Consider the following 124,404-nt stretch of genomic DNA (forward strand, 5'->3'; position numbering starts at 1 on the left):
AAATTCATGAAATCGAACGCTTTAATTTATTTTGGCCCGATTCACGTGTGACCCACCCGTTGTTTAATCAGAGAGCCGGTGTGATGTGTTTGTGTCTTTTGTTTTCTCACCGTTGGTCACACATCGTTCGAATATAACGTTTCCACGTTTTTTTTTGTTTTTTGTTTTTTTTTTCAATAACACTCTGCAAAGAAATAGCGTATATTATTGTAACTCCAGTCAGTTTCCATTTCAGCTACTTCTGTTTTAGACCAGATTTATTCTCTCTCTAGGGTCGATCGCCAAACCTATGTGTTGCTACATCTGCTGACGGTTAAGCGTGAAGAACCTGCTACAAGAAATGGCATTTGAGGTGGACATAAAAACAAAAAAATCCAAGAAAAATAAATCTGTGCACAACTTAAAATATATATGTAAAGTGTGGATCCTAGTTTTAGTGATGAAACTGAGCTTGAATCTCATGCGCTCTGCTTTGACCTTTGACCTCCTTTCTCTTAATTTCTCATGTGCTTAGAAAACCAGGAACAAAAAAAAAAAAAAACGAAAGTTCCATTTTTAACACGCGACCTTTAACTTGAAGCGTTTTCTAAACTTCCAGTGTGATTTCAGCTCACAAAATCTTTAAAAAAAAAAACAGTTTTGCACTCGCCCGAACCCTCCGGGAGCGAGGTGAGGCGGAGAGAGTTGACAAGTTTTTGTCGAGTTTGGCCGCGTGTTTACTGCCGTGTAAATGCCACTTCTGCATGTTGCAGTAAAAGACTGCAGTAACCTGCGGTGGCACAGTGGAAAGTTACCGCCGCTCGTTTTGGTGCAGCCAAATATATAAAGTGGTGAAGTTTAGTCATTGTTGGGCATGCTAATGATGAGGAACAGCGACTGCTGGCTCGCTAACCGCCAGCTGCGCTCTTAAAAAGAAAACAAACAAAAAAAAAAAAAAAAAAAAGTTTCTTTAATTGAAATCCAGCTCATCAATGAAAAGCTACTGATTTATATTCAGAGCCATCCATTCGCTGTTTTATTTATTTACCTGCTGTATATCGCTTTTTCCTGAATTAAGAGCTCTATTATCATCTTCTGGAGGCAATAAATTCCAGAGCGGAGGCGCTTCACAAACAGAAACAGCTCTTTTTGCACCGGCAGCCGCGGCCAAGTTGTATTAAAACTGTATATTTTAGACAAAGCAGGCCAGAGGGTGTCATCTCAGAGATAGTCGTCAACTTATAACCGCTTTGTTTAGCGATTAAACACAGCTCAATCCCATGGCAACCTGGATGCCAGAGTTGCCTCTGGGCGACGACGACAAGCAAACTGGAACTGTTGGATATGCAAAAAGTGGCACATCAGAGAGGCAAAGTTTAATTCCAAAGAAAGAAGACGGTTGATTTCATTGTCATCTTTATTGAAATGTAATGGATATTTTTTTTATTCATATTAAGGATCATTAGACTGTGTGAAATTTTCCTCCGGGACGGATCTGTTTTTCTTGCAGTCGACTCAGAACCGCCGCAAGAGGAGAATATCTGGATGTCGTGGTTAAAATGTTGGAAAACAAAGGCCGCTTTTTGGTAGTCGCCCGGAACGCGCATAATCGGGGAAATACGAATGTTCGGGGCTACAAATGTGACGAAATAATTTCACAATAATGTGACCTCAGTCGAGTAATTGTTATCGGGACTTCCGTGGAAGGCCTGGATTCCAGGAGTTGTTCAAAGAGAAATCCACGAAGATGTATTCTAGCTGACGACCCTTTCACCTCCGCTTATTTTCATAACAAATACTTGTTTTTTTTGTAAATTTTACTCACCCTGACTTGTGTCACACACCCGCGAGAGAAGGCAGACTTTGTTTTTAGAATTGCCGGTCAATCTCTCTTTCGAACGGCCGTGTTCGGACGTCGTTTCAACGTCCCGAAGAGCCGGTCACGGCTGGCTGTTCGTGCTTTTACGCTCTTCCATTTTGGATACAGTGGCTCCTTTTAAAAAGCAATTTGTCCCCTCGGTCAAACCAGAAACAGAGAGAACCCGCGACTGTCTGTATCGCGACGAAGCGAAATCAATTAATTTACGATTCCCCTAATCGCATCTCCGCGAGGAAACGTAACGCCGATGTCCTGTTTGCTACATTTTCTCCCGGATTAAACAAGAACCTCGGCAGTTCTCCGCTTTATTTTCGCAGATCCGGTCGTGGCCCTCGTCCTCTTCCGTCGTCACTTTCCCGACGCTTGGATGGTTCATCTGCATCATGAGGAGCTTCTCCGTCGCTGCTGGCGCTGTATCTACGTCCGAGCTCCCTTGAGTCTGGTATGCATCCTGAACAGTTCCCCTTAAATCTACTTGAATCCCAGCTTATTTATAATAAGAAGTACTTCGGGCACATTTGTCCCCGAGTAACTAAAGACGGATTTCCAAGTTCCCTGTCATTTCAAAAATGTTCGTAAATGTTTGCCAACATGTCACTGATGTCCTCGCTGCACTCAAATTTGATCCCGGTTCCAATTTGGATTCTGTGACGAGCGTCCCGCTGAGCCACGTTCTCTGATGTGGCCGAATACTTTGCCGGAGTGCTGCTTGATGTTACCGCAGCGTTTGACGCTGTCAATCACAGATTCTTGATTGAAGGGCTAAGGCAGAGGGAGAAGTATGTGTGTGCGTGTGTGTAACGGTGTGTGTGTGTGTGTGTGTTTGCTTGCATGCATACATGCGTGTGCATATGTGTAAGCGTGGGGTTTCTTCCTATAGGAGTTTTTTTTTTTTGGCGTGCCGCAGGGATCTGGCTTCGGTCCCGTGTCGTTTTCTCGATACGCATTTCCAATGGGTTGAAGTTATTTTATTCAAAAGTTGGACTGCATGTTTTAGGTTCAGAAAGGTGTCTGGTCTACAAACAGCTGATGTTTGCAGATGACATTGTGATCTGTAGTGAGAGCAGGAAACTAGTTGAAGAACAACTGGGGAGGCGGAGGTATGCTCTGGAAAGGGGAGGAATGAAGGTTAGGTTGGGGATGTGAGGCTGTTACTGCGTCAAGTTGAATCTCATGAATATAAATTGCATATGTCAGGATTATTGCCCCCTGTGAAGTTGATATTTTGGTTCACTGTATTGGCTTCGGTAAGACACGTCGGCTCTGGAGGAGGAAAAGGGAAGAATTTGCAGGTTTCCATGAAATTGGCACCCACTGTGATGTGAACAGGGATTTTTAGATGGTGAAACTTCACCTTGACCTGGAAACAGAACGATTCAATCAAACTAAAATTGCACCTCGGACATTTGAGCGCATTCACTTCAAGTACGCCGAGTTCATATGGTCCTCATAGTAGAACGTTCTGGAGGAGTTTCCGTTGCATCCTGATACAGACAACTGCTGACATACACTGCGGGAAATATCACAATTTCAAGTTTGCATTTAACGGCTCAGAAAGGCCAGTTTCACAAATATCACTCCTCGTCATTAAAAACGAATGATATGAAATAAATGGAATAGAACACAAACATAGCACTTCATCAGGGATCAACTCTGAGCACCTTCTTGTTTGCGGTGGTGACGGACAGGCTGACAGATGAGGTGAGACGGGAATCTCCATGGACCGTGATGTTTGCAGATGATATACTGATGTTTGCAGATGATATTGTGATCTGTAGTGAGAGCAGGGAAAAGGTTGAGGAACATCTAGAGAGGTGGAGGTATGCTCTGGAAAGGAGAGGAATGAGGGTGAGTCGCAGCAAGACAGAATATATGTGTGTGAATGAGAGGAACCCGGGAGGAACGCTGAAGGTACAGGGAGTGGAGATCAAGAAGGTGGAGGATTTCAAGTACTTAGGGTCAACAGTCCACAGCAAAAGAGAGTGTAGAAAAGAGGTGAAGAAACGGGTTCAAGCAGGTTGGAATGGGTGGAGAAAAGTGTCAGGGGTACGAAGAGGCAGAAGAACATCAGCCAGAAGGAAAGGAAAGGTGGAGGAGACGGTGGTGAGATGATCTACAAACAGTGACAACGACCAAAAGACAGGAGGCAGAGCTGGAGGTCGCAGAGATGAAGATGTTGAGGTTCTCTTTGGGAGCGACCAGGATGGAGAGGATCGGGAACGAGTCCATCAGAGGGACGGCACATGGTAGATGTTTGAAGAGAAGGTCAGAGATGGTTGGGTCATGGACAGAGGAGGGAGAGTGAATACCGTAATTTCCAGACTACTGAGCGCACCTCAATATAAGCTGCACCGGCTGGCCGATGGCTATCTTGGGCAAAGTCGTCATTTTTGGTGTCGGAGTTGAACGTACTCAGAATTTCCCAGTCATTTCATTGGTCCGATGTGCCGAGGATAAACGTTTTAGCGGCGTGAAGCTTGTTAGCGTCCCCCCAAAAGAACCCGTATATTAGCCAGATCCTTGTTTAAGTGAAAAAAGTCGCAGCTTATCGTCCGGAATGATGGATATGAAGGTTGTTGATGTGACAGAGGAGGATCCAGAGAAGAGGGTGAGATGGAGAAGGTGGACTCGCTGTGGAGACCCTGAAGGGAAAAGCCCAAAGGAGAAGAAGCAGAAGGTTCTGGCTTCATGTTCAGGTGTCAGCAGACCTTACGGCGCCGCTCCTCTGCTTTCAAATAGCCAATGGCGCACCATCTTGTTCATCTGACTGGCTGAGGTCACACTGTGTGCATTTCGCTCCCGGGGTTTTGGCCTTTTATTTGACCCCAAGGTCCCAAAAAAAAAAAGCTCCCAGTGAGAGGATATTTTCTTCGGTGCACCGATGGTGTGGAAGAGTCAACCTCATGAGACTCAAATAAAATCTGACTCGACTTGACCTGACTCTTGACTCTTCGCTCTGCTGACGTCCTTAAAGAGAAGCTTAAGACTCTCTTGTTTGCCGTTACTTATGAGTCATGTGTTGAGCGTTTGGGTTTTGTTGTTGAAGTTTCGTCGTGTTTTCCCCGAGTCACCAGGAGGTCAGCGAGCTCTGCAGGGCGACCATCAACTTCCCTCCGCGGTGCCTTTCTTTCACCTCCTCCACAGCCATCTGTAGTTTGTGTTCTGCTATTGGTTTTGCATTGTAAAACCGTTTGCTCTTTCAATTGTTGTATCTTTAATATTAACGTAGCGTAGCATTTTCCCGCTTTGCCGAATTAAATCCATGACCTCATCCTGAAATGGCGCGCCCTTGAGCAAGGGCTCAAATTAAAAACGTCACTCTCTGCAAGCGCCGGTTTGCGACAAATCACCTCTCGATCACCTTCAGATTGTTTAAACGATCAATAATCTTGACCCGCAGGTATTTCACCGCCACATTGAGCGTTTCGGTTCATCCGTACCGCCGCGTTCGACTCCGGGCGTGGATCGAAAAGTGCGAATCAAGTGCGGATCATAAACAGGGAGCCGCACGGTGAACAAATAAAGGGGAATCGGGATTCCTGTTTCTTTTTGACGATAAAAACACTTTCCAGCTCGGTGAATGCCGCGGCGCTCTGCAGGGTGATTTAGGAGCCTACTGTTGGAAACACATCTGATCACTCTCTGACTTTATGACAATTCTTGTTATACAAGAGAAAAGACAAATCAGCTTTTGGGCAGATGTGTTTTGGAAAATATTTGCTCTTTTTTTCAGGTTGACGTTCAGATTGTGTCTGTATAACATCAGGGATTCGGGATGTTTGCGGACATGTGAGGCATAAATATGTCACGACTGACTTTTATTCTCCTTTTCACACTGTTAAATATGCATGAAGGACAGGCGACAGGAACGTTTACTGTGTATTTTTTTCGTATCGCTAAAAGAGTTGTCCGATAGCTCCGCAAAGTATCGCGAATACCGAGACGTTAAACCCATAAATAAATCAAACTAATGAGAATTCTGTCCGGCTGACTTTTCAATTTGAAAAGAAATAAGCCGGTGAAGGCTTAAGAAAACTCCTCACAGCCGATTCCCCGTGTTGCTGTTGTCTTTTTGGTCGCGCGACAACAATCACATAAAGATTGTTCACAACGTTTAATCCGCAAGAGTTATTGGACCACATAACCGATGCCGAGCGGCTATATCAGCATCTATTAGCAGGGCTAAGACGTGTTTCTTGTTATTATCAACTAGAGCGTTGGAACGGTTGAATGTTTATTTGTTGTACAGTTCCGGCGGTTTCATTGTGCAAACCGCACAACGACGTATTCGGCGCCGCGTCAGTCGGATACAAACGCGATTGGGATCGCAAGCAAACGCGAGAAAAAAAAAAGCCGTCGCCGAAGTCGTGCGTTTTGAAGGCGCTCGGAAGGAAAAGGAAGACGTCGCCTTCTTTACGTCCGTACCTTGGATGACCTCTGTGCCAGATGATAGCAAAGTGTTTGTTTATGCATTGCTGCTGATATAAAAGGCTCTCAGCTGTGCTCTAAATGCAGCCTCTCCTCCGTCTGAACTCTACACACCAAATAAAAACCTCAGCTTGAGCACCTTTTCTTCATTATTTCCGTCCAGAAGAATCTCCGTGCGTGACACTTCATATTTACAACTGGGATGTTGGAAGTCGGCGGGGCATTACACAACTCTGAGCCGTCATGACAAGGAGTCACACAAGAAAAACAACACAAAAATCCAGCTAACTTGATATCTGACAGATGTTGGCTCGCAAACCTATATTCTAGACTTAGTTTGAGGGGTTGTTAAGTAAATGTGTGCATTTCAGGCTTGTGGATCCAGCGGTCACGTGCTTAGCGGTCGGGCTTGTAAGGTTAGACGCTGATAAATGAACTGATATTAATTGCTGATGTGTTGTGACGTGCAGGAAAATGAAAAGTATTTATTATCAATTGGTAAACTAACACACATCGACTCAACGTGTAACGTGACCCGCTTTGCAGATTGATAAACATCGAGATCGTTATTTTTGACTGAATTCTTTCAGAAACTGGGGAGAACCGCGCGGGTCGTACGGGAATTAAATTGGAAATTTAAAAGTCATTTGTGCGGCAAATGACGGAATGCAATGGTAAGAAAAATAAAAGTAATACAAAGAAAAAAAGGACATTGATGATAGTCATGACTCATGTTTAATAGGCTATTTTATTACGTAATAAAATAAAGGAGAAAAAAAAAAGGACAATGATAAGCAGACATTTTCAACCCGCAGGTCGTGTCTTAGGTGGGGAAAATAAAATAGACCAAAAAATATTTAGAGTGTCAGACACTCTACACACACACACACACACACACACACACACACGCACACACACACACACACACACGCAGAGGCATATTTATATACATAAATGCATATGTATATGCATATGTGTGTGTGTGTATATAAGCATGCATGGATGGATAGAAAGATAGATGGACAGAGGGATGGAACGAAGAGATGGATGGATGGATGGATGGATGGATGGATGGATGGATGGATGGATAGATAGATAGATACATAGATAGATACATAGATACATAGATAGATACATAGATAGATAGATAGATAGATAGATAGACACAAAGGTTTATATTGTATGATGGTTTCAGACGTGTCAAACTCTTTCCTGACCATCTTTTTATTCATTGTTTGTTTTGTTTTTTTTTCTACAAGCTGTATTATTGATTTGAAACCCTTCTCATGGTTTATCCCAGTTTCCCGAGTTTCCTTTTAAACGCCACATAGGTTAATGCGACGTATATCAAAATAACACGCACCGACGTGTTGTGAAATGTGACTTACAACACGTGTCCGAGCTGTTAACAAGACCAGATGTTAGAGTTTATGTCTGGCTTCCATTATTTCTCCCCTCTGACAAGAATAGACACAACAGTTCAGAGAGGATAAACCAGCGGGGTGGTCTCTTCGGAATGGCTGGATGATGCTGCACTTCTCACAACGATACCGCCTCTTGGGGATTACAGAACTTGCAATAGGAAAAAAAAATCTAAATCAATCCATTTTTGTGAAAAAGCCAGAGTAAACATCCGAGGGGAAAGGATATACCGACGGTTTAGCGCTCACGCTTCCATTGATGAATTGATCTGTGACAGTAATTGATAAAAGCGAGTCAGTGTTTAAGAGAGTGACATCAGCGATTGTTTTGTCTCGGTGAAATGGTCACAATGATTTCAGAGTCAGTCTTTCCTTTGTGTCATTGTTTCATTTTATTATTCCTTATTTGGCAGGTCTGCTCAATTATTCTAGTGTTTATTATACGGGTCCCATTTTGACCCCATTTCATCTACATTTAGACATGTGAGGTAAAAATATATCAGGACTGTTAACAGCGAATTGTCGCCCTCCTTTTGAGAAAGATATATTTCATTTTATCTCACAATCATTTTACTTTTAAATGTCATTTTAGTGACGTAAATAAACCCGCCTCGATGTGTAATATCGACCGAAGATTTGCTTTTATTTCCTCTCATATCTTTTCCGCTCCAGGCGTCACAAGTATCACCTTGACATTAAATTATGCAGGATGTCAAATTGATAATATTGCATTTTAATGTTGTCACTTTCACATCTCATGAGTTTTTCTCGCATTGTGTCCATTACATTTACTAACCAACGGGTGACGCTGTGTTTAATTATTCCAGAACCTCCCGTGTGTCAAACATTTTCAATTCCAGATCCACGTATCTTCTACTTATTATACATTTTGAATGGAATTAAATATAAACTAATAAGTAATTTGTTTGCAGGGATAAAACTGTCAGATTTATCGTGAGAAAATTGAGAAAATTGAAAAAAAAAAAAATAGAAGCGAGTGTGATGTTTTATTTGCATTATTTATTGCATTATTTGCATTATTTATTTGCATTATTTTCTTATTTCCTATTAATTTGATAGAGCGTCTGCTTTTTCTCTCACTTTTTTTTCTTTTTTTTTTCACCGCGCCGAAAGTTATGTAGCGTAATATAATAGTTTGACGGTGAACAACAATCCGCTCTTAAGGTCGTCCGACAGAGATAGCCGACGCCTCCCGTTCTGCAGAGCCGCTCTCCGCCGGCCCAATTCCGGTCCACCTTAAATACTCCTGCGCCGGCGCAGCAGTGACACATTCATAAATGCGCGCTCACGTCGAGCTACACCGGCGGGAGCGCGCCGCCGTCTTGTCAGTTCAACCCCCGGCTCGGCTCGCCAGCGGCGGACCCCGCACTCCCCCTTCCCTCCCGGCGTCCTCCAACCGCATCTTTAAGTCACTCAATTTGCGTTAACCTTGCGTGGAAGTACTTCAATGGCGAGTTGACCTTGCGGGACGTGTCAGGAAACACGGACGACAGAAAGTATTGGGTTTTTTTTTTCGGCCGTGGCGCAGCCGCGGACTCTCAGGGGGATTTTTTTCTTTACCCCCTTTCTTTTTCTGATTTTTTTTCTACATCAACCGTCGCTTTTTCGCAAGTTTTCGTCGTGAAACGAATGATGAGAGTCTTCCGGGGTGTCCTGGACTTGTTTACTCATAGTTAAAACCCGGGTTAAAGACACTTTTCCCCTCTTTTTTTTTTGTACACACAAAAAAAGAAACCAAACTTCTGTTCGTTCTTGGTTTTGTGAGCAGCGACTTCAACATGCTGGCTAACACTCCACTGTACGCGGCCAAGAAACGGAAGAAGCCGGTCCAGAAAATGTAAGTCAACCAGCAAAACGTCTAAAAATCAGTGTAACATTCACACAGTATCCGCTTCTAAATCCCTGGGCTACATTTCAACAACTCCATTTTACTTTGTGCCTCCTTATGGTTGTGCTAAGTCGTCCAGTTTGCGTGTGGTGTGTTAGCTTGATTTGAACTGTACAAACTGTTAGCACTCCTTAGCGTCTACTTCACAACACAGCATTATGTGCACATTTGTGCTTATTTTAACAGCTCCAAACTTTTAATTTGGGATACTTTTGAGATGATTATTTCTTAGGGTTACAGCTGTGCGAACATCTGCATGATAGCCACCCAGCACGGGGTTGCTTGCATGAGTTTTAGGCTGTTATTTGTAAGAATAAGACACATTGTTTGCAGTGTTGGATCCGTAAAGTGTGTTTTTCCTGCAGTGGTTGTGTAATGCAAGACCGAGGTAACGTGAACTGCGCTCCTCTGCAGGCCCATCCAGCATGGAAAATAAGGAAAACTGTTGCTTCAGTATTATTTAAATCGAATTATGCCATCGGAGTCTGCCACTGGTTCAAATGGTTTTCTGTGCTTTCATGAAATGCATCTCAACGGATCGGAATTCATCGAATATATATATATATATTTTTTTCCAGATTTGTCTGATTGAGCCCCTTGGGTGGTAGAATAACGCTGAAAGATAAACTGTAATGATCTGCTACCTTCTTCTGATTAGATTTTTACACGAAATGGGTGATTTATTTACTTAGAACCTCTTTATAAGCCCCAACATTGAAGGCAATTCTGCATTAATATTTAACAGTGTGAAACTGCAGGGCATTTGCAGTCCTGTGCGCCGCCAGGAGTAATGTTAATCATTATTCAAGTGCTTTTTTTTTTCCCCTCAAGACCTCTTACTTCAAGTGCCGCTGGAGGTCTCTGGACCACATTCTCTGAACCGCAACTTCATACTAGAGAAAACAGGCCTGAATTCTCATCTGCCGGACCTTTTTAAAGGCATTTCTACGGACATTTTAAGGACTATGAACTACATTTCAACTACTCATTAACTTGTACTTTATAGAACCAGTTGGAAGGGAAGCGATGAGTCAGCTCCAAACTAAATTTCCCTGCATAAATGGATCCTTGTTGGGTTAGCATTTAAGTGCAAGGAAATCTGTATCCAGTAGGTCACTGTGCAGCATTCATGCTTCAGTCCAATGCTATGACAAAATGCAATCTTAAAAATGGAAGATACATTGCCATAAAATTGACCCCCAAAACAAGAAAGTTAAAGAGAAATAGCTTGACCACTCGGAAGATATCGACAACATGCAAAATTTCCATAAAGTGCATTGATAATCGCCTGAAAGTTGTAGTGGGAAAGTGACATTGAGTAAGACACTGCCTTGCCCTGCTTTTGTTTTTGTTTGTTTTAACTTAAAGTTTTTAAGTGAAGAAAGTCAACCCATTCCACACATAAATACATGAATTTGACATTTTGATTTGTAATTTTTGAAAGAAAAATGAAATAGTCCTTTACCCTGGAACCTTTTCTCAGCATCAAATACCTCAAGGTCTCGAGTTTGCTTTCATTTTCATAGTTTTTTTTTTTTTTGTTATCCCTGAATATGTTCTCTGATACATATCTTCAACGAACAAGGTCCAGATCGTTTATCGGGCTTCTTCTCCAAAGCAGCGTGCACGAATAGTTACACGGAGATGTGTAATGGTAGCGTATATCGCCAGCGGTGCTCAGTTGCAGCATGTGATATTACTGCCTGCTAGTCTGAAACATTCTCCGGAGGGCTGTAGTATTGTGGTTTCACTCAAAACACAAAGGTGTTAAAATAACCGTTGAGGAAAGTGCTCCAGCTACACTTCCTTTGACCTTCATGGTGGTGCCACTTTGTGGTAAAATGTCTTCTCCTAGATACTATAATGTCTCGCTCAGGCTCTTTTTCATTATCTTTTTTTCTATTTTATTTTTTTAAGGTGTTATCATTATTAATTTTTTATATCTTCTTTTCCTTTGGGTTTTCCCCTTCAGGGGTCCCCACATTGAATCAACCTTCGCCATCTAACCCTATTCTCTGGATCCTCCTCTCCTATTTTTCATAGATATTAAATATATATATATATATATATTTTTTTTTTGTGTAGTTTTCTTTTTTAATATGATAAAGAAACTTTACTCTAGATTCTCCCAATGACTAAAATATTAATATTAATTCCTTGAAATCCAAAGTTGGACTCTTTTGTGTGTGTGTGTGTGCGCTAGTATAAGAATGCTAATAGTGTCTGATATAAGTTTACGATCACATGAATAAAACATTGATTTGTTCGATTGAAGTAGCCTATTATGGCTGTATTATTTCAAATGAACAAACACTGATCTAATGAAGTCGTCGGTTAGTATCCTCATTTTTCAATGTTTCTCTGTTTTACCAGAAATACTTTTCATGCTAGACGGTGGCCTTCAGTCATTTCCCGCATCAGTGTCATGTGTTTTGTGACCACAGATGTATAATATTTCAAGACAAAGTATTGGGCGGCAGGGCCTCCATTCATTGCAGTGAAAAGCTCAGGGTTAAATAATAGCAAGACTGTCAAATTTCCACTCTGTGGCTCCATAGAGAGAGAAAGCCTGCTTTTTGCGAACATCCAGCGGATCCCTTGGTTACTTGCGGATCGATTCATCTTCTTAAAATAATATGTGTATAATTTCGTTTTTGCTTCCTTCTTTGTGCAAATCTATGAAGCAAAGTATTTTTGGACATGAGTGATACTCTACTGCAACTACCTCAGTTTGTCCACTATTTGCTCTCCCCAGTCATTCTTTCTTCAAATTAAATTAAAAACCAATGTTTTTTTAACCTCTGACAAATATTTTGATGCTGTAATGGCATTTTTGGGATTGATGAATTGAAAATCAAATTGAACAAAGACTAAAACAGGATGTAAAAATGTGTTCAGTTCATTCTAAAAGGGTAATACAGACGTTTTAAATGGACGTATGGGTGAAATCACATCAACCTAGCTTCTAAAACTGAGTCCAACTTCCTGTCCGAGTTGGAAAATGGCGGGAGATGTGACCAGAGGTGTGCGCTATTTCACATTGTTGACACAGCTTTGTATGCAAAATCACCAAAGCTTTGCGGTTACCGATGCTAATGGACATAGCAGTTACCTTCATGTCAAAGTAGCATTAGCTCCCGACGGTCCGGTTCGATAACACTATCAAGGCCGACACGGTCGTCCGCGGTTGGTTTTGGAATACGATACAAGTTCAAAGTGCTGACAGTTTGCACAAACTGACCTAAGTTACTTATCTACGCGACATACGACAGGGTAATAAATAGTGTCACGATGCTCGGCGAACAGACCGGCCCGGCCTAGAAGACGAAATTGAGACGCCGTCTCTTTCCTCCCAGATGAAACCGGAGCCAGATTTAAAGTGACTTGGCTTTTGTCCTGCGTCATATCAGCTGATATTGGCAGATATTTAGTCGAACGTATGTCGTTTGTGCATCGTAATTATGAACAGTCCAATGCCTCTCAGATGTCTGCAGGATGTGAAATTCGAGTGCTGACAGCGCTTATTAGTTTTCACTTCAGCTGTAGGGGTTGTCAACTTTATGTTCATTTTCGACTCGCATGTAATGCTGTGACCAGCCTCTGGGAAGTTAACTCAAGATCTCTGACATGAAGTCAACATTTTTCTGGAGTTAAATCTCTACAACTTGATGCTAATCCTCGCTTTGCGAGACGCTCGGTTGATGTTAACAGGGTTTGGGTTAGAAGGTAGTTTTAGACTTCTAATTGTATATAATATGTCGGAATTTGCTCCACGGTAATGAAATATTACCTAAAAGGCAATTAGAAATAGTCATGAATTTAACTAAAAATGATTGTTTGCTTTAACTACACATTTTTGGCAGCTTTTATGTACTTTTGTCTAAATTAGCATCAGTCGTGTTATTTTTTTTCTGGTAAAGCCCAACTCTACCATTTCGGATGCGGCTCCCGACTGTTTAAACTCACAATAAGTCTATTTTTCAAAGCTCCTCAAGCTGTAAACATTTGCGAGTTAATAGCCGGAGCAGTTTTGTCGCAACCACCGAACTGTGAGAGAAAGTAAATCTCGGAAAACATTACGCTCGCGTTAAATCGTGTTTCGGAAAAGGACCCACGTGTTAAGCCACGCCGCCCGCCTCGCTGCTGTGCGGCGTTTCAGGGCTGCGAGCCCAGGCCAAGAGCCTCCCAGAACCCTGTCAGAGGTGTGTGTGTGCGTCTGTGTGTGTGTGTGTGGTATTACCTGTATTCATCACAATTAGGACGTAGAGGGCAATGTTTCCAGTAGGGAGGGTGGGAGGGCTGATGGCGTAATCTGAGCCTCGCTCTGTTTTTCCTCCTCCTCCTCCTTCGACTGCCACAACATACTTTTTCCCTCTCTTTCCTTCTGTCTCGCTGTTTTTCAGGGGGGTTGTTTTTTTTCTCCCTCCCTCCCTCGACTCAAATTAACATAGTTCTGTGTCACGCAAACGGTTACGTAAGTCTGCCATGTTCGCTCGCCTCGGTTTTTAGGAAAAGTTGCTCTTGGGGAGTTTATCTTTCTTCCCCTTCTTTTCTTTTTTTTTTTTTTTTTTTTTTTTTTTGCGAGGAGGGGGGGAAAGAGAAAGAGAGAGAGAGTTATGGATGTGTTTTGAGTGTGAGAGTCTGCTTAAGCTCTGCAGGCAGGATCCTCCCCGAGGCGGTGGGCCGTCTCTGCTTCCACCGCTTTGTACATTAATGAGCGTGTATCAGACTTATTTCAACATCCTTCGAATTGAGCGTGAAACAAACTCTCTCGGGGAAAACTCCACTCCTCCGCAACCTGGCCGAAGCCAGCGTCCGCGGTCTGGTCGGATCGGCGGGCGATAAGACCCGACTCGCTATCAGCGCCGTCGTCGGATGGTTCTGAGGTCAAGGCCCCGTCTGGGCTGGTGGAACATGTCCTGGCAAGAGGGTGTCACTTCCAAATTTAGAATTTTATTAGCGACGTGACTCGCATCCAAAAGTGGGTCGAATGTGAGACACAATAAAATCTGTTTATTGCTCAAATTATTAAACTTCCAATGCAATTACAGTTGTAGTCGGAATCTTGCGAGGAAAAAGCGACGAATACACGCTTTTGTTCATGTCCAAACCCACTATTGTTATCATGATACTGATACAGATCACCAACTCTTAAATATCCTAATTCAGACCAGGCTAATAATGTAAAAGATAGAAATCCTAATAAGCGTCGCAGTTGTAATGAAAACAAAGTAAACTGTTTTTTGCTATTGTTTTATCTGGAGTTTCACACTCTCACCCGTTTTCTTATTCTCAGTTATTTTTTTGTTTGTCAGTTTTGCCGGATTTTTTTCGGAAAACTCATCAGCTCCTTATTTCAGCGCAGACCACCGATCCCCGGGATTTCCATTTTTGCAAAGCCAAACCGAGGAACCTGCAGTGCCGTCCCGTTTCCTGGGGGAATCGCAGTTTCCTTCGGTCCACCATGTGAACCATTCATGAGCTTCACAATGCAGGTTACAGTGGTTTTGGATGACAACATTTGCGCCACAATGCTTTGTTAGACCCCTTTTGTTTAGACGAGACAGGTTTATTTTGAAAAAGCCCCTTTCGAACGACAAATGAAAAGGACCAGCGTAAATCTGCAAGAAGCCATTGTGTTATGGAGGAGATTTTGTTTTTTTGACAATTAGATTTAACCGCGCAGAGTTCATTCCAGAAATATTGTCTGTCAAATGTTGTTTTTTTTTTTTTTTTTTTTTTTTTTTCATTTATCGTAACTCCAGCTGAGAACAGACGCCAACAACATATTTGGTTTCTCTTGTTTCGAAGAAGGTGTCGTTGTCCCGTCAGAGACAAAGTGCCTTTGTATGAACGCAAGGGAGTGTTTCTTCAAGTTGAACATGACCAAGTAGTCTCGCTCTCTCTCTGTCTCTTTCTTTTTTTCTCTCTCTCACACACACACACACACACACATGCACTCTTATGAACACACCCCTTGCAGAACAGATCCACTAGATAAGGTGAGAAGCAACAACACTGGCCGCTCATTGTTCTTGCAGGGAGTTGTGCTGTCAGGAATGCGGCGATAGCCATCTCGCCTCGATGTCAGATATGTTGTGTTCTGGAGTATTATTGGAAGCAGATGTTGTATGTAAAGGGGGTTCAGGGCTGAGGGGGGGGGAGTTGCGAGACCAGTGTCCACATTTTACACTTTTATGTTACAGTAACAGTCCAGCCATTCAGCTCGCAACCTTTGCTTCACAGATTGTCTGCCTTTGATAGCTGGAAAAGCGTCAGTGTTACAGGGAAATGACTTTTCGCCGGACAGGCGCTCAATTATACTTTTGCCGACTCAACTGTAATGTGCTCGCTTTATAAAAAGCCGTGGGTTCCTTCTTTAGAGCAGCCGCCGTGTGAAATCCCACAATTTAATTCGGTCCTCTGTAACATAGGTGTCAAACCCTGGCCCGCGGGCCAAATCTGGCCCGCAGTGTAATTTATATTTGGCCCGCGAAGCCGCACCAAATAACAATTAGAGCCGGCCTGCCGGTATTATCGCATACAGCGGCTGTACCACTTATACTACAAATCCCAGAATGCTCTGCTGTGTTTTTTTTAGCAGGAAAACTACGTCAGAACCCATAAACGCCCTCTTCTCTGTTGACAGTAGTCATCCTGACCTTATGCTAACACTGGCACTGCACTACCCCTCCGAAAAATAGGAAAGGCAGAAAACAGGAATAAATATAAATGTTGGCCTGCGACTTAGTCCCGGTTTTGAATTTGGGCCCACTGTGTATTTGAGTTTGACACCCCTGCTCTATAATGTTCCTTTTCAGGGATTCAAACGCCACTCGTTTCATGTGTAACGAGAGAATTAAAATGTGTTACCACTTCTGCTACGAAGAGGAGAAACATGTTTACATGAGATTATTGTTCTACTTAATCGAGTAAGTAGCGATAAGCTATTCGTGTCGAAGTGACATCTTTGCCCAGAGTTGTTTTGTTGTGCTAATGTCACATAAAAATGTGACGCAAGGTAATTGTGACAAAGTAGTCTGCATTCTCCGCTGTGAGAAGCTGGACTGAGCTCTGCTGGTTTGCGTTTCAGGAGAGATTTGTGCTTTTCAAGCACTATTGAAAAAAGTAAAGTACAAAAGTCAAAGTTTTTAGTATCAAAAATAATACATGGCTTCTTTTTGCTTGAAGTAAATGTTCCAGTAATATAAAACAAAAAATGGTAACGCTTGAGTTCTTCAATATATGGTCAAACCTCTGCTTATAAATGTCCCAAATCATGAACAAATTGGCTAACTAACCGTTTTCAGTTAAATTTTGGAAGGAGCCGCTAACAAGCCTCTTTGCACAAAAACACAAACAAATTTCCCTGCCTTGTGCATTGTGACATTGTAGCGGCGGTGTCGCGTTGTTGACGTCTTCCATCGCTCGTTTTTCCCGTAAGTTAGCTCCTAAAAAAAAAAAGTTAAGCGTCTTAACGTTGATAGGTTAGGAATTACGGTAGATCCGAAGAAGGAAATAATAGCTAAACGTGAGAGATTTCGCCAAACACCGCAGCATTGCTAAGCCAACCATCCTGAAGAACAAAGATGTGCTAAAGCCTGCTGATGTGGAGAAAGTAGTGACTACTTTAAGGAAACAAAGGTCTCAGGTCGTAGAAGAGATCCAAAAGTTTGGATTAATGAAAGACAGCTGGCTGGAGATAGCGTTCGCGATGGTCTCATGTGAGAAGGCTTTATTTTTTGCATGCTGGTTTAGTGAAGGAAAGGCCGAGTACAAGTGCTGGCAAGAAGAGAAAGAACACCAGAAACACAGCAATAATTAAGGTTATCTTTAATTCCTTTCTGTATTTTTGCCACAAATAAACCCATAAAAAGTTTCAAAAGAGCGCGGCGTGTTTTTAGGGGCTGAAGAACGGATCAGTGGGATTCACATTGATTTCAGCGGGGGGAAAAATTGAACCGGCTCGCAAACATTTTGTTTCGAGAACGGAGTCAAAGAACAAATTAAATTCGTAAGACGAGGTTTAACAGTATGAGAATGTTTGCGTCATATCCTATGTTAACGCATGACTTTTCTTCACGGCGTCAGTTCGGTTTTCCTCGCAGGAGCAAAATAAGAAATGCTAAAGTTGTGGCAAGAGTTCAATTGAGAAAAATAGTTCCCAACATGGTTTGTGGTTTACTTTGACGAACCGGGGCCAGGACCTATGGGAGGAGGAGCTTTTCACTTCTATTGTCTTTGCTGCTTTGAGCTCCCCGAGAGAAACTGCATTCAATTCTACAGTATTCCAGGGAGGAAATGCTTCTCTCAAATGAAGCAAACTCATACCGAAACAATGGAAATGGACAAACGACATCTAAAATACTTATTTCTGTCATTTGATCGGCCCTGTGGGTGGCCGTCGCTGCTCAGTAGGGCCGTTCCAGTCCATGAAAGTGTACTGTATATGTTCTCAGATTGTTTAAGAGGCGGATAGTCAGGGTCAACTTCTTTTCATTGCTGAATGTTATACTCCAGAGTTCAATGGGGGCCTTTGTCGACCAGTAACCAACCCGTGATGTTCCTTTAGTAAGTCATGGTAACCTGATTAAGTGCTCCGTTTGACCTCTAACATACATTTCGCTGACAGGTTGTAAAGAAGGATTGTCTCAGCGCTTAATGTTAATTTTAGCACCGTTTAATGTCATTTATATCATTCTAGTCACACTTACTTCATACACTCGCCGCACTTATGTCAATGTTTTTGGAGCGTAAATCGAATTTTCAGAGCTGGATAAACCTCGAGTTGAACTGTTTCGTCATTATGTTTTATTTTCAGTATTTTCATGTCAATGTTAATCCAGAGTGACATTTACGGTCACGGCATGAGTTCCTCTGCCCCGTCATGTTACTTTTGGATAGTTTCTGCCCTTTTTACAAGGAGTCAAAACATTGTTTACGGATGGAATTGTCTATTACTCCTTATTATGCCGCCTATTCATTTATTGTAGCCAAAACTAATGTTTCTGTCACTGAGTCATCAATTTCAGACAGATGTTAATAACCAATATCAACTGTCTGTCTGTCGTGTTTTGTTTTGGTTCACGACGAAAATGCATTTGAACAAAGATGAGTTTCAATCTGCAGCAAGGACCAGTTTATTTATTTTTTGTTGTTTTTGTCATTATTCACATTCTGTGTGTGTGTCTTGACACTTGAAAGGGATCCCGGTTGCCAAGACGTTATTGTCCAATATTTTTACCAGTGACATAAAAACGATAATAAAATCTCTCGACTTCTCTTAGTTCGTATAAAATCGTAAAAAAAGAAAAAGAAAAAAAAAACTTCACTCGCCATTGTTTACGTCACCAAGTCTGTCTGGGCTCGATCCCGTTCGTTTTATCGTACGGTGCAAAAAAAAAAACCTCATGTGGACCCGAGAATGAGCTTCAAAATGAAGTCGGACGAAGAGTTGGCCAAAGTCGGCGGTGTGTCTCGCCAACTTTGCTGCTACGCTAACAGAGCGAGCGTCTGTTTGAAGGAGCTCTTCCTTTTGCCATCGGCTGTTCAAAGTAGACTTCCGGTCTTTCGTCATCAGACGCTCCTTCTGCAGGAGCGTCTCGTCGACGTTCTCGCAGGAGAACGTCCGGCGTGTCCTCCCTGTGGCTTTTCTTCCAGCCGGCTTCAATCCCTTCCCGAGGACCTTTTGTCCGCTCGTGAAAGAAAACTGTCGGCACGGCGTTTGGCTTCGGCGTCCGTTTAAAAACGAGCGGCACCGTGAAACTCTTTCGGCAGCTTAGCTCGGCTAAATGCGTCCACAAGCAATTTCCCCGCTCCTTTCTTCTCTTGTTTTTCCTTGGAAAGCTGCGTAGCTTAGCATCGGTCCCTTCGCTTCACACCCAAACGCGGCACAATGTGGCATTATTAGCATTCGCGCTGTACCGAGCCAACGTTAACACTCGCAACCTCCATACGTCATCAAGCCAGCATGCATCACGCCAGTAAAACAATGGCGGCGCCCCAGGTTCAAATGTGTTATTAATTTTTTTTTTTTTTTTTTTAACAACACAGTCCAGCATGAGACAAACAGTTACGCATATTTTTGCCTTTTCGTCCACCCTGGTGGGCTCCCTTGAAGGTAAAAGTGGTGGGCAGGTTGCAATGTCCCACCGCAACCATGCTCATCCGGACAGACACACACATTCAGCCGCAAGACCGGCCTCACCTGACCTAAAATTCCCACGGGAGTCATCAGTAGGAACATCTGAATGTGATTTAAGCTGAGGAGCAGCAGAAACGCAGCTGCTCTGCGTGACACCGGCCTTGAAACGGAAGGTCGCAGGTTGCATTTTCACAACCACCTCAAGTCCACCGAAACAGCTTGAGAGGCTCATTATGGCAGCAGCTGATCTTTGGCATCTTTTTAATCTCAGGAACTTTTTTTTTTGTTTCATGGGCCGTACCTGCCTTTGCACAAACATGCATGCGTGTGTGTGTGTGTGTGTGTGTGTGTGTGTGTGTGTGTGTGTGTGTGTGTGTGTGTGTGTGTGTGTGTGTGTGTGTGTGTGTGTGTGTGTGTGTGTGTGTGTGTGTGTGTGTGTGTGTGTGTGTGTGTGTGTGTGTGTGTGTGTGTGTGTGTGCGCCCACACACACACATGTCTGACTTTGTGACAGCAGCTTCCCCTGAACTTCAAAGTTATCATGAAATAACTAGAACATAAAGATGAAACAAACAATTCTTAAAAATAGATACCAAAGGAAGAAATGAGTAGAATACATTACCTTTTCATAAGTAACCAGAAAGTTGGAAGCGTGTCTGAAGTACTTAAAACATTTCTTTAAATCTGTTTTCGTTAAAATACATATTTGTCTTTACATGAACTGTACAAAACTTGACTCAATACAAGCCTTTTTTTTTTTTTTTTTTTGACCTACTATAATTGTAACGTCCTAAACGGACTGGTTTGAGATAATTTTAGTGCCGAAAATAAATGTTCCTGCATATTTTGTTTATTACTGAACGGTCACAGCGGGAGAAAAGCATGAATGAGGAAAGAACAGCTGTAAGGCAGTGTCAGACATCTTGGTTTGGCATTTATCTTATCTGAGCGGTGAGTGACAGGAGGCAGAGCTGAACAACCTGCCTCAAAGACTTATTTTGGAAGGGAAAAACTGAAAGTTACATTGTCATCTGGAAAGTTTAGATCATTGTCCTCAAGTGGAAAGCAGAATTAAGGACACGTGTTTCTTCTTCCCTTCTTGACTCATTGATAAGAACTTTGACCTCAGTTCTGCGATTCGGATTCCGTTTGTGAGCCAAATAAGTGCAGGAACACTGATTCAATATAATCGGCGGGTAAAAATGTTGAATTCACTTCCCCGACGGGGCAACAAATTGAAAAAAAGTCCTGTGTGAGCCTGGATAAGAACAAGTCACCCACATGCACGCAGTCACAGGGCAGGGGAACATTGAGCGTCACACAAATAAAGGAACATGAGCATAAAGGGTGGTGATGTGGCGACAAAACCCTGTGATTCTATGAAAATCAAGGCGTAATATCATGAGTTAAGGAGTATCATGAGGGAAAACATCAGAAATTTATCGGGAGAGTTTTTAAATTTTCAATTTCCTTACAAATCTGCAAGAAATGGTGCTTTTCTTTTCTCTCCTGGGAAATTGCTGTCATTTTAAGATCCTTTTCTGGAAATGTTATATGTACATAAATGCTTTATTTTGAAGTAATCATCCACTGACAGTACTTTTTTTATCTGACATTCATCGTATTACATAACACTCCTCAAGATCTTTTTGAACAATTTCCTCTTTTTTGAGAGCATCAAATATGACCAGATCCATTTTTAACACGCAAAGTAATTATTTCATTTTCTAAAGATAATGAATTTATGATCAATTCATTTCATTGAATCATTGAACAAAAGCTTCAATTCTGATATTTTCTTTCTTTCCTTTTTTTTTTCCAAACATCCTGACATGATTCAATTTACAATCTCCCATTTTCTCATTAAATCAAGACCTCATTCTGATATTGATATGTTGTTTTTTTTTTTTCCCCCCCAATTGAAATTTAACCATTTTCCTAAGCTAAGTGCTTTTTAGCTACACAGCTTCACACGTTCCCCTGGAAAAAGAAAAGACCTGGCTTGAGTTACAGCTGTGAAACCGCCGGTCAGCCGAGTTCAGTTTCAGATGCAGACCTGTTCTCCCCATCTGGCTGACGCCGCTGACCTGCAGCCAAAGAGTCTGAGCAATTAGTCTCTATTTACTGTGTCACCCAACAACAAGACGGTCTTATCGAAGCAGACTGAGGAGAGCGTCGAGCCTCCAGCCACCTGGGACTCGGCGCAGTCGTTTTTATTGCCGGGAAAAGGAAAACAGCTGAAATGACAGGGTTTTTGGACAGTCAAAAATGCGTTAAAACTTTTAAACCGCTCGCGATGATTCAAAACATCTTTGGGTCAATTCAAGTGTACTTCTGCATGCAAAAGAAACGGCAGAAACGCTAGTTTTAGCAAGCGTCCCGTTAGTTTTTATGTGGTTTTTGTTTGGGCCTACCGACCGAGATCAGAAATGGGTGTTCAAAAAGTGCAAAAGGAATCTTGATTAGTCATCGTGATTCAAGAGGGGGGAAGCTGAGTGGCGCCGCCCCACTCGGTGGTGAGACGCCGGTGACGAGCGGAGGAGCGCTTTTTACAGGAACCCGGACCTCTGGCATTGAACCGGGGAGAGAGAAGTTAGGAGAGATCCAACTGGTTGATGAGAGCCTAGAGAAGCTCATTCTTTGCAACAAATATCACTAACTTAAGCATAAACAAACATTTGGAAGACTACGGTCATTTCCGAACTATTGAGCGCGCCTCAGTATAAGCCGCACCGGCTAGCCGATCGCTATCTTGGGCTTCCTCCTGCGCGCTAAAACCGTCAAAGTCGTCTTCTTCGGCGTCGGAGTTGAACGGACTCAGAATATCCCGGTCATTTCATCGGTCCGATGTGACGAGGATAAATGTTTTCGCAACGTGTAACATCGTTGTTTAAGTGAAAAAAGCCGTGGCTTATTGTGCGGAATTCATGGTACTAACATTAAATACCATTTCTCTGTGAAATAACAAATATTTACAAAAAAAGTCTTTACAAAATATTTTGCTGTCTTATGTGAATTACTGAAAATGAAATGTCTTTGCCAAGTACTGTGTCGATGTGCGACATGTACTGTTATCCCACGATGTCTCATTTCATAGTTTCATTCAGCTTCCCGCTAAAAATGAAGTGCCCGTGACAGACTTAGAGATTATTAGATCCCATCGAAAGGGGCGCCAATGGAAGAGTTGTTGCTAGCAAGGGCGACCTCGTTGATAACGATGTCTGTTTGGGCAAATTTTAAGCCAAGCGCTTTTGAATCCGATCAAGTTTGTCACAGGCGTCCGACTCACTAATTGTCTGCAATTCTACCTGGGTCTGCACGTTGCGTGATTTAGCATCAAGGGGTGCCACGCTAACAAGTATCAGCAATCAGCTTGCAGGTGAATTTTGATAACGTTTTTGCACGGTGGGACTTGAAACCTAGAAAGCACCGTTCTTCTTGTTTTCTTTGTAATTGTGTCGTAAAAAGTGCGACCCCAAGAAGAAAATGAAAATGCAGTTTGGATTATTACTCTTTAGCTCCGAGTCAAAATATGCTACCATATTCTGAACATGAAACACCATTCTGCTAATGCATCTTAATTTGAATTATGATCAAATATATGCCCCTGCATCACACTTTATTGCTGCAACTGTCTCCACGCGGCCCAACCGACTGCATCGGTTTTATTCCCCCGGGTGGAAAATCCTAATACAGACGTGGGTTTAATGGCTCTCTTGTATGCGGATGGTCGGTATATTTTCCAGCCCCTTTCGGGATCAGGTTAAGCTGTCGGTGCTGCAAACTCGGATTATTTCTGCAGCATGTGTGTTCAGCTATTAGTTTCTGCTAAGTGGACCATCATGCAAAAAGACATATTGAGTTTCTCTCTCTGTGAGGGTGGAAACAAAAAGTCTCCCAAACATCACAAAACTCACCACCCGAGCACAGATGGAGGAGCAACAGAAAAAAGAGATTACTAAAATTGATAAATAGAATGTGCAGGAATATTAAATCAGCCTGTTTTTTGTCCATGTGGTCAGGTGGGAACCGGGCCAAACCTAGGATACTACAGTATTATTGAAAGCAGATTGTTGAATAAAACTCAATGACTCTCCAAAGATGCAGGAAATAAAAGAACTGGTTGTATTACCGCGGAGTTTCCTGTAAACAAATGTCTACATTTTAGCGATTAGAAGTCGCTGTCCTTTAAGCACAGGCGAGTGTATCGCGTGTGACCGCCGACGCTGTTAAACACAAAGACTTCGGAACAGGTGACATCAGCCGCTGACACGGTTGCCCCGGCAACAGTAGATGGAGACGACAGCGAGTTCGTCCGCCTCTGGAGAGCGGAAGCCGTCCGGCTTTGTTATTTTCCACTCAACGTTTAATCTTCGGCATCCAGCTGCCAGGAGCGAAACAGCTAAACATGGGGAGTAATTTGGATTAAATTATTGTGATTATGAACGAAAAGCAGGCAGATTACCGCTACGAGTGTCATTAAAAGGGTTTTTGTCTAATTTGTATCGCTGAAGGTCTGAAAAGGAAGCGTAATGACTCGCAAACACACTTTTTTTTTTTCTTTTTACAAGCGGCTCGTCGTCGTTAGTGTGTGTGAACGCGCTCTTGCCCATCTGCTGATGCACTGACGCACACACACGTCATTAAACAAAGCATATTTAGCCTCCAGCTTGTTGTACTTGTCATGACCTTTCTGAATCTCACATCAAAGTTGCTGCTCTTGAGGAAAATCAAATGCTTAAAATATACGCGTTTACGTTTGGGAACGTTTCAATCACTTTCCCCTCCCGGTCACTTTCGTTTACATCAGTGATGTCCACCATCTTATAAAATAAACTTCTATGTGAAAAGCTGTGCGTGAGTAAATGTTGTTATTGTGTTTATGAACTTTGTGTGTGTCCAAACCCTTAAAATAGACCAGGGATTACTTTCCTTCATTATCACCACAGAACAGGGTCTGAGTCAGAGCACTCGGTCTTGAACGCCTCTTGCCACTTATTAACGCTTTCAATTCTTTTTTTCTTTTTTTGCCATTGAAACACAGGGCAGAGAAAACTTTTAGAGCGATAAAAACTATGGAAATATCAAATTCAGATCCAAAAGACAATTCCCCGGGCAAATACTTGTAATGTTACGGTAAGGATACTCTTTTTTTTTTTTTTTTTTTTTTTCTGTCATACGCCGCCACAAAATCCTTATGTCAGGTACAAGATTGTGTTTATAGTAGAAGATGTGCGTCCGAGGCAAACATGATTTGAGAAGATCGTGCATATACAACTGTAAAAGTGTCGTGGAAATTTCGGAATCCCTCCTGGGAGACGAATGTCAGCTTGAAGAAAGTTGCTTTTTGAAAGTGATGCTAATGCCGGCAAAAAAATAGCTGAACTCGCGTGAAATAACGTGACCGCCGACGCCGAGGTGGATCTTTTCTCAACAGCGTGGCCTCCTTTCACAAAGACGTGAGGTTCGAAGCGCAGGAGTGACACGTTGACACGTACATGTGCGGTTTTATGCAACAACTCATATCAGGAATGAAGAACAAAAGAAAAGTCAGGTGTAGGAAAAAAACCTAAGTTTACCTCAAGAAATTCAGGCTACATTAGCATAAATAGATGCTACATGAGCAACTTGCCCACACAGGAGAGACGGGAGGTTTTTATTGCTTTTTTTCTTTTTTTTTTTTTTTTACGATAGGGAGGATTCCAAGGAATGGGTTTGGACGGGTGGGATCCGGTACTGGTACGCCATTTGTCAGCTTATGTTTACATTTGTGGAAGAACACCATCGTGTGCTGAGTGTGCGGTAGATGGAAATGAAGTAAATGGGGGGAACAATCATTTAAAGTAATCTTCGGAAAAATTACTTCTCCTCAAACATGGGTTTTAAGAACGCAACACACAGAATTCAAATGGTCCTCATGAATGAATGCTCTTTTGAGTTAAACCGTTCCCACCCACATTTTTGACCTGCTGTAATTGTTGAAATAAATTTCATGTTCTCCCCAAGACTTCCAGAAAATACTGTTTGCCATTACTCATCACTAAAGCATTCGACTAAAGGTGGTTTATATAAAAAAAAAAATGTAAAAAGGGCAAAGATACAAAACAGTGTACACGAGAGCAAAAAAAAAAAAAAAACTCTGCAGCCCCACAATTCACTGAATCAGAAAATCAATTCCAGGATCCTTCGCTTAAGAACCTTTTTTTTTTTTCTTTTCCTTCATCCCTCTTGTTCTCTTGAAAACAAAATTATTGTGACAGTAAGAAAACCCTGGAAAATGTCTTTCAAACTATTGTACCCTTATATTTGCTAATATAAATCTGCAGCTACGATGCGGCGATGGCACTGACCGGGTAACGAAGCGCTGGACAGATCATAGATGTTATCGCTGCAGTGATTTAGCACTTGTCGGTATAAAAAACCTCATCTTTGTCGAGATCAGGTATGACTTTTACAGTTTTTTGTTCTTTTTAAGTCTCACACAGTCAAAATATTCAAAGCTGTGAGACAGAGCTGGTTGGCATAACCTCAAATCAGTATCTCGATTACCAAAAAAATGTTTGACCGATGATTAATGAGTGGTTATTGTGCTGAAAGGTTACGCCGTGGCTCCCCTCGATTTTATTCTTGTTTTTATCTCCTCCTCACCAAAGCCAAGTTGTGTCTAAATGGCGGAGCGATCAGGATTCATCATCATGTGCATGATAAAGTCCGTTACCGGCTGTAAATGTGCCTCTCCAGATGTTTTTTTGATGTTCCAGGCCTGATTTCGGGGCATCTCTATTCCGGTTTCTTCCTCAATGAAGACAACAGCCAGATGTCGGCTGGTCTGAAACCAGTTTAATGCTCAGAACTCTCCATTGTTCTCTCTCTTTATCTCCAGTCCCAAACCACCACCTCCTGATGGTGCCAAATCCAACCCATCCAAACGCCACCGCGACAGGCTGAACGGAGAGCTGGACAAGCTCACCAGCCTGCTGCCTTTCACCGATGAGGTCAGGGCTCGGCTGGACAAACTGTCCGTCCTTCGCCTCAGCGTCGGCTTCCTGAAGGTCAAGAGCTTCTTCAACGGTGAGTGCCGTGACCGCCGTGGTTTTGCTCCACTTGCGCCTTGCGGGTTCCCGCGGTGTTGCCTAGGTTTGGCGCGCTGGCATTGCTAAAAATGTGTACGTATATCTGGGAACAAGTAGGACCGGTTAGCTTGGATTTCATTATTTGATACAGAGATTGAGGTTTCTTGTGGGAAAGAAACTGAAGGTCCAAGTAAACTACCTTGTGCAGAGAACAGGTTTGTCAGAAGGAAACGGATATTTACTGGCAATGGAAGAAGATAATTTTGTCAAAAGGTTTAAGGGCAAACGTCTCCGCTTCATGCAAACTTTAAAAATACTAATCCACATACATATTTAAATCCAATATTAACTTTGGGAACACCATGTGATCAGACGCAGAAAGAGTTCGCTCATATAAATTCCTAAATACAGTCTTTCAAATTATACGTGGGTAAAATCCTGTTAACGTTGCACAAAATGTTGATGTAAATTCAATGCGGTTTTAGTGCGGTTTGTCAACAAATCACAGGGAATAACTTAAAAAGATAAGCATTATAACCACATTTTTTTTTTTCAACTCTTTTGGATCTGTTAATGTAAGATTAAAAGAGCATGAACATGTGTACCTTTCCCCCCCCTTTATGTATTGAAAGGAATACTGGAAAAAAAAGAAAAACTCTGAATAGCGTCATATTCATTCTTTTTCCATTTTATTTAAGGCATTCTGTTCACATTCAAAGGATCCTGTTGTTACTGTAAACCTTTAAAACAGGAATAATTGAATCCGGTGCAAAGACCAGCAGTGGGGCGGTTGGTTTCCTCCGCTTATAGCGGTTTGGAACTCGCAGAAAAGGCCAATCAAGTCGAACAGAGGTGAATTCTGTGCCCGGTTTCTGTCTCGGTGGCACAGGGGAGGCTGGCGCTCTGCGGGGTTTTGCCAGTTTCCATCGTCCTTCCTCACATTGTTCTGTCGCCCCTTTTGAAAATAGAGCCGATCGGATCCAGACATCCTGAAAGAGCGAGTCTCTATTTACAGAAAGCCACCAGCTGAGTGACTATATAAGTGCTGCGCCGTGAAATGTGGCCCTCCCGGCTTCCCGTATATTTGGAGCTGACCTCCTCTGCGACAGCAGGTGTGAAGTGGACAGAAAAGAGGCGACAATGTTGCCAGGGAGACTGTGTGCAGACTGTGTAGCCCAGGATCTTTGTGTTGTATTTGTCAAGGGTTCGTTGTTCATTCTACGGCCCGATGACCTTTGGTTTTTGCCATTCTATGACATTCTGTTTTCTCGTCATTTCAAAAATTTCAGTAACTCTCATCACTTTTTTTAGAAATAGCCCTGCAGGCAAAGTGCTACATAAAGTGTTGTCCTGAACCAGCCTCACATCACAAACAGAAAACTGTTAGGTTTACTTTCCAAGTCATGCAGGCCTTCATTTATCATTGTTTCTGTCGTACGTCAATTAATTCGTCTCTAAATCGTTGGTCGATGGAGTGTTTGCACAGCCAGAAGCCGCAAATGAATACACAATATAGGTTGTCAAGTTAGCGCCTTAGAAAGACACGGAAAACAGAAAAGATTCCTTTGATAAGCCGAATGACTTAATTTCAGCGGTTTTTATTTATTTATTTACCTATTTATCATTTTATTTATTTAGTTTTAATTTCTTTTAGATAATAAAAAAAAAAAGACTTGCTTATCCCCACAATGGGCAGGACGTTCCGTAAAAGTTGACAGCTGATTCAGTTGCAGCAATAAAAAAAATCAAATACAGAAAAAGCAGCATTTCACAGGTTGGACGAGTGAAAGCTCGGCATTCAAACAAAAAGTAAACCCGAACAGACTCCTCAAGGAATGAATTGATATCTATAACATCATAAAAATTCTAGAAACCAATGAAGTCTGATTAATACCGCAAAGCTTGCATTTCAAATGAAATTGCAATTCGCCTTTTCGTGACTTGGCTGCGCCTGCCGTTGTTCATCCGAAAGGTGTTCAAACGGTCCTTTTCCCGTCCGCGTTTTGCCCGACGATCAGTATGAGACATCGCAGGCAGCCAGAAAGTGATGTAACGCAATGCAGAGCTGTAGCCTCCGCCAGGAAACCTTAAGCTGTGAGCCGTTAGCACGTTAGCAGAATGCCATGCTAAGTTTAGTTGGAGTGACCGAGTCAGTCAAGTGACACACAAGAAGACCCGCCTGTTCTTCTTCTGCACCGAGTGTGTGAGGAAAATGGCGGAATCTCCGTCCTCTGTTTACATTTTCCTCCTTAACAGACCGCAGGCCGCGGCGGAGGGACAGGGGGTGGACGACGCCCGCGAGAGCAAACCATATCTGAACGCTCCGAGAACAAACCTGCAACACTTGCACATATTTGAACGCAGCATGCGTCCAAATATCCAACTATGCAATCGTTAACTTTGAAACCGACCCGAGGAAGAACTTTATTAGCAGGAAAAAAGGTCAGGATTTCTCAAAAAGGTAGCGGATTCTCTCTAGATATTAGATTCAACTTGATTGTCACTACACATGTAAGGATACAGAGTTAAGAAATGCCGTTAGCATCTAATCTGAAGTGTACATGTGCAGAATGTACGGTATTTTCAGATAAATGCAGTGTCTATGGAATAAATGCAATTTATTTTATTTTTTTACAGCTAGTGCAAGTATGATGAATAATTATGTGCCGATTACGTACATATAGGTAGTGATTTGTATGATTAACAGATGGCAATATGCAACTATAAATATACAGATGTATATATAAAATATCCCAGAATTAAGATTATACTTTATTGATCCCCATTTGGGAAATTGTCACAACAATATAGATAGAAGAGACAATGAAAAGGACAAAGACAATAACAAGGACAAAAAAATAACTGAATGGCAACAACAACGATAAAAATAGATAAACAGGAAGGAGTGTATCGATAACATTTTTCTGTTTCTTATTTCTTATACATTTTTTCCTCTTTCAAGGTAGAATTATATTATGTTAGATAACTTATTACTTAAGGAACTACTTAATGCAATTAAAGATTTTTTTGTTGGTATTTGCCATTGTTTTTTTTTTTTTGTTTCAAAGGAAGGAGCAAGCCATGAGGAAAATTATATTTTGTAGCATAGGTGTTATTAAACACAAAACATGCATTTATTTTCCAGGCTACAATATAGTGAACCACTGTTTTTCTATCATGATGCAATGCAGCCATGGTGTCATGTTATGGTTCGCTCCTAGCAACCATACAAACTTTAAATTCAACTTGCGAGGAATTCACCCAAACATACAGGTTGATGTTTACTTTTGTTCTGGTCTGGTGAGACGCACTGAGGTGATTTGTCGCCCCCCTAAGAAACTGCTGAAAAAGGATTAGAAGAAGAATGGGGTAATATTAGCCTCGCTTAGCTTGCCGTTAATCCCCGATGAGAAAAGACTGATCAATAATGAGAGCTAAAGCCCTAATAATAGGCGGTGGGATTACGCCCCCTCTTCTCGCCGGCCGCCGCGCCCCGCCCATTTCCTGTGGCGACCCGTGTAGCACCCCGGGGCCCCTTTTCCTCCGACTGTTCAGCCTTTTCCTCCCCCGGCTCCTACGTCTCAAGTTCACAGCTCGTCCCCCCCCCCCCCCCCCCCCCCCCCCCCCCAAACCCCTCCACCTCAAACAAACGCTGCAGGACTCCAGTTTGTTGTTTCAGCGGGGAGGCATGTTTGCACGGCAGGCCTGCAGCAGGACAACTCGGGGCATTATGCATTCATCCAGCTCTCCGCCGCACACAGCACCGTTCCCCTGATTTTCACTCTTTTCCCCTTCTTCAAAGCCTTCTTTGAATCGTGGACTATTTGAAGTGCATTGTGCCGCCTGTGATTATCCATATTTTTGGCTTTTCCAGTATTAAAAAGTCCTCATTACTGATTCTTTTGAGGTTCTATTTCTTGTCATGGTAATGACAGGTTTGTCCACCTTGATATTAATCCAGGACAGACGGGTCACATGAATACAGCCGTAGCATGTCTTTTGGTGAAACGCGTTGTCCCCTAATGTCCTTGTTTTCCTTTCAAGAATTATTTATAGCCTCGCTGAAATTTTAATGTTTACTCTCAGAAAATAATCACCGCCTTCGCTGTAGGAATTGTTTCGGAACACGAAGCTTCTCGGATCTGATGTATTCCCCGTTGAAACTGCACGGGGGGGGGGGGCCGATGCGTTAAAGGACGTCGCGAAGAACGTCAATCAATATTTGCATGCGTTTTGTCACCGCTATTGTCATCGCCGTTTTCCCGGTGTCTGTTAAGGATTCTTATAAATACCATGAACGGACGCCCGCTTCTTCTACAACTCCAGTGTGTTATATTCACAATTTAAAATCCCATCGCCGGCAAATCTTTGAATTGGAATGCAGCAAAAGAGATAAAGCGCTCATCACTTTTGAATATTAAAAGCAGATCTGTGTATTATTATCGGTAGCAGGCTACATTATAAATTTTTTTTTGTTGTTTTTGACATGGACGCGCTCCAGCAGAAAATACTTAATCAGCATCTTTGAGTTTCAAAGCTACTGGGTTGATAGACTTCAGTTTCAAAAAGTACATAACGTGCAATCATCTAGGTTTAACACCATCTTGCCGTCTTTATCAAAATTGACACAATTTCCTGTCAGAGACAGAAATCTTGTACTTTTCCTAGAATTATGTTAGTGATTTTTGCACAATATGCACCATTTTAACCGGATGGTTCGATGAGTTCGTGTCACCCCGCCTCACTGAGAGTGGTTGTCGCTGGCGTTTGCAATGCAGGTTGTTTTAATCTCCGTCTGTTTTGACCGAATTCTTTCATCCAAACCTGAGGGAAAGTCCTCATTGTCTCATCCAGCCGAGGATCTGGGAGTCCACCAGGACAATGGAGGCTCTGTAGATATTATTTGGCAAGGTATTTTTCGAATGCTCCGCTTCCGCGGTGGAATATTTGAGCCTTACGAACGAGCAAGTATCTGGAAACGGCGCAACATTTTGAAAGCACATATATTGCAGGGAAACTGAATAAATCAATTCGTAAATGTAGCATTCTGGAGCAATCTGCATTTTTCATGGCGGTATAACTGGTTTTAACATTCTCTTCAATAGCATCTGGCAGCTGCTCATCTGGTTACACTATTTATACTGTAAAATTCTGTATATTCTGTATAATTGTTCATATAAAATCTCTTTATTATCCCCTCTGTAGAGTTACTGTAGAAGACATCTGTATATTATAGTTCCATCCGCATATTGCCATCTGTTAACCATACCTATTTGTACACAAGCTGCACATAACAATTATCCACCATACTTGCACTCGCTGTACAATATTCTGCTCATATCTCATCCCCCTCTACTTGCACTAGCTGGATAAGAAAAAAAAATGCATTTATTCTTTAATACTGGATTTATCTATATATGCTAAATGTGCTCCTCTGCTTTTTGCAGTTTTGATTAGATGCGAACTGCGTATCGTCACAATAAAGTTGAATCTGATCTAAATGAATAACGAACGAACAAATTGTACAACGATCTGTTCATTTCTATGAGCCAGTCAGTAAAAGTTTTGCCATTTTCTTCCCGGCAGTTCCTTCTCGCGGTGTCATCTTTGACTCAGCGCGTGCTTCATTTGGCAGAATGTTACGATGTACCACAGACACACAAAACCCTCCGCTCATTTCTTAGCTGTGAGGAATGTTGTGTTAGTGAGCGTCACAGTCGATTACAGTGTTTATGCTCGACAAACAAAAGCTATATACTGAATAATAAAACAACTATAATGGCCATCATGTAGGGAGATCTGGACAAGGTCACACTGTTTTGATTGCGGGGGAGGATGTTGTCAAAATTATCCGAGCTAATTTGGAAGTAATCCGGTCGATTTGAAGTCCGTCTGTTGGCCCGGCAACGTGTCGATTGAGGGAAAACTGACAAACCGACAGTAATCTCCTCTCCGATAACAATGGACGCGACCTCTTATAGTTTAAAAATTGCATTGCGATGCAGTCATGTTACCGTTTGTTATTACAGCTTGTAATAGCATGATGATGATTCTGTCCTCATTGTTTCCTTTGGCCTGTCTGTTTTCTGTCTGCGCTTCAACTAAGTGATATTGTAGAAGCCATTTTCATAGCCTGCTTTTAAAACAACGAACATAAAGTTTATAGTCCCTAATAGTCAAATAAAAGCAGACCTCAAAGTCGGGATAATGTAAAATGTGGAGGTACCTGGGAGATAAAAGGACAAAGGGCAGCAGGTGAAAAAATTCAAATCAATTAAAAAAAGGCGCATCATGTTCAGCCAGTCTATAAAATGATGTTTTTACGGAGTGATGCTTAAACCTAATACCTGCGCTGATGTCGTACAGCTGCTCTCGTCTGCATTTTTACGTTAAATTAGAGCCTACGGTGCAGCAGCGGTACAGAATGTCCCGATCCAGGCTGCAAATTCTTCCCGTCACAGAGCGCCAAATACCACGGTTAACAGATTGTTAAAGGTTTTAGCTTTTATCGTTCACGCTGTATTTCCCCCCCCCCTTCAAAAAAGTCATCTGAGACAAGCCTTTTTGTGGGATTGAAAAATCCCAGAATCTTATTTGGATGAATTGTAGAACAGCGTTGGATCGACTGATGCTCTACTTGGATTTCAACATGTTAAGCAAAGATGTTCGCTACTTCGCTTAGAAAAGTTTTCTCATTTGTTTTGTTTTTTGTGCACAAACAGAAGATTCGCTGCAAATTCTTTTGTCTGAATTTCGAGCCCTATCAAAATGGTCACTAATCAAAACCGATGTATTTTCTGATGTAGAATAGGAAAAAAAAAAGTTTGTCTTTTTTTTTTTTGTCCAATGAAGAAAGTGGAGCAGAATATGTGAAATCATGCTTGGAGAACGAGCCTGGACAGACAGGAAGTGGCTTCGATATTCTTAGTCCCGAAGCCTAGACGGAGCTTTTCTAAACTGGGAATCTGGGAGAAGAAAAGCTTCTTTTCCATGCAGAAATACAACATGTGGACAAACAGATATTTTGGAAGTCTGAGCACATCAAACTGTGGTTTTAATAGCGTCCCTGCTGCTGGATTTGGCTGAAAAACAAAGTAGAGTTGCTTCATCTGTTGTTACTTGCCAGAAAGTGGACCTATAGATGAAGTGTGTTAGCTGCTGTTGCTGCTCAGTAGTGTGTGTGTGTGTGTGTGTGTGTGTGTCCTCCGTTCTGTAAGATGCTGATGACAGCAGGGGTTTCTCAATTACATTAGTCTTCGGGGGGAATTCTAATGAACCACAAGACCTCCCAAGGCTGAGAAAGCCTTGTCCAGGACAGAAGGACACCTGCTTCCTGTGGTGAAGTTCAGGAAGAATTCTTCATCTTCATCCACGTTGACGAATATCCACAGATTTGTGCCAATAGCAGGTATTAATGCATGGGTAGAACTTGGAATGCAATGTCTAGGACCTTATTTAGACGCTCCTGAGTCAGTAGAACCTTCTTGACATGGTCAACCTCTTTGGCTTTGGATGATAATGTAGAAAAAGACAAGTTCGTCTGACATTTTTCAGTGGTCAGAACCGCTCCCACGCCTCACGGGCTCTTGTGAACGGCAGGAGTGGACTCCAGACCAATGCAAATTCAGTGTTTAACATGCCTTATTCTCACGACTGTAAGGCGCACATAAAAGTCTTAGATTTTCTTCAAAATGTGCGGCGCGCCCTATAGTGCAATGCGTTTGTGTTGCTGTCAGGCGGACGTAGTAGAGAACACCATCAGAACGTTAAAGGGGGAAGTTTTGGTGTCGATTGTATACAAAAGAACAGGTATGTGCGTTATGCTGAACGTCGTTTTAACAATGCCGAAAATGGCAGAGAAGCACAGTTTAAACTGAAGGCCATCAGCTACGTGGAGGAACATGGAAATCGAGCAGCTGCGAGAGAATTAAAGATTAATGAATCGACGGTTCGCAAGTGGAGGAAGACGGAAAACGAGCTCCGACGGGTCAAGAAGAGGCAGCTGAGTTTCTGTGGACACAAGGCGAGGTGGAGGAGAGATTGGAGCGGCGGACCATCGAGCAAAGAACGAGTGGGAGAAGCGTTTCAACGGTCGCCATTCGACTAAAAGCGGTAACGCTTGCAGAAGAAATGAAAATTCAACATTCTCAAGGAGTTCCGTCTCGGTGCTTTCGTTTCATGAAACGGTGCCATTTTTCCATCCGGACCAGGACTACGGTAGCGCAGCGACTTCCAGCGGATTGTAATGTAAAGCTGTAGCAGAGGACGCCATGAAAACGTGAAAGGGGAAAGTGTGGGCGTGGATTGTATGTTAAACCCGCGCCTTATAATCAGGTGCGCCTTATATGTGTGTTATATACAGTAATGACACACATAACTGAGACTGCGCCTTTTAGTACGGCGCGCCTTCTGGACGTGAAAATTCGGTAACCCTCATTGGGCCAACAATGAATTCACATTTGTTTTACCCGTCAGAGACTATATTTTATTCCCTCTTACAAGTTTTAGCCAGATGACCTCCACCTTTGGGCGCCAAGCGCTCATATATGAGCACGTCTTTTTAAAGTGAGCTCCAGATGAAAACCGAAAAACAAAAAACACAGAATGCTGGGATCCCCTCAAAGAATTGATCTCAATCTTTCTCCCTGTACATGGCTTATGAAAGCCATGTACTCTCTCTTCTTCAGTGGCGGAGAAGGTTTTATTTGATGACGTGACTCGAGCGATTAATTAACCGAGAAAGCCAAGATCGCAGTTAGCTGAAGGCTAAGCTGGTTTGGTGCGAGTCACCGGCTCGTCCCAAAACACGTTCATGTTCGGCGAAGTGCTCGCCGTTTGGCCCTCGGCGCCAGCCGTGATCCGGCGATCCTGCGGGAACCGCGCGTCGTCTTGACGACGGCGAGGGCGAATAGATTAGCCGCGCCCCGAGGCTAATAATTATCAGGGCAGGTGGCGGGTCGAAACAATCACGGTGCCAGAATTTGATATTGCTGCCCTTTTCCCGGCTGTCGCTCCGGCGGCGTAGGACTCTGACCTCATCGGATCGGAGAAGACGAGCAAATTGGTCCGTCCGTCGACGCAGACGGCATTCACGGCTTCAGACGGAGTGTCTGCGGTCTTTGTGAGCCCCTCATTGTGAGCGGCGGGCAGAGCGCCGGTGGGCTTCCTCGTAGCGAACAAAGAGGACGGGGCGTGGGGAGGCTCATGGGAAGACCACGCCGTCATGTCACTCCGACAGGATGTGGCCGAGAGAAGGAGCGCTCTGTGTTCGGCCTCCCGGCCCCGGCTCTCCCCCGGGGCTCGGCCGGAGGCCCGATGGGAAACGCCCGAGGGTTCGATCCCATGGCAGACGCTCACAAAACCGGCATTGTTCGACACTGTCAACACTCTGCACCGGGCCTCCCTCGTCTTCAGGCGCAGCTCCGTTTTTATCCCCTCTGTCTCCGTCCTCGTCTGTCTCTCCTCGACGCTCTTTGCATAAATATAGAAATACTGTAAGCTGTATTTTTGCATTTATCCAGTCACATGGCGCCAAACATTTTGAATGGCTCTACACGCATATATATATATATATATACTGCTCAAAAAAATAAAGGGAACGCTTGAACAACACAATGTAACTCCAAGTCAGTCACACTTGTGTGAAATCATAGTGTCCACTCAGGAAGCAACACAGATTCATTTTGACTTGTTTTAAGGACATTACATCAAAGTTGGATCAGCCTGGAGTTTGTTTTTACACTTTAATTTTGAGTGTGATTCCTAATCCAGACCTCCATGGGTTGATACAATTGATTTCCATTGATCATTTTTGTGTGATTTTGTTGTCAGCACATTCAACTGTGTGAAGAGCAAAGTATTTCATAAGAATATTTCATTCATTTAGATCTAGGATGTGTTTTTTAAGTGTTCCCTTTATTTTTTTTGAGCAGTGTATATATGATTGTGTGCTCGGCAGGCTGCTGTAATTCGTCGTTTTCGCTCTGCTGAGAGAATAATGGAGTCGCTAAATCACGTCATTTCAGCAGAAAAGCAGGCGGAATTATAAAACAACAATACGGCTTTCTTTCCCGCAGATGTTCATAAGCTCTGCTGAATCGCGTTCACGTGGACGCCTTGTGTACCTTTTCAAGGATGATGAAAGATTGCTCCGGCACACCTGGTGAAAGCGAAGGCCGGCGTGTTCTACAAGCTTTTTTTTTTTTTTTTTTTTTTTTTTTTTGCACCCCATCGGTTCATAAAATAAGAATACATGATCACAGGGAATGGAGGCATCTCTCTCTTTGTCAATGAAATATTTTACGTCCGATCAGGATGAAACTCCTCTTTGTTTCTTCGCGAACTCTGTGGATTTGAGGGTTGCGACATTATCCCGGAGTTGATGCGTTTGGTTTTTGGAGTGAAGTCTTCATTCTGCTGTCGATGAGGCCCAGCAGAGGAGGTTTCTGGCTGTGGAGAGCAGTAATTTGTGGTCTTATAATAGCTCAGCTAAGCTTCCCTCCTCTGCAGGGCCTCAGGAAACACACACACACACACACACACACACACACTGCTGTATGCACGCTGACGTTTTTTTTTTTTTTTCTTTTTCTTTTGTTACACATTCACTATTTTCTTGCTCTCAACATACACACCCTTCCCGATCCCCTTCCATGCATTTTCCAGATGTCTTTCCAGTGGGCACATTCAAGCCTCCGTCCCTGCAGACTGGAGCTGCTGGAGGTCCCAGAGCTTCCTCCCTCTGAACCCCGTGACCCCTCCTCCACGCTCACCTCCGACCGCGGGTACCGTCAGCAGATAACTCTGCTGGAATGGTCACTTATTTTTGTTTTTTTTTTTCATGTTGTTTTCAATATTTGCAGCCCCTTAAGGACTTCTCAAGGGTGTTATCTTCAAAGTTTGGCTGCGTGATATGATCTAAAGCTGGGAACAAGCAGGGAGAGATAGCTTTGCTTTTTGATGTGAGAATATATTAGATACTCGCCCACGTTTGGCTCCTCAGGCCTTCATCTAGTATCAAATTAAAAAGAAAAAGAAAAAAAAAGAGGATAGAACGTAAAAGCCAATCTAGGGGAGGCAATATGTCAACTCATTTGACACGAATGTAAATAGTGACACATTGAGACACAATTTAAATTGAAGATTAACCTTCACAGCTTAGTTTCTCCTTTTCTGACGAAGTGACTGTACATCAAATGTTGGGTCTCCACTGTTGGATTTTGGGTCTTCACTATCTGGTCCTCGACTCCGTATAAAGCAAACTGACGAACAAATCACTGACGCTGAAAGAGTGAATATGATCTGACCGGAAGCTACAAAAGAGTAAAACCATCTGGTTGAGTCCTCCAGTGCTTGATGCAGTGCTTTTGAATAAGGCAGGTTTTCTAATTTAACTAATTTTATCCACTGTTATTCAGAAAAATTCCAAGTCTTTATTGACATCAAGCTGTAATAGTTTTTGCATGTATGTGTATGCATGTAAATATACATGTATGCAAGATAAACTTCCCCATAGGCGAAATTCCTTTGTCACAGCAACACAACAGATATAATGTTAAAAAAAAAGGAAATTAATATAAATTTCAGTATAAATATAAATAGAAAGGCAGAAGACAGGATATAGCAAGGCAAAAAAAAAAACAACCCAAAAAATGTATGTATATACATCTTCACAAATATCTTTGCTGGTTCATGGATTGACTTCTTGCCTTTTTGGTTAAAAAAAAAAGTCACTTGTTAATAGAATTTTTGGAAACAAAAAAGTAAAAAAAAAGGCCATTTCCATTGAAATTGTAAATAAATTTTATGTTTTTAGCTGCAAATGCCCCTCCAGGTCATCCAGATCAGGGTCAGCTGCCAAATCCTGTTGTGGCAACTTGGTTTTGTTCCAAAAATGAAGCGGCCTGTCAGATCACAACTCTCCGTGACAATTATTCGACGACGACTCCGCCGAATGCAGTCAAATCTGCTGAGATAGGCGGTAAATGTGAAAGAGAAATTAATTTTCAGTTTTGTCTGAAATGCGCTTCACGTCCGGGAGCAGCCATGTTGTTTTCTTCCCTCCTCCTTTTTCCTGCCGCTTGACTGACAGGCCGACGCGAGGTGCCGACAGACACAAACTGGTGTCGGCATCCAGTATTGTGGTTTTTCCTGAGGTTTAGCACTCCGTTAGAAAGTATAGTAGGGGAAAAAAAAAAAAAAAAAAAAAAAAAAAAAAGGAAAACATATCAGCGGCTCTGCTCTAAAATATGTCGGCCGGCAGATTGGCTGTCTGGTCGGCCTCCGCCGTCAGGAAACAGATGCCCGGTTTATCGTCCGGCGACGGGACCTGCCCTTGTCCCTGGACCGCATCGACAACGCCGAGGATGTTTGGATTTAATTACCGTATTCATACCTGCTATCAGATCCCCGACGGCGCGATGAATCACAAGTTAGCGAGGGCTTCACAGCGCGACTGATGGCAGATATTAGTGGCATCAAGATGCTGAGATCCATCTCGGCATTTGTTCTTTTTATGTAAATACGCTGCTGTGTAAATACGCTTTCTCCTCCATCTCTTTTCTATGTACACATTGTTTTGTTTCTGCAGTACTTTTCAACACTTGGTTTCCCAGATTTTCTTGTTACTCATTGTGTCATTTTTTTTTTTTTTTTGTTCCTGCTTACATAATTGCAGTGCATTTTTATTTGGCATGGTTTTGACTTGGGATCCTGTAAATCCATGCTGAGTTGCCACACTGTTGATTGAATACCGTCCGGAAACTGTTGTTAAAGTATAAAAAGTATAATCAGGACTGTCTCAGAAAATTAGAATTTTGTGATAAAGTTCTTTATCTTCTGTAATGCAATTAAAAAAAACAAAAATTACTTTTTCATGATATTCTAATAATTTGAGATAGGATTTTTGAGTTTTCTTAAGATGTAAGCCATAATCAGCAATATTAAAATAGTACAAGGCTTGCAATATTTCAGCTGATTTGTAGTGAACCCAGAGTGTAGGACATTTTTGTTTTTGTAATTGCATTACAGAAGATGGAGAACTTTCCTGATCAAATATTCATTTGACAGTTGTGCAGAATTTAGATGTAATATCGATCGAGTTGATTTCTGCACACGATCTGTGTTGAACTGAACTTCCCTGAATACACAAATAAAACGTGTAGAGGGGCTGGTACCGCTAACAAACACAACAAACAAGAAACAACTGGAAAATCTGTGTTTATATTGGGTACATACTGTAATTCATGTCCAGGAAAGCTTTTCAGTGACACACACACACACATACACACACAAACAAACGGTAATGGGGACGCCAAGATACAATCACCTTGGATGATTTTGGCATGTCGTCGACACATCCTGTGGCAATACCTCAGACATCAGTCGTGCGTCCTGTCCGCATCGTCCCCACGATAATTAGTTTTACTAGCTCGGCTTTTTTGCCTTTGTGTTTATTGGTTCTGCGGCAGAAAAAACTATCCAGCGGCTTCTTTGTTCAACAAGAAAGGAAAAGGAACAGGATTAAGAAAGAGCGAGAACAGGTTTGTGTCGGTGGAGGCTGAATATCAATGTTTGTATTGGCAGGAGAAACAAAGGCTTATATTGAAATCAGTGGAGACGACCGGTTTTATCGATTTAGAATCAACGACGAGTGCTCGGGGAGCTGGTAATAAAATAAAATTCAGCCGGAGGACGGCGTTAATAAGATGAAAAAGAGCTGTCGGGGGATAATCTAACCTGGATTAGGTCCGGGGAAAGGTCCTGGATGATCACGGGATGTCTCCGCTGCTTCCACCGCGATAGCATCGGACCTGCAGACCCTCTTGGTGGAGGATTGCAGTCAAAACAGGCCGGTAGGCGCTCGTGCACAGACCTGCCCAGGCATCTAGGTAGAAAGTGTGTGTGTTTGTGTGTGTGTGTGTGGAGGGCTTTCGACATAGCTGTGTGTGTCACCCAGTAGCATACTGTGCCGTCAAATCAGCTGTTTCGGGTGTCACGCTTGTACCTGGAGGTCATGGAAGCTCCTAACTTTGGTCCATGGAGGCTCGATAAGACGCCCTATTAATATTTATCAAATCTTGTGTGATGCCTTATGCTGAATTATTTTTATATGACACACAAAAAAACAAAAAAACACAAATCCAGACAAAAACCTCGTGACTTATTTAAATCGGATAAGGGCCATCATCAAGAAAATGCATGATGATGGCGAGTAAAGTATAAAAAAAATGGTGATTTTTTTTTTTATTTTTTTATTTTTTTCCCAAATACGTACAACCCACTGAAATATCATTCGTCCTGGTAACGTCGTGTTGACCAGTAACCCTGGTTATCTAGTGTTGAATCTGACACTGGTTAACGGGAGGAAAGGTTACGTGACGCACGCATGACTAATCACGAGAGGCCGGGATAAACACCGATGTCTCATTTCCTCCAGCTCGTCTTTTCTCTGTAGTTTTCAGGCTTAAAAGAGTTTCACAAGTTGTGTTTATGTTCCCGGAGTGGAAGGAGCGCTCGGACGCCGCAGATGATCATCCACTCAGCCGGCGCTCGCCGCCCACTCCACTCTCTGATTGGCCGCTTTCGCTGTCTATTCGCCGGCCGAAATCTCCGCTCTTTTCCAAGCGTCATCTACTCCTTAATGTTAAATAACTCTGAATTTATTAGTCATTCAAATCCAAAATGTTACATATGCATTTGCATAGATGTAAAAAAAAAAAATGATGTTTACTAATTGCTCTGTTACATTGTAAATGTTTTTTATTGTAATAAGATAAACTTTATCGATCCCCAAAGGGAAATTCTTTTGTCACAGCAGGGTGACAGATATATACTGTCAATAAATATGAATATAAATAGAGAGACAATTAGAAAATAGCAAAAGATATCTACAAATTAAGAGACAGCAGAGACAACAACAACAAGGATAAGGATGGGTAAAAAATAGACGACCAAATGACAACAACAGGGATAGGAATATAAACTGACAATAGCAATGACGAAAATAAACAATAAGCAGGATGCGAATGATGTTAAGAAACCCACATTATTCCATCAGTCCGTGATCAAACTATCCAAGTCAAGAAAAATATCATCCAACACTAGTTATGACATTAACTGCATTCAAAACCATCAACTTTTCTCTTCCTGGACATTTAGGGATCTTTTTTTATTTTTCAATTGGAATGCGTTCGGCATGAATTGCGGGACATGTAGTTTATTGCCAATGCACGTGTTTGACATATTTATTTTAAGGCAATCAGTCTTAAAAGACAGACAATTGAGACATTTTTGCGGGCCACAAAAAACGATGTGGCAGGCCACGTTTGGCCCGCAGGCCTTGAGTTTGACACGTATTTTACACCTTTGTCACTTTCGACCAGCAACACCCAACCTCTTTTGTTCCAGGGACCAGTTTTATGCATGAAAATGTTTCCGTGGAACAGTTACAGGCGCGGGAGTTCAAATAATGAAATTTTTTGCCAGTTCACGTCTTTAAATTTGAATATGATCACACTTTATATTGGGCAATTACAATAATTTAGCACTATAAATAATAAACACAAATAAAGTTTGGAGGGTTTCAAGGCTTCATTAGCTAGCTGTTAGCCGAAATAATGCATAGCGGATGCAGAGCTTGTGTGTCACCTTTTGCGATGAACCCAGAACTTAGGTAGGTCTTGATATTGTCTTTCAAACGCAGCTTTCTTTTTGCTGGCAATCTCCAACGCTTCTTTGGTCTCATCGTTTGCACGTTTCCTCCCGAAAAAAGCTCTCCGGTGACTTTTGTTCCAAGGGCTAGCTTGTGCGTCAGTAAGGGTGAAGGCGGAAATAGTTGTTTTTCAAAATAAAATCCGGAAGGTCGAATGAAAAAACTTATCATTTGTGCCGAGAAAGATTTTCGTTGAGGACCATAGTTTTTCTTTGTGCTAAAACAAAACATCCGGTGCATGAATTTGCACCTGAACAGATGACGGATCCCCAGAAAAGGACAAATAGAGGCGCCGAGCTGCTGGAATACGACGCTGACGTCGCACTCCATCAACAGTGTTTATGTTGTGACGCCGCCGAAGCAGCGGCCAGTGCCTTTTCGCATTTGCTGCAGAATCTGCTTTGCTTGAATACAACAACATGTCACCGTGGACGCAGCCCAAACACCCGTTGGCCCAAAATAAACGTTACATTAAAAACATTTCACCGGTCCTCGAGTGAATGTTAGAGCCATGAAACCTTTCCGACGGCGAGGACGTGTTTACTGACGACATCTCAGGAGGAGACCACGATCGGGACCGGCCTCTCGCTCTCTTGTTCCGGCCGAGAGTATCTGATGTCGGAGCAGGTATTCGCCGCTTTATTTAAAGCTGATTCAGCTGAGCTCGGACGCATCCCGTGACCAGCGCTTCCAAATAACACAGGACGTGCTACTACCGAGTATTTACTCAAATCCGTTTTAGACGTTTCAGAAACGTATCCGTCCGCGTCCCGCGTGGCTCGAGCCTCCGCCGCCGCAGAGCGCCAGGCGTTGCTGATCAATCGCAGATGCGTGACTCTTTTTTTTTTTCATCGCGGTATCCTACTAACCTATCGGTGACATCATCCGTTACTGGTAGGCGTACTTTGTTTCCGTGCCACGATGTTGTTTCTGCGCTGAGCTCTACTCCTCATGCAGTGAACAATCATAAACCTGGCAGACAATGAAACAACCCCCTCGCTTTCATCTGCCCGCGAGCAGCCCGTGACTAACCCCGCTTCTTTTTTTGTTTTTTTTTTTGTTTCTCCCACAAATCCGCAGTCCAAACCCATTGTAGGTATTTGTGGCCGACACCTGACAGGCCCACCTCCTAATGGTGGATCGCGGCCGTGGGAGTCATAGTAGTAAAATTTAGCGCCGCGCCGCTAACCGTCTAGCGTGTTTGGTGATTCTCCCGCCTTAGTCGGATCTCCGTGCAAATCGGCCCTCTGAGCGTCCGGCTCGACAAACACGGGCGCGATGGAAAGCGGGTTTTATCTAAAAGGAAACGGACTCGTGTTCGGTTGCGACTGGAAGACAAACACAGCAGCCGTCAGTCAGCCGTCGACACGCCTTCGGCCCGTCTGGAGGAGGGAATGAAAACATGTTGAAAAAAGAGTTAACCCCCTCTGGATGCACACACACACACACACACACATTCGTCGATTTGATCTTTTGTTATTGTCATTTCTTTGATGACCACGTTTCGGGAATTATCTTTTGATAGTTATATCTTTCGGAGTGTGAGGTTTCCGCTGAAGTGTCAAAATAATCTACTTCTGCTTGAGGGGAAAAAAAAAATACAAATTAGCATGATTCTTAAATCAATAATGAACAAGTCATTTGTTAAATATCAGGAACGAAGGTTATTTTAGGTTAATGGATTTTTTTTAATGAAAATCCTTTGCAGCTACATTTATCTGTCTTTTTATTTTTTATTTTTTTTATTTTTATTTTATTTTTTTTGTTGTTTCTGCAATCCGTCTTGTCCAGTCTGCAGTTAGTAACCCTGCAGGATTCCTGTTTCAAACCGTTCTTGACATTTTCACTTTAAGCACCCACCACCCACCACACACACACACACACACACACACCCCGGAAGACCTTTCACACAGAAACTTGCAGAGGTGGAGGGGGAAACTTTTAATTTTTCTTTTTCACTTTCTGTATCTGAGACCAGCTAAGTCATGTAGACAATGAATGAACGGCATTCCATATTTGTGATTGTGAGGGTAAAGCAGGGGAGATTTGACGGTGTGTGTGTGTGTGTGTGTGTGTGTGTGTGTGATTATAAAACATTTGAAAGTCAAGGTGAAGCGGTGGTGAACAGGTATGTGGATCAGTGCTTTGTGCTAGACTAGTGCACGGCCCCACGTGCTTGTCAGTTACTGGGGGCGAACCTGTAAAACACGTTGACTAATCTCTCCGTGTCTTACAGGAAGTAATGTTTGTCAGAGGAAGTCAGGGCAGGAGGAAGCGCCTCGGGCAAAGTCATGGCAGACTGTTAGAAGCTAACATCGCGTTCAGCTGCGCCGCCGCTTACAGCGGAGACGGGTTTCGTTATTTGGAAACGCAGGCGTCGCGAGCGGCTCCACGTCTCCGACGCACTTTAATCGAAACAAAGACGCGGAGTCGGGGGACCAAAACAAAGCAGCGCCGAACAGCTTGTGCGCTTTAAGTCCTGCCGGACGCCTCAACAGCTGAGTTAATCCTCAGCAGGCGAGGTGCAGCAGCGGCAGCGGCGGCGGCAGCTGATGAATGAAGCGGGCTGCTGTTGGACCCGCACCTGTTACTGATAGAGTCCATTCCTGGAAAAACGTTTCATGACTTATGAATCTTTTAATTGCATTTTCATATGACAGAGCCAGGAGAAGAAAATAGACTGTTGTCAGTCTATTCTAAGCAACCTTTTTTTTTTTTTTTTTTAATTTGTTTCTGCCATGCACGTCTACATAAAAAGTGCTTAAAAAAACACACGCACAGTAAAGACAGAGTGAAGGAAACAAACAAACAAATATTTGACGTTTAAATTGGGATTTTGCTCCGAGGAAAAGATTCAGAAACAGGCAAATATTCGATCGTCGAGGCAGCTTGTTGATTTTATCCCAAGACGGTTGCACAAAAATGTTCGGACATGCTTTGTTTGGAAAATGGATAAAAACACGATGGTGTTTATCCATCACGCCTACCTTCTCTGGATGATTAAAGCTGGCGTAACTCGCTCCAAACTTTACAAGTTTAATCTGTTTCACACCAAACATGCATTTTCCCCTCAGTAAATGTTGAACCAGTGGCTTGTAATGAAAGCTTGTTTTCAGCTGCAGGACATTTGGTGCGGTGAATGAAGCTAATCACTCGGTGGATTCCCACCTCCGGCATGTGGCTCCCGAATCCCGAGCTCCTTTCGCATGAACTCGAGCACCTTAAACTGCCGCACACGCAAATCGGTCGGTCGCAAGACGCAAACAGAGCCGACGCCGGCCTTCTATCACCCGCAGAACATTAGCTAGCAGCGATTCTCGTCTCGGCAACCGGATTTCCGAGAACCGAAGAAGCCTCCGGAACGTCTGCGAACGAAGAAATTCAAATCCGGCCGCCGAGACGAGAAGTTTTCGACCGGAATTCACCGTGACCCGGATAGCTGAGAAGCTACGCAGACATGGCTAGCTGCTAGTTTAGGCTCCGTCTTCGCTCGGTGTGGTTCCGGTTACCCACGTAGGGCGTTCCTTTGACCGGCTTATACGTAGTTTAAAAAGTAAGACGGATCATTACGATCGGCAGATTCGGACCACTTCGAATCCCCTCAAAGGTAAACGCTAAACGTTTCGCGCCTTTTCAAAATGGTCACATTCTCCTTTCAGACTAACGGTCAGTGACTCATCGGTTAACCGCGGTTTTCAGGAACACGCGTGGTTTTATTCTTTATCGTAGGGTTTTTCCAGCGAGCGCCGTCTCGTTCCTGTGGTAGGTCTCCTCGCCGCGGTGCCGACCCCTCCAGTGTCAGGATACAGTTACTGAGCTGTCATGATCTCATTTTCCTCAGAGGAACAAGCTGCTTCCTGACTTCACTTCCCGTTTATTGACCCAAATGTGTCGGTCAAAGTTAGCGTCCACTTTCAGTCGACGATCGGCGAGCTGTCGATCGGCGGGAGACGCCTGCCGACATGAACGATAATTCATCCGAAGGCGCTTCTTTCGACATGGGAGCCTGTTATCGATCTAAATTAGCCTCCCATTCTTTTCGCTAAATGTTTTCACTGCCCTTGAGAAAAATGTTTGAGCCAGTTCACATCTGAGGATGATTTTAATTAGAACTACGGGCTCTTTGATCTAATGGGATTTAGCCGGCCCGCAAATCACTGTCTCAGACGTAATTACACTTGATGCATTTTCTAGTATCACCGCTCCATCTTGAAACTATTAACATCATGGAATTGTGCGAAGATGGGGCTCAACCCTGCCTTTTTTTTTTTTTTTTTTTTTTTTCGGCATATGTGTGTTTTTTCTTTTTTCCCCTCAGAAGAAACTCATACATGTCAGGTATCAATGAACGAAAAGTCAAACGGTTTTCCGCCTTAAAACGATGACCAAACCGTAGAAGAAGAGCCGAAGCTTCACCTTCTTCCTTCATGTTGTTCGCTCTCGAAGCGATCCGGCTCGGCAGGGGTCCTGATGTCTGCGGATGTTCCCAGATTGCGGTTCTTTTAAACACAAGGACAACTGATCTGACGATATGTAGGTCAGGGGAAGCATCAATCCTGTGCAAAGCACCGTGGCTGCAGGAAAGATGGAGGAAAAAATGACATCATTAGTGTTTCTATCCACATTTACTGAGTGATGTTCCCCTGTCCCGTCGAGGAGTCTGTGGATTCCTAAATTCCCTGTTTTCTACGTTTTGTTCCATTATGTTCAGCAAACCATTTTTGTTTCGAGGAGAAAATTAAAAAAAAAAAAAAAAAAAAAAACCCAACAACCACCCCGAAACAGAAGTCTACAATTTCAAAGAAATATTTCTCAAAAATTGATTAGAAATTATCTGAAAGCAGAGCAAGAGTTGAGCGGAGAATTAGCGAAAATGAAAGATGGGAAAAAAAATGATTGAAAAGTACCAAAAAAAAAAAAAAAAAGACACATATAGTCAGGAGTTTAAATTATTTAGAATCATATTTACAAATTTGTATCCCTAAAACAGGTGTGTTAAACTCGTTTTCACCGAGGTTCACATCGGCATCACGGTCGCCCTCGTCAGGCCTGATTAGAAGCATGAATTTTACAAAACGCAATGTCATTTTGTCGTTATTTACGGACAATAGGATGCTGAAAACTGCGGTTTAAACAATGACGTGGGTAATTTATGCATTTTGTCTGCGCTAACGAGCTTCATGCTGCACAAACATTTAAGATTTATTTAGTTTTTTTTTTTTTTTGTTTTTTTTAGCTGGTGCGGCTTATATTCATGTGCGCTAAGTAGCCTGGAAAATAGGGTAAATAAATTACAGTTCCTCTCGTTAACTTGTGAAATAACTGTTCCTGTATTTATGTTTTAAAGTATTACAAATGTTACAAATAAATTCTGTCGCTATTCTTTGTTTTTCTCGGAGGCTATGATTAGCATACTTAGCTCCATCATTGTTGTCAAAATACCGTCGTATATTATATTCTTTCTCGACCACCGACGCCTCATAATGTAAGTTTTTTAAAATGTCATTTTAAATTTGAAGATCATGGTGATCTTGTGACATCCAAATAAAACGTGAAATATTTTTGTTGCTCTTAATAAGCGACTGCAGTAAAAGGATGACAGGACGGGTGGATCATTTGATACGAGGACTCATATAGACATGGAGTATTTTACTTAAAAGTAACCTTTAACCCAACGTCTTTTTTTTTTGCACGCAGAAATGTCATTTCATTTTCTCTGCAGTTGTTCACTGATTAAAAAAAAAAAAAAAAAAAAAAAGCAACATTTTTTGTTTATATATAGCATAAAGGCAAAAAAATTAAATGGCGTGTTAATTTAAACAATTTATTAAATAAAGATTGTTATTTTTCATTGATTTTATAGTTTTGTTCACAGTATTTTAATGTGGAACTCCCAACTCCTCTTCTAAATCATCTTGAATATTCAGTCTTAAAAGATAGATATCCACTTTAAACATGCCATGTAGGTATACGTATTTTATTAAAATTTAAGATGTAATTTTAAATCTGAAGATTATGGTTAACTTGTGACATCTATATAAGACATGTTAAATTATTTTTGTCGCTCTTAATATGCGACTGCACATGACAGTAAAAGCACGACAGCACACAAAAGAGAGGACGCCATTTTTGTTTTGCTACCGGTGGATTATTTACGTTCATAAATAGAAAAAGGACTTGAACAGATATTGAATATTTTACGTAAAAGTAACCTTCAACCCGATTTATTATTTTTTTTCCGAGTTCAGAATATTTTGTTGCATGCAGAAATGTCATTTCATTTTATCTGCGGATGTTCATTGGTTTAAAGAAAAGAATGAGACACGTATTTTGTTCATACATAGCATAAAGGCAAAAACAAAATAATGACGTGTCGTTGCCTGCAGTTTTAAGGAACTGGGTTTCACAAATATCTGCAGTTCCTATAATTATACAGTTACAGTCATTTTCGTTATCCCAGATCTCCTCACTGAGACCATCATCCATCCGGAGTCTAAGAAAAATCAGCCAGTTGTTCCTGTTGAAGGAGATGCTGAGGACGGCATTTTTGTTTTGCTGCCAGTGGATCATTTAAGTACTGCTTTTTTTTTTCTTCCATAAATACAAGGACTCAAATAGACATTGGGTATTTTGCTTAAAAGTAACCTTCAACCCAACGTCTTTCTTTCGCAGTTAAAATGTTTTTTCGCATGCCGTTGCATGTTTTCTTTGCAGTTTGTCACTGATTTAAAAAAAAAAAAAAAAAAAAAAAAACCACATTTTTTTGTTCATAGCATAAAGGCCAAATAAAAAAGAAAAAAATTAAATAGCGTGTTAATTCAAGAGTTGTGTGGCTTCCGGTGTTTTCGTCACGGCTCCAAATGGAGCGGTAAAGGTTGCAGACCCCTGGTACACCGTGGGGGAAATTTTCAAAATCCGTACTATTACTCTCACGATCGTGAAATGAAGACGGAGAGCATGAATAAGTCACATCACGTGCGTGGAAGCACGAGCCTCGTATCAACCGCAGCTCCAAACCGAGCTCCCCGTGTTGCCGTATCTCCGCTCCGATCACATGTTGAGTCGCGGCAACATCTGGCCGTCTAATCCCGAACGGCGAACGTGATCTGCGGCTTCCTCCGGTGATAAGCAGCTGCTCCGTCCGTTCCATTCCTAGATATTTCGCCCGGCGCAAACGGCCGAATCCATCACGTCCCGCGACCCTCTGAGGTAAACGCCGCTGATACTCGTGTCTAGACTCTCGCGGGTCGGACCAGCTGCTCTTCGGCTCGAAAAATTCTGCACGTGAAGAGAATTTATGAAGCCCTCCTCGCAGCATCCGGTGTGAGAATTGCGCATGCGGCAGTAATAAAAGGGCGATATTGACTTTGGGAGGGCGCTGAGCTGCTGTTGAGGTTTGGGACTTCCCTGCGCACGTCTGGAGCTGCAGCGCCGTTGTTGTTTTAATGACAGGGAAGTAAGTTTGGTTTGATTTTTCTTTCCTTTTTTTATGGTGGAAAATTACTGGCAGGCTCTCAGCTCGGCCTCCTCCTCCATATGAATGAAGGTTTACATAGGCAGCAAGGCAAGTATGTGGGTGATTAAGGAAACGAGACACTGCCAGGCTCCTTAAAGATGCTACGCTACGTCGCTATGCTACGTCGCTATGCTACGCCACTTCGGTATCTGGACACGTGATCGGAGATGGACGCTCTGTTCCACCCGGGCATCTTCTTGTTTCTTCTTCTTTTTTTTTTTGACGACGCCATATTTGATTTGGAACAAGTCGGTGCAGCCGAAACCTGAAATTACCTTGTTAGTTTTGGCAGGTTCGGTCCCACTTACCTGTATTTTTGGCGCACGTGTCGGCGGGGAAAGCACACAGCGACTTGCCATGAAGAAATATTTTTCACAGCCTCCACCCTGTTACAGTTAATCCCGCTTTTAAATTAGGTGAGAAAATACCTCAGAATAATTAGAAATGATCTCAATTTTGCACACAGTTTGCTGTCCTCTTTCGGTCGCGAATTGAACTGCTAGCCGTTTGAATAGACTTGTTTTTATTAGTAATTAATAACATATTATCTTTTCTCGCAGCAGGGTCGCGGCTTACCGTTTGTCCAAACAGAACGCCAAACTTATTTTCCCAGAACTCTGGCAGAGGCCGCACCACTGGACTCTCAGATGGAATTAACATTTGAATAGTGGCGTTTTAAAAAAAAAAAGTGACGACCTTTGCGCCACTCGCTTCAACGCAAACCGAAACGGAGGTTTCACAAAAATCAACAACGAAAAAAGACGTCGACATTAAACGTTTATTTCACTCGGCTCCCGTTTTTTTTTTTTTTTTCCCAACACGCGAGTCGTTTTCCAAGCTGCTTTTTTTGTTTTTTTTTTCTCTCTTTTTGGAAAAGCGGCATTATTTCCATCTTTCTCGAACACGTGTTTACAATAACGATCCCTTCCAACATTTCTAAGTGACACCTCGGATGCTCTCACGCTCCCACCGGCCTTTTTTTTTTTTTAATTTTATCACTTCTGGTGCAGGCATCGCTCTGCTCGCTCCTCTGGCGGGGTCATTAACATTTTAAGCTAAAGACGTTCCAGATGAGAAATTAGATCTCCAACAGAGGGCAATAAACACTGCATAAACAACTCAAACCAACCTGAACTCATCGTCTCCTGCCATCGTCTGCCTGCCTGCTTCGGAACGGCCCGATTGCACTCCGGCGCCGCACACTTTCACCTCTTAACGCTGATACAAACCAGACATCTCCAACCGCCGGGCCGATCGGAGCTGGGCAATGTAGCCGGTATTAGCCTCCCGACCCGCGTGGTGATACATCATCTGCCGTAAACTAGCCAGCGTGCCGCGACGGTGCTCTGCTTTTTCATTTCTTTACACTTCTTGTTAACTTGTTGCTAATATTTACCGCAGACTCTCGTTGTACGGCCACATTCTTTTCTTTTTTTCTTTTTTTTTTTTTTTTTTTTTTTCCCCCCCCCCAAACTATTTCTTTGAATATTTTCAATCAATATTGATTTTAAAAACTCTTTATTTTTTTCTTTTATTTTTGTATGGGTGATTACATGCAAAATAATGTCGGAACATGTATATGATCATTAATGATCTTACAGTTGAATGCTAAGAAATTTAAATGCGATTTTTTTTTTTTTTTTTATTTGTTCAGTTTACATGATACAAAGTTGGCCTGCGCATAAAAATGAAATAGTGACAATAACTCCCCACCCCTGCCTTTGGGTTTAACCAATTTCTACACAGTTCCTTTACTGATTTGTACAAAATTTTCTGTCCCCTATTTAAAAAATCTCACCTTATTTAATGGATGTCTTGCCTCATTTATCCAAAAAATCATTCTTTGCAGATTTCTCGGGAATTTTTTGCTGCTTTTTACACTTTTTTTTTTTTTGCGGATTGTGTCGAATATTTCATTTTCATTTATTTTGCCCTTTTCCGTCCCCATTTTATTGTCCCTCTGTTTCCGCTCTTTTGGTCGTTTTGGTTGTCTATTCTCACCCTTGCTGTTTTTTTTCCTCATTCAGTTCTGTATTAATATCATCGTTGTTCATTTTGCCGTCTAGTCTTTTTCCATCTTTTAATTTATCTCTTTTATTAATCGATACCCATATTTATTGATATTGTCATTGTTGTGCTGCGGTGCCAAAATTATTTTCCCCTATGCGGATCAATAATGTGCTATCTTAATCTTAATCTTAATTTTAAAGCCCCTCCTCCGTCTCCTTCCTCCATGTTTCCCAATTGTCTGTGGATTGGTTTCTGGGAATATTTGTAATCTCTGAAATCAAAGCTGTGTAATTGAGATGGAATATGTGCCACGAGGGAAGACGAGCAAATGGTTTAAAAAGTAAAGAGGCCTTTTGGGCAAAGCGTGCGTCATCGGCCTTTTCAAATGTTTTTTTTGGCCCACTTTGTTTTTTTTTTTTTTGAAGAACGTCTCCGCTGTGATCGGGCGCCAGTAGAATGGAAGCCAGGAGAGAGCGGGAAAAGAAAAAGTAAAAGATCCCCCGAGCAGAAAGGTGTTTTATCTTAACGCACACAAAGAGTGTGTCCGATAAAATGGCCGCAGAGGCGTTTTAACATCGCCGACGCTTTCACAAGACGGTGACGTCCTTTTGTTTTGTTTTGTTTTTTTTATCCGTTCGTCTTTTCATGAGGTTCACGCGGCGTTACGTGAACTTTATCTGACGTCCAGCTCAGTGCGGGGTGATATTTTCAGCGCTTCTTTACAAATGTTTATCACACTTTCTATCGCATTGTTCAATTTTGACCTCGCCTCACGGTTTGCTCTTCAAGTGTAGCCGCTAGCGAGCCGTTAGCTCAAATTGTGCAGCTTAGCGCAGCTCCGACAAAAGGAAAGGAAACGGCGTGTTTTTTTTAATCGTCTTGACAATTACGGCCGAAAGTACATTAGCGTAGCCTCTGTGGTTAATGCTAAATGTTAAATAGCTATAATTATCGCCTCGCGCCAGGAATAATGTGATGCAACACGGTGTTCATGAACATTATACTCGCGCAAATTATAGGATTTAATGATTAGCTGTTTGAAAATCTTGTGCTTTCAGGTCCTTGCCATGATGAGTAGCTTATATTTATATTTTAAATATATTATATAAATATATATATATATATATTCAGGACTGTCTCAGAAAATTGGAATATCGTGATAAAGTTCTTTATCGTCTGTAATGCCATTACAAAAAAGAAAAATGTCATATATTCCGGACCCGTTACAAATCAAAAGAACTATTGCGAGCCTTTTATTATTTTAACATTGCTGATTATGGCTTACATCTTAAGAAAAGTCAAAAATCCTATCTCAAAATATTAGAATATCATGAAAAAGTAATTTTTGTTTTTTGAATTGCATTACAAAAGATGCCAAAAAACAGGTTATACAATGAATCCTGGCTCTATTTATGCCAGCCGTCAGTGGTAGTATTTGTATTTAACGGCTTAGAATCACATTTATGGGATCAATGTTTGCGAGCCGCTCGGGACCTTGTGCTTAAAATAGCAAACGAACAAAAAAAAAACAACAGGAAATCATCATGCGGCAGGGAAATAATATTCAGAAGGTTGCTGTGAAAACTGACTTGTAATATCACTGAAGGTAAATATTGAACATCGAAACCATGCATGAGTCATCCGTGACGCTGCATTATCACCACATGACTCACGCCGGCATGTCGGCGTCGTCCATCTTCATCTTTGGATGAAATCGCCCTCGTCGGCGACGGCGACGCCAGATGCATTCTGGGTAAACTGACCAACCTTGACCCGAACGCTCAGCTCAGCCGGAGACCAACGTGGATGCGTTTCAATCCAAATACTTAGTCAGGAAATTAAAATTTCTCTTGCTAAAACACACAGACTGCAGGTATTAATGATCCGCTCTAGTACTGCATGTGTGTGTGTGTGTGTGTGTGTGGCAGCGTGATGGTAATCCCAGCTGTAGATGTTGGCATGTTGCAGCAGGATTTATTCAGACACTTAAACTCATCACCTCAGGTTGCAGGATTATCGTAGTTTTTTTTTTTTTTTTTTAAGGGAAAGCAGAGCAAGTTCGGGTAAATCCGGCTCCGGCAAACGTGTTACCGTCATTTCGACGTCCGCTGATTCCGAGCAGCTCGGTTGGTTGTTATTTTAGGGCCCCTTTTACGCTCGACTAAAAATACACCGATCGTACAAAAACGGTATAAAAAGGTCAAGAGGATGTCGATAATGAGTGATACTGCAGAGAAAGGTGTCAGAGGAAGCCCTGCCATTTAATACTTGCTGCAAAGTAGTTGGGCATGTCCCAAAATCCAATTATTTCGGATAACGCTCCCTCCTTCACTTGCACTCAGGCATTTTACAAGCTTAATCATTTTTTTCCTGACATATTTATAGTTCCCGTTATTGACGGCGGTTACGTCATAACAAGACTTGCTTCATATGGAGCCGAGTGGGGATGAATGGACTGAAAAATGGACTTGAAATAAATAATAATAAATAAAATAAATAATAATAATAATAATAATCCGCGTGACATGTCTGAAAAACAGGAATAAAAGCGGGGTTGTCTGCACGCTGTCATTACGAGATGCTTCAGCGTCCGGGTTAATGTTTGTCAGCACACCCGTAATTGGTGTGTTTGTGCGCGCACGTCGCGATCTTACATCACGGCGCTGCGAAAAGCTCACTTCAAAATGTTTCCTGTGTCGCACGCGTTCCTCAGACGACGCTTGCAAAAGGTAAAAGTCAAAAAAATAAGCTGATTTAATCGACCTTAACAGCGGCGCGGTGGAGCAGGTCGAAGGTGTCGAATGGAAGTTACTACTTTTTTAAAATAAGATAAGTTTAACCCCTAACCGCTCCGGCTCACGGTTCATCCATAATGGATTCATTGCAGACGAATTTCCCCCACAAGGATTGATAAACTATAAATTATTGTTATTATTGTTATCATTATAAATGTCATTGATCCCCATGGAATGTGTTTTTATTTTTAACCTCAATGGAAAGTCATAAAAAAAAAAATATTATGATTGAAAAACTTTATTGCCCCCATTGGGGAAATTCCTTTGTTACAGCAGCCTAACAGTTATAATGTCAAAAAACAAAAGGAAAATAAATATGAATATAAATACAGAAGATAGTAAGACATCCAGGAATAAATAGACAGCAGACAACAACGACATCGGGGATGACGATGGGCAACATCAAGGAACAATGAGGGGGAAAATACACAAACGGAACTAAACAACAGTATAAATAGTGTCAATAAAATAAGTAAACAAAAATAGGCAATAAGAATAAGGCAGCGGAGTCAGGGCACGACATGTGAGGTTGCGGAAGCGGCGATTGGTCCTTCACCGTTGCGTTTCTTCATTTTCAGAAAGGATTGAAAACCTGCAGCGGGAAGCTATTCCGCCTTTTGCGTTATTGTCTTGAGTTGCGTGACGCGACATTTCGCCGCATTGTTACTCATAAAGGTGACTCACCCTGTAGCCCGAGGAAAGCGATAGCTATCGGTTGTAACCTGCCGGTTTAACGTCTGATAACGTCCAACGATTCGTGACTGATCTAAGAACTATGTCAGCTGTCGAAGAAAAGAAGCGCTTCGTCAACCCACGGAGCCAAAAAGAAAATAAACCGAAATCAACGTAACCTGTCGAGTCAGCCCACGAGGCGGTGCCTTTTTTTTTTCCATGTGGAAAAACTTTCGCTGTTTCGGAAGCAAATAAATGCTTAATTATATAATCCAGTTTGTTATTTTTCTCTTGCAAACCCATCTGGTTTAAGCCGGCGGTGATAGAGAGAAGGGAGTCATTATTCAATTTCAGGAAATAAAATAAGTCTTTCCAATGATTGGAAGTGCCTTCTGATGCTGGAATTTCCAATGTTTTGTTTTTTTTTATTTTAATAGCAATCGCGTCATTCTTTTACGACGTCGCCCTCATCAATTCCCTTAATTTGATATTCAAAACCCCGAGATATAAATAGTTGAAAACCCGCTAATAAATTTAAAATCGGCAAAAATCGCAAACTCCAAATTTGAACTGAAAATGAAAAAGAACACCCGCCAAAAATGTCGCCGTTCTTTAAAAAAAAAAAAAACAAAAAAAAAAAACGACGACAAACGACCTTTTCTTTCGACGGCCTCGGGACGGAAAGCCTCACCACAATCTTAGCTTTTCGCCAGAAACAACCGCGGTTTCGGCGCGATAGCGATTCATCCGTGAAACGGATCATTGTTGCGATGTTTGTGGAACCCGCCCCCCCCCCGGCGAGCGCCGCGTCACGTCCCCGCGGTTTCGCCGTGTGCCGATTATTAAGTGTCGCGGCGCATCGGCGGGGATGATCTAACGTCTGATTCCTCCTCAGCGTCGCTCCTCTTGTTTACATACTTGCGCTCCTGCAGATGAAAGAGGAGCCGGCGCCTCCTTGCAGCCGGTTCAGACATGTCGGCAAACTGGCCGTCCTCGCCGCCGGGCCCGAACACCAAAACAATGGCTGGGTTGTGTAATCGGTCGACACGCCAGAGAAGGCAGGACGGTTTTTTTAACCCGGCGCCGGTGGCTGGACGGGAACCGGACCGGTGGGCAAAAACATCTTTCCGTTACCGGCGAGGATCACGTTTCTCTCTTGCTGGATTAAAAGTCTGACCGCGTTTTTCTACATTCGCTTTAAAAAGTCACTCCGATTTGTTGCGAATGACAAACGCGGCCGGGAAAAAACTCATTTTGGTTTTCGACTGCTTGTCGACGACTTCTCTGTCTGTTCGGTTAGCGCCTAAATCCTTCGCTAACAGACTTTGCTCTTAATGCCAAATAGTTTTTATTATACACTGAAAGTGGAATTCATATCTAGATATGTAAGTTCACCCGCGCGCACACACACACACACACACACACACACACACACACACACATATGTATATGTATATATATATATATATATATACTGTGTATATGTACACATATGTATGTGGTATATATATATATATATATATATATATATATATGTGTGTGTGTTTGCGTGTGTGAACTTACATATCAAGATATCAATTCCACTTTCAGTGTATAATAAAAACTATTTGGCATTAAGAGAAAAGTCTGTTAGCGAAGGATTTAGGCGTGTGTGCGTATGCTCATATAAATGTGTGCATGTATATATATGTGTGTATGTATGTGTGTGTATGTGTGTATATATATACACATACACACACACACACAATATACATATATATGTATATGTATATTGATATACATGAATATTTTTATATATGTGTATATATATGTGTGTTTGTGTATGTGTATGTATATATGTATGTGTGTGTTTGAGTGTGTGTGTGTGTTTGTGTGTATATATGTATATGTATATTTATATAAATGAATATTTTAATATATGTATGTATGTATATGTATATACATCCGAATCAGAATACTTTATTGAAATTGCTTTTTGCCGAAAACAACTCCTGCCACAGATTCAAGTGGGGAAAAATTAAAATAGAACTCTATAAAAAAAATAAAGAGCTAATCAGCAAATAATAAAAATCAAAGTGATCAAAATAAATAAATAACAATAAAGTGAAAGATATGTAAAAATATGTCAAAATAGATGCAACGTATGTACATGTGTATTTACAAGTACATGTATGATTTTGTGTATAAGTAGGGGTTGTTGTAACATATGGATATATATATATATACATGTAGATAAATATATATACTTGTGTGTGTGTGTGTGTGTGTGTGTGTGTGTGTGTATAAAGTAAAACCTAGAGCTAAAACCTTGAGATGAACGTGCCGCGACACTCCCGAGCTTCCATTTTATGGCAGACGTCAATTGAGATTTATTTCCAACTCCCAAATAAATCTGATTGAATTTGCAATTTTTTTTTTTTATTTTTTTTTTTTACTGCTTCTTGTAAACTTTGATGTCATACCAAGATAAGGGGTCTTGGAAAGCCACTTGTGAGTTTTTACTATTTCGCCGGGCGCGTTATAACAAAACACACTTGGAGGTGGAACTTTTTGAGAAAGCTGATCTTGCTTGTAGCCTCAGGATGGAGAAAACAGATTTTTACACCGATAGAACCGATAAAAGAGCAGCAACAGTGTCTTGTTCTTTCTTAATCTGCGATCCAGCCGAGGGATGTTGGCTAGTAGATTTCATTTCGGCTTCTTCGGTCAGATGTTTTCAGTCGTTGGAACCGTCCTTTTGGCGGACGATCACGCTGAACATCCGTTTTTCGCCATATACGAAAAAAAATAACCTCTTTTCGTTCCAGCAACTCAATAGAAATGCATCATAACATCACCAGAAACTCAATAAGGGGGGAAAAAAAACAAAAAAAACCCACCCTCTTCCTTTTCCTCCTCGGGGTCAAAGGTCAAAGTGTGCATCCTGTTTCGGAGCGGCGTGATTTTAAACTTTGAGATGGAGCGCCGGGGCCTGGACTGATTTACAGGTTGGTTAAAGCTGCACATGTTGTAAACACGCACGCATAAACAAAAGTACGGCCTCCAACCCCCTGGAAAAAGTCAAATAACAACCCCATCATGTGTTTCCCGTGCAGCTTCACCGTCTCTTGAAGTGATCAGCCTCCATGTGTGCAGCGGGAATATTTTTAGCCACGTCAAGGGTATTTTTAGGATTCGAGTACAACTTGTCGGACCCGGCACTCCTCCCCTCCCCCCGCCACGCCGAGCCAGGAGGCGGAACATTCCGGACGGAGGAGCGTCGGAAGCGCGGCTACAAACGCCGGGTTGGATTCATTAAATAAAAGCGACGGATCCGCATTAAGAGAATCCAAACAAGCCGAGCTCCGTCCTCGGACGCTGCCGGTGAGTCACGGCGACGCCACAACCAACTTTTCGCGCAAAACGAAGCCGACGTCATCCGAAAACGCCGTCAAATACCCTCGGCCGAGAAGCGGAGGGTCACGTACGACCAAGCGGGCATCCAACTTCAGGTTTCTCTGGATTTTGATGCCATTCCTCGTTTACTTTTTCCCGCTGATTTCATCCTCCCTGCTTGAAGGATTCGTGGATTCCCAGTTTTTTTTTTTTTTTTTTGCATGTTCTCCCCGTGTCTGCCTGGGTTTCCTTCCCTTTCCTCCCACCGTCCCAAGAAAAACACGCAGCAGGTTCGTCGGGGGGAAAAAAAAAAAAAAAAAAAAAAAGGGAAAGTTGCACCCGGTTGTTTGGTTATTCGGCGTTCGAAAAGAGCCTCGATCGAACATGTTGACGCCGAAGACGCTCGCAGCAACAGGAAGGGAGGTGAAGAGGAGGGGGAGGGTGGAGGAGGAAGAAGGAGAGCAGGACGGTGGAGGAGGAAGAAGGAGGGGGAAGAGAAGAAGAAGAAGAGGTGGAGCAGGAGGGTGGAGGATGAAGAGGAAAAGGAAGAGGGGGAGGAGGAGGAGGAGGAGGGGGGAGAGTAGAAGGAAGAAGAGGAAGAAAAAGAGGAGGAAGAGCAAGGAGGAGCAAGTGGAGGGAAAAGAGGAGGAGCAGAAGGGTGGAGGAGAAAGAAAAACAAGAGGAGCAGGAGGGAGGGGGAAGAAAAAGAAGAGGAGGAAGAGGAAGAGAAAGGAAGAGCAGGGGAAGGAGGAGGAAAAAGAAGAGGAGGAAGAAGGAAGAAGAGGAGGAGCAGCATGAGGAGGAAGAGGAGGGTGGAGGAGAAAGAAAAAGAAGAGGAGGAAGAAGGAGCAGGAGAGAAGGAAGAAGAGGAGGAAGAAAAAGAGAAAAGGAAGAACAGAAGGAAAAAGAGGAGGAGCAGGAGGGAGGAGGAAGAAGAGGAAGAGAGGGAGGAGGACGTGATGGTAGAAGAAGAGAAAGGAAGAGCAGGAGGAGGAGGAAGAAGAGGAAAAGAAAGGATGGTGGAGGAAGAAAAAGAAAGAAGAGGAAGAGGTCAGCTGTCAATCACACGTGTTGCGGCTGTGGATATCTAACAAAAATCCACCCAAAAATGCAAAAAATTGTCCACAATTTGGAAAATAAATGTTGAAATCGTCCGAAAAGAAAACATCCAAGTATCTGTTACGTGTTTAAAAAGACTATTTTTCCCCGAAATTCCAAAGAGTTACCTGAATATTAGAAGAATAACAGACCAAAGTAAACGAAAAAGTTTTTTTTTTTTTTTCTTCAACCGTCGGAAGACGTTTAAACCGTGTCGGAATCTACCTGAATATTCGGGAGGGGAAAAAAAAAAGGAGAGGAATTTATAAAAAAAAAAAAAAAAGGGGGTGTTTCTGGGGTGCAAGGACAGAAGAGACGCTCTGCTTCTCATCACCGCGCTGGAATTGTGTAAGAATGCGGCGCTCCCATCGCAAATAAAAAAAAAAAAAAAAAAAAAAAAAGATCGTCTGGTTTTTGTATTTGTATTCGGCGTGAGGATTTACTGCTTTCCTCTGTTTTACACGATTCGATCTGCGTGCGCTTTCAAAGTCCCGGATCTTGCGCCGGATGGCTTTTCGCAGTCGGGAGCATCGAGAGGTTATTAATTAATAATGAAAACAGTAATTCGTGTTTACAGATTATTTTAGCGCGAGCTGGTTTGGTGTTTTGAGAGCTCACTCATCCGGAGCCAAGCATCTGCCGGGTTTGCATCGAATACATACGACAGCTTATAATAATAATAATAATAATAAAAAAAAAAAGGGCCGAGCCGGGCGTCCTCTCTGTGGTAAACACACACACACACACACACACAAAAAAATAAAAATAAAAACGCATTTCGGCCCCGAATTTCCCCTCTTTTGGCGCCACGTTGGGGCCTTGATGCCATCCAGAAGGGCGGCCGCGAGAAGCTCGTCTCCGGCTCCTCTTTGGACTGTTTAGGTTGGGAATCACTGGAGGAGATTCTTTCCCCAAACACTACAAATCTCTTCAGGATAAGAAAACGGCCTGTTAGTCACTAATAATTAAGGAAAAGGTGTCGGCGTGACACCTCGGCTCGCACGCTATCTGCCGACGCGCGTTTGAAGTTCAACCCCCGTTCGAGACTTTTACGCCCAAACGCTTGTGAGCGGGAATGAGATGATTTTATTTGTTTTATTCCTAGTATTTTAATGCCGGGACTCCCATCTCCTCCTCTAATAGATTGTTAGATGTTTTACTGGGAAGTCTAAACATGCCTTATAACAGATCTGGGCATTTTATGGAACATTTTGCTTTTTTTTTTTTTTTTTTTTTTTTGCTTTTTTTTTTTAATCCAGCCCGCCAAACTATTTTCTTTGAATATTTTAATACGTATTTTCAATCCATATTGAATTTAGAAACTCTGTATTTTTTTTTCCTTTTGTTTAATTTTGCCATTAATTTTCTGCCGCCCTCATCTCACACTTTTCTTAGACTTCCTGTTAACTTGTCGCTAATATTATATATTTTTGGCATTTTACGGCCACATATGACCCTTTTTTTTTTTCCAAACTATTTTCTTTCAATCCATATTGAATTAAGAAACTCCGTATTTTTTTTCCTTTTGTTTAATTTTGCCATTCATTTTCTGCCGCACTCATCTCACACATTTCTTAGACTTCTTGTTAATTTTTACTAATATTTTATATTTTTGCCATTTTACGGCCACATCTGGCCCCTTTTTTTTTTGTTTGTTTGTTTTGTTTTTTGCAAACTATTTTCTTTCAATCCATATTGAATTTAGAAACTCTGTATTTTTTTAATTTTGCCATTAATTTTCTGCCGCACTCATCTCACACATTTCTTAGACTTCTTGTTAACTCGTTGCTAATATTTTATATTTTTGGAGTTTTACCGGCCACACTTTGACGTTTTTTTTTTTTTCTTTTTGCAAACTGTTTTCTTTCAATCCATATTGAATTTAGAAACTCCGCCTTTTTTTTTTCCTTTTGTTTAATTTTGCCATTAATTTTTGTACAGGACTGTCTCAGAAAATTAGAATATTGTGATAAAGTTCTTTATCTTCTCTAATGCAATCACAAAAACAAAAATGTCCTACATTCTGGATTCATTACAAATCAACTGAAATATTGCAAGCCTTTTATTATTTTAATATTGCTGATTATGGCTTACATCTTATGAAAACTCAAAATTCCTATCTCAAAATATTTAAATATCATGAAAAAGTAATTTTTGTTTTTTTTAATTGCATTACAGAAGATAAAGAACTTTATCACAATATTATAATTTTCTTAGACAGTCTTGTACAAGAGGAGGTATAATTTAATTTTGCCAGTTTTTTTCTTTGTTATTTTTGTGTGTTTTTTTTTTTTTTTTTATAGAAATAAGAAAAGATAGTTTTAACAACGCCTTCATGAATGCAGTTTTAACCATTTGAGAGTTCTAAACTGTTTATGCGATTTATAAAAAGAGCTTTATTTCAGTAAAATATTCAGTCAAGCACAGAACGATTGGACTTCAACCATCCATCCTTCCATCCATGCTGGATTCGTGCGAGTCAGTGTGAAAACCATGAAGGTCGTCGTCTTCGGCCTCAGAATTTCATTTCCGCGAGGCTAAATGTTTTGGCGGCGTGAAGCTCGTCAAAGAAAAGTCCATAAATTAGCCACATTGTCGTTTCAGTGGCCGCGTTCAAAGCGTGTAAAAACTGAAATGACGTGTTATCGCAGTATTTGAGCTCCATTTTGATGTTGTTTGTTATAAATGTTGTTGTTTGTATAAACGCAGCGCCGCTCATTCCGTCTTTTTCCTTCTCTTCCATGCTCCGGCTCTGGATCCGCCCGTGGGTCGTTCCTCGCCACAGGTAAGACTTTCACTCCTCGGTCATGGATGTGGCCTCGCTCTGCACGTGTCACATGTTCGTTTTGGGGTCACACAGATGTTTTGGGGCCGCTAGCGAGGTTGGATTCTGTTCTACAGCATGGTTTGGACATGTTGGTGTCCAAACCATCTCTGTCATCACTTTGTCTCGGTCATACATGTCCTGCGCCCGTTCCTGCTCCTCTCCGTCCTGGTCGCTCCCGAAGAGAACCTCAACATCTTCATCTCTGCGACCTCCAGCTTTGCCTCCTGCCTTTCGGTCGTTGTCAGTGTTTGTAGAACATCTCACCACCTTTCTCACCACCTTTCCTTTCCCTCTGGCTGATGTTTCCTCACCGTTCCTCCCGGGTTCCTCTCATTCACACGCATACATTCTGTCTTGCCGCCTCTCACCTTCATTCCTCCCGGTCAGGCCGTGCAACAGCGCTGATAAATCGATTCGTGGGAGAATCTCCTTCAACAGGAACAACTGGCTGATTTTCTGAGACTCCGGATGGATGCGGGTCTCAGTGAGGAGATCTGGGAAAACAAAAATGACTGTAATTGTAGAATTATAGGAACTGCAGATATTTGTGAAACACGGTTCTTTAAAACTGCCGGCAACGACGTTGAGAACTAAAATAATAAACCTTGACCGCTCAAAGGACCATTCGGAGACGAAAACACCGGCAGCCACAAAACCCTTTGGAAATGTGAAATCAATTACACGGGATATAACATTATCATTTATTTCATTTTGGCCTTTATGCTCTGAATAAACAAAATATGTGTCTCAATTTTTTTAAATCAATAAACAACTGAAGAGGAAAAGGAAATGACATTTCTGCATGCTACTAAATATTTTGAAGTCTGAAAATAACTTAAACGAAAATACTCCATGTCTATTTGAGACCTTCTTTTATTATGGAAAAAAAAAAAAAGAAAAAATGTCATCTTTGACTGGTGCTTACAGTCGCTTATTAAGAGCAAAAAAATATTTTTTGGATTAATTATATAATATATCATGATATATCAATTATAATAAAAAAAAGGAAAAAAAAATGTCATCCTTTGACTGGTGCTTCCAGTCGCTTATTAAGAGCAAAAAAATATTTTTTGGATTAATTATATAATATATCATGATATATCAATTATTATAAAAAAAGGAAAAAAAAATGTCATCCTTTGACTGGTGCTTACAGTCGCTTATTAAGAGCAAAAAAATATTTTTTGGATTAATTATATAATATATCATGATATATCAATTATAATAAAAAAAAGGAAAAAAAAATGTCATCTTTGACTGGTGCTTACAGTCGCTTATTAAGAGCAACAAAAATATTTTTAGAATTAATTATATAATACATAATGATATATTAATTATAATGAACAGGTTTTATTTAAATGTTACAACATCGCCATCACCTTCGAATTTAAAATGACATTTTAAAAACGAACACACTAAAATAAAATACATTTTAATGAAATACTTGTGAATTATTTTCGCCGACCCCCAGTATAGACAGTATTGCATTGTATTTCAGTATATTATGTTAGAATTAGATTGGCGGGACCTTGCAGATACAGAACCTGACTTTTTGTAACATAGAAAACATATCAGGTTTTAATTAGGGAAGCAGAAGTCTGCAGCCGGTCTAATCTTTAGACTATATCTGGCAAAATAAAACAACCTCATTTCATGGTCTTATCTGATAGGAATTTACACAAACAGTGCACGGAGCCCAACACAAATATCTTTAAAGATGGCTGCCTCTATTTTTTTTTTTTTTTTTTTCGCATGTTGAGAAGAGAAATTATTTTCCACTCAAAAAAAAAAAAAAAAAAAAAAAAAAACTTTCATCTGGCTCTTGAACTTGTGAACTCTCGACTGGTAAAAATGAATCCAAGGCCGCGGCGTTTGAGACGGTCAGCGCTCTCTTAGCGTCCTTCTTGTTATATTTAGACTCAGCAGGAAGCTGCAGAAAGAGTTTCTCTCCGCCGCTTCAACCTTTTAGCCGCGAGTTGCGGCCGACGTTCTCATTGAGTGACATTCCTGAGGATGTGCAGGAACAAACCGACCCGGCCTGTTCGACTTCATTCACCGTAATCCTGAATACCTTTGCGTTCCCACATGTACAGAAACATTTTAGCAGCAACAAACTTTTTTTTTTTTTTTTTCCTCTCGCTGCTGTTTTACCACCGGAGCTTCCTACCGTTTTGGTGAGATGGGTTTTAGTTTTTTCCACCTCCGAAAACATCATAACACCGATTGATAACAAATCTCACGCACAATGCTGCGATTTCACGTCGAATATATGGTAGCCCTTCGCTCAATAATTTGAGCGATATTGTGCAATATTTGCACAATATTTAATTTTTTCAGGGAGATTGAAATGAAGGTGCGTCGCATGGATTGTGGAAAGACTTCTTGTTAACTTGTTGCTAATATATTATATTTTTGGAGTTTTACCGGCCACACTTTGACGTTTTTTTTTTTCTTTTTGCAAACTATTTTCTTTCAATCCATATTGAATTTAGAAACTCCGCCTTTTTTTTTTTCCTTTTGTTTAATTTTGCCATTAATTTTTGTACAGGACTGTCTCAGAAAATTAGAATATTGTGATAAAGTTCTTTATCTTCTGTAATGCAATTAAAATAAACAAAAATGTCATACATTGTGGATTCATTACAAATCAACTGAAATATTGCAAGCCTTTTATTATTTTAATATTGCTGATTATGGCTTACATCTTAAGAAGAGTCAAAAATCCTATCTCAAAATATTAGAATATCATGAAAAAGTAATTTTTGTTTTTTTAATTGAATTACAGAAGATAAAAAACTTAATCACAATATTCTAATTTTAAACACAAAAAATAGCAACCCCCCCCCAAGAAATGGGCAAAATTAAATCATCCCTCCTCTTATACAGGACTGTCTCCAAAAATTAGAATATTCTGATAAAGTTTTATCTTCTGTAATGCAATTTAAAAAAACAAAAATTACCTCTCCATGATATTCTAATATTTTGAGATAGGATTTTTGAGTTTTCTTAAGATGTAAGCCGTAACCGACGATATTAAAATAATAAAAGGCTTGCAATGTTTCAGTTGATTTGTAATGAATCTAGAATATATGACATTTTTGTTTTTGTAATTGCATTACAGAAGATAAAGAACTTCATCACAATATTCTAATTTTCTGAGACAGTCCTGTATAACATTATAATTATTCTTCATCATATCTTGACGGGCGCCAAGAGATCTATAAGACTTCACGCAGTCTTTCAAAACCAAATTTGTTTTCTGAAATTTGAAAACAAAAAGCCGTTGCCTGCCATCTTGTCTTTGAGTTTGAAACCCGTAAGAATGGACCGACGGCGAATCGTTTCGTCCAATCAGGCGCAAGCAGGAAGTGTTGTCAAGGACTGCCGTGATTCTTTTTAAAAGCAACTTTTTTGTCGAAATCCTCCTGAACTTCTTCGAAGATTTTCGAAGAATTCGCCCTGACGCCGATGACCGAGAACTTCCGCCGACAGACCGTGATCTCGATTAGCGGTATTGATCGCGAATAGGAACGTTTGATCAACGATTGATTCTCAGTAACAGCCACGCGTCGCCGTCCGGTACGACCTGGTCGGATAAAACGCACCATCACGAAGATGTCGCCGTGGCGACAGGGTGGGAAAAAAAACGCCGCTCCGGCTTCGTCTTCCTGTCAAAGGTTTCGCTCGAGATTCGTCATCTTTTTTTACTTTGCCGGGATTATTTTCACGAAATAAGAAAAATACACGTCGTATGAATTTCATTTACGTACACGGGCGAATAACTTTTTTTTACAACATAAGTATGATTCGCTTTTATGAGCCGGAATAAGTAGAATGTGTTTTGTCTCAGGTTCCTTCAGACTGTTTTTCCAGCAGCTCTGACCAATTGTGATGTTTAATAAGAGCCTGATATTGGCGGCGCGGATCAGATTTCCGTCCTAATGGTGGCCGTGCAGATGTGCGGTCTGGCTTTGATTGCTGCGAGTCTTGAGGGAGCGAAAAGCAGAAACACGAGCTCCATCTCCAATCAGTCTTGTGTTCAACATCTGATAACTCCGCCTCCGAAACTTCCTGTCCAAGGGTTTCTCTCCTCCCCCTCAGCCGTCGGTGTCTGGAAACGTCTTTGCTCGCCTCTATCGCCACTTGCTGCGATGTGTTTTTATTTTTAGGGTTAAGATACCTAACTGGAAAGCACATGGCTTTTTTTTATTTTTTTATTTTTTTTTTATTTTTTTTTAAATTTATTTATTTTTTATTTTTTTTTATTGAACAGAATTTTTTTTAACTCAAAACAATATTATGATTGAAAAATTTTATTGATCCCCATAGGTGAAATTACAGCAGAACAGCTATAATGAAAAAAAAAAAAAATGAATATAAATAGAAAGATATAAGACAAGAAGAATCTGTGAATAAATAGACAGCAAATAAATTGGCTGCAGAGAACAACAACATCAGGAATGACAATAGGCAACATCAAGGAACTGTGAGGGTGAAAAATACCACATCAATATAAATGTGAGTGACCGAAATAAATAGCAATGAATAGAATAAATAAACAAACAAAAATAGGCAGGATATAAAATTAAGAATAAAAAAAAAATGAGCAGGATATAAAATAAATAAAACAAAAATAGGCAGGATAAAAACAACAAACTAAAGGACCGCACAAAAACAACAAGCGGAAAGGCCTTTATTGTATATATTAAATGCAGTTTGCATGCAATAAAAAAAGTAATTTAACATCTAACCTTTTTATATAGTTACATATATATGTATTTATATATATTCAAGAAAGTGCATATCGTCACACGTACAGTATAGAAACGTGTTTCCCTGTACAGTGGAATTCCTACTTTGCTGTCCGCGGTGCGCTTGGAAATGTGCTGACACAAAAACTGTAAATATTAGTGTAAATATGAATATAGATAAGAATATGAACACTGCAATAGAACAGTGGCAGAGCAACAAGATGTTTGAGCGCTGCTTGGTGTGCGACTCACAAAGTGCAGGTGCAAGAATGAGTGCAATTTAAGTGGCAGTAGACTTAACTTGTGCAATATATAGCATATATATGTACATACATATATACATACATATATATGTATATCATAATTTCCAGAATATTGAGCACACCTGAATAGAAGCTGCACCGGCTTCAATAAATAAGCTAAATAAATCTTTGTGCACAATTATAGGCCATACTTGTCTGTAAGCTGCAGGTGTCCATGTTTTAACATGAGATATTTACACACAAACCCTCTTATTAAACTTTTATTTAAACAGTAACATCCACAAATACGTACTGGAAATGCCTTTTTTCCCAAAACAGTATTTGCAGCACGGCTGATGAAAAAGATAAATAAGTCTATCCATCCATTTTTTGTATCCCCGCTTTGTCGTCCTCCAGCTGATCGCTATCTCCGTCTTCCTCCTGTGCACTAATACTGTTAAAAGTCGTCTTCTTCAATGTCGGAATTGAGCGGCTTCAGAATTTCAGGCTAAATGTTTTTTGCGGCGTTAAGCTTGTCAGCCCAAAAAAAATAACAATAATTTATCGTCATTAAGCCACTGTGTTCAAAGAGTGTGAAAAAAGTAGCGGATTATAGTACGGAAACTTGCCGCATATATATATATATATATATATATATATATATATGAATAAATAATCCACTAATTAGTTTCTGAAATGATAAAAATACAACTTCCAATACCAAATATTTTTTTCTCATATCAATTCCAGCACCAAAAAAAAAAAAACCAACGCAGTTTTATTCACATCTATTTTTCAGCCGCAGCGAATGAACGTCATCTGCAGCTTTTGTTTTAACACCAGTCTCAGCTGCTACGGTGTCACGTGACCGACATCTCCGAATCAAACCTGGAAGCAATGATTACTGTGTGTGTGCTCGTATGTATGTGTGTGTGTGTGTGTGTGTGTGTGTCACCACAATGGCAGCCAAGTGAGACCACTTCCACCTTGTGGTGCCCACAACATGTGGCCTTCTTGCCTGTGGAGGAAAAAAAAAAAAACAAAAACGTCTTGTTTAAGGACTCTAAACTCCACTTGAGTCGTGAAGTTTTTAGAATTCTACGCCCAAAAAAAAAACGAAGAGTTCTTTGCAACGGTTTTGACGACGTTTGCCTCGACCTCGCTGAGCTCGCAACGCAGCAACACACCTTTGAAGTTAAAACTTTGGCTGCTTTCGTGCGCAGAATCACCAAATTTTTCTATCGACGTTAACTTTTAACTCTTCTGATTGGCCCTTAGCAAAGGTCGCGTGAGCGTCCCTTTGGAAAAAAGTGAACCGATCACCATCTCGAGTTAGGAAGCGACAAAATGACGAAAAAATGAAGTTCAAGGATTTTAATAATGCATTGTGTACTTTATTTTGAAAGTGAACTTTAAACTTTTGCATTGAAGGTCTTCAAATCTGGCTCTGCAATCTTAGTTCAATGTCTGAGTTAGAAATGGTAGGTTAAGTGCCACTCCCCTCCCCCTGCACATGCTGTACACGCACACACACACACACACACACACACACACACCACCACTACTAGCACCGCCATCCATTACAAAGAGCTCTGAAATAACCGGGAAAAACCTTGATCTGAAACGAACCCCACATTTCGTTCCCGGCTCCGACCCGCTGCAGACAATCTGGCGAAAATCTCCACCGTGGCTCGGCCTGAACCCACTTCCTGTTTTCAAACGATTCCGCCGAGATGTATTTTTCCCCTCGTCGACTCGGGAAGCCTCGTGTTCAACCTACGCAAAGTTTGTCTTCTCTTTGACACACTTTCTTGCTCGGGATGGTTTCATTCTTTCCTCATGTGAAAGGATTTTACTCCCCACGGGCGAATAAAGTCTGTGAGTTTTTCGTACAGCCACGAAAGTGGAAAAAAAAAGGGGGGGAGGAACGGTTGTTAAAAATGGCTACGAAAACAGAACGAGCCGCAAGAGTGAGAGAGCAAATTTTTGAGAGGGAAATCAGACATGATCAGACACACACACACACACACACACGAGATTAGAAAAGAGATTAGATCCAGCCCACTCGAACCGATCATACCGATAGTGTTGCCATGCGGACTACGCGTGCACACACACACACACACACACACACACACACGTGCAGAAAGCTGCAAGGAAAAAGCTAAATCGGTCGTATTTTGGGCGTGCATTGTTTTCCCTGCACGTCTCCTTATCAAACTTACCATGCCTTTACGCGTACATACGTACGCGACGTGTTCCTACACGTATCCGCGTGCCAGGTTGTGCAAACGTGCACATATACATGTCAACATAAGCGCCCTGCGAATGCACACTGACACGTGCACTGTTTATATAATATCCTATCGGGCCATCTCCACCGGTTCCGTCCTCCCCGGGTTCTTCAATTTTGACAGGAGTGAGACCTCTTCCCGTCTCGGCAGGAGCGACGATCCCTCCGGCCCGAACAAAACGCCTTTGAAACGCCGGCTCCCCGACTCCTCTTTCCCTCTCGCTCTCTTGTCTAAATAAACTCTTTACACGCAACTCGGCTGGCTGCCGGCCGAGCCCGTCTGCCGCTGAGAGCGCCTGTCAGTCAGCGCTCGGGGTTACAACCAGACCGCCGAGCGGGGCTTCCACGCCTGCCAGATCCTGTCATGATCTTTGACTGAGTCACCGGTTTAGCAACTTGCTCGCTCAACCGCTGGCTTAGTGAGTATCCGCTTAGTTCCACTAACCAGCCGGAGCTGCGTTCACACATGGTAGACATCATCCCGGGCGCTGCGCGTGAGGGCGCTTCGGTCCGACGGCTCCGCGCCGTAAATCCACGTGACGCGCGGCCGAGCCCGGGTCCGGGTCCGGCTCACCCGGCACGGTACACTCCTTGTCACACACACACACACACACACACACACATAATATATATACACGTATTTGTATATATAGTGGTACATATATATGAATATATATATATATATATATACACACACACACACATATACACATTACATGCATATATATGTATGTATATATATATATATATGTCTGTATACATGTATGTGTGTATACACGTGTATATATATGTGTGTGTATACGCACGCATGTATATGTGTGTATACATGTGTATATGTATTTGTGTGTATACACATGTGTATGTATATGTGTGTATACATCTATATGAATGCGTGTATGCCCGTATATATGTGTTGTGTATACGTATATGTGTGTGTGTATGTATACACATGTATATATATATAGATATGTGTATACATGTATGTTTATTCACATGTATATGTATGTGTGTATACGTGTGTGTGTATATATATATATGTGTATATATATATATGTGTGTGTATATATGTATATATGCACGTATATGTATGTGTGTATGCCCATATATGTGTGTGTGCATGTATACACACGTATATATATATGTGTATACATGTATATGTCTATGCACACGTATATGTATGTGTGTATATATGTATATATGCATGTGTGTATACACATGTGTTTATATATGTGTGTGTGTATACATGTATATGTATGTATGCACACGTATTGATGTGCGTATTCACTTGTATGTTTGTGCGTAAGCACATATATGTATTGTGTATACACATGTATATGTGTGTGTGTGTATAAACATGTTTATATATGTGTGTATATATGTGTATACATGTATATGTATGGTGTATACGTGTATATATGTATATATGTGTGTGTGTGTGTGTGTATATGTATTGTTACATCCCTAGATATACATGTATGTATATGTATATTTACATTATTATGCATAAAATCTAGTCGGTTTTTTTTTTCCATTTGTCGTTTTGCTGAAAAATAATCCAACCCCTCGTTACAATTCAAATCCACGAATACTGAACCCGACGGCGAATCAGCTCTCCGACGCCGCGCAGTCAATCCAGGCCAGCCGAACCACGCAGGCCTGGAGATCCAGTGAGCGATAGCAGCTTTGACAGCGCGAGCTGCTAATGGCGCGGCCTCCTCTTGGCTCGGTCCGGCTCCCCGTCGCACGTCGCCTTTCTCTCCTACCGTCTGAATTTCTCGCCGCAGCAAAGAGACGGCTTCCAGCTACGCCTCGGGTCGTCCTGAAGTTATAGCCGGCCAACGACTAGTGGATGATAAGAGCAGAATTCCCGAGGTGGCTCAAGCTTTAGCGTGGAATACAAAGCCGAGACTTTGCGTCTTTAACCCGACTGCATCGGCGTGCAGTATTATGTACACTGTTTGTGTACAAACATCAACTCCCAAAGTTTAGAGTACGACCGAGCAATGCATTAGCTAGCATTAGCTAGCATTAGCTATAAACCTGGGTTCACTATTTTTGCACTAAATAGCATGGATCTGTGTGAGGTTAACATAAATGTGTAAAAAATGTTTTCTCAGTGTGTATAATGTCGACGGTCACAGAGAATGTGAAACTAAAGGTTGAGAAACCCAACCCAGGTCTCCCACTTGGATGCACTTTTCTGTTTGATTTTTCTGAATTCCAAAAAAAAAACAAGGGTTCATAACAGAGAAGCAAACAAAAAAAAAAACAAAAAAAAAAAAGGAAAACTTTAAATCAATTTATTCGGAGCGGGAGTTCCAAGAACACGGACAAACAATTATAGATACAAAACCTCAAAGCGTGCCATGGGAAGGAAAAAACAAAAGAAAAAGTTGGGAGAACTTTACGTTTTTACTCCGTGGCCTTTTTCCGCCAGGTGAGCAGAAAGTGAAATCTGGCTGGAATGTTTTTTTATCAAAAAAGCCAGAGACCAAATGAGATGGATGATCAAAAAATACAGAGAAAAACAAAAATAAATAATTTAGGCAAAGAAATAGAGCATAGGTGCACGGAGCCCGATAAAGCCTCACATTTAAATGTGCATTCATTTGCAAGAGGACGAAGAAACGCGTCCCCGGCGAGCGATATTTCCATGCATATGTCTTGCATATGTCCCTCAAGCCCTCCAAAACACCGGAAAATGGGCAACAGTCCGACTTTGAGTCCAAGCGCAGGTGCAAAATCCGCCAACCGAAAGATCGGATCCGCGGGACGGCGGCTCTCACGACTTACCGATCCGTAACGACTTCACATCGGCGAATTGTTTTTATTTCTCGTCCGCAGAGCCTCCGTCCCGGTTAAGGAAAGGTTTCGAAAGCGGGGTTTGTTTTGGTGAGCGGAGGAAGGCGGAGCGTTTGGCGGCGTTACTCAGATGTAACGTGATAATTCTCGATTTTATATATAGACTTTTTTTTCCAGCCGGCTCTGCTGCAGACGTGTCTCACAATAAGCTTTTCTTATTCCCCCAGTCCTGATTAACTTCTAGAAAAAGCCAGGTGTGTGTGCGTACGTGTGCATGTGTGTGTGTGTGTGTGTGTGTGTGTGTGTGTGCAGGGCTTCCTGTCCTCAATGGGTCCGTGGCACGACAGCGATAAGAATGCCGGAGTTACATTATGCTTCAAACTCCATTACGGCTAGTTGCTCCGCTGCCTCCGCCGACTCTTTCTACCCAACCACCTCCTCCGCCTCCACCCTTTTTCCTTCTCACGAAACAATTCTTTTAATTGTTAAAATTTCTCTTTCCATCTCTGACCTCGCTGGACTCCTCACCTTCTCCTCTGTCTTCTTTCTCCTGCAGCTTTAGCATCTTCTACATCCTCCTCTTCTATCTTCCCATCTGCACCGCCAACCCCCCCTCGTGCTTTATAATAACATTTAGCAGTTCCAAATTGGAGTACATGTAATCATGAAAACAGTTCAGTCATATCAGGAGCAAGTGTGTGTGTGTGTGTGTGTGTGTGTGTGTGTGTGTGTGTGTGTGTGTGTGTGTGTGTGGGCGTGCATGCGTAAATGCTTTCCCACTCTCTCGTCTTTTCCTTCATCGGCCTCCTTCCTCTCCTTTCTCAGCTCAGGATGCTGGGGGTTGAAAGTTCGCACGCGAGACTCTGTGTGTGTGTGTGTGTGTGTGTGTGTGTGTGTGTGTGTGTGTGTGTGTGTGTGTGTGTGTGTGTGTGTTTCTAGGGGAAAAGATCATTTGAAAGTAAACAGCAACTAGAGCAAATTAGCCGCATTTCCATCAGTTGTGTTGAGGCGAATAGAAGCCTTCCTGCACATCAGACGTTGTTTTCTTTCTTTAAGCTCTCATTCTTTCTTTCTTTATTTCCTTCCTGTGTTTATTTGCCACGCTGGGTGGAGATCAAGTTTCTGACCTTCTGCTTTTTTGATTTTACACAGCAAGCCTTAGAAGAATCGCTAAGCTCTGTTGCAAACTTGGGTTTTTTTTTTTTTTTTTTTTGGCTGCTTCTGTCTTGTTTGCCACACTCTCACTTTTTGGAAAAGGAAAAAAAAAAAAAAAAATGCTTCCCACTTTCAAAAATTGTCAGTTTGGCGATGGTAATTTCGGTTTCATTCAACAGCGTGTTTGACTTCCCACCCAGTGATTCAGTTTGTGGATATGAAAAATCTCTTAGTCACATTAGTCCACTTCCACAAAAAACCGCAGCCTTCTTATTCTCCCCTCAGGCACCACAGTAACACTCCGCCAGGTTTCGTTCGCTGGACATGAAAAATGGATAAATTGCATTTATCACCGCCGTTAATGTGGGACAAAAAAAGAAAAATCATAATTTTTTTAGGCTTAAAAGAAAAAGGGTCTCTCAAGTTGCATCGGTGCGGCAAACGTGAGCCACAGAAAACATGCAACAGAAATTAAAAGCCACTCGGACGGTGGTTTTTGTAATTAGAAACTACGATTTTTTTTCAGGTAGACAGCTGACGGTGTAGTTTGATCGAAAGAAAGAAAGACAACTTCAAGAAATTGTCATCATTGAGTGTTTGGAGTTTTTCTTTTTTTTCTTTTACCGCTCTCTGTGCTGGTGCTAAAAAAAAAAACCCAACATTTTAGATTAAATAGAAGACGGGTATTTGTTCCAGAACACCACAGATTTATCAACCAGCATTTTCTATCAGTTGATAGATTGGAAACCTCAACCGATCAGCGTCTTACGTGCTGTGGATCCCATCAGAAACACACACACACACACACACACACACTCACACTCATTAATATTTGCAAAAGTTTCTTAAACCAACCTGACACGATAGGACTAAGTTGGTAAGCCCCCAGAGTGTGTGTGTGTGTGTGTGTGTGTGTGTGTGTGTGTGTGTGTGTGTGTGTGTGTGTGTGTGTGTGTGTGTGTGTGTGTGTGTGTGTGTGTGGCAGGGCGTGGCAGGTTGTGTGCGGTATCAGCGGAGGCACCCGAGGGTGACCTGCTGCTTTGGTGTAGGAATGTAAACGCTGAGACGTCTCCTCCAGACTCAGCCTTATCGTAGCATGCTAGGGGTCAAAGGTCGGTGCTGTCTCAGGAGGTTCAGGGTCCAAGAAGATTGTCGGTTAGTGTGTGTGTGTGTGTGTGTGTGTGTGTGTGTGTGTGGGTGGGGGGGTGTATCAGCTGTCACGGGGTGCTCAGTGTGTAGTTGGTGTGTGTGTGTGTGTGTTATTTTTTTGTGTTTGTTTTTTTTTTTTTTTTCATGCCCGAAAGTGCAAAACAGCTGGCGTGAACCTGTCGATATGTACAGAATGCATACGCGTGCACGTGCGCAGCCGTTCCACACTTTGACTGATTATTCCAGGAAACGTCTGACAGCAGGAATCATCAGGCCTGCAGCAAACCAGCAGCATGAAGACTCCACTCTTGTCAAAGAGGCAATTAAAAAAAAAAAAAAAAAAAAAAGGAAAATAAGGCGTCAAAATCCAGCGTTAGCAGCCGAAGCCTCGGCTATCCAGCCGGACGATTTGTTTACCGTTTTTTCCCGGTTCTGCCGTACTTGCGTACAATTTGGGCGCGTCCATCAGTGAAATAGTTGCGGTTATCGGAGTGAGACTTTTAACCGCAGAACAGGAAGTGGCAATACCAACATCAGAGCGGGAGAACAGGAAGAGAAGTGGTCAAACATGGAGAACACAAGAAGATTTGTGTCTTACATGTGAGAAGAGTGGCCTTCAGACTAGGAAAGACATTTAAATTTCTCAGATCTCTGTTTTTTTTTTTTCGGGCTAAATCAAGCATGTCCAAAGTCCGGCTCGCGGGCCAAAACGGCCCGTGTTCAAATTCAAACCGGCCCCCGGCCCGTTTTTTTATTTTTGTCTACAATCGAAATCATGAAAAACGCTGCATTTCTCCTTTTTGATTAGGAGTGAATAATACGTAATGTTTCAAATGAACCTAGATATGTTTCATCTTTCTGAAAGTTTTTCCAAGCAGACGTTTTCCTCATTTTATGTGATATTCAAATACGAAAAGACAGACCGGTTTGGAGAAAAACTTTAGATTTGTGCTCTGTGTTCTCAAGACTTGAAAAAATATGCCATTTACGATCAAAAATGTCATGAAATAGTTCATTTGCATTTAATCGGCTGTCACACGTTTTCATGACGAAAAGTCAGTTTTATTTTCAATTTCTGCACTGGACATTCAGAGGAAGGGTGACGTCAAATACATCTGATGTTCTTTTATGTGCTTACATACATATACGTGCATATATACTTACCGTAATTTCCGGATTAAAAGACGCTACTTTTTCCGCACGCTTTGAACGCCGCGGCTTGCATAACGATGCGGCTAATTTTTAATGGCAGCCACCGGGAAAAAAGGCATTTCCAGTACGTGTTCGTGAATATCACTGGTATCTAGTTAATTAAAAGTTAGAAAAAATGTTAATGTGTAAATATATCTCATGTCAAAATGTGGACACCTGCGGCTTATAGACAAATACGAACAATATACCTACACATCAATTCATTTAGTTACTTTTAGTCGGTTCAGATTGCATGCAGGTGCGCTCAATAGTCCGGAAATGACTGTATATACAAATTTACAATCCAAAAGACAGAAAAATCTACGAATAAATAGACTGCAGATAAATAGGCTGCAGACAACAACAACATCAGGAATGATAATGGGCAACATCAAGGAACAGTGAGGGTGAAAAATACCACAACAATATAAATAGTGACAGAAAAAAATAGCAATAAATAAAATAATTAAAAAAACAAAAATAGGAAGGATATAACATTTGAAAAAAAAATAAAATAAAAAAAAAAATAGGCAGGATAAAACCAATAATAGGACCGCACAAAAACAAAAACAAACAAGCTGAAAGGCATTTATAGTATATATTAAATGCAGTTTGCGTACAATAAAAAAAAAACCAAAAAAAAGACTAATCATTTAAATATTACCATATATATATATATATATATATATATATATATATATATGAAAACAATCTTAATTTTTTTTTTTTTTTTTTTTGCATTTAATATCAACAATAAATACCTTTGAACTTTGAACTGGAAACATGACATGTCCCGCGTTGTATAAACACCGCGATACAGTGTGGGAAACCTTTTTTTGGAGAAACCTGTAGTTATTTCTTTGGGGGGCGTAAATCATCCCTGGTTCAAGTCCAGGTGGGGCCTTTCGGTTTGATTTGCATGTTGCATGGATTTTCCGTTCATGCTCGTTCCCGTCCACAAACATGCAGTCGGCTACTTGGAAACTGGAAATTGCTCAGAGTAAACCGTATGCAAAAGCGATGTCATTTAAAACAAAGGGATTCGTCGTCTTTCCGGAAACCGTTAAGTGGATTCCCAAAGAGACGCCCGGCATCGAAAGCAAGCTACCTTTTAAACCAACTTTTCCCGAAATATCCTCTGCGGAAACAATCCATTTAATTCCTTATTTTGACTTTGACCCATCTGCTACTATTTTAGGTTTCACTTATGATGTATTTGACATGCCTTTTTGTTATTTTTGCTTCTATTGACATTTCTATGTCATGTTCCTTATTGTGTGTCTTGGTTCGCGGCCCAGTTTTCCCCTCACAGAAGTGAGGAAAACACAATGTAGTCTGTTTTCTCCCGTCTAAAAGAAAAGGAAAATGCAAACAATGTCAAGTTTCATGAAGGAAAAAAAAACAAAAAAAAACTCTCAACCACGTCCAAGAACTTCATCAAAGACGGCGATGAAAGACAGGAATTACAATTGTGCAATTTTTTCCTTCAGCCTTAACAGAGTGATTTACTTTTACAAGTCCGGCCTCCACAGCGTTATCTGGCGGACATCGTGCACCTTTCCAGGCGGCCGTAATCTCCACGAGTCGCGTTGAGCAATACCGAGCCGAGGCGGGGAGCGTCGCCACGGTCACCTAAATCTGAAATAAACCCTTCACTTTAAGTTACGGATCGCATTTAAGGACTTTTGAAATGGTCTCCGGAGGTAGTTCCGTTTTTGTTCCTTTTCGTATGCTAGCTCGAAGCGGAGGAGGTTTGTTGAGCAGCATTTTGTAATAACTGTGCATTTTGTAATAAACGTCCAAAATGTAATAACTTTTTCATTTCATTTTGTAATAAAGCCGCATTTTGTAATAAATTTTGCCGCATTATGTAATAAGTTATTACATATTGAGAAGATAATTACAAAATGCACTTGCAACTTTTTTATTTTCTAGGAAATGTAATAACATGGTGCATTATGTAATAACAATTCTAAAGCATAAGTTTGTTAATTGTATTTTATTTTACTTAAAAGTATTTGTAAAAGCTAGGCTTATTATTAGTATCAGTGTATTAGCCTAGTAGCAGTACTTAGCAATTAGTATCAGTACACTATTCAAAGGTTGCATTAACAGAGAATATTCTATAAATTCCATGTTATTACATTTCCTAGAGAATAAAAAAGTTGCAAGTGCATTTTGTAATAATCTTCTCAAAATGTAATAACTTATTACATAATTCGGCAAAATTTATTACAAAATGCGTTGGGGCAGTTTATTACAAAATGCAGCTTTATTACAAAATGAAATGAAAAAGTTATTACATTTTGGACGTTTATTACAAAATGCGGCTCAACAGGTTTGTCGCGCGACGTTGCCATCCGACAAACCTTGTACAGTATATCCTTGTTTTTACGTTCCAAAAAGAACCTGTGAAAAAATCCGTGAAGTAGAAACCTTTATTTTTTTTTCGCAATTATTATACAATTAAATACTCTTTTGTACATTGAAAAGAAAGAACAAACCATTTTACAGGCTCAATCATTTGTTTCACAAATAAAAGTACTGTACTTTAGAAACGTTTTTTTCAACAAATAACTTCTGTACTGTACTGTCAAATAATAATTTTAATCATCAATGTGAACAGAAGGCTTCAAATTGCAGAGATTAGCTCCGCCCACCGCGACCCGAGTAATTGGATTAAACGGGAGAAAATTAAAAATGATTATGAATAAAAAATTGCGGACAGTTGCAACCCTTTTTGCATCCTTGTTAAAACTTCTCACTGCTGTCGTCCTTATGTTTTTTTCTTCCTTTATGGAACGAACGGAAGATTCATTAATTCCGTAATGCCGACCTACAGCCGCATAGCTTTTAGCTTCCCTTAGCATGTCCAGAAGTTTAACTTTATCTGCCATAGATAGCATCTTCCGCTGCCTTTTGGGCCCTGCAAGGTGCTTTTGTTGCTCCAGAGCGTTTTGTCAACATTATGGGTTTTAGAGAAACTCGAAATCGCAAGAGAATTTGCAAGTTCGGCAAGATGTTTTACGTACGTGTACATATTAAACTGCGACGTTATTGATGCACAGGAAGAGAAGAAGCGGAGTGACTTTTTAGCCAATCAGAATGCAGAACAGGATGCTAATCAGTGAAACCGTGAAAAGTAAACCGTGTTATAGAGAGGGATCACTGTATTATTTTTTGCTCCACATTTAACTAATCGATCAAAGGGGCCGGGATTTTACGGAAAACGACGCACATCGGACGGCGAGACGCGATTTAAAGCCAGAGGCGGAGATCCGGGACGCTGGCGGGAACCCGAGCTTTCCGTTCGCGGACCAGACAAAGCTTTTCTGTGCTTTCACAAAGTCCTCGCCGCTCATGTCCGAACCTGCAGCGAGAGGATCAGAAGGAAGAGGGCGAGTGAGCAACTCTGACTAACAGAGAGGGAGAAAGAGAAAGAGAAAGAGGGGGAGGGAGAGCCGGTGATGCCGATCTGCATGTCAACCCCGCCGCCGCCGCCGCCGCCGCCGCCATCTTCCCGTCCAATGGGACGCAGAACAATGACTCCATTCAGCTCTTGGGTTTCAAAGCCGACAGAAACCGCAAAGTGCTTCAGAGCGGGTGTTTGGAGATGGAGGGACGTGGAGGGTTTTCAAATATGATAGAGGGCGAAAGGGAGATGGGGAGGTACGAGGTTAAAGGGGTGTGCCAGCCTAAAATACTTGATGTGCTCGGGGTCACTAAGTACACTGGGTTTTATTGTGGTATGCTTAGAAGTTCTTTCCTCACTCGCCCATTGGCTAGAACTGTACTCTAGATTTGTCGTGCATCGCTCTTAAGTGGAATTATTTCTAATAATAACAACAGATGTACACAGTCTCCAGCATTTCCACCGTGTTGGATTTCATCTCGGCGATCACTGTTTGCATTATGGTTGAATATCCAATTTATTATTTTTTTTTTTTTTTATTGTAGAAAAAAACAGCTTGATTTTCAACCCGTTTTACTCCTCGAGGATATTTTCATGCTTTGTTTGTTTGTTTGCTAGTGGGATGGCAGAAAAAGCGCAGCGCTGATTCTCATTAGAACGCGGAGGCGCAGCGTTTCGGAGGAGTTTCGTAAACATTTTTCGACCTTCTCGTTATTTTCATAGACCGTAGACCTTTATGAAAACATTTTCCTAACACATCTGGGAATATTTCCAGACACGGTTTAACTCGTGCATATCATAAACATAGCGGAGATTTTGCATAGATTTTTCCAAGAAATGTTAAATTGACGTTTATTAAACCGGTCAGGCATGCAATTTTGGAAAGGTATCGAGCAGACCTGGGCATTTTGGGCGTCCCTGTCCGGCCCGCGTGGAGTCAATCAACGTGAATGAAAAAACATTCTTGTCAAAATCTTCTTGTTGTGGCAGCTGGACTTATATTTCTTCACTTGAAGAAGGGCTCTTTCAGAATTTGCTCTAAGATGAGATGTATTTTAAAGATTCCATACTTGGAAAATTATTTAGAAGCAAGAAGGCAGTGACAAGCTAGCTAAGAATACAAGCAAAATAAAAAAAGATCAAAGTAAATAAATTCTGAAGAGTAAAAGTATAAGGTATAATCTACCAAAAAAAAGGGGGGGGGTGTTATGCTAACAGTAGTGGCGCTCGTTGGGGAAAAAGGAGCAACTTTTGAGGATTACCTGGATCAAGTAACCCCCAAAATTTGCTCTTTTGCCACCACAAGATTTTGACAAAAATTCACCAAGACCTGATTGACTGAAAACCTCAACAGACAAGGACAAGATAGAGACAAACTAGCAAAAAATAAAATAAAATAAACTCATAAGTGTAAAAGTATAAAGTATAATATACCAAAAAAGGGGGTTGTCATGCTTACAGTGCTAAAAAGTGCTAACAGTGCTAAAAGGGAGCAACTTTTGGGGATGACCTGGATCAGTTCATCCCCAAAAGTTGCTTCTTTTTCCCCAACGAACGACTTTTGGGGATTACCTGATCCAGGTAGCCCCCAAAACTTTCTCTTTTGCCACCGCAAGAAGATTTCGACAAGAATTCACCACGACCTGGATGACTCGAGAACCTCCACAGACAAGGAGCAAGACATGTACTCCATTCATGTGACACAAGTGTGTTGCTTTTCATTGGTGCGTTCAGGTTTCTCTTGTTATAAGTCATTGCCCAGCCCTGGTGTAGAGCCATATGTCCTAGTTTCGGTCAAAGGTCCGGAGTGTCCGCAGAGGTCCGATCGAACCGATACTGCCGATTGTCTCCTGTACGACGTTTTTTCAGAGTTAAACTAATTCACAGCATTGGTGATCCCTTTCTGCGCCCTGCCACTTTATTCTCAACACAAGCCCAGCAGTAACGGGTAAATCTACAAGACTTCCGTGTTGCTTCTGGACGTTCGCATTTTTGGTCGTGATTGCTGTAGATCCGGATATTATGAGAAAAATGTAATTATCCGACAAAACTCGGTGAGTCATTGTAGTCCCGCCCCTCGAGGAAGCTGTTATTGGCCGCGGACCAGCCGAGTGTTCATGTCATTTTGAAAACAGCTCTCTGGCCCACAGCCAGTTCTTTTACTCGGATAACATTAAGAAGTGTTTCCAGATCGGGCAACGTGACATGGAACGAAGAAGGTGATGCTTTTACAGTCTGGTATTTTACCTATACAATGACTCATTTGTTTGACACGAACATAGAGAAATGCTCCTATTGTCTTCCACCAGCGAAATTAGCAGAATCTAAAGTGGAGGAGATTGGCTAGAATAACAAGTGGGAATGGTAAACATGTGTAGGATGGTGATGTTAACCAGAGCCGGCAATAAAAAGAACAAACAGCTTTAAAATTCAGAATGTTACTCCGGAAAGCCTGAGAGTACTAAATATATTGCATCATGATTATTTATTAATTATTATATAATATTATAATTATTGTATTATTATATTTATTAATTAATGTATTTATTTTAATTGTATATATTATAAAATAATATTATTGTATATATTACTCTATTTTATATGTGTATATATATATTTTTTATATGAGGTTAGATCTTGAGCTATAAAACAACATTGTATTTCCATAATAAAAGAGATAACCATGGAAAACGTAGTTTTTCTTCTGCTAAGAATGCAAAGCGAGTCCAAAGGAAACTGTAACCCAGAAACCGCGATACAAACAGAACCACTGGCTTGTTCAACCAGCACATCCTGGCACCTCACGGACTAGTATGACTTCACGCTGGACTGGAAATTTAATCGATTCTGTAGCAAATTCAAGCTCATCGTTTTGATATTTAGCAGAATGTGTTATAAAATGAAAATATAGCTTGAATTTGTTCATCGGTGCTTTAGCTGGTCCTGCCGTTAAAAACTTGTTTATGCTAGTGTTAATGAAGAAACAGTGGCTCTTAAGGGGTTCTTTATTGCCTTATAAAATAGAGTCCTAGCTTCATTTTCGTCGAGCGTAACGAGAATATGAAGAGCTTGCGAGCTTAAAGATGCCGCTGCGATTGTTTGCAACATCCTAAAAAAGAGCTGGGAACTGGGCTGACCCCCCCCCACGTACACCCGCAGTGTTTCACAGCTGAAAAAGAAGTTGAGGTGGTTGTTTTGGGGGTTTCTTGTTTTACGACGGCTCTGGTAGTTGTTAAGGGTCAGCTGTTTCTTGTTATGCCTCGGCGCTGGGGGGGGTTCGGGGGAGAACAAAGTTTTTTTTTGTTTTTTTTTTTTACCACAAGAGAGTCAAGGAGTTCCCCAGGGCATCTACAAAGATCCTCTCGGATTCTGCGTTTTCATCCGCGCGCTTTTTTGTTTACGCCAATATCATGGATACATCTGTAGAAGCGGTTGTTTTGTAAGCTAATTTTTCATCGACTTCTTCCCGTCTCGTGTTTTTTTCGAGCGTTGATTTTTCTGTTTCAGTCTTTTGCCTCTTTTATTTCTTCTTCCTCATCAAATGTGCTCGACGCATTTCGGTGCGGTACTAAAATAGCCATTCTTTTGCTGCTAAACCACTGAATGGCCTGCAGCTATGAGTGCAAGTGTATGAGTATATGTGTGAAAGCATGCCCACACAGGCCCTTTACACACACACACACACACACACACACACACACACACACACACGTAGATAATGTAGTCATACCCACACCAAAACGACAGAAGGGCAACAGTGAAACTATAGACTCCTGCAGATTTCTGTCTAGTCTTGGGTAACACGATTTCTCTGAGTCACTGCCACCTCCTCCCACTCCCATCATTCTGTCATTCAAAATGTACAAAAGTCAGATTTTCATAAATCACCGTTTCTATTTGGGATCTAAGATCACGGGGAGGCTGCTGACCAGAAAAATAACACCAATTTAGGTGCTTTATCCCCACCATCTGGCAGGGGTGGTACATCACCAGCGTCCTCCTAAAGTTAGTAAATGTATTTTTACAAGCCATGAATTACATACCGTAATTTTTTGGACTGTAAGTCACACTTTTTTTACATGGTTTTGCTGGTCCTGCGACTTATATATTAAAATATGTACGGTAATTTCACACGTTTGTTATTTTCACTCTGACAGTGCGCTCTAGTCTTGTGTGCCAGTATCTGCTACTCCTATTAATCCTTTACCGTGGAAAATCTAAGATTCAAACATCGACGTATAAAGACCTCTGAGAAAGACCGAACACAAATGCTCCCAAAAGGAAAATCACATTCTGCAGATTCCAAGCTGCAAGCAGTGAAATATGCAGCCGAAAACGGTCATCGAGCAGCAGAAAGCAAGTTTGGAGGGACGGGAAACTAGTGGAGGATACTGGAACTGAGATGAAGAAAGTGGGAAAAAAAGCGAATCGGGGGCTTAAAACTTAAAAAAGCTCGAGGAAGGAGTTCACAATTGAGTGCTTTAACAAGGTGCTTCCGGGAGAGGCTCTTCAACGCGGGTCGTTGCCAAGGCGATGAATAGACCGTACTTTCTGCACTATAAGGCGCACCTTAAAGCCCTTAATTTTCTCAGAAACCGACAGCGCGCCTTTTAATCTGATGTACCTTATATATGGATCAATATTGAGCCGCAAGAGGTCTCGCACCTACGGGAAGCACCCGCCGACGTAAAGAAGACAAAACAGAGTTTCCGAGGAAACAATGCGAGATGGCTACAGTTAGAACACGCAAACTTAACATCAGTGTATTCAGAGGCGGTCCTTCTTGGTGCTTTTGTTTTATGAAACACTTTGAACTGTGACAAATGGAGTCGGAAATACATTTTTTTGAATGAAGGCGGCGCAAAGAACTGACGGTACGTATGGTACTGTATTGTGAATGCGCTAACTTGTTTTGGGAGTGAACGGAGTTGTCAGAACGTTGGTTTGTATTCTTTTGTTAAAGTTTGACTGACTTATCTAACTGTTTTGTTGACATTCCCTCAAGCGCAGCTCCATTTAGTGGATGCATGACGCAACCCCAGCCACCACTGTAGCTTCTATTCTATGCGCCTTATAATGCAGTGCGCCTTATAGTAAGGAAAATACGGTAAATGACTTTACCTTCTTGGCGTTACCGCTTCATGCTACGCAACCGCCTCTCTATCAGAATACGGACAACCATATCCCTAAAACAGGCCCGCAGAAGAGGAAGTGGCGCAGTCCACCTCCCGAGTTGGCGGAGTTGCTCCGACGTGACATTGAGGAGGAAAAAGTCAACGGATTTAGTGATTTGGAGTGAGATCGAGAGTTTGGTGAACTTTTATGATTTGTTGTTTATGCTCTAGTTATCTGAAAGGCTGGTAAAATGTTACGTTTCCGTGGCAGACGTCTGTTGGTTGCGGTCTTGCACGTCCACTCGGACAGTACTCTGGAACTTGCCTTTCAAGGCGAATGGCTGTTCTTGGTCTCGGATTTATTGAATACGTTTCCCCCCCGAAATGCGACTTTTCTTCTTCGTCATGCATTTTTTGGCTGGTGCGACTTATACTCCAGAGCGACTTATAGTCCGGATAATACGGTATTCACTTATTTTAAAGTCAATTTTGAAAGTCATAACCGATTCTTAGTGGGAATCCAGTCAGTGGACTCTCACTTTTTCCCAGGAGTTACGTTCCAAAGCGTCCTGCGAAAAGGGAATTTCCAGTAAGTAGAGACGTTATAATTTTGATGGTATTTCCATGAATATATTTATATTAACCCTCGACGAACCTCACTCAACTCTTCACCGACCTCCCCGTGCTTTACTTTTGTTTTTTTTTCGGAAAGGTGGTTCTAAGCTGTTGCCGACCGACGGAACTGAACTGTATAAATCGTCCCGGTCTTGCGACATATTTTGCAGGGCTTTTTCGGCGTTTGTCGTCGCTGCAAGTCGTTTGAACGTGAGACTGGTCTTTCTTCCATTTCTTCTTGTCGCTTCTCTTCTTCCTCGCCGACGGATTTCATCATCTCGATTTGTCAACGAATCCGAATGGCGGTCTATTAAGCCGCAGATGTCGCTATTAAGCCATCTCCCCCAAGAATGCGTGGCAGCAAAGGAGATCTCGTATTTTATTTATTTTATAAAATTAATTTTAGTTTATTTTTATTTTTACTGTTGTTTTTTTTTTCTTCTTCTTAGTCTAGAATATGGCTATTTCATCACAAAACAAAAATTAAAAATACCGCAAAAAAAAAACACGCTAAATGATAAATTGCACGAGGGGAAAAAAAAACAAATTATAATTTTGGGGTTGTTAAAAGTATTTTATCATATGACTGAATTCGACACTCTCTACCCTGCATTCTATTTGATATCTAATTGGCGACCTTCCACATTCAACAACCTGTGAGTTTTGATATTGATCCAGCACTATTGACTCCCCTGTCCCTTGGATTGTTTGTTATGATTAAACCAAAGGTCATCGAATCGATGTCGAGGCCCAGCTGAAGCAGGGAGACGCTCTTTGGTTTCACCCTGGAAAATAATCCGAATGTAAACATTTCCATAACAAAAACCACATGAACGAGTCAGATCATTCCCGCTTTGTTTAGAATTATTCATTTTATACAAAGCTCCTCTGTTACCCCTGCTAAGGAAATTCATTTTTCTATTTCTTTTCACATGAAGCAGGTCAGAACTTTGAGACGATGTCTTTTGCGGGAATAATCTTCATAAATATATGTGCGATTTGTTTGAACATAGCTTACCGTCATTTTCTGACTATTAAGCGCACCTGAATATAAGCCGCACCCACTAAATTTAAAAAGTTCATATACAGGCCAGCCTTGTCTAGAAAAGCCACCAGTGTTCATTTTTAACATGAGATATTAACACAGAACTTTATTTTCACTTTTAATTTCACACTTAGCATACATGCCTTTTTCCGAACCATCCCAGTAACACATTTGGTTAAAAAAAAAAAAAAAAAAAATACCAGGAAGTGACAGATTTCTAACACTTAATCCACTAAGAATTAATCAGAAATTCTCCATCCCACTCTCAATGTCTTTTTTATCCTTGTTTGTCTTAGCCTGCACGCATCCTATCCATTTTTATTTATTTTATTCTTGTCATTGCTATTGTCACTCTTTTTATATTGTCATTTATTTTTGCTTGTCTATTTTCACCCTTACTGTCTTTTTTATTTTGCATTTTTATCCTTAACGTTGTTGTTGTTCTCCATGCTGTCGGCTTATTTGTGGATGTTTTTTCTGTTTTCTGTCTTTTAACTGTCTTTCTATTCATATTGATCTTTTACACGATAACAGCTCTATTGCTGTGACAAAATAATGTCCCCAATGGGGATCAATAAAGTTTATCTTATCTTAAAATGACTCGTAATATTTTTATTAATAAATTATTATTATTATTATTTAAAAATATTGTAAAAATATTTATCTTTTTTTTTTTTTTTTTTTTTAATATTTTTAGCTTTTTAGCCTTTAAAAATCCATAAATTGGTTGCATCATGGTGTAGAAAAAATAGCGGCTGATAGCTCGGAAATGACGGTATTCAGAAGTACACTGTAGATCGGATAAACTGGCCTTGGAAATGAACGTGCTGACGTATTTCCCTGGACTTTAAGTCCACGGGGGTCTTAGAGCAAAGACCCAGGGCGGACCAGCACCGCAAAACACCCTTCGCGACATGTGAGAGCGCGTGAAATCCATGTTGCCGTAAATCACTTGAACCTTGAGGCCGGAGGTGTCGCAGGAGCAATAAAAGATCTGACACGGCGCAGAGACCAAAGCGTGATGGGATTTCAATAAAAAGCTCCGTCGACCTTAAGTGGGCTGTTTTTGATAAGACGCCACCTGCCTTCCATCCATCCGATGTTTCATGTGGGCTTTCGTTTTGTTTTTTTTTATAAAGTGACCACCAACAGAACGGAGAAGAGGCGTCGGGTCCGTGACCTCCCGACACCGGTACCTTCCGAAAGGAGTAATAATTATTACGTGTCACCTGTAAAATATCCAGAATTATGGACCTTTTGTGTACCGTAGTATAAGACGCTTTTTTTTCCACAACAACAATGCGGCTGATTTATGTATTTTTGGCGGCTAGCGAGCTTCACAACGCCAAAACATTTAGCCTCGTCACATCGGACCTGAGAAATGAGTGAAATTCTGAGGCCGTTCAATTACGACACCAAAAAAAAGACGACTTTTAGTCAACCTTTAGTGCAAAGACCAAGATAGCGATCAGCTGGAGTAGGACAAAGCGGGGATGGAAAATGGATGGACTTTTCCTTGTCTTACTTTTTCTTAATAATTATTTTTAATAATTTTTCATCAGCTGTGTTACGGGTAAAAAAAAAAGCATTACCAGAACGTATTTGTGGATGTTACCGGTATGCATTTTCGATTAAATGTTTTAAAATACGTGTAAATGTGTTCCAACGTGGACACCTGCGGCCCATGTATGCACACGTATATTTATTTCCTTATTTTTAGCCGGTGTGGCTTATATTCATAATTTATTTCCGAAGAAAATCATGAAACAAACAGTCTAGCTTAGGTCAGATTAGCTTATTTGTTGTTTTTTTTTTTGAAGGTAGATTATTCCAGAATGTTGAGGTAACATGTATCCAATTTTGAGATGATTTAAAAGTGGTTCATTTTTAGTTTTCTAAGAAATACCCTGCTAATTGTTTTGATACTTTGCTATCTCTTGGGTAATTTCTTGTCATTTTAATCCCGATCATCTTGCAAATGTTAATTCCTGGTTGTTGTCTTTCTTATTTTAGGTTCTTTCTTTATTTTGGGTATTGATTGACCTGAGCCTTGTACCGGTTCTGTTACACGACATAAAGCAGCAAATGTTTTCGTTACTTCCATTCATTCTGTCTGAAATCACAACAGGCCGAACAAATTCTGCTTTTTCTTTTGACGTCTCCTTGACAAAAGTCTCTCTCGTGAGAGGCCTCCGAATGTAATTCTCGTATTTTATTGGATTTTATCGCTGAGTCAGGCATCACATTTCACATGTTCTCATTTTTGACGTGGTTTGTTCTCCCCGGCCATAGAAAACAGCTGGAGACAATCCCGATATGTACTTACGGCCCAAGGGATATTCATTAAGCCTGCAGTCCTGGCAACGCCGCGGCTCCTCAGACGCCATGGGATTTCCAGCCGGGCTCCTCATGCGGTGTGAAATCGTTCGTACAAGACGCGGCTTCTTTCTACATTAAAAAAAAAAAAAATCCCCATTTAACGGGCGGAAACATTTCGGTGTCGCAACACAACAAACGCGTAGGTAATCATGCACGACTGGAAATGACAGGCTTTTAGAGCCATTATGGTTTTTAAAATCACGGGTTCCCTTCGCTAAAAGACGTGCCATAAATCTAAAACTCCCGCATGTAGCGTCAACCCGATCGGACGGAAACCAGAGCTAAAATAACTAATAACTGAAATACTTTTCCCTAAATGTTTTCCACTTTGTCATGTCGGCCGTCACTTTGTCCCGGCAGCCCGGGATGAAAGATGGCGACCGCATTTAGAAATGGCTTTACCAACCATCATCTCCTCAGCTCCACATCGCCGCCGAGCGCTTTTCTTCCCGGTCCCGGCCGCAGAGGTCCCTTCAAAGACCGTCTGACGTGGAGTTTATCCAAAGAAGGAGCCGAATGACTAGGTTTTGGGCGCACGGAAAGGATCCCTTCCACTTCGGCCCGGTTTAGGATTTAACCGGTTTAAAAGGATCCGTGGGCGATGATTTATCGACGTTCTTAACGCTTTTTCCGCGTTCGTACCGGTTGGTTTTTGCACCCGATTACAAGATCTGCTCGTGGGATTGTGGAGAAATTGACAATAAAGCTGACTCTTGACTTTTGAATCAAAAAAAAACAATTCACAGTCGACCATCGCTACTTATATACATATATATATATACACTGCTCAAAAAAATCCTAGATCCTAGATCTAAATGAATGAAATATTCTTATGAAATACTTTGCTCTTCACACAGTTGAATGTGCTGACAACAAAATCACACAAAAACGAACAATGGAAATCAATTGTATCAACCCATGGAGGTCTGGATTAGGAATCACACTCCAAATTAAAGTGTAAAAACAAACTCCAGGCTGATCCAACTTTGATGTAATGTCCTTAAAACAAGTCAAAATGAATCTGTGTTGCTTCCTGAGTGGACACTATGATTTCACACAAGTGGGATTGACTTGGAGTTACATTGTGTTGTTCAAGTGTTCCCTTTATTTTTTTGAGCAGTATATATATATATATATATATATATATATGTACACACACATCATAGCAAGAGAGCTCAATAATTTCACACATAAGTCTCTCCAGAGTATAAGTCGCACCCCCGGCCAAACTATGAAAAAAACTGCAGCTTATATACTGAAAAATATGGTAATAAATATGAATATATATATAAAAAAAACAACAACGTCAAGGATAAAAATGGAGAACAGAATAAAATGTTATTGTTGTCGATTCTCATCCTTGTTGTTGTTATCTTTTGCTATCTTAAATTGTCTCTTTTGTTTATATTTATACTCATATTTATTGATATTGTCATTGTTGCGCTGCAGTGATGCAGAAATATCCCCTATGGGGATCACTAAAGTATTATCTTATCTTATCTTGCTGCAGAATATGTCTGTTGATATCCTGCGTCCCACCAGAAGATACAAACTGTTTTTCCAACATTATTAAATCCCGCTGGTGTCAATCATCTCGTTATTTCCCTCCCCGGCCTGCTGTCCTGAACGCACCACCCTGGATTCATTGTTATGTCTTCCATGTGTCTTCTCCACTGTCTCGGTATAAACCTCGTCACCAGATTAGTCATAGGATGTCGTTATTCTCGCGTTAAGCAAATTTTCGAGTGAGAAGATTTTGGCAACTGCTAGAAAAATTCAGCTGATTAAGAGCTTGGAATAAGAAAAACAACAACAATGAATTAACATTCGCAAGATGATCGGGACAAAAATGACAAGAAATTAGCCAAGAAATAGCAAAGTATCAAAACAATTAGCGGGGTATTTCTTAGAAAACTAAAAATGAACCACAAAGAAGACAAATTTGGATCATCTCAAAATGATGAATAATTATAATCTACCTTCACACAGTACCAGAAAGAAAAAAAACAAAAAACAAATAAGCTAAGCTGAACGAAGATAAACTGTTTGTTTCATGACTTTAATAAGAAGTAAATTAACCTAATTTCCACACGGGCTGAAAATAACTAACAATAAAAGTAACTTATAATAAATCTATGTGTACATATGTGCTAACATTTTTTTGTTACTTTTGATTAAATACATACCGGTTCAATTACCTAGAATAAAGCAAGGACCTGAAAAACGACCAAAAGAAATTTACATTAGAAAATCTGGACAAAATTTACAAGAAATTACCCAAGAAACGGTATAGTAGCAAAACAATTAGCAGGGTATTTCTTAGAAAACTAAAAGTGAACCACAAATAAGACAACATTTTGAATCATCTTAAAATTGGATACATGTTACCTTAACATTCTGGAATAATCTAGCATCAAACCAGAAAGAAAAAAAAAACAACAAATAAACTAATCGGAGCTAAACTAGACTGTTTGTTTCATGGTTTTAATTAAAAATATTAATTTCCAGACTATTGAGCGCACCTAAATATAAGTCGCACCGGTTAGAAATAACTAAATATGTGTACATATCTGATATCTACATGGAAAAAATGTTTTTACTACTTTTAATTAAATACATACCAGTAGCATCCACTAAATGCTTTTTTTTCCAAACAGCGCCTGTAACACGGCTGATGAAAAAGATGAATATTAAATTACAAAACCATTCATTTTCTATCCCCACAGTGTTAAAATGCATGTGGAAAAAGTGGTGGCTTATAGTCCAGAAATGATAGTATATCAAATATTTGTGTGTTACCTAATGCTGAATTCTTTTTATATCATGCAAATCACAATTCCGGTTGGTGTCACAAATAAATGTGTACTTTGTGACTTATTTAAATCGGACAAGAAAATGCATGATAATGATAAGTAAAGCGTCAAGTACAGTGATTTTTCAAATCTTTCGACCCACTGAAATATCAGTCCGATGTGATGAGGCTTAATGTTTTGGCGGCGTGAAGCTCGATTGTGCAGAAAATAAAAAGTCGGCGTGTTTTGTCATGGCGGCGGGAGCTTTGAGGCCGGTTTGATGTGGCGCTTATATCGGCTGCGTGGCCGTTTGAGGCTACAAAGTGCAGCAAAAACAGAAAAGGAAAAATATTTCCGCAATTCAAAATTGCCATATGATCATTTATTTGCATGCTCTCTATATTGCATCCATTTCTGGTGTTTTAATTAGTAAATTTTATAATTGTATACATAAAATTGTATAAATATAATATTGTAATATATACTATTTATACAATATTATAATATAATATTGTATATATATATATATATATGTATATCATTTTTTTAATTTAAAATGAAATTAAATATACACTTTTGACTTAAATAATGGGGTCATTTGTTCCAAATGTTTTGCCATTTATGACCATTTTTTTTAGAACGCACGTTACAAATTTTCAGGCTATTTCCAGTTGTTTCTCGTTCACTTTTGGCATGTTCCTAAATTTTTTAAAGGAAACAAATGATTGAATTATTTCACTTGTGCATGAATGTGCTGTTCTATTCATTTGTTTGCAAATAAAAGGAGCAAAGAAAATTCCCAGACAAAAACGATCATAACTTCTGAATTGTAACAGTAAACCTTCTCTTTAATCTCGGGCATGTTATTTTGCAGATTTACCGTCTCGGGATATCGTCTTAAATTCAAACTCCGGGATTAAAAACATAAGGATTTTAATTGTATTCTGCTAAAAAAAAAAAATTCACCACGCAGGATGAGATAAATCTAATAAATACCCGAATAAAGCGAGCCGCCCCTCCGTTCTAACCGAAAACCACCTGCTTCCCCTCGGACGGGATATTTTAAGGTGCGTGTTTTCGTGCTGCAGGCGGTGATAAGGTTTTTTTTTTCTCGATAAACTCGGCGTAGGAAGAGGAAGAGGAGGAAGAGTTGAGTGACAGTGTTGTAAGACGACAGGAAACATGGGGCTGCAACGCCCTGATCGAAGGAGACAAGATGTGCTCTTCCTCTTTCTGTTTTTCTCAGTTTCAGGCGTCTCTTCGCTGCTTCGAGCACCGAGATCGGCGTTTTTTTTTAAGAGGGGCGAAATTAAGCGCGGGGAGATTATTTGTTTATCTCCTGTTTGTTGTGTTTTTTGTTTTTTTTTTCGCCATGATGCAGTGTTACACTGATATGACTTGGATAACTAGAAAATAAAGTTGTATTTTAACCTCCCTGCACAACTGAAGGACAACAGTTTGTTTGTTTTTATGTTTACGTTTTGTATTTATGTGATCGGGGAAATAAATTCACAATTTTTTCAGCACCCTCAATTGATTAATAACCTAATTATAATGGGATCTTTATCAACTTTCAGCAGAAAAAAAACAGACATTTGGATAATTATGTGATCGTGTGCAACAATGAGGTGAAAATAAGATGAAAACGTCTTTTTTTTTTCATCCAAATGCAAAATTATTCTGGCGTCAAATAGACTTTGACGTAAGAACGGCATCGCTCTCTTCTCCTGGTTCTACAAAAAAAAAAAAAAAATTTTTGATTAAAATTAATTAAAAATCGATTAAAATTTTTAATCAACAATTTCCTTCCGGATAAATAAAGTTGCTCTTATTCTTTAAAAAAAAGACTTGACAAATCACAACTCTTTGTAGTTACAGTTAACACTTAAGACAATTTATATTTCATTGTATTTCTTATTCTCCCTCCTTTCTACTATTATCTATTATGGTTTTGTTTTTACTTGAAACTCTGGCACAACAATTTCCTTCGGGATAAATAAAGCCGTTCTCATCTCAAAAGAGACAAAATGAAGCATCACCCTGTATATAATAGTCACGGAAATATCACAAAACGTTAAAACCAAGTCCTCTAACCGGCTCCCGTCTCCTTTTCCTGCAGCCACCATCAAAAAGGGCTCGAACGGCTGCAGCTGGACCAGCGAGAGGAGCCTCATGTTCGGTGAAAACCCTCAGAACGCCCTGAACTCCACCTCGGCGCCCTCCCACGTCACCTCCATCGACGGCGTCAGCTTCTCCGAGGGAGACCTGCTGCTCCAGGTGGGACGGCGAGCGCGCAAAAAAAAGCCGACGGAGTGTGTGAGGAGTGTGTGACGGGCGGGGTTGTGTTTGCTCCGCAGGCTCTGAACGGCTTCGTGCTGGTGGTGACGGCCGAAGGCTACGTCTTCTACACGTCGCCGACCATCCAGGACTTCCTCGGCTTCCACCAGGTCAGAAAGCCTCTTTACGGCGAAAACGTCTGAACAAAACCAACACAAACGGCGCTTTTTGTTCTTAAATAGATTGTTACGTTTGCAGTGTAGAAGCAGAAAAGAAAGAGATGATTTCATAAATATCTCCATGACAAAAAAACCCTGATTAAATAATTTACCGACTATTCAGCGCACCTGAATATAAGCCGCGCCGGCTAAAAATAACGAAATAAATCTACATGTACATAAGTGATATTTACACAGAAACATTTTTTTTTGTTCCTTTCAAAAAATGAACCACAAAAAAGCCAAAATTTTGAATCATCTCAGAATTACCTATAATAATCTACCTGCAAACCAGAAAGGAAAAAAAAACAAAAAGCTAAGCTGAGCTAAGATAAGTTGTTTGTTTCATGATTTTAATAAGAAATAGTTCATTAAATTACCCTGTTTTCCTGACTATTGAGCGCAGCTGAATATAAAAATATATAACAAAATATATAAACAAAACAAATAAACATTTTTTTGTTACTTTTTTTTTGAACCACAAATAAGACAACATTTTGAATCATCCCAAAATGATTTATAATAATAATAATCTACCTTCACACAGTACCAGAAAGAAAAAAAAAAAAATAGGCTAAGCTGAGCGAAGATAAACTGTTTGTTTCATGATTTTAACAAGAAATAAATGAATCTAATTTCCACACCGGCTAAAAATAACTAATAATAAAAATAACTTCTAATAAATCTATGTGTAAATATGTGCTATTTACACAGAAACATTTTTTGTTACTTTTAATTAAATACATACCGGTTCAATTACCCAAAATAAAGCAAGAACCTGAAATAAGAAAAACAACAACAAGGAATTAACTTAAAGATGATCGGGACAAAAATGACAAGAAATAGCAAAGTATCCAAACAATTAGCAGGTTATTTCTTAGAAAACTAAAAATGAAACACAAATAAGACAAAATGTTGAATCATCTCAAAATGATGAATAATAATCCACCTTCAAACCAGAAAGAAGAAAAATAACAAATTTTGTTACTGTTAATTAAATACATTTAATTAACATTAAATACACGGTTCAATTTCCCAAAATAAAGCAAGAACCTGAAATGAAAAAAAAAAACAAGAAGAAATTATCATTAGTCATATGATCAGGAAAAATTAGAAAGAAATTACCCAAGAAATAGCAAAGTATCAACACAAATAGTAGCAGGGTATTTCTTGAAAAACTAAAAATGAACCACAAATAATCAAACATTTTGAATCAAATATCTGTCCGTGTTCCCCGAAGACAAAGATGACATTTTAAACGGTCCATAACTTAAAAATATCAAATATCTTATCACGGGAAAGAGGATTTTTAGGTTCCACCACTTCATCAGAATCTCTTTCACGGATAATCCAATCTAAGTGAAAATATAAATCTGAGTCGCAGCTGCCGGATGGAAAAATCTGGAAATAATCGGAAAAAGCCTCGTTTATCTTTATATAAATACACACGTGTGATTCTGGTTCCCGTTTCCATGGAGACGTTTCTCGTACCGACACGAGAAACGAACCCCTCGTCGGTAAAATCGCTTTAGCAGCCGCGAAGCGCTCGGGGTTCAGAGGGTTAATCACCGTAAGTTAAACTATTTGACATTTAATATTCGGAGCTGCCTCCATAAATCCTACGGCTCTTTTATTCCTTTTCATTTCCTGTTGCGCTCTTTGTATGTTCAAACCCCATAAGTCAAGTCACCAATAAAAACAGACAACAGTTTCTTGCGGAATCAAGCCAGATAAAATGTATGGAATAATAAGTAGCATCTGCCGCGCCGACCCGAGATGTTTATCGACCGATGGCAGAGGCGAAAACTAATATCGCGGGAGTCGGGAATACTTTTGTGCGCCTTTGGAGAAACCATAATGAAAGGGTTGAATTTTGGGGAAAAATGTGATTCGATTCGTCATATTTGTTTTTCGTGATGAAAATTACAGGCCTTTTTTTTTTTTTTTCTTTTTTTTTTAATTTAGTCCCGGCTGCAAAACGTTCACGTCGGGGGAGAAATCGCATCCGCTGATACGTCGTGATGTTTTTTTTCTGCGTCGCCGTGGCGATGAGCGACCTTCGCCGACCTCCACGGCGGCGTGTTTTGCCCCCATGCCTCCTTCCTCCTCCGCCGTAGATGCGCGGTTCGTGTTTCCAGGCCAGGAAACGAACACGATGTTCTCTGTATTGTGGTAGAAACAAGAACGCTGGCATCGTCTGACAATTAACTCTTCACCGCCAGCGCTTTTCGATATAAAAGTTGCCAGCCACCTATAAAAAGTTCAAGACCCGCAGAATGTTCGCATTTATAAATATCCCGGCGGGGAACATGACGGAAAAATTAAAAAAAAAAAAAGAAAACCTCGATGTTTGAAGGGCGAAGGATGAGTCCGGCGTTGTTTTTAGACGCTTGTGAACCCACCGGCCACCTGTCAGGACTAGAGTTTCCCCATTTGAAGTCCCCATTTTTGTTTTCGCATGCAGGCTCTTTTATAACCGCGGCGCAATTTGTCGGACAGAACAGGAAATATAAAGCGCGTCCAAGCGGAAAGCCGACAATGTGCACGCAAGCGGGCCGACGAGTTAGGCGTCTGCGCCGACGCTAACGTCGCGGACGCGGCGCGTGCCGGAGCCGCGGCTTGTTTTGGAAAAACATGCTGCGCCTCCGGACGTGGAAGTCAGCTTCGTTGTCAATTTCTGCGCGGATACCGGACGTGCAGAGGAAGCGAAAAGACGTTTCTCATCTCAAAATAAGTGTAAAGTGCACGCGTTAAAGAGAAGCAGCAGAATTTATTCATTGTTTTGTGGACAGTTTTAATGCAAAGGTCAGTAAGTAGCAACCAAATTGTATATATAAGAGCAGCACGATGTTTTTTTCTGTGCAAAGTAGCAGTAATGCAAAAAAAAAAAAAGGTAAGATATAATAATGATAAAATAAAATAATGAATAAAAAAAAGAAAAAAAAAGCTAAGAAATAATAATAATAAAATAAAGTAATAAATAATAAAAAGAAAAAAAGCTCAGAAATAATGATAAAATACAATAATAAATATAAAAAGCTAAGAAATACTAATAAAAAAATAATAAATAAAAAAGCTAAGAAATAATAATAATAAAATAAAGCAATAAATAATAAAAAGAAAAAAAAGCTCAGAAATAATGATAAAATACAATAATAAATATAAAAAGCTAAGAAATACTAATAATAAAATAAAATAATAAATTAAAAAAAAAAGAGAAAAATCTTAAAGGCTGACAGCAGGCTGAGAGAGGACGGCAGATCGTTTAGGTTTTTTTCATAAACACCTCCAGTGGACATTCAACACCTTCAACCCGGCGTTTTTTCAAAATGTTTTCTCGCCTGCGGAAATTTCATTTCCTTTTCTCTGCGGTTGTTCATTGATTTAAAAAAGAAAAGCAGCACATATTGTGTTTTATGCATCGCATAAAGGCAACAGCAAAAAAAAAGGATACATGCCGTGTTATTCATTTTAAATAAAACGGCTCCAAGCGGCTCATTGAGTGGTAAAAGTTTCTAGGTGAGCAGCTACTGTTGATAATGCGTACGTATTAATCGGATGACATCGGCGCGCTCCCACCTACGTGTACGTTGTGCACGTTTGTCCATGCACGTTTGCTGGCGCGGGTTGGGAACCAGCAAATTTAAGTATTTTCCTTCAGTAAGAATAAGAATAAAAACAACTTTATTTATCTTGAAGGAAATTGTTGTGCCAGAGTTTCAAGTAAAACCTAGCAATAATAAATAATAGTAAGAAATTGTATAAACAGTAAAAGAAAAACAAAAAAAAACGGGGCAGAATAAGAAATACAAATAAAACTATAAAGTGTCAAAGTCAAGGCTATAAAGTGTTTTACATTACATTTGGCAGACGCTTTTATCCAAAGCGACTTACAATAGAGGACATAAGGACTGCAAATAACACTTGCAAACACAAGATGCACAGGAAAATACAAGATGCACAGTTTTAAGGTCTTAAGTACAAAATAACTTTCAACCCAACATCTTACGCCTTTTTATTTATTTCTTTTACAGAGTTCAAAATGTTTTGTTGCATGCAGAAATTGAATTTTGTTTTCAATGCAGTTGTTCCTTGATAATAAAAAAATAAATAAAAAATAGAAATAGCGTCAAGGCAACAAAACAACGTTATATGCTGGCTTCATTTTAAATCTCAAAACGGAAAGTGACGATAAAAGCATTCCTCCTGAGTTGAGAGAAAGGTTACCTGGTAAAGACCCGGACAGAAGATGCCCGACAGTTACAAAAACGTCCTTCTCGCCCAACATCTTCAGGTGTTCGCTAAGCTAGGTCGGGTTTAACGGCGAGTCTTTATCGCCTGTCAGACGGTCTTGTTTCACGGCGCTCCCGGCTTTACGAGGAGTGTATCCGCCGCTCGGCAGTCGTGTTGGTCCAGACAACAAGTGAAAATGTGGGAGAAACACATGTTTGCCATGTGCCTCCGGCTCTGTGTGAGAACCAAACTGCTCCGTTGGCTGTGAACTCTTGACTTGTAAACACATCCGCTTGAACCGGGGTGAAATAAAAAGAAAAGAGAAAAAAAAAAAAAAAGAAGATGCCAGGGTAGAACACACGTGGTGTACACACACACACACACACATTCACCAAAACCCACACACACACACACACACCATGCGCAGCACGGCTTATTCGCCAGCCGAAGCCAGGATGCTAATCAGGACAGGAAATGTGTTGTTATCTCGGCGGCGGCGGCTGCCGAAACCCCCGAAATCATCAGCTGCTTCGACGGTTTCCATGACGCCGACGTTATTTTTACTAGAATCCGCATTTACGACAGATAAACCGCTCCGGCACCCATGCAAAAGTCAAAATAGATCAACTGCGACGACAGCTGGGTTCGCTACGCCCTCGGGTTAAAAATGAGGTCATTTTATTTTCTGCATTACATTCCAGGCTGTAGAGTTTAAATGCCGATTTTGCCGCGGCAAAGTAAAAACAACCCGCAGCCGCAGCACAACAGCAGGCCGATCGGAAGTTATTTAAGTTATCGGAAGTGTCGGGAAAGAATGAAACATCTGTGGCGTTTTTTTTTTTAATAAATTCACAGGTAATCGAGCAAAACTGCAAGAGATCGCCTTCAAAAATTGTTCTTCACTTTCAGGCTCTTCCTTAATTCTCCTGCGGTAAAAAAAAGAGAGAAACAACTTCATTTTATACAATTTCTTATTTGTATTGTCCAGGACTACAGATAGAAATTAGATAGAAATTAGCTATGAGCTATAATCTGGTACAAACATCTCTGCCTCTGTGCTTAATGTATTTGTACACTGTCCTAATAAACTTCTAAACAAACAAATAAACAGAAAATAAAATAATAAAAATAAAATAATAAAATATAAAATAATAATAACATAATATAAATAATATAATATAATAAATATAATAAAATAATAATAATAAAAAATAAAAATAACAGAAAATAAACAAAACAGAAATAAGAAAACCTGCAGTATAACAACAAGGTGATTGGAAGTCATCAAGCAATGACCTCAGATTCATTCACAGTGTTGAGAAACAATGAAAAACTGCCGTTTTCTTTGATTTATCGGTGAAACATAATCAAGAGATGACCTCAAATTCAGCCAGAAAGCGTCGAGAAGTAATGAAAAATCGTCAGTAAATGTTGCAAAACTGCAAGAGGTCGCCTCCAAAACATGTTCTGCACTTTCAAGCGTGATTCCTCCCAAAAAAAAAAAAAAGAGAAAACTTTTCATTCACAAGAAAATTTAGAATATAACAGCTGATCGGAAGCAAAGGGAAGCCGGAGCATGAAATGAAGACCGTCTGCAAAAAAAAAAAAAACGGAAAACAAGGGAAACATTATTTCCCTTCATATCAACGTGAGAAATTAAATCAAGAAATGTTGATAAATTGACGGCGAATCGAGTGTTCAAGCTGTTTCTTCACTCGCAGGCTTTTGCCGTGACTCTTCTCTAACTCTGGAAAACCTCAAATCCCGACTCCCGGGAGTCGCTTTTGACCTCGACAAAGGCCGGCGAGCGGATCCGAGCCCAGTTCCAGCGCCGCCGCTAACAAAGGAGGCTTTTGTGTGGGGGTTTGTTTGCTGACGGTTGAGTAACAGAAAGGCGGCGGCGGCGGCGGCGAGGCGTGTCTCCCAGCACCTCAGCATGTGCACAACAACGCCTCTGTGTTTCCACCGCGTTCTCCTGTCAGTCAGAGCTTCCAGTGTTGTTCTCATCACGTACGTATGCGCGTGTTTACACTCGCATCATCGGTCCAGAGCGCCGCCCGCCAGGACAAACACTCCGGCTCCCAGAACTGGCGCCGCCTCCGTCCCGGTGGCCCCGTCCACCCGACACGCCGTGCGTCGTTTATTCCAGCGTTTCCCAACCTTTTTTGAGCCACGGCACATATTTTGCATGAGAAAAATCACACGGCAAATAAATATGTCAAAAACATTTTTTTACCAATTAGAATGAAACCGTAGGCTCTGTTTACTTTGTGTGAAATCTAATATATCTAATATCTGTAGATTAATCAAGTTGCAATGCAAATTTCCCACTGATGTGCAACTTTTCCAGAACACTTGACATGTCATCAATATGTCTGAAAATGGTATTATTTGAGAGAACTGGCTATTTCTTTATCAACGCCAGAGCCGAGCGTTTCTTCTCCAATGATTTTGCCGGCAGGTCGTATTAATGTTTTGCTGTTTGGATTTAGAGACGAGTTCAGCAACTTTATAGCGGCTTTCACCGCTTTCTCACTGGTCTTGGTAGTTTTCAACAACGCCGCCTGTTTGTTTACGCCGATAAAAGTACCGTCATTTCCGGACGATAAGCCGCGACTTTTTCCACGTAAACAACGATGCGGCTAATATATGGACTTTTTTGGGTTGGGGGGGGGGACGCTGACGAGCTTCAGGACGCTAAAACGTTTCTCCTCGTCACGTCGGACCGATGAAATGACCGGGAAATTCTTAGTCCGTTCAACTCCGACACCGAAGAAGACGACTTTTGACGGTTTTAGCGCGCAGGAGGAAGACCGAGGTAGCGACCGGCTAGTCCAGGGGTCGGCGACCCATCTTTACACTGCGGCTCCGAGTGGCTTGGGAAAATAAATGATAAATATTTAATTGAAGTATATTTCATTTGTGTTAAGTCCTTTTTTAACTTTTAGTTCCAAGTTGGAAGATTATTGCGATCTTGAAATATTCAATAAAATTATATTTATTATTTTTCGCCGCTTAAAATAACGTCACCCTCACGGAAGCCGGTGTACCCGTAAAGTCCCGATTTGCAGATGTTGTGCGCAGAAGTTCGGGAGCAGAAGTCCCATAAACCAGGTAAAATAAATATTTATGAAGATATTTTGCAAATATTTTTATTGTTTACTGACACAGTGATTTTTTTCCTGATTTATTTTTAAAATTCAGGTCAAAGCTCCGCTACATGCTCTGAAAGCTCAAAATGAGTTCATTACATAATTTAATTTTCTCTGTGATACTTTGTGAATTTCAGAAGCAACACACTACACACTTGTTTATACAAAGTGTAAAGGTAATAAAAAGCAATATATACAGTGCTACCTTTATTTTAGACGTCAAAAAGAAATCGCGGCTCCCAGTGTTTTCTTTTCCGAGGAAACCGGGTCCAAATGGCTCTTTGGTTGTTCAGGTGGTGCGGCTTATATTGAGGTGCGCTCAGTAGTCTGGAAATTGGGGTACTTTTTATTTTAAAAATGCATCACATAAAGCGTCACTAATCACTGATACACAGATGCACAGGTTCATTCACTACCCGTCGCCATGGAATGTGCACGCTGCCCACATAGACATAGGAAAACACATTATTTGCGTTGGATAAATCATTTTCGGACCAATCGGGTGAAAGCGGGCATTTTTCCACGGCGCACTAACGTGGTCGGGAAACACTGGTTTATTAGACCTTTTTTTTTCATCTCCATTCGCTCCTTTCTGATGAAAAATACATATTTTTCCGTCGGTCGACTTCGCTCGACTGAATTTTCCCCGAATTATTCATTTGCCGGCTCGTGACGGGACCTTTTTCTTTTGGAAGCGCGAAGCTGCCAGACCCTCCTTCCAAGCCTGATTTAATGCTGGGACTTTTGGGGGGGGAAATGTACATTTTTAGATTCATAAGATCTTCATGCAGGTATCAGATATCTGGAAAATCTCCCACACAGAAACATTAACGGAGGGTGACTTTCATTTATTTCTTTTTATGGGATCTGCTGCTCGTTTTGAAAAGGTTTCCATGAGATCCAACATGCGTTTTCGATGTTTTGTCTTTTTCGTCGACTGTACGACCATTGTTCTTTCCTTGTTTTTTGTGTTTGTTTGTTTTTTTTTATTCCTCCACTGATTTCTTAAATATCTTCCCGCAGGCCGGAGGTCATTTCTGGCTCATTGTCCTTTGTTTTTTTTTTTGGATACCATGGTTTACTATCACCAGTCAATCCATGGCATTTCCCATGATTTTTTTTTAAAAACAAGCAGATTTGCAGAAGACACGTTCTGCGTCGGAAGCGGACGGTCCGGCTTGATCCGTGGATATTTGCCTTTGGGTCGGCGAGACGTTCGGCCTGCAGCCAAGCCTTCGGGGCTAATTTACCCACGTCTGCCGGATGCATACAATTACAAAAAAATGAATACAAAGACAACAAATGCAGGTTATATACACTACAGGACTGTATCGGAAAATTAGAATATTGTGATAAAGTTCTTTATTTTCTGTAATGCAATTAAAAAAACATCTTCCAATATTTTGAGATAGGATTTTTGAGTTTTCTTAAGACGTAAGCCATAATCAGCAATATTGAAATAATCAAAGGCTTGCAATATTTCAGTTGATTTGTAATGAATCCAGAATGTAGGACATTTTTGTTTTTATAATTGCATAACAGAAGATAAAGAACTTTATCACAATATTCTAATTTTCTGAGACAGTCCTGTTTATTCCAAATTATTCGACTCAACACTTTGGAACGGCTCAATTTTATGCAATTTATATTTTGTTCATCATATACAAGAAATTAAATTAAAATAAAATAAAAAATTCAATCAAATTAAAAATAAACATATAATGAAAATATATATATTTAGTCTTGCATATCTGGTCTTTATCTGCTGTAATTTGTATTCATGTCTGTTTCATGAAGGTTTTTTTGTTTTGTTTTGTTTATTGCAAAAACACATCATGTTAAATGTGCTGGTAGCAATAAGCAGATATCTGCGGTCATGGAAAAGGACACGATCACGCGTTAATTCACGTAAAATGTGTCGCGGCTTTGCTTCGGCAAGTCCGACTGTCGTCATTGGGAGTTATTCTCGTAACCGTGGCGACCAATCGCGCATCAGTCAGCAGCCCCGTGCGCACACACAATCCCTTTTCTGCAAAAAAAAAAAAAAAGAACCTGGTTGAGAGTGAAGCGTTTGCCTTTAAACCAAAATGATTCAAAAGAATCATCCTGATGATCTTTTCATGTGTGTGTGTGCGTGTGTGTGTGTGTGTTCCAGTCGGACGTGGTCCATCAGAGTGTGTTCGAGCTGATCCACACGGACGATCGAGCTCTCTTCAGACGGCAGCTTCACTTCGCCCTCAACCCCCAGTCCAGCAAGCAGGACGACTTCGACCAGAGTCCCAGTAAGTACTAAATAACTTTAAAACGAGATAAGATCAACTTTATTGATCCCCGTAGGGCGGGGGTGTCAAACATTCAGGATCATTTGAAATTAAATGCAATTCAATAATTTTCCGCTGGAATTTTCATTCAATTTTCATATAAAAATGGACGACGTCCTGTTTATTTACAAAGACGCACGGGAAACCTTTGCTTTGGTGTGTTTGCAACAAGTTTCGGTATTTAAGGAATATAATATTCGGCGCCGCGACGAGACTCATCGCGGCGAAAAATATGACAGCTTGTAAAGAAACTGAGAAGAGATGAGATCAAGCGGTCGACTTTCACCGGTAGCTGAGTAATCGGTAAAAGCTAGCTAGTTAATTGCTAGCGAAAATATGCAATTTAATGTTAGTCAGCAGCTTCGCTACAAAAGAGTAGAATGGAATTCTACTGTTCATGCAACTTTATACATTTTCAGTGTGTATTGTATGTGTTTGCATGTTTACATGGATGAAGTTCACACACTTACAGGACAGGTGAAGACTTTCTTCCTTACGCATTTAATAGCACTCTTTAGTTTGTAAGGTGCAGGCAGGGATTCAATTTAGATTTTATATGCACATGTGTAAAGGGTTTAAAACTCCCTTTCTTTATAAGTCTCATTTAATCTTAAAGTGCATTACTATATTTTTCAATACCAATTACTTGTTAAAGTTTTGTGCCTTTGTACGATCAGTGGGATCGGTTGCAATGCATACATGTGAATGATAAAAGTAAATTACATGTTTGTAAAAGGATTGTACTTTAAATTCCTTGTAAAGTCCTTGTACTTCTTTATACCAAAACAGAGGAAAGACATGATATTTTAGTTATTTATTGCTGAGTATGCTATTATTTTACCTCGGCTGTATGTGGCGTTTGACAGTTATGTCAAAAAAAAAGGAATTAAGTATGAATGCAAATGTAAATATAAATAGAAAGGCAGAAGACAGGCGATAGCGAGACAAAAAAAAATCTATTTGATTAAATAAATGAACAGGAAAAGTCAGTTTATCATCAGGAATCCAAACACAAATAGTCTGTAAATTAGGAAAAATAAGCAAAAAAAAAAAAAAAAGATCATAAGATTGTAAAAATGATTGTAGACCTTGAAGAATTATTAAATAAATAAATAAATAAATAAAATAAAATAAAATAAAATAAAAAAAAAGCCCCCCCAAAAAAAAAAAAAAAATCCACGCTTGTTCGAGAGGTAAAATATGTTTAATTCTCCACGGAACCGTCGTCGTTGGTGGGAGTCGGCGCTCACAGGTGTGTGTGTTGTCGCTCGGCAGGTGAGCAGAGCAGCGAAGACGTCACCAGCGGCATGATGGCCTACGACCCTCAGCTCATCCCGCCTGAAAACTCCTCCTTCCTGGAGAGAAACTTCTGCTGTCGCTTCCGCTGCCTGCTGGACAACTCATCCGGCTTCCTGGTAACACACACACACACACACACACTTACAGCAGGAAACACACACCCTTGGAGATGATGTAACACAATTGTTCTTCTAGCCGCTCCCAACTTTAGCCGGTTGCGTTAAATTCAGCACGTCGAGAATAAACGGCTCGATTGTTGCTCGGTGGGATTATTGTTTTACTTTTTTTTTTGTTTGTTTGGATATTCTTCACCGGTGGCGGTGTCGTTTTATTTTTTAAAAAGAAAACACATAAAAATGACAGCTTTAACAATAACATGCAGTGCAGTGGGAGTGTGTGTGTGTGTGTGTGTGTGTGATAGATGAGGGAAGAAGAAATAAATGGTGTTTGAATCATGGCTTTACCGAAGGGGTCCATAACTCAAGATTAGCTTCATTATGTGTTACTGATGTGGATTTTATTCCATAATAACATTTGAGGTCATTTTAATATCAGTTTCTCTTCGCGGCGATGCGGCCGTCATTACTCGGAAACACTTTTTAAATCAAACGGTGACCTCAGAGAAACATCGCTCTCCATGAATCATCTCATATTGTGTTTTTCCAAAAGCAATTTGTTCCATCAGGTGCGGCTCGATCCTCCGCAGGCCCGAAAAATAAAACCGCTTCCAAAACCCCCGACTTCCCGTTCCGTCCCGCTGAGCGTTCCCGCTCCGTGTTTCTCCAGGCGCTGAACTTCCGCGGCCATCTGAAGCTCCTGCACGGCCAGAACCGTCTGTCGGAGGACGGGACGCTGATCCCTCCCCAGCTCGCCCTGTTCTCCGTCGCCACGCCGCTGCAGCCGCCGTCCATCCTGGAGATTCGCACCAAGGCGCTCATTTTCCAGACCAAACACAAGCTGGACTTCACGCCCATGGGCGTCGACAACAGGTGAACGCACACCTTTTTTTTACTTATTCCGATTTAACGTAAGATCAAATGAGATCGGGATTTATTTTACCGAGGAAATTCAATCGTCACTGCAGCGGAACAGCCTAGAAAAGTGTGCAAATGCATTTCTGGCCTATCAAATTACTATATAAAAACATATGTAGATATATTTATTTAGACATATAAACAGAGAGCAGAAGAATTTATTTGTAAAATTTGTGAAAACAGGAACAGTTATTTCACAATATAACAAGGGGAAGTGTAATTTATTTACCGTCATTTCTGGACTATTGAGCGCACCTGAATATAAGCCTCACCGGCTAAAAAATACCTAAATAAATATATGTGTACATAAATAGGCCACACTTGTCTAGAAGCCGCAGGTGTCCAAGTTGTAACATGGGATATTAACACAGAAACATTTTTCTTTTTACTTTTAATTAAATACAAGCCGGTAACATCCACAAATATCGTTTTTTCCAGTGCCTGTAACATCGCGATAAAAAAGATGAATAATAAATATCACAATCCATACATTTTCTATCCCCGCTTTTTCCTACTTTAGCTGATCAACAGGGTGTGAAAAAAGTAGCAGCTTAAAGTCAGGAAACTACAGTAGTATTAAAAGTAATATACAAATAAACAACATACAATATATACAGCAGAATACAAATATGTACAAAAAAATAAACAAAATGGTTTTAGAAATAACAGGTGTACAGTAAAACGGGAAATGATCAAAAGGTGTCCGGGAATTATTTAGTTAATTAAGTGATAACAGACTTGTAGTTTCTAAATATTCATATTTTCAAACATATATGAACCTTTTTATAAGCGAACGCCTCCAGCTGGCGTTATTTTGCAGGTATTTATCTAAATACGAATAACAGGATTTAAATGATGCTTCTGAGCTGGAGAGCAGATTCATAGCGACAGCCAGGATAGATAATGATGTCGTCACTAAGGTGTGTGTGAGTGTGTGTGTGTGTGTGTGTGTGTGTGTGTCACATTACATTACATTTGGCAGACACTTTTATCCAAAGCGACTTACAATAGAGGACATAAGCACTGCAAAGAACACTTGCAAATACAAGATGCACAGGAAATATACAGAACAGTAAACTGGGGTTGGTTCTTTTTTGTTTGTTTGTTTGTTTGTTTGTTTTTTTAAGACAAAAACGTACACATACATACACACACACACACACACACACACACACACTGCATAGCCTAACTTGGTGCCTAACCTGATCTGGGGCAGCTCAAGCATCAGCGCAGTAAAAAGTCCTGAAAGAGAAAAGTTTTTAGCTGTTTCTTGAAGGTTGAGAGAGATGATGCTGGTCTTGTTGCTTCCGGAAGTTTGTTCCACCGCTGAGGTGGTAGAACTGAGAACAGTTTTGCCTGAGATCGCTCAGAGCGAGCAGAAGGTACTGCTAGAAGGTAATAGGTGTTGACAGCAGGGGTCCCTGGATCCGCAGATCATTCGCTATTAGTCTTTCTTGGTAGTTTTTTCAGACGGCATGTCAAACTCAAGGTCAAACGTCTCTAAAGGTCCGATTGTCTAAAAACAAGTGACTCAAACTACATTTCTCACAATTCATGCCGAATTGATCGGTCGGAAAAATCCATAAATTAGCCGCGTTGTTGTTTAAACACACACCGTGGGAAAAAAGTAGCGTCTTATAGTCCGGAAAATACAATATATCAAATTAACTGTGGTACCCGATGCTGAATTCCTCTTTTATAATCTGGACAAAAACCTCCAGGTGGTTTCATGAATAAATTTGTAATTTGGGACCAGAAAGTGCATGATAATGACAGGTATTGATTTTTCGAAACCTTCAACCCGCCGTCCACGGTCGTTCCATGGGTCCGATGTGACGCGGCAGAAAAATCCATTATTCTGGCACACGGGGCCGCGTTGTTTGTGGAAAGCTGACGGTGTGTGTCGCTGTCTGCAGGGGGAAGGTGGTCCTGGGCTACAGCGAAGCGGAGCTGTGCATGAGGAACGGCTACCACTTCATCCACGCCGCCGACATGATGTACTGCGCCGACAACCACATCAGGAGTGAGTCCCGTCACACGAGGACCGCAATCGAAATAAACAGTAAATACAATGAACGTACGTAAACGCATTGGAATCCTGACGGAATCTTCTACCTTCAGTGATGAAGACGGGTGACAGCGGCTTCACCGTCTTCCGGCTGCTGACCAAGAAGAGGAGCTGGGTTTGGGTCCAGGCCAGCGCCAGGCTGGTGTTTAAAGGAGGGAAACCGGACTTCATCGTGGCCCGGCAGAGAGCCCTGACGTGAGTCCTTAACGCGCCCAAAAAGACGAAAAAGTCGTCCGCGGAGGTTCTCGGTTCTTGCGGTGAACCTTCTTTCTCCGCTTGTCTTCGGTTCTGGTGAGCGACGGTGAGTTTCCCCGATACCGCCGACCCTGGCTTTTCACGGGAGTCGCCGTGCGAGACCCTCCCGCCAAAAAGGGAATTTCCACGAAGTAGACGTGATTATTTTGATGGTTTACAGATATTTCGACCCTCAACCGACCTCAATCGACCCTTCGGCGAACTGTTATCGGCCCGACGTCGAGCGTTTTACGCTTCCCTCACTCTTGTACGCTGCACAAAACACTTTTGGATCATTGTAGCGTACAATAAACATTAAAATACAATACATGTGCACTAAATGAATAAATCAAAGATCATACTAGATGTAAATAGAAATTATTTATGGAAATAATCAAATTTTTGATTTTTAATCAATCATTTTATAATGTAAATAGAAATTATTTACTGAAATAAATCAAATTTTTGATTTTTAATCAATCATTTTATAATGTAAATAGAAATTATTTAGGGAAATAAATCAAATTTTTGACTTTTAAGCAATCATTTTATAATGTAAATAGAAATTATTTATGGCAATAAATCAAATTTTTGATTTTTAATCAATCATTTTATAATGTAAATAGAAATTATTTATGGCAATAAATCAAATTTTTCATTTTTAATCAATCATTTTATAATGTAAATAGAAATTATTTATGGAAAGAAATCAAATTTTTCATTTTTAATCAATCATTTTATAATGTAAATGGAAATTATTTATGGAAATAAATCAAATTCTCCTTTTTTAATCAATCATTTTATAATGTAAATAGAAATTATTTATGGAAATAATCAAATTTTTGATTTTTAATCAATCATTTTATAATGTAAATAGAAATTATTTACTGAAATAAATCAAATTTTTGATTTTTAATCAATCATTTTATAATGTAAATAGAAATTATTTAGGGAAATAAATCAAATTTTTGACTTTTAAGCAATCATTTTATAATGTAAATAGAAATTATTTATGGCAATAAATCAAATTTTTGATTTTTAATCAATCATTTTATAATGTAAATAGAAATTATTTATGGCAATAAATCAAATTTTTCATTTTTAATCAATCATTTTATAATGTAAATAGAAATTATTTATGGAAAGAAATCAAATTTTTCATTTTTAATCAATCATTTTATAATGTAAATGGAAATTATTTATGGAAATAAATCAAATTCTCCTTTTTTAATCAATCATTTTATAATGTAAATAGAAATTATTTAGGGAAATAAATCAAATTTTTGACTTTTAAGCAATCATTTTATAATGTAAATAGAAATTATTTATGGCAATAAATCAAATTTTTGATTTTTAATCAATCATTTTATAATGTAAATAGAAATTATTTATGGCAATAAATCAAATTTTTCATTTTTAATCAATCATTTTATAATGTAAATAGAAATTATTTATGGAAAGAAATCAAATTTTTCATTTTTAATCAATCATTTTATAATGTAAATGGAAATTATTTATGGAAATAAATCAAATTCTCCTTTTTTAATCAATCATTTTATAATGTAAATGGAAATTATTTATGGCAATAAATCAAATTTTTCATTTTTAATCAATCATTTTATAATGTAAATAGAAATTATTTATGGAAAGAAATCAATTTTTTCATTTTTAATCAATCATTTTATAATGTAAATGGAAATTATTTATGGAAATAAATCAAATTTTCCTTTTTTAATCAATCATTTTATAATGTAAATGGAAATTATTTATGGAAATAAATCACATTTTTCATTTTTAATCAATCATTTTATAATGTAAATAGAAATTATTTATGGAAAGAAATCAAATTTTTGATTTTTAATCAATCATTTTATAATGTAAATGGAAATTATTTAGGGAAATAAATCAAATTTTCCTTTTTTAATCAATCATTTTATAATGTAAATGGAAATTATTTATGGAAATAAATCACATTTTTCATTTTTAATCAATCATTTTATAATGTTAATAGAAATTATTAATGGAAATAAATCAAATTTTTGATTTTTAATCAATCATTTTATAGGGTATTCGCCATTGAAAATACTTTGCTGTGCTGAAACTTGAATGATGATGAGTTTGCGGTGCAGTTGTTCTGCCGACAAGCGCGTTTTTGTTTTTATTTTCTTCAGAAACACAGCTTTAGTCGAGCCAATGTTATTCCGTACGAGATCCCGCGTGGGTGCGAGTTATCTTTGTTCAGCAAAGGAGAGCTCGCATTTTATTTTAAAAAAGGAATTTTAGTTTAATTTTATGATGTTTTTTTTCTTCTTTTCTTCTTCTGAATATGGCTATTTCATCATGAAAAAAAAATCAAATACTGCCAAATAACACCAAAGAGCGATAAATCACAAATTGAAAAATAAAATCAAAAATTTTCCATTTTAAAAAATTCCTAAATATTCCCCCTCAACATTGCAATAGTTGAGAGTGAGTGATTTATTTCTTATTTTCCTGTTAATTCAGAACCCTTGACTTGATTTACTCCTACAAACACAAGAACGTGACCCATAAAAAGATTTATCTTTTCAGAAAATGACCTGAAAAGGATTTGAGAACAGACAGGCGCCTGTTGGAAAAAAATCATGAAAAATTGACCAAAAAAAATAAAAAAAAGACTGTTAATTTTGAAAAAAAAAAAAAAAAAAAAAATTTAAATTGACAAAAAAATCACATGAATCATATTAAATAATTTTGAATTTCATACTGTTGATGTGAAATATTTTAAAGATGAAATCTTATTTATTTTCAAAAATTCCTAAATATTCCCCCTCAACATTGCAATGAGTGATTTATTTCTTATTTTCCTGTTAATTCAGAACCCTTGACTTGATTTACTCCTTCGAACACAAGAAGGCGACCCATAAAAAGATTTATCTTTTCAGAAAATCACCTGAAAAGGATTTGAGAACAAACAGGCGCCTGTTAGAAAAAAAATCATGAAAAATTAACCACCCCCCCCCCCCCCCCCCCCAAAAAAAAGTTAATTTTGAAAAAAAAAAAAAAAAAAAAACATTTAAATGGACAAGAAATCACATGAATCATATTATATCATTTTGAATTTTACACTGTTGGCGTGAAATATTTTAAAGATCAAATCTTATTTATTTTCAAAAATTCCTAAATATTCCCCCTCAACATTGCAATAGTTGAAAATGAGTGATTTATTTCTTATTTTCCTGTTAATTCAGAACCCTTGACTTGATTTAATCCTACGAACACAAGAACGTGACCCATAAAAAGATTTATCTTTTCAGAAAATGATTTGAGAACAAACAGACGCCTGTTAGAAAAAAAAATCATGAAAAATTAACTCAAAAAAAAAAAGACGGTTAGTTTTGAAAATAAAAAAAATTTAAATGGACAAGAAATCACATGAATCATATTATATAATTTTGAATTTCATACTGTTGATGTGAAATATTTTAAAGATCAAATCGGTGACGTCGTTACTTCATCTTCGAGATGTTTTTTTTTTGTTTTTTTTTTAACTTCCGACGTCCGAGCCGGACCGTCCGTCGACGAAGCAAAGATATAAAAGAAAAAAAAAAGCATCCCGGGTAAAGCGGTGACGGTGTCGTCTTGTCGCCCCGCAGAAACGAAGAAGGCGAGGAGCAGCTCCGTCTCCGCCGGCTGCAGCTGCCGTTCAACTTCGCCACCGGCGAGGCGTTGCTGTACGATCTGGCTCCGACGGTGGAGCTCCCCGGGACCTGCCCCGGCCCCAAGCAGAGGAAGCTGGAGGACGTCTCCGTCAGCCCCAACTCCATCCTGGGCCTCATGCTGCGCCAGGACCAGTCCATCTACTGCGAGCACAACAACGCCAACGCCCTCAACACCATCAACGACATGGCCTTCGAGGACACGCACGCCACCGTCAACGTCCCCGTGGACGTCTGGCAGCAGGCGTCCCCCAAACCCGCCGTGGGCGGTCACGGGAAGTCGGAGGCCATGGTGCAGGACATGATGGAGACCCTGCAGCAGATCCTGGGCGACAGCGACCTGACGGACGCCCTGGACGTGGAGGAGGAGGAGCTGAAGAGCTGGGAGGCCACGCTGCTGAAGATGAGCACCAGCTGCGAGATGAGCGAAGACCTCAACGATATTCTCAACCAGGATATCTTGACCTACGTGGCGGAGCAGCTCCAGAAGGAGGCCTCCGTGAAGCTGCCCGATCAGCCGCCGTGCCTCCCGGTTCCGGACCTCCAGAACCCGGGACCCCAAAGCTTCTGCTGGCCCGCCGAGCTTCGGGACCCGCCGGTGATGAGCGGGCAGCCGGCGGACCTTCTGGGGACGATGAAACTGAGCCACATGGACCTCCCGCAGATGAATCCCTCCGGTCTGAACGGGCCGACCCTCCGGCAGATCTCCTCGCAGCAAAACCCCGTCGCTTTTCACACCGATCCGGGCGCCGTCGACCCCTCCGCGGCGGACTCGCGGGATCAGCTGATGAGCCTCCGGGTGACCATCCAGGACGGCGACCCGGGCGCTTTCCACCTCCGGCAGGCGGCTCAGCTGCGCCCGGACCGCCTCCAGCAGAGGGCGCCGAACCTGCCGGTCCAGGGCCGGGGCGCCGACGGTCAGTCCGAGCCCGTCTACGGTTTCCAGGGCGGCCAGTGGAATTCCGTTCCCGCCCCTTTCATGGACAGTTTCGCCCCAAATATTTCAAACGGACCCACCTTGGCGGCGGAGCTGTCCTCGCCCAGCTGCCTGCAGAACCACTTCGCGCTCCAGACGGCGAGCGCCGACGCGCAGAGGCAGTCCTGGACGCAGGATCCGACGCTCGCCGCCCAGCAGACGGGCGCCGACCAGATGGGATTTCAGAGCGGCCGGCTTCCCGCCGTCTCCGCGCCGAGGAACGCCGCGGCCCGGCCCATGTACCGCACCCCGGAGACCTCCAACGTGGTGTTCCCCGTTCAGCGGAGCGCGCCGCCGCCTCCGGCCTCCTCCAGCAGCTGCATGTTCACAAACACCTCCCCGCCGGTCAACAGCCTGCATCCGGGCCGAGCGCCGGCCTGCCAGAGACCGAACCCGGCCGGGAGCCGCGTCCCGTCCAAACCCTCCTGCTTCTATCAGAGCGGAGGCTCGGCGCCGGGGATCGGCGCCCTCCCCGACCCCGACGTGGCGCAGCTTTCCTGCCAAATGGCCCCCGGTCTGGACCCGGAGAGCCTGCTGGTGCAGCAGCACGGCTACCGCAACTACAACCAGACACAGGTACCAACGTGCACGACGTGCACGTGGGTGGGAGCGCACCGATGGTGCCGGGGATGAGATTAATTCGTACGGTATCGGCTTACCTGGGCCAGGGGTCGGCAGCTTTTACCGCTCAAAGAGACGTTTAAAACACCGGGAGCCACGCAACCGGTTTGAAATTTAAAATGAGTTAACACGGCTTATAAGTTGTCCTTTTTTTTTTTTTTTTTTAACTTTTTTTTTTTTTTTTTTTTTGCATAAACACAATATGTGCTGCGTTTTTTTAAACGAAATTTCTTTTTTTTTACATAACTTTTTTTTTGCAAAAACAATATGTGCTGCGTTTTTTTTAAAATGAAATTAATTTTTTTTACAACTTTTTTTTTGCATAAACACAATTTGTGCTGCGTTTTTTTTTGTAATGAAATTTCTTTTTTTTTTATAACTTTTTTTTTGCATAAACACAATATGTGCTGCGTTTTTTTAAAATGAAATTTCTTTTTTTTAATGAAATTTTAATGAAATTTTTGAAAAGACATCGGGTTGAAGGTTACCTTGAGGCTAAATACTTCAATGTCTACTCGAGTCATTCTTGTGTTTTTAAAAAACACGGCGGCAAACTAGAAATGGCGGTCAGTCGACAAAAATATTTGTTCGTGTTTTATTTAAATCTCACAATATAATCTTCACATTTGAAATGACCTGTCAAAAATGAACAAACTAAAGAAACGTTTTGATTTAATATTCGTTCATAATTTTCAGAAGCCACATGGAGCCGCGTCGGAGGGGAAGCTAACCTTTAGCTTCACAACATTAGATGCTTAAGATGATCTAAAGACACTTTCTGTTATGTCACACTTCCCTTTTTTAAGTGGCTTAAAATATTCACTTTATTTATATCATTTCTGTTTTCTGAAAAATTGTCACATTTCTTCATGTGTGTATATATTATACTTATTATTATTATATTTCTGTGGCTTAAAATATACTCTTCATTTTTCACTTAACATATATATATAAATTATTAGTATTATTATGATATTTCTGTGGCTTGAAATATTCACTGTATATATATATACATAAAATGTTATTATTATTATTATATTTTGTGGTTAAAAATATTCACATATATATAAACTATTAGTTTTATAATCATATTTCTGTGGCTTTAAATATTCACTTTATTTTCTGTAACACATACACATATAACACATAACACACATTAACACATATTTTCACATATACATATATATTATTGTCACTATAATTATGTGGCTTAAAATATTCACTTCATTTTCACTTAACATATATATAACTTATTATTATTATTATTATTATTATATTTATGTGGCTTAAAATCTTTATTTTCTATATCATATGTCTTTTTCTGGAAACATTTTGACATGTTAACACATATTTCACATATACATGTATACTATTATTATAATTATGTGGCTTAAAATACTCACTTCATTTTCACTTTACATATATATATATAACTTATTATATTTATGTGGCTTAAAATCTTTGTTTTCTATATCGTATCATGTATGTTTTCTGGAAACAGTTTGACGTATTAACACATATTTTCACATATATTATTATTATTATTATTATTATTATCATTATTATTACAAGTATGTGGCTTAAAATATTCACTTCATTTTCACTTAACATATATATAAATAACTTATTATTATTATTATTATTATATTTATTAATCTTTATTTTCTATATCATATTTCTGTTTTCTGGAAACATTTTGACATATAATCACATTTATTTTTACTTGACATATAATCACATTTATTTTTACACACACACACACAGACATATATATATATTTATATATATAGTTGCCTTCTTAAAGTAATAGCTCCAAAAAAAAATCATTTTCGTCAAAAAAATATTTAAGATATTTAAGAAATTCAACGTTATGGAGTTCTTTGTACACGAGCGAACACGTTACAACTTTACACGCGTGACACATAACAAGACGGCGGTTCCTGACGTCTGTGCGTTTCTGTGTTTCTGCAGATCAACAGCCGTCCAGTGGTTGGTAACGGAGGCCTGGCCTTCCCGTCGCTGCCCAACGGAAACGCCTTCTACTCAGAGAACAAATAGGAACCAGGACGGCGCCGGATCCCGACCGGGACGGAGAGGAAACCGAAAGACTCCTGTCTCTAAACATGAATGTGGGGTGAAGAGCGGCGACGTGGCCTTTCTTTTCGCTGAGTAGATTAACACCTGTGTTCGCTGCAGGACGGAAGAAAAGGAGGTGGAGGAGAAGTTTCAGAGAAACATCGGCGACCGGCGGCGAGGGAAGTCTGGATTTCATGACGATTTTTTTTTTTTTTTTTTTTTTTTTTTTTTTTTTGCCGAGGCCAACGCCGCTCCCGGAAATACGGAATTAAAGTTGCGATATTCGAAAAATACCCCGTCGAATTTTTTAAAGAAAAAAAAAAGGTAAATAAGCCGGATTTGAAAAAGCGTTCCACGTCAAAAAAAAAAAAAAGCAAAATTGTTATTGTTGGTTCGCCGGATCAGAAAATGTCGCATTATAAGAGGAAACTTTACAAGTCAAGCAAACAAATCATGTGTTTGTTGTTATCATATTATATTTGTTCAGATGTTATTTAAAGTAAAAAAAAACAAAAAAAACGAAAAAACACAGATCGCAGAAACCGACTCTTCTGCGGTCGCAATGTAATCGTAGCTTTTTCTGGAATTTCACTCCTATTTTTTTTCAATGGGAATTCCTTTTTCTCCATTGAATTCTGACTTTATCCTCATCGTAGCGAAACTGCTTTTCTTGACTCGATTCCCCGGCGATCGCCGTATTTTTCCTCCCGCGACCTCATTTAGACATCCTCGCAATTTTTACGACCGCGACATTACCGGTAAAAATATTTCACGTCGAAATGAAATCCAGTATTACCGCTCGTCGCGCCGAAAAGCTCGGATTTTCCGACGGGCGCCGTCATTCCCCCGATTGGCCACAAGGGGGCGCTGTTTCCACACATCGCGCGGAAAAAAGGGGCGCGCGCGGCGGCTCTCATCCCGAAAGAACAGTCCGTCCTCCGCCGACTTTTAGGAAAAAGAAAAGAAAAATAAAAAATACGCACAAACAAACCACCGCCCTCCCTCCAAGCGGCCTTCCCCTGTTTGAGCTCGGAAGGACGGCGGACGAACTCCCGTCTTCGCCGGTCTTCGTCCTTCTGAGAACGCCTTCATTTCAAACCTTCACTGTGCTTGCGAGGGAGGTTTTTCTATGCAGGGTATAAATTTATCAGTAAGGAAACGCACAGGAAAATAAACATCCGGCTCGCGCTCGGATTTCTCCGAGCAGCAAGTGGTTCAGTGAAATCTTCTTGGGGCATCTTTTATATTTGAAAGCCTTCAGTTGGAGCTTTTTTGTTTTCACTGAGCCAGTTTCTTTTTTTTTTTTTTTTTTTTTGTCTAATTCTTTCTTGCTGTTTTCCTGTTGTAGGGAAAAAAAAAAAAAATGACAGTGCCTTACAGAGACAGAACTTTTTTTTTTTTTTTTTTTTTTTTTGTAAGAACATTTCCATTCAGGAGCGGTAGTTTTTAGAGGAAAAAAAAAAAACACACACACACACACAAAAAAAAAAAAAAAAGACGTTTGATGTGTGACCGAAACCAAAGCGGCCCTCGGCTCCGATTTTCCCCAGCCCCGCCGGTGTCAAAAGACAAAAAAAACAATATTTATTGCACTCGTCCTTTAAAAAAAAATAAAAAGTTTGATTTGCCAAAGCATCTCCGAGAGAAGAGCGATTCTCAGAGCTCTTTAACCCTCTGAACCCCCGCAGATTTAACCCTTTCACCTCCAGCCATAACAAGCACTTTTTATTCAGAAGCCATTTTTTTTTCTCATTTTTGGTCAATTTCTTGCCAATTTTTTTTATTTTTTTTTTTATTCGCAGCCCTTTTTTTTTAAGCACTGTTTTTTAGCTGAGATTCATTTGCAAATTTACAGAAGAAATAAAAACCATCCATGATCTGAAACGGTTATAAATTGCCAAAACACATGATAAAATTCCTTGTCTTCAAGGTGTCATAAGCACTTCTTTTTTTTTTGTTATGCGGTAGATATTTGTCTATCTTTATATGTATATTTTAATACAAGTTCATAATTTCTATTTTAATGGTTTGTTATTTTTTAAATAGAAATTTGAAAGTCAAAAAGAAACAGAAGGGAGGCCTTTTTGTAACATTGTGGGGTTCAGAGTGTTAAATAATAATAATAATATTAGTTACAAAATTAGCTTCCTTTAAATTTATGACCCAACTTGTTTGAAAAAAAAAATTAAAAAATGAGACTCTTAAAAAGAGACGGCGCTCCGGATTCTTCGTTAATCTCTCGCCTTTAAGCTGAAACTGAAAATTCCCAGTGACCTCTCACATTTGGCGACATTTCTCCGTCCTCTTCCTGTTTCCTGGTTCTGTCTCGCGGTTAATTTACGTTTCTTGGCTCCAACCGGGAGGATCGACCCCTCGTCCGGCGGCAAAAGTAACAGAAGTAACACAGTCAAGGCAGCTATTGTCTCTATTTGAAATGAGGAAATAAATGGAAAAAAAAAAAAAAAAAAAAAAAAAATCACTCTTTGTGGGGGTGGAAACTTCAAGTGCCTTTACTATTTTATAACGGACTCCTTCTGATGGTCTTTTGGTCTTAAATCAGAGCTCGGATGGGCTTCGTCCAGAACTGAGCCTTCCACAATCCCAAACCCGCACAACAAACACACAACACTCACTTTGATACCAAAACTTAGGAGGATACCAAAGGGACAAAAAAAAAAAACAAAAAAAAAAACACAACAAACACTGATCAACCTCCCGCCTCCCCAGATGCTCTTCAGCTCCGAAAACTACAGTAAAATAGTAACAACACTTCCAATCGAAAGAGAGGCTTTTCTCCCCGGACTTTTTTTTTTTTTTTTTTTTTTTTTTCTTAAAAGTGATGAAAATGTTAAAAAAAAAAAAAAAAAAAGTCGGGAGAACATTCTGCTCCTGGCGAACGTTTGCGTTAAAACATCGGAAATACCGCGACGGCCTCAGCTTGACATAAACTTAACGGACGCACACCGTCGGAAAGAAATAATTTTAATAAATTAAATGAAAAAGAAAAATACCTTCAAATCAATTTGAAAAGGAGTATTTTAATGGATTATTATGATGATTAAAATTAACAAAATGGACTTGGTTTTAAGGAAACGACACCATTTAAAAGGCATCGACATTCAACCAAATAACGAACGTCGAGCCAAACCAAGCAAAACAAAAGACGGACTTACAATCAAATATGCATGAAAGAATGTACTTGTAAAAGAAGCATTTTAAACAAAAAACAAAAAAAGAAATGTATCCACTTCTCGTCCATCGAAGCACTTGTGAATTCATATTTAATATAACCGTAAATTATTTTTTTTTTAGCACTTTTCAAACGATATTGAAAATTGGAAAATGACGCAAAATAATGAAAAAATTCAAGGAGGCCAAATCTCTTTTCAGTATTTGCGTCTCCATTTCCCGCTCTTTCTGCCGCGACGGCGGCGAGGCGTCAAAACGAACCCATAAAAATGGATTTCGCCAAGGTTTAAATTGGATCGGTTTAAATCCAGAACACTAAATATCAAGACGTTTGTGTCAAATTACGGAAATAGAATTCACACCTCAGCCGACAGAAGAGCCAATCGTTGAACGATCTACCGGCTTGGACAGAATTCAGGCATTTTTCACTGTGAAATGGGGAAAAAAAAAAAAAACACAACTTTAAGGTTGTCGTGGCGACCGGGAAAACGCCGGTGCGTCGGGACGACAGGCAGACCCCCCCTCTTTTTTTTTTTTTTTTTTTTTTTTTTTTTTTTTTTTTTAAAGACTCAGTACAGAATGAAGCGTTTTCCTTGCGTCTCTTCGGTTCGGAGCTCTTTCCTGGCAAAGTATTCTGCTAAAATATCGATCTTGTCTTGTCGTGTCTTGTCTCGCTTCTCCGGAAAACAAACAAAAAAATAAAAAAAAAATCTTAACTGTTATTCTTTATTTTGTTTTAAACCCCTGGAGGCCGAGGCTCCAACATGCAGTATCTTTGTGTACCTGTATATAATTATATATTGATTTTTTTTTTCAAGTACATCTTATATATTGTGTATTTTAATGTCATAATGCCTTAACCTGACTCACACCTGTCGTTTATTTTGTACATTTTCTGCACAGTATATTCAAATGTAACCTGTCCTTATGATGTGTTTTTTTTTTTGTTTTTTTTTTTTTTGTAACTTTTCATCCCATTACGTCTTGTGGATTTGCCTTCCATACGATGCCTCTAAGGGTGTCTGAGTGTCCCGTCGCTCGCACATTAAAGGTGATCTGATCACACAACGCCTCCGATTTTATGCACCGCTCGGGGGGAAAAGGGGGAAAAGTCATAAGATAAGATAAGATAAGATAGACTTTATTGATCCGCATTGGGGAAATTCTTTTGTCACAGCAGTGCAACGGTTATGGTATGAAAATGATGATAACAAGGATAGGAACATAAACGGTGACAATAGCAATGATGAAAATAAACAAAAAAATAAGCAGGATGTGAATGGGATGAGACCAACAAGGGTGAAATGGATTTTGGGATGTTCAGTTTGATGGCCGTGGGCGCCAAAGAGCGTCTAAAGCAGGGCTGTCAAATGTACGGCCCGCGGGCCAGTTCCGGCCCGCCAGGGGGTTCAATCTGGTCTGTGGAATAAATCTACAATTTGGAAAAAATACCAAAAATCATGACTTTATTTTTTTTTATTATTTTTTTTTTTAATAAAAATGCAGTTCCTATATTGTCTGCTAAAGGTGCACAGTTTAAGTCAGTGTTCGCCACACGGCACAACACCATGTGACTCAGAACGTTCAGCAAATGGCAGCAATGCCACTTTCAGGGCTGTAAATAGCATTTTCTCTATTGGTAGAAATTGACCCGCTTTTCCCCGACACCCTCGTCAGCAAGATTTCGTTGTCAAAAAAGAGAAAAGTAACATGGAGTGTAGGGTTTTCCTAAAAAAAATAGCAGTCTTTTTGTTTGTATGTTGAGGTTAATAAGAAACCTGAATGCAAAAAATACAACAAAATGCATGGAGAACTGAGAAGGCAGAACAGAGGCATCGTGCTGTTACTTTTATTCACGAATGTCAGGTTTTTCATGTTGGAAAATGTTATTTTATATAAAGACTTTTATAATTCACCTGTTCCCCTTCACAATAAAACAAACATTTGGACTCAGTGTTACTTCTCGGTAATTGGAACATCAAATTAGGTTTCCGAACCAAAATGAGTTTGAATTAAAGCGTTCAGTTCATTGCCAAGTATTATTTCAACTACATGGAATTTGTTTTGGTTAAATTAAGAGTGAAATCAGGGTGATTGTGGATCGGTGGTGCAAAGTAGTGCAATAGAGGGATTTGGACGATGGGAACTGTTTTTGTGGCGGGTAGTTTTGGTCTTGCTGGACTCCTGTCTCCTGCCAGAGGGGTTGGCAAAGTCCATCTTGCCTGTGGAAGCAAGAAGCTCCCTGATGGTGTTTCTCCTCGTATCTCTGGGTTTCCTCCTGCAGTCCAAAAACTTTCAGGAGGATCGCTGGAGACCTTAAAATCATGCAGTCGTGTGAATGTTTGTAACCCAACAGATTGCAGGATCAGCGGGTGAGGAATGCATTTTCTTTGTGTATCTCCAGGCATAAACGAGGCCCAACTCTTAAGTGATAAATTAATTAATAATCTGGAGGAAAAAAAGTGATTTTCTGTAAATTTTCAGGTTTTATAATTCTTGTTAAATAGTCAGTAGAGGTCTTTTTCTCACATTACCTCCTTCAAGTACTTTACAAAAAACATGAATAAATAAACAACTTCTACCTTTTTGAAATAGGTATAATAGGACCATTTTTTTCCAATGTTTTGTTCATTAAATTTTTTTTATTGTCTTTACTGTTCACTCACCCCAAAATACATCAATTCAATAAATACATCCACAATGTAATTCAGAGGCAGATTGAGTGCGACTTAAGACAATGGGCTCTTTTTAAGGCTTTTTTTGGTAATATATAGTTTTTGCTTTTAATGTTTCATCTCCCCTTAATCACTTCTAAGTCCTCCTCAAATACACATGTATGGTTTATTTTGCTCTTATAGAGCATCAGGTCTAAGTTTGAGATTTTTCTTCAATGAGATATATAAAAAAATGAAGAAACTTTGTGTTTAACTTAAAAAAAACACACAATCAAATGTATATTCTTAAATTCATATTTTGTTTAATCCTGCTTTTGTATGATATGGTTAGCTATCACATTAGTTTGATTCACCCCCCCCCCAAAAAAAAATTAAATAAAAAAATCAGGGAAAATGTCCTTGCAATAACAAGCAAGTTACAAACTTTTGAAACCTTCGTGTACTTGAATAATAATATATCTGTAATGCTGCCTTGTGACCACTAGATGTCAGTGTTGCATAGTTTTATCTCCACTTTCCGCTCCAACTTCCTCCTCAATGGTTCCCACTGCAGGGGTCAAAGGTTATCAAACACACAGATGGGGTTTAGAAAAATAATAACTGATTTGAAATCCACTAGCGCGAAAGTGACGCCGATATCTGATGTTGATGGCGTATATTTTTCTGTTTTACTCTATTGATATATAACACTATGGCACATGAGTCAAACTCCAGGTCTGCGGGCCAAATGTGGCCCGCTACGTCATTTCATGCAGCCCGCGAGATCGTCTTAAAAGGCTCGATTGTCTTAAAATAAATAGGTCAAATGGGTGCATTGTAGTAACGGCATCACGCCATTAGATCGCAGTGTGTGGATGCGCTGCCATCAATGCCATTTTCAACAAGTGGAATTGAGGAATACAAACGATCCCCAAATGTCGAGGAAGAGAAAAGTTGATGCAGATGGAAGGATGGGGATGCATGTGCAACGTTTTGGAATTTAAATGAGTAATAAATTCAGAGTTATTTAAAATTAGAGAGTAGTTACAGTTACTGTTCCATTCTGTTGTCCGTTCTTATCCCTTATGTTTTTGCTGTTGTTGTTGTTTTTGTTATTGTTGTTGTTGTTGTTGTTGTTGTTGTTGTTGTTGTTGTTGTTGTTGTTCTCCCTGCTGTCCATTTATTCCTGGATGCCTTTGCTATTTTCTGTCTTCAGACTGTCGCTATTTATATTCACATTCATATTTATTTTTGACACTATAACTGTTACACTCCTGTACACTCCTGTTACACAAAAGAATTTCCTCTCTAAGAATAAGAATAACTTTATTTATTCCGAAGGAAATTGCTGCGCTTGAGTTACAAAAAAAATATAACAATAATAAATGATAATAGAAAATTGTATAATTAGTAGAAAAAAAAAGGAGAATAAGAAATACAAATAAACTATAAAGTGTCTTAAGTAACAAGTAAAAATTAGAGTGTCTTAATTGCCAAGTGAAAGATAAGGAGCGCACAAGAGTATGAAAAAATATTGTACATGTAGCTGTTATGAAGCATTGCACAGTTATGAACATATATACAGATAAATTATTACTATTTGGAGTGAGTGGGCAAGATTTTATTTTTTTTAATATTTAAGATTGTAAGATTCCCTGTGGCTGAAGGGAGAGGAATTAATAAGGGATCAATAAAGTTTATTTTATCGTATTTATTTTACATTAGGTTACATTTAGTTGCATTTATGTTAGATAAGATAAAATAAACATTATTGATCCTCATAGGGGAAATCCCTTTGTCACTGAGCATAATAGTTACATTGTCAAAAAAGTAAATAATAGGAATATAGATATAAATAGAAAGGCAGAAGACAGAAGATAGCGAGACAAAATGTAAATAAATACACAAATCAATAGACAGCAGACAATAACAACAACATAAGGGATGAAAATGGGCATCATGAGAACACTGTTCCTTGATGTTCTCAAGGAACAGTGAGGGTGAAAAATACACAACTAGAACTTAACAATATAAATGGAGTGACAAAAATAAATAGCAATGATTAAAATAAATAAACAAGGCAGGATTTGACATGTGGCCCGTTGAGGGCAACCGTTGATGTATAAAAATGAGCTGAACACCCCTGCATGGTCAGCTCTCATTTAAGAACATTTTAATTCAATATTTTAAAGAAAAACTACATCAGAAAAATACCTGTGGAGTTTCCCAGTCATCCAGCTCATGATGAATTCTTGAAATCTTCATGTCTTGGCAACTGGACTTGAATTTCTTCAAGTCCAGTTGCCAAGACAGGAAGATTCCCACAAGAATACATCAGGAAAAAATTATTTTTCAGTTTTAAGCGAGTATTTACAACTGTCTGATAAATCAAATAAATATGTATATATATATATACATATTTATTTGATTTATATATATATATATATTTTTTTTTTCCTTCATCACTCACTCCTCTGCGCGCTCCCGACCCCGACACTGATTTGACATCGGGGACGCGCATCGGGTCAAAGGTCAGGCGGCTTTTTTATTTTTTTGTTTTTTATTATTTCAATAGGAT

At 40.3% G+C, this 124,404-nt stretch overlaps 1 protein-coding gene across 1 annotated transcript; it reads left to right on the forward strand.

Annotated features, from left to right (window-relative positions):
• The first annotated feature begins 9,039 nt into the window (after positions 1-9,039).
• Positions 9,040-120,237, forward strand: LOC147233581 (uncharacterized). Its single transcript, XM_086148550.1, has 11 exons — positions 9,040-9,565; positions 26,642-26,829; positions 93,896-94,053; positions 94,134-94,223; positions 103,812-103,938; positions 105,253-105,392; positions 106,063-106,265; positions 108,227-108,333; positions 108,432-108,573; positions 112,248-113,862; positions 115,879-120,237. The coding sequence occupies exons 1-11, from the start codon at positions 9,507-9,509 to the stop codon at positions 115,963-115,965; spliced, it is 2,916 nt and encodes a 971-aa protein (XP_086004676.1). The 5' UTR covers positions 9,040-9,506; the 3' UTR covers positions 115,966-120,237.
• The last annotated feature ends 4,167 nt before the right edge of the window (positions 120,238-124,404 follow it).

The sequence above is a fragment of the Fistularia commersonii genome, chromosome 6, assembly GCF_037954325.1.
Source record: "Fistularia commersonii isolate RoL2024-O1a breed Wild chromosome 6, RoL_Fcom_v1.0, whole genome shotgun sequence".
NCBI classification, from domain to species: Eukaryota; Metazoa; Chordata; class Actinopteri; order Syngnathiformes; family Fistulariidae; genus Fistularia; species Fistularia commersonii.

Coding starts and splice junctions, on each gene's coding strand:
- LOC147233581 (XM_086148550.1), top strand. CDS start 9,507: ATGCTGGCTAACACTCCACTGTACGCGGCCAAGAAACGGAAGAAGCCG. Junction 103,939..105,252: donor CGACTTCGACCAGAGTCCCA/GTAAGTACTAAA, acceptor GTCGCTCGGCAG/GTGAGCAGAGCAGCGAAGAC. Junction 113,863..115,878: donor GCAACTACAACCAGACACAG/GTACCAACGTGC, acceptor GTGTTTCTGCAG/ATCAACAGCCGTCCAGTGGT.